Below are 144,179 nucleotides of genomic sequence, written 5' to 3'. Positions count from 1 at the left end.
CAATTTCAAGCTTTTGTTTCACGTTTTGCAAAAAAATCGTGTATGAAAAACTTGTAGGCATGGTAAAAACCTACATTTTTTCCAAAGACAGTTTGACTCTATCTTTAAAATTGTATGAGTTATAAGTAGTTTTTCGATTTTTTAAGGGGATTTTTTGAGTCGATTTATTCCAATTTAAAAAATAACGTTCTTGTAATATTTGCTCCAAATTTGGCTTTATATGTGACCTTCCAAATGCCTCTTAAAGAACTTTTTTATTTTACCAGCTCCTAGAGATATAAGCATTTGAAGACATCGTTGATTTTAAGTCAAAATTGCCCATAACATTTGAATGACAAGACTTAGCAACGTGCAATGTTCAGAACAAATATGCGTCATTACTTGCTCTTCAAATGCTTCGAAGCTCACATCTTCGAAAAAAATCAAATAAAAAAGTTATTGCGAAAAAACCGTTTTTTGGTGGCTCACCCTAAGTCAAAACTTAAAATTGACCTACTATGTTCAAATTAAGAGCTAGATAAACGGCGTATTCGGCAAAGTTGCTCAAAATAGCATTGCCTACAACTTTGCTGAAGAACTCGATCGCGTATGACTTGAAATTTAAAAGTTCTTTTCCAGATATGAGTTAAGACGCGGACCACCCTAATCAAAAATTTTTGGAAAAGATGCAGCAAACAAATTCAAACAACTTCTCTGAAGACACCAACTGCCTAAAATAAACGAAAACAGAGATACGGATTTTTTTCCTGCTAAAACGTGGATTCGGACCATTGTGGCACTGTATATATTTTTATTCATACAGCTGAAAGATCATCCGAAGAAAGATCGAAAACTGCCATTAATTCAATTTTGCCCAAAATGCAGATGGGACTGACTTGCGATTCACGGCAGCATAGGTAATGGTTTTTTCGTTGCTCTTTTTCTTCACCCATGAAGTGAGATTTTATTGAAGCCCCTGATATGTGGGGCCCGGAGCCAAAAAAAAAATAAGTTATCACACTAACTTATTTTTTGTGTTGAATATAGGGTGAGGAAAGGATATTATCGAAAGGGCTGTTCTCTTCGTCATGGAGGGTTTTTGTGGGTCAAATTGCTTGAAATTTAGGCATATAACTCAGCTTGATTGGGAAGGATTTGAGACCAACTCTGAGTTCAAAAGGTTTCAAAAAAGCCCCCATGACGAAGAGAACAAAACTGACGAAAATACGTAAGTTCCCCTATATGGTTTTACTTCAACACCGAAATAGTTTGATTTCTTGAAACACTTATGCTCAAAGAAAATAAAACCAAATTTACTGAATATTGAATCAGTCTAATGCGCAGTATTCTGTTTCCAGCCACCTATACTGAGTACATGGAGTACATGTGATAATTGAATGGCGGAGATGTTGTGTTGTTATCATTCGAAAAATAAAAGATGAAGCTCAATTCTCAGGTGACAAGCATATAATTTTAATGAAACAAAATGGTAAGTGTAGCAATTTTAGTTTATATTGTAGTACATCTACTATACTGTAGTACATCTACTATCATTTTGTGTGGAGTAAACAAAAATTAACTCGTCATGATAGATACACGACCCTTATTCTGCAAACAAACAAATGGTTGGGTTATATATCGAGGACGATATCAAAACGTTTCGATGCCTTCTTTATCACATTAAACACATAACTTCCAATGATTACCGAATAGAAGCCTTAACTTACAATAATTTCAATTCCAACAGCGAGAGGTCATATCGATCCACATCGGGCAGGCTGGTTGCCAAATTGGAAACGCCTGCTGGCCATTGTTCGCACTGGAGCATGGCGTACTGGCCGATGGCAAAGTATCCTCACGTGCCCACGATACCGACGATACGATGGGCACGTTTTTCCACGACACTCGATCGGGACGGGTCGTGCCGCGCAACCTGTTCCTAGATCTGGAGGAGTCCGTAATAGACGAGATCAAAGTTGGGCCGTATCGGGATCTGTATCATCCGTTGTATATGATCAGCGGTAAGGAAGATGCTGCGAATAATTACGCCCGAGGACACTACACGGTCGGCCGGCAGAACATCGAGCAGGTTTCGAACGCCGTACAGAAACTGGCGGAGCAATGCGATGGACTGCAGGGATTTTTATTTTACCGATCGTTTGGAGGGAGGTACCGGATCGGGGTTCTCGTCCCTGCTGATGCATCAAATTGCGATGGACTTTGGAAAGATATCAAAACTGGAATTTTCTGTGTATCCTGCCCCGATGATCTCAACGGCCGTCGTGGAACCTTACAACACTGTGCTGACCACACATACCACAATGGAATCGTCGGACTGTTGCTTCATGATGGACAACGAAGCCACCTACGACATATGCTCCAAAAATCTCCAGATTGGAAGACCAGACTATCGGCATTTGAACGCCCTGGTGGCACAAATCGTATCATCCGTAACGGCCTCGCTACGCTTCAAGGGAACGATGAACGTGGATCTGAACGAGTTCCAGACCAATTTGGTTCCCTACCCGAGGGTGCATTTCCCTTTGGTGTCGTATGCGCCACTTTTATCGGCGTCCAAAGCCCAGCACGAACTGTCATCCGTATCGGAGATCACCAACGCAGCGTTTAGTCCCCAGAACACGATGGTCAAGTGCGATCCCCGAACTGGGAAGTACATGGCCTGTTGCCTGCTCTATCGAGGCGACATCGTTCCCAACGATATCAACAATGCGATAACCGCCATAAAGAACAAACGAAACATCATGTTCGTCGATTGGTGTCCCACGGGGTTCAAGATAGGTGTCAACCAACAGCGGCCGTACACACTGCCCGGAGGAGACCTCGCCAAACCAAAGCGGGCCGTTTGTCTTTTGTCAAACTCGACGGCCATTGCAGGAGCGTGGGAACGGATGAACTATAAGTTTGACCTCATGTATAGGAAGCGAGCGTTCGTCCACTGGTATGTTGGCGAGGGCATGGAGGAAGGCGAATTCAGCGAAGCACGTGAAGATCTAGCTGCTCTGGAGCAGGACTATGTGGAAGTTAGTTGCGATAGGGGTGGGGAGGATGAAACTTTCGGTGATGATGAGTATTAGGATAGTTATATTGCAGATTTGGGGTATGTTTTGTAAATCATTTATGTTAAGTATAAGTTCAAAAAAATACACATTTGTCATTTTTAACATTATTTTTTTTCTGATGCTGCACTAAAAGGCATATTGTGGTTTTTCGTCGAAGTAAATACGTTGACACCTACATAAATACACACTTTTTTGTTTAAGTAAGTCACACTGCCTTCTGCGCAACCAAAACCTTCGTTGCCGTGACTTTTCATCCAAGTAACATTTTGATGACCAACTAGTCTTGTAGAGGTTTTGAGAACCGTTATAAAACTTAGAAACTTTTGTTTTGGTTTTATAATGGTTCCAAGAGGCTGTTCTAATCTCTTTGACTAAAAAATGTCACTTGGGCTGCGACATATATGTGTTGCTTGGAAGATTCCCAGGGAGAATTATTTTAAGAATTCGTAATGGAATCCCGGAGGAACTGCTGAATAAACTGCTGGAGGAATACCCGGAAGAGTCTCTGGAAAAAAATAGGCAACTTCAAATTCCAAGAGGAGTTTCTGAAGTAATTCCTACTCGAATTTCGGAAGAAGATCCCTGGTGAAATTCCTGAAGGAACCCTATGGTAAGTCCTAGACAATCGTTGGAGGAAACCCTTGAGGAAATTCTCGGGGAAATTTCTGAAGGAATTCCATCACAAGTATTGAAAAGGACTTTTGAAAGAAACACCGAAACACCCTCAAAACATCACTGGGAAAACTTCTAGAGGCCCTGGATGAGTTCCCGAAATTAATGGATAACTTCTAGTAGGATAAAATAATATCAGGATGTATTCCTGAAAGAATCACAGGACGAATTTCTGAAGGAATTCCTATGCAGGAGCTGCAGGGGGTATTCTTGAAGCAATTCATGGATGGATTCCTGAACAAATCCGCGGATGTACTCCTAAAAGATTTCTTGGAGTGAATTGTGATTCCTGGCTGTCGCTGACTTCTTGGACAATTTCCTGGCTCTTATATTAGTATGGGACACACTTGTATGGAAAAAATAAATCCTCGCTCCAGTCGACTTTTTAGATCCCATTTCAGGCCAAACATTTCAATAGGTCCTATTTGCATTTGAAAGGCTCTCTTTGTTCACTTTCTCTTTCAATTATTGCAATGTAATGGTATACTTTTCAACTATTTTTGCAGTACAAATCAAAAGACAATTGTTTTGAATGCAAGGAGACAATCATAATACAAATAAACATCTGAGATATTAACGAAAGAGAGGGAACCCAAAGAGAGCCTCTCTTCTGCAGATTGGACCTTTAGACATGTTTGGCCTGATTTAGGTCCCATATGAACTGTACAAAATTTCAGCGCAATCGGTGAAATTATAATTTAGCGCAAGCGGTCCAAAGTTTGCATAGGATTTACTATGGGAAAAGTTACACTTTCAAACAAAAAATCCCAGAGGTCGCCCTTATTCTCCTTAATTCAAATCGATCAATGCTTCTTGAAGAAAAATTATTTATGAAACTTTCCATCGAAGACCGCAAAACAATCCCTGGATAAGTTCCTTAATGAATTTTTGGAGCAATAGCTGGAGGAATTCTGGAAGGTATCCCTAGAGAAGTTTCTTTAGAAATTCCTGGAGGAATCCTTGGGGGAATTCCTGGAGGAATGCTTGGAGGAATCCTTACAGGTTTTCCTGGAGAAACCTAGGAGAAATTCCTGGAGGAATCTCTGGATGAATCTCTGAAGAAATTTCCGGATTAATTCCTGGGGGAGCTTCTGGAGGAATTCTTGGAGGAATTTCTGAAGTAATTTCTGGAGAATGTCCGGAGAAATTTCTGAAGGAATGCCTGGAGAAAATCTTGGTTGAATTTCTGATTTCTGAAGGAGGAACTCTGGAGTAATTTCTGAAGGAATTCCTGGAGAATGCCAGGGGAGGATCCTGAAGGAATTCTTAGAACAATGCCTGCATCAATTCCTGAAATCATTGGGGGGAAGGTGGAGCGGACCTGGTGTGGTGGTTAGAACACTTGACTATCACGCCGAGGACCTGGGATCGAATCCCACTCCCGACAAACTCGCAAAATGTGAGATCTTCCTTCGGAAGGGAAGTAAAGCGTGGGTCCCGAGATGAACTAGCCTTGGGCTAAAAATCTCGTTAATACAGATAAAAAAAATCATTGGGGGAATTCCTGGAGGAATGCTTGGAGGAATTCCTACACGAAGAAACTGAAAAACTCAAAATTAGGTACTTATAAAATCAATTTTGAGTTCTTTTTCATCTCCCTTTTCATGCGGTCCTTCTATTGTTGTCAGAGAGTAAAGAGAGAAACAGCCCAACTTTTGCAGTTGAGTGCGTCAACCCAACCCTGAGTTTCTAGCACACTACTCAAATTTGAGTGAATACAACGTAGTCGAAATTTCGGTTGGGTGAAAATAAACTTAAAATTAGGTATTTTTTCACATGGAAGCAAGCGGGAACCACCCAACATAAACATCGATTCCATCAACTCAAAATTGGCTTGACGCACGCAACCTCGAAGTTGGATGGAAAGAACTTACTTTTGGGTAGTTTCGTCTCTCCGTGTAGAGGACTTCCTGGAGAAACCTAGGAGAAATTCCTGGAGGAATCTCTGGAAGAATCCCTGCAGGAATTTCCAGATTAATTCCTGGGGGAACTCCTGGAGAAACTCTTGGAGGAACTTCTGAAGTACAAGTAATTCCTGGAGAATGCCTGGAGAAAATCCTGGTTGAATTTCTGGATGAATTTCTGAAGGAGGAACTCCTGGAGTAATTTCTGAAGGAATTCCTGGAGTTTCCTGTAGGAATTTTTAGAAGAAAACTTGCAGCAATTCCCGGAGTAATGCTTGAAGAAATTTCTAGAAAGAACCTCTGGAGGAATCCATGATGGCAACACTGAGTTCCTGCATAAATTTCCGAAGGAATCCCTGGAGGAATTCTTTGAAGAATTACTGGAGCAATTCCAGAATGAATCCCCAGAGGAATTCCTGGAGCAATCCCTGCCTGTAGAAATTCCTGGAGGAATCTCTAGCCTACAAAAACTCCTGGAAGAAGCTCTAGAGAAATTCCTAAAGGAATTCGTAGAGGAATCTCTAAAGGAATTCCCGAAGGTTTCCCTAGTAGAATTCCTGTAGGAATCCCTGGGCGAATTCTTCCTGGTTAATTCCTGAAGAAATCACAAGAGGAATTCCTGAATGAATCTCGGGAGGAGTTTCTGAAAATATCCCAGGAAGAAGCACTGAAAAAATAGCCAAAACGTTGTTGAAGAGCAGATTGTTTGAAGGCGACTCTTTTGGGCAACCGACGTATCCTACTGGGTTTCCGTATAAATCCGAAACCGGTCATCTAACATGACCAGCCGGTGCATTCTATGAAACGGTAAAAATTTCCGGTTGCTCTGTCAATAAACTTTCATCAATACCGGTAAAAATTAAAGAAAATAGAGCAAAATGAACATCAAAATTTGAGCCTACGCGAAATACGTCAGGGACGCAATGGTTAAAGAATCATAAGAAGATTTCGTGAAGTAACTCCTGAAGGAATCCCTGTAGCAGTTCCTGGAGGAACTCCTGAAGAAACTCCAGGAGGAATCCCGAAAAGAATCACAAGAGGAATTTCTGGAAGAAGTCCTGGATTTATTCCTGGAGGAGTTTCTGAAAGAATTCCAGGAAGAGCTTCTGGAGGAATCCCAAGAACAGTTTCTGGAGGAATTTTTAAAATAATCCTTGGAGTTGTACCTGAATCACAGAAGGAATTCCAGAGTGAATCCTTCGAGGAATTCATGGAGGCATACCTACCTGGAGGAATTCCTGAAGGAACCCCATGTGGAATTCCTCAGGAAATCCCAGGAGAGCTTTCTTAATAAAATCCTGGAAGAATATTTGTAGGAATCTCTGAAAAAAAAATCATTCAAGAAATCCACTGCAGTAATTTTTGGACGAATTATTGAAAGTAGTCTTGGATGAACTCCTGAAGGATTGTTTGTACAAAATTTTGAAAGAATTCCTGGATTAATTTTTGGATGATCTCTGGTAATTTTATCTAAAAAACCCGATTTAATCCACCTATGGTGAACAGAACCCTTCTTACACCTATTAAAAATATTGATGTATTATTCGTATTTAACAAATTTATTTTGATTGATTGACCAAAAGTTCTAGAAAATATTGTGGATTTGGCATCTAGTGGTTTGGTTTCCAAAATAGCATCAGACCATGGACTTAACTACCAGAAATGCCAGACACCTCCTAGAATCTTGTATGAAATGTTTAAAAATAATAGCTTCCATATTCAACAAATGGATAAGAAAATCAGCGAGATACACTTTGTCTAATATCTCTTAATCAGTCGAATAAATTAGCTCCGAAGTACTTGGTATTCATAGTTATGGTGCAAAAAGGACAAAAATGCTAGTATACACTTTATATTATTATTATTATTTATTTATTTATTAAAGAGGTTTTAACAAAAAGTCATTCGCCTCCGATACACTTTATATGAGATCAGCATTATTTATTGAAAAATAATTTACTTTAGACTGGTCAAAATCTAATGCAAGAGAACAAGCGAATATAATAATAAAAAAAGGAATTTATTGAAATACTCTTCGAAAGATATCTCAGTAACCAAATGTCCAATCGAAATAAAATTTCAGAACCTTTTACAAGGATATTGTAGCTTTCATTTGGTGCTTAGAGAACCCAAATAGGTTGACAGATGGCTGAGATATTTATTATGATACAATTTCTCAAAAATCTCTCAAAAAGTTAACCTGTATTACTCTCAAGTACTCTTTGAAAGATATCTCAGTAACCAAATGTCCAATCCTAATAAAATTGTATAGGGTTCTACTAGGATATTGTAGCTTTCATTTGGTGCCAGGAGAACCGAAATCGGTTGACAGACGGCTGAGATATTTTTTATGATGCACGCGGGCAAAAATATCAAAAAGTTTAGTTGTATAAATCCTAAGTACTCTTTGAAAGATATCTCAATAACCAAATGTCCAATCGAAATTAAATTTCTGGGCAATCTACTAGGATGTTGTGGCTTTCATTTGGCCCAAATCGGTTGACAGATGACTGAGATATTTAATATGATACATTTTGTTAAAAATCTCAAAAAGTTTAATTGTATAGCTCCTAAGTACTCTTCGGAAGATATCTCTGTAACCAAATGTCCAATCGAAATAAAATTTCTGGGCGATCTACTAGGATGTTGTAGCTTTCATTTGGTGCTGAGAGAACTCAAATCGATTGACAAACGGCCGAAATATTCATTATGATACACTTGGTCAAAAATCTTAAAAAGTTTAGATGTGTGACTCATAAGTACTCTTCGAGAGATATCTCGGTAACCAAACGTCCAATTGAAAAAAAATTCAATAGCGTTCTACTAGGATGTAGTAGCTTTCATTTGCTTCCAAGAGAACTCAAATCGGTTGACAGACGGCTGAGAAACGTGCGTGACTTTTTTTTGTAACGCACATACACACACACACACATACACACATACACACATACACACACACATACAGACATTTGCTCAGGTTCCGGAGAGACGTAGGGTTTGGCGACCATAGGAATGTGTTTTAGTGGGTCGAGGAGAGAGTAGTCCTGGCTTCTACCGGCATTGTAGAAGACGGCCTCATCCCCACACTACCCTAACCTTCCTGTTAGGGTGTCTGATGAGCAGATTTATCCCCCTATGGTTTAGAAGGAAAAAAAAAAAAAAAAAAAAAATACAGACATTTGCTCAGTTCGTCGAGCTGAGTTCATTGGTATATGAGACTCGGCCCTCCGGGCCTCGGATCGAAAGTCGGTTTTTCGAGCGATATTTATACCCTTCTTATGGGTGTAAGAAGGGTAAAAAACATCCTGCAGGAATACTTCGAATAATTCCAGGTGGAATTATTGGAGTAATCTCTAGCGGAATTCTTGAAGACATATATGGAGCAATGTCTAAAGAAATCTCTGAAGGAATACTTGCAGAAATAAACTAAAAGAATCTTTGGTGAAATTTCTTTGGAAATCCCTGGAGACATTCCTGAAAGAATCCTCGAAAAAAACAATAAAACAATCACTGGAGGAACCTCTAAAGATATACCAGGAGAAATTTCCGGAGGAACGTCTGGAGAAATCCCTAGTGGAATTCTTGAAGGATTCTCTGGAAGAGCTTATGATGGAAACACTGAAGGAAGCCATGGGAAAATTCCTAGAGGAATTCGTCGATGCATCCTTGTAGAACCACCTGTAAAAAATCTGAGGAAATCTTGAAATTCCCCCCCTGAAATATTTCTTTGGACAATCCCTAAGACAATCACTATCGTAACCGCGACTGGTTCCTGGAGAAGTCCCTTGAGGAATTCCTGAAGGAATCCCTGGAGAAGTTCCTTATGAAATACCTGTTAGAATTCCTTCAGATGTCCTTGGAAGAATTCATAAGGAAATCCCTTAGCACACCGCATGTCACACAGTTCATAAAGCTGCAACCTAAATCTTTTATCGAAACTTAAAGCATGTCGCAATCATTCGAGGTGCCGTATCACACCCAACTAATTTTACATTTCACAGCGTATGCACGCAAATGGGAACGAACTGCAATGTAATAGTCAGCAGTATGCATTTACTGTATTCGAATTTTACTTAACCCATTTGGTTCCTATTAACGACGCACAATTAACTGACAGGCACAGCACAACTCTATCTGTCCTTCTCTATATACTTTCAATGTGCAAGTGAGGATCGACCGAACCTCAAATTCATGTAACTTAGCAAATAAGATTTGTTAGACTAAAACATTTATTCGAAACCGAATCACCAAAGTGTTCACTTGTGGCGACAAGTATCCACATGGCGACCGTGACAGGACAGATGAAGATACCGCACATGTTCATCGAGCACGTGTTTCTGTTTTGCGCGCGCATGGATGTCAAAGGAGCTTTCACTGGAAAACCATGCTGAAATATGCTGCCAGGCAGCATTACTGAACATAAATTTGTGCATCATATGGGTTGTTCGGATACTGAAACAGAACAACTAATCGTCCCATTTACTAGTGTAATACTATCTTTTTTTATTTCTCTCCTGTTTCATAGCAAATAGCGTAAAAATTAGAACTGTTTGTTTGTTGTTGTACCTTACATAATAGTTTGATTTAAATTTATAATCCACGTTTTTTTATCGTCTATTCATAGTTCTCCAATTAAAACCAATTCCACAACTGAAATTAATAAGAGTCTCGATCCGGCATTCGCTGGCATTTGGCTCACTCACTATAACGAAACTATTTCTATAGGATGTGTTTGTAAGAGGAAGGATATCCCCTTTCGGTGCTTTGTTGATACATTCGTCAAAATCTGTTCTTCAAGGATTTCTCTAAATAACAAACGGAAAAAAGATCGTGCTTTGCACGAAATTGGGGAAATGGCTCTGATGGGCTACCTGCCTCTAAGGAAGGCAACCAATAATAGTGGGCCGATTCGGAGCTGTGGCATTGAACATGCTGTGCCGAAAACGGTGCCTCTGTTTGTCTAGTCTTTGCCTTCACGATATTTGAGATATTAGTTAATCCGGGGATTGCGGAATCGTTTTTCTTTTAGCTTAAATCCAATTGCTTCAGATTACTTCTCAAGAATAGTTTTGAGAAACTTCCGAGTCTTTTTTTAATAGCCAAAAAAGTATATAATGGTCGTGTTTGTATAAATGTGTGCACTTTCTCTTTTGCTGCAAAAATATACGATGATAAAATAAATGTTAGAAAAAAAAAATGGCGATCACGATTTTCGCGACTCAAATCATTTTGTTTTTCCTTTGCTTTTCACGCCCTCCCATCCCAGCATTGTCCAGGTACAAACGCGTCATATGTGTTTAGTAGGGAACGTTCGAAAACAGATAGGACACACTTTCGCCGTTGTGCGTCCGGCGAACCGCTTCAGCGAACATCATGGAAACATCAATGCACTGTAAAAAGTATATGAAAATAAGTCGAAATAGGCTTCGTGCCACAAAATCGGATAGAGCGTGATTCAGCGAATGATTGCATCAACAGAGGATGAAATACTGAAAATAAATCGAAACTCACCTGAATCTTGGGACAATCCTTCATGTGCCCATCCTGAGGTATGGTATTCGTAACAACTACAGCCTCGAAGCAAGCATTGTTTATCCGCGACACAGCCGGACCGCTGAATATTCCATGAGTGAGAATGGCGTACACCTTGGTGGCACCGGCTTCCCTTAGCTTCTCCGCCGCGTGGCAAATGGTGCCGCACGTATCGGCCATATCGTCCACCAGGATGGCCACCCGATCTTTCACGTCACCAACTAGCACCATGGAGGCCACTTCGTTGGCCTTCTTTCGCTCCTTGTGAATCAGAGCAAATTCCACGTTAAGCCGATCGGCAATCGACGTCACACGCTTGGCACCACCGGCATCCGGCGACACAATGATCGAGTTTCGCCACTCGGCAATGTTCTCGCGGATCCACTTGAGCACCGCCGGTTCGGCGTACAGGTTATCCACCGGGATGTCGAAGAAACCCTAGATTACGGGAATGGAATTATTAACTTATTTTTGGTAATGTGAGTCTGAGCGTTTGAAAAGGTCAGTAAAGTCATTGCAAACTAAAAATATCAAAAACAGGGGTTGGTCAAAATGCTGTAACTTTTCATAGATTATAAAAAGAAAAACATTAAAAATTTCATTGATTTTGGTTCACTGGTTTCCAAGATATGACAGTTAAAAAATTAGTTGTCAAAAAATAGTATTTTGCCAGAATGGTTCTAGCTTCACGAAAGAGCTTGATTTTGTTAATCGAGCTTAAATTTGTAAAAAAATTGAGAATTTTTGATGCACTCTTTGAAAAGTTACAGCATGTTGAACAATTTTGTGAAAGAAAAAAAAAGTTGCCTATCCCAAACATTTCGGCCATCCCCTGTACATGTAACACAAATGTATTTAAGACTTCCATTGTAAACTGAAGGATCCTTTCAATAATATATTTCATTCAACGCGACGATAATCAAAATCTGTGAAATCTTACCTGGATTTGTGAAGCGTGGAGATCCATCGTGATGATGTGATCAGCGCCAGCCACTGACAGCATGTTCGCCACCAATTTGGCCGAAATGGGAGCACGGCTCTGAAAAAGAAATGTGTTTCAAATAAAAATCACCTGTCAGTCACCCGGAACTTAACAAAACCAAAAAAAGTAGTTGAAAAAAACCAAAAATAAACATATCACTTCTGTTAGTTTTGCTGCCGCACATTAGAAACTAGTTTGATGTTGCTTTCGCTGCAATGAGTTCCCAGTTGTTGTTTTTTTTTTCAATCCCATCATGCATTTAATCGTGAGTGCCATTCGAAATGATCGGACCGAAACACGTGTGATCTGTGTGAAACTGATGAAACCCTGCATTTGAGAATTCCCTCTCAAGTGCTCTTAAAACGCTATGGTTATTCCTATTGTTCTACTTGTCCTATGTCAAAGGTATTTATTCTGTGAAAGCGTTCTCAAGTACACACCAAATTGCTTTGTTGGAAGCATTCAACCGAAAAACATACGTCTAAGGAAACTATCTACAATGTTGATTTTTTTTTTGTTTTTGGAAGGAAATAGAGTTCGGGAATGGATTTTCAGTGGAAGTGCACTTTTAGTTTGGAGAGTAGTAGAAGAGTACATAGCTGCACGCTGCAGGAAATCACACTCGTCAGCGGAATCAATAACTCAAACATCTCTCAAGCTACTACTCACAGTATAAACATCGGGCACATAATCCTAGAGAGATACGTTTCACGTAAGGAAAGGAATATTTATTAGAATCCGGTGCTTCAATGATGAATGATTGATATTGAGCGTCCAAAAATCAAAAATCTTTAAGTCAGTTGACAAAAGTCAAAATAGAGAATTGGATGAGAATCTTTGAAAGATTTCAAAATATCAAATGTCTGAAAGAGTTATGTAAAAAAAATGACATCAGAATCAAAACCCTACGGAGCCTTGCTTCCTATAGTTTCTATACTTAATATATGACTCTGGCTCGTTACACTATCGAAGAGTTCTCTTAACATTCCCTTCCTCCTTCTTCGAAAACAACACGGGAGGAATCCCCAATCCTGAAGCAATCTCGGAAGAAATCATGAAAGGATTCCTGGTCAAATAAATAAAATAATCTCGGAAGGACTCTCTGGAAGAGTCTCGAGAGAAACCTCTGAAGGAACCCTGGCAGAAATCCTTAGAAGAAAACCGAGAAGTATCGAAACAAATAGGGAGAGAAATCTCTGAAGGAATTTTTGAAAGACTTTCAAAATAAACCTGGAGAGAAAAATCGTTAAGAGAAATCAAGGAGAAATCCTTAAAAGGGTCCCTGGATAAACCCTTGATTCTTTCGTGGATTTATTTCAGGAAGAATTCCAGAAAAAATCGATGAAGGAATCCCGGGATGACCTATTGAAGGAATTCCTGAAGAAAGGATAAACAAATCCCTGAAGAATTCACAGAAGGCATCCCAAAACGAATCACGAGAGAAATCTCTTAAAGGGTCTCCTGAAGGAATACCGGGATAAATTCCTAAAGTATACCCTGGAAGAATCAGTGAATCAACGAAAAAATATAGAAATTTCTGAAGAAATTCCTGGAAGGATTCAGGAGGAATCCTCAAGGAATACCTGAAATAACGCCGCACGGAATCCCAGGATAAATTAGTAAAGAAATTTACTAATAAACCCTAAAGGAATTCCGGGAAAAATCCTTGAAAGAATCCCTGAATGATTTTGGGGAGCAATCGCTAAGAAAACCTGGAAAAATCAATGAAGAAGTTCCGGGTTTAATCAATGAAGAAATTCCTGAAAAAAAAATCCCGTTAAAAGCCCAGTAGAAAACCCTGGGGAAACCCCTAAAGGAATGCCGGGAGACACCCCAGCAAGAATAGTGGATGACTCGAGTCCATGATGCAATCTCAGGAATAATGCGTGAAACAATTCCGGGAGGAATCTATAAGTCTTGATGGAAGTCCTTGTAGAAATCCTGGGAGGAATCAATGAAGTATTCTAGGAGGAATTCCTAACGGAATTTCAGAGACAATTCCTAGAGGAATTTTTGACAGAATCCTGGAATAACCCCTGGAGGATTCCCAGGAGAAATCCCAAAGGAAATCCGGGAAGGGTCAAAGCCTCATAAATTTCGGAAAAATGCCAAATGAAAACTCATAAAGATTCCCGAGATATTCAATAAAGGAATCTAGGAATCTCGGAAGAAGTCCCGCGAGGTATCCTTGATGGAATTCCTGTAGGAATCATGGACGGAAACCCAAGATAATTGTTTTGAGAAATCTTGGGAGAAATCCCTAAATGAATCCCGTGAGAAATCAATGAAGAAATGCCGAGTGGAATCCTGGAAGATGTTCCAGGACAAATCCGTGATTGGATCTCGGGAGGAATCTCTGAAAGAATTCTGGAATGAATCACGCCAAGAATCTGTTTGGGAATATCGGGAGGAAACTCTGGAAGAACCCCGGGAGGAATTCATGCAGGCTTTAGAAGAATATTTGAAGGGGTCCCAGAAAGATTGGAATACCGCGAAAGTCGGAAATCCTGAAATCGAGTCCCTATTGAATTCTCCGACAGAATTACAAGGGGAAACCAAGTAGGAATCCTTGGAGAAATCCATGGAGAATTATCTGGAGAAATTGCTGAATATTTTCATACATAAAATCCCGCGGGAGGCCTTGTATGTAGACCAAGTTATCTGTGTTATAAATTACATCAATGTCAACTTTTACTGGGAAGAACCTGCCTACGGCAGAAAATCCCTGAATAAAAAAAGAAAAAAAACAATGTCAACTAGTGGGGTAGTTTTTGACTGGAAATATTTTGACATAGGACAATCAATTATACGCATTATAAGCGCCATCTACTGAGAAAAGTTCCAACTAGAGATCATGTGAATAAAAGATTCACTTCCGTATGAACAACTCCACCGGAATTCCTTCACGTAATAATGGGATTCGTTTATGTCTAATATCCTATGTTTCTTCTTAAATTCCTCTCATAAATTATACGGGAATTCTCTCAGCAATTCCACTGAAAATGTCTCACTAAGTTTCTTCAGAGATTCCTCCAGAAATTCATGCTTTGATTCCTGTAAGAATTTCTTCAATAATTCTTCTAGGTAATTCTTAGAAAATCCTACACAAGCTCGTTTTGGGATTCCTCGAGAGTTTCATTTTTAGATTCCTCCAAGCTTGCTCCTGAGTATCCTCTTGCTAATATCGTGGGATTTTTCGCTTTCTTTGAAACTCCTCACGGGTTTTTATCTGAAATTCATCCAGAAAATCTTTTAGCATTCCCAAAGCAGTTTCTGCTGGGGTTTTCGCATAGTTCTTCAAATCCACCAGGAGTTCCGATGAGGATTCTTCGAGAGTTTCTATGGGATTTCCAATTAAGTTTCCTCCATAAGTTTCTTCTAAGATTCCTGCAGGAATTCCTTCTCGAATTCCTTAAGTCATTTTTTTTTTCGGCAATACCTTTTGGAAGCTTCATGGAATTCCTAAACAACTTCTTTTGGATTTTATCAAGAGATTCTTTCTGGGATTTCACAAATAATGTTTCTGGAACTCCCCTAGGTAATCTGACACGATTTCGTTTATCTTTTGTAATTCGATGAAAAGTTTCTATTTGGATCAGAAATAGGATCATTCACTTGCAAAGAGTTATACTTGCTATGAATGATCCCATCCCTGGTTTGGATGTCTAAAAGCATTCCTGACCTCTGGGATTTCTCTCCCAGATGACCCTTTTGAATTATATTTTGGAGTTTCTACGGGGATTCCTTCGGGAGTTTCACTAGCAACTTGAAATGCACTCTGGGTATTACCCCAAAGTTTCTCTTGAAATTCCTCCAAGTTCCCCAAGATTTTTTCCTGGGATGTTATTAAAAGTTTACCTGGAAATTGCTCAGAAGATATTCTCCAAAGAGTTTCTTTTGACATTTTCCCGTGAATTCTTTCTAGGATATTTTCAAATATTCCTCTAGAAATTCGTTCCGTGAGCCCTCTAGGGATTCATTCTGGAAATCATCGAGAAATTACTTCGGAGAATCTGTAGGTTTTCGTTACTCATCTTCCTGGGGTTTGTCCTGGAACTTCTCCAGGAGTTCCCTCTGGGAATCCTCCAGGAGTTCCTTTATCTTTCTTCAGAACTTTTCCGTTGAGGAATCGCGAGTTGGAAATCCCGGAGTCATTTCCAGACAGAATTTCTTTTAGAATCCCCAGCTGGAATTTCTGAATGAATCCCCTGAAGGAGTTTCTGATGGTATCTCCATGAAGCTTTTTTGGAGGAATCTGCAGCAGGAATTTCTAGATGAATCACTAGGGATTATTTCTGGGATTCCTAAAATGATGTTTCTGGAATCCTTCTATATAACTTGATATGATTTCAATTGATTATCTTTTGGAATTCGTTGAGAAGTTTTTGTTTGAATGTCTAAAAGCTTTCCTGGCCCCTGGGATTTCTCTAGAAATTCCTTATGGGATTAATAGTTTCTTTTAAATTTATTAAATTATTTTTCTTTAGGAGTTTCACTAGGATTTAGATTGCTTAAGAAATTCATTCTGGGAATTACCCAAGAGTTTCTCTAGGAATTCTTCAATGAGTTCCTTCCTGATTCCCTCATTCTGGAAAACCTCCAGGTACTCCTTCTGATAATCTCCAGAAGTTTATGTGGAAATCCTTCAGAAGTTCTTTCTTGGAAGGAATCTTTGAAGAGATTCTTCTGGAAATCATCCAGGAGTCTCTTCTGACAATCTTCCTGGAGCTTCTTCTGGGCTCCCGGAATGGAACTCCCAAAAAGAATTTTTGGTTTAAAATGAATCCCCAGAAGGAGTTTCTGGAGGAAACCCCATAGAGAATTGTTGAAATCTCCAGCAGCAATATCTAAAAGAATCACTTGTTAGCATTACAGGAGGAATACACTGGTAAAATTCCTGGATGAATCCCCGGAAGGAATTTCATAATTAATATCCAAAAAGAATGTCTGAGGATGTATCTCTAAAACGAATCCTCGTATGGATTTTTAAAGAAATCCCCCCGAAAAACGTATGACGAATATATTTTATTGATAGCTGTTCAAACACATGATGAGTTCCAGTTACATTTAAGAGAGTACAATAACCGCCGCCAGTCTGTCTTCATCCAACTGCTGAAACAACTTTCAACAGGTTGGTGTACACTCAATTTCTGACCAAATTAGTGCCAACTTTCGGATCAATCTAGGAATCTAGTTAAAAATCGATTGAGTGATTTTGATCTAAACGATCTAAAATATTCTTTTTGAATGCATTGAAAATGATTATTGCCATGAAAGGATGATAGGAACAAATATTTCAAATACAATGAACAATACACAATCACAGATGACAGTTACAACGCCTAACTACCTTTCCTATGCCAATACGGAATGTGGAAATTTTCCTTGATTTTCTGTTTTCAATTCTAAATCGATATATCGTTCAACATCGAAATAGGGTTAAATGCTGGGTTAAAACGACGGATCAACTTGTTGATGTTTGAATTCCATAGTATGAAGGTGTTTAGATCCCAATGAAAACAAAACAAAAATCGAATAATAATGTATAGGTAACTAGAGTGTTGTTGAATGAGGGTTTATACTCGATGACGGTCTCCACAATAATTGATAGAACAGACAAAAATAGAAGAAAAAAGATAATTGAAAGATCAATACCCGAAACTTCCACTCATGGGTTTTCATCAACATGGCCAGCTTTTCATCGCCTGCCTGAAGAAGCGATAGAAAGTCAATGCGTTATTATTGGTTGTCGTTGATAATTAGGTATCATTGTTTGCTGTTGTAGGTACTGGATGTAGTATGGCTCAGCGTAGTACATTGCTGTACACAATGTAGCAACACAAAAACTCCTTACGAATGTAATGATGTACTGAAAACGCAACCTATTTTAGAACTGAAAGACAACGACACGCGATTGATAGTGGGCAATATTTGGGTACCGTAAAATGGAATAACTTCGTTAGCGAGATAATGATTTTTTATTCAGCAAAAGTATAACTCCAAATACGTTGCTCATTCATTTGGTAAATTTACAATATAATCTGTACGAACGAAACTATTAGCAAAATTAACTGTTGAATTTTACCCAACTAAATAGTTCAGCAATATTTACCAATCATGAGCAACGTTTTTTCTGAAATTCAATAAACTTTTATCGAAGTTCATCGATTTATTCTGATCATTTTTCCTACATAACAAAAATCAACTGTTTGTTAACCATCAGGATAGTCAGATAAAAGCCTCAAAATTGACAATGTTACTCTATTTTACGGTACCAATATTGATGAACTTCCAACGTTGTAGAAAGTGAAACGATTGGCCTCGCGGAGAGGCGTGTCAACGACGTTCGTTTTGACGCGGATGGTACAAAGATTAATGCATTGCAACAGCTACCGGTAGTCTCTAGCCGTCTATTTACATATGGTTACAATCATCATCGCATATACTCTATAAAGCCGACGCCGTTGGTGATACTGATAAGTCCGCCACTCACTCGTGATTGCAAACGGAAAACAAGAAAGAGTTGAAATCAATAAAACCAATAGTCAAGCGAACCGCACACGGTCCAAGCCCAATCATGCAACACAATATTATTCCGATTCATAGCCCCGACGCGATGATAACCTATTGATCTGAACTCAATCCGATAGTGGGCTGTTTACGGTTACGGTTCTCTGTTCTCTACTTTGCTCGGTTACTAATAGGCGATGGAATAGTTTAACGTTGGGTGGAATGTACAAGGAAACAAAAACGCGACTTAAGAAAATTTTCCACATTTTCGCATTACACTACAAATAAACAGCCGTATATGTAAAAATTGCAAAAAACAAAAACTAAAACAAACGGACTTCAATCTGACGATCATATAGAGGGAGCAGTGATGAAGGGGAAAGATAAGGCATTTACTACAGCCCTACAGAGAAAAAAAACATCAAAACAGCAAAACAGAACCTACCTTATCCTTTTTGTCCTGGCGGGCGTACGGGAAGCAGGGTATCACAGCGGTCACACGGGAAGCGGAAGCGATCTTGCACGCATTGATCATAATCAGCAGCTCCATCAGGTTGTCGTTGATCTCACCGGATCCGGACTGAACGATGTAGACATCTTCACCGCGGACGGATTCGCCGATTTCGACGCTGAAAAGAGTAGAAGATCATTTTAGTTTATATGAAAAGGTTTGAAAAATATGATTGATACATACTGCCCCCATTTGCACAACAGTCCCATGTGAATAGGAAACTCAGCGAAGATGGGACTGTTATGTTAACAGCAGTAGCATACATACACTCCCGTTCAAAAGTTTGGGGTCACCCCCTCAAAAACATGTCATTTTTTTAGGCCCATATCTCCGCCAATTTGCGTCCGATTTCAAAACCCTAGGTTTCATTCAAAAGATAATAAGTCAAAGAAACTTTGAACATGATTTAAAAGAAACTTTTTCAAAAAAAATTGTATGTAAACTTAACCCAAAGTTGCCAAATTTTCTAAAAAATGAATATAAACTTACGGCATTGTCGCTGGAAGTTGGGTCGACCAAATTTTAGGATGAGAGCGGTAATATGACCCATTTTCTATTAGCTTTCAACTGCTTTTTACAGAACTTAGCTAAAAAATCTAGAGAAAAAGTTATTAAGTAAATTAATCCTTGATGTCATCGACCAAAAGTTTGGGGTCACCCCTCAATATGATGTATCTGTCAAAAGTTTGGGGTCATTATCGTAAAACATGGAAAAGTGATTTGTTGATATCTTTGTCATCTTTCATTCAATTTTAATTCTTCTTGGCTTATTTGAAACAAAATGAATGATACTTACTGCATAGACATTGAACCACACATATTTGTTGAAATTTACATACTAAAACTTATCGTAAAGTTGCCTCATTTTTTAAAGCGTGGTAAAATGTGCTAACTTTACATAACATTTTTATATACAAAAATCGTTAAATACGTGAAGTTGAAGACATCAAACGTAAATTCAGTTAATTATCTTTGAAATGAGGCAAAAATAATTAAAATTGAACTATAGATGACGAAGATATCACCAAATCACTTTTCCATGTTTTACGAAAGTGACCCCAAACTTTTGACCGATACATCATATTGAGGGGTGACCCCAAACTTTTGGTCGATGACATCAAGGAATAATTTACTTAATAACTTTTTTTCTAGATTTTTTAGCTAAGTTCTATAAAAAGCAGTTGAAAGCTAATAGAAAATGGGTCATATTACCGCTCTCATCTTAAAATTTGGTCGATCCAACTTCCAGCGACACTGCCGTAAGTTTATATTCATTTTTTAGAAAATTTGGCAACTTTGGGTTAAGTTTACATACAAAATTTTTTGAAAAAGTTTCTTTTAAATCATGTTCAAAGTTTCTTTGACTTATTATATTTTGAATGAAACCTAGGGTTTTGAAATCGGACGCAAATTGGCGGAGATATGGGCCTAAAAAAATGACATGTTTTTGAGGGGGTGACCCCAAACTTTTGAACGGGAGTGTAGATATATTAGAGAAAACAATTATATTTGAGACTAATTCAAGCTTAACTTTACAAAACACCGTATGTCGCAAATGTAAACAAATCGAGGTTTTGATGTGCATGCATACAGTGATAGAGATTCTATGTGTAGAGTCTCTTCTTTTCGTCAATTAGCATTCCAAAAGATTAAAACAATTAAACTTAAAAACACCTTATGTAACAGTACTTCGGAAGCAATCTTTTTGTTACATAGGGTAGTGATATCACAACACCCTATCTATAGTATACTATTTTCATGGTATCATAGCAAACTGCGACATACGGTCTTTTGGTGCCACGTTTTTCTTGAGCTTGAAGGAACCACAGTAGGCACCGCTATCCCGCCACTGCGTATTCCTACCTAGTGCATGATGCATGTGAGTATAATTCAATTGCTGGCAGCACAACGCTGATACGGATTTCAACACCATCTTCAGAGTCAACAACGTATCCACAAATACCGTATATACCAAAAGAAAGAGAAAATACCCTATCTAACATTTTTACCTATTTATACAAAAATCTTCCGAAAATATAAAACTCAAATGAGGGATCTGATATTAATCAGATCCCTCATTTGAGTTTTATATCATAAAATTAATCGGTCTGAAGCTATCTAGGGATAAAAACACTAATTACGATTTTTTTTTTAAATTCAAAATTTTGGAGGCGATTTTCTCTAATCAATGCTATTGTTACATGCGGTGTTTTGTAAAGTTAGGCTTGAATTATCAGCATGTAGTATGAGATTATTTCTACCTAGTCCTACCCTGTCCTACCTAGTTTGAGTTGTGCACATTTATTGGGAACAGCCTAAGTGATTTTAGTCCAGGAATGTTACTTTTGTAAGATGAACTTCTATCTAGGTTACCATGTGAACGCGATGTTTACTGCTTCCAGTAAAAATGAAATAGTAAAATCATGTGTTATGTCTCGAGCATGTGTGCGTGACAACAACTCAATCTTCGCAACATTCATCTCCGACAAATTACCACGCATTGACCAGAGATGTATGCCTCCTTCGATAGAGTTGTAGGTTGAGCTTTTACTTCAAGCCTCAAATTTTTATGTAACTTCTGAATTGAACGATTTAAAACAGTTTCCCTTGATTATTGAATTGGTTTACTAAAAGTCGGTTTTCTAACTTTTGTTTCCAAATCTACTCATTAAAGAGTCCTGAGGCACACCTTAAGATTTCTAAAAAAACGCGTTAGCTTGTGCACAGAGTTTGTCTACACCGATCGGACTCGATTACCCGGGAACTTGAAAAAAGTTTCACCCAGAACAATCGAGCCCTTTTACTTATTTGTGTTAGGGAAACTTGGGTATTCCTTCATTTTTTTGCTGGAGATTCCTCCAGAAACTCTCTCGGGAATTCCTCCAAGAATGCCTTCTGTGAATTTCTCATGATTCTTGTATGATTTCTATCTGGAAATTTCTTCAGGAAATTATCAGAAACACCTTTAGGAGTTCTTACAGGAGTTGAGCCTGAAATTTCTCCGAGAATCCTTTCTGGAGATTAATACAGAAAGGATCAAGGGATTTCTCCAGGAACATTTAGAGGATTCCAAGGGGAACAAAAAAACTACTGGAAAATTCCCATCGGGAATAGCAGAAGAAGCTCCTAGAAGATTCCCACTACGAGAAAGATTTGTAGAACGAACTCCTGGAAGGTTCCCAAAAGCAACTTCTGTTGAATTTCCACAAGGAACTCTTAAAGAATTTTCAGAAAGAACATCAGGATAATTTTTAGGATGAACCTAAAATCCGTTAAAAGTTATTACAATCCAAATAAGTCACGTACCACCAAACAAATGACAGGATAGTTACAGTTAGACGAAAAACAAGACAAAAAACGACCAAATTAGTTTGTTCCTGAAGAAGACACTAAGCCCGCGTCGAAACAAGTTCGGCAAGAAATAAACATCGGTTGCTAAGTCAAGACTGAGCAGCAGTTTTGAATGATAGTTGAAACGATACAGTCGAGCCTCCACTGGAACTACTACAGGATTCCCAAAAAAACTCATGGAGGATTCACAAAAGAAACTCCTGGGGAATTCCCAGAAAGAACTCCTGGAATATTCCTAGAAGGAAGTCCTGAAGTAAACCTTGAGGGAACTTCTGGAGTTTTACCCGAGGGAACTATTGGACGATTTGCAGAAAGAACTTTATGAGGACTCAAGGATTCCCAGTAGTAACGTTAGGCATGAAATAAACATCTTTTGCTAACTTAAGACTGTGTAGCCGTTTTTAACGATAATTAAAACGATAAGTTGAGCCTTGACTAGACTGCCCCCACTCGCATAACTGTCCCATTTGACTTTTCATCACTTTTGAGTTAACGTTATGAATAGTCATCATTTTCGATGTACTTCCAAAAACAATAATAAAAAATATGATTTTTTATGTCAATATGTGAAAAAAATACCAAGTCATGAGCGTCCCATTTCAAAAGTACCCGCATAACAGTCCCATCATGGATTTTTGTGTTACGTAACACAAAACTGAACAACTTTGTAGTGATTGTAATATTTTTTACAGTTATATATTCATGTGCAAAGCAATCTGTGAAAGTTTCGAGATGATCGAAATATTCTTCAAATTTTGGCGATTTTTCAAAGTTTTATATGGAAACAAGTTTTCAAACTTCAAATGCTGTTTTCTCAATTCCTACTTTTTGCAAATGGGACTGTTATGCGAGTGGGGGCAGTAGAGCTACTAGAGGATTCCTAAAAAAAGGAGGGTTCAAAAAAGATACCCCTAGAGAATTTTCAGAAAGAACCATAGTTCCCAGAAGGAACTCCTGGAGTATTTTCTCAGGGAACTCCTTCAGGAGTATTACCTCAGGGAACTACTGGACGATGGGCAGAAGGAACTTAAGTAGGACTGAAGGATTCCAAGAAGGAACTCCTGGAGCATTTCAAGAAGAATCTTGTTAAGGATTCCCATAAAAAATCTTGGAGATTTTCAGAAGGAACACTTGAAAGATATCCAGAAGGAACTTCTGGAGGATTCTCAGTAAGAACTCCTGGATTCCCTATAGGAACTACTGGTTGATTCCCAGGAAGAAACCCCGAAGAAATTCCAAAGGCAATTTTGGAAAGAATGATTCTTTGGCGTAATCTAGAACGAAGTCATGAATAAATTCCAGAATGAACTCCTGAAGGAATCTCGGAAGAAACCCCTGCAGAAATCTCACAAGAAACCCCTTGCAGAAATCCCTGAAGGAACACCTAGCAAAATTCCCGGGCGAATCGTAGAAGGATTTTCTGAAAGAATGCTGGAAAAGAAACCTTTTGAAGAATCCCAGAAGAAGTTGGTGCTAGAATTCAGAGGAGAACTAATGCAGGAACCACAGAAACAATTCCTGGAGGAATCTCAGAAAGAGTTTCTGAAGGAATTTCTGAGAAAAAAACAATAATGGAAGAATTCCCTTGAGGATGTCTAAAGAACAGGGTGAATCTTAGAGAAAGCTTCTGGAAGTATTTCAAGGTCATATTTTGGGTAAATCTCATAATGAATTCCTTAAGCTAAGGAATACTGACTCTTGGTTGTGCTCTTAACCCTAGTAGGATGTTAGGGCACGTTGATCATGGACTACGCCATCGAGTTTATGAACAGGCCCCGAGAAAAGGCCCAGAAACATTTTTTTGATGAATCCCAGAAGAAGCCCATTGGAGAAACCTAAAATTAGTTCTGGAGGAGTTTAATGAGATTATTCAGAAAATCTTATGCAATTTAGTAAAGCCAAAGCTATCTCAGCAGAGACTTCTAATGAAATTCCTAGAGAAATCTCTCTCTTATGAAGCGATTGTTGGTGGTATTTTGGGGGTATTTTAAGACCAACAATTGAAAAGGCCTCATCAACATTGCGTAAACAAACACGTTATGTCGACATAGGCCCTTCTGAACTCCACCTACGCATCTCATAACCACTATCAGAATCAGCTTGATGTTTGCGCTTCATGTTAGTGGTGATGAGGTGTGTGGGTGGAGCACAGAAGGCCCTAAATCGACAGAAACATGTTTGTTTACAAAATGTTGATACGGCCTTTTCAATTATTGGTCTTGATTTCTAAGGTAAATATCAAAAAAATCCTCGAGAACCACCGGAAGAACTCCTGGTAGATTGAACGGAAGAACAGCTGCAGGACTTCCAAGAGGATCTTCTACAAAAGCCTCAGAAGAATTGTTTAAGGATTGCCCAGAGATTTTGTATAGACATTTTCTGGGCGTTTTCCAGGAGAAAATTATGGTGCATTTTCAAAGGAAGCGAAAATCCTAAAAGATTATCTATATCCTATAGGAATCATAGAAATATGCTTGAAATAATGTTATGAGAGAAATAATTATTCGATAAATATCAAAAGAACTTCTGAAATCTCTTAAGATTATCTAGAAGAATTATATAAGATTACCGAAAAAAAACTTATAAGAAGTTCGTACAGGAATCACAGAAGGATTCCTGGAGGAGTCTTAACGTTGAACTTTTCGTCATTGAAATCATCGTCATCATCAAACATTTGAAAGCAGTTTTTTCGTTCAAAACAAACGTTTATGCTATGAAAATATATTCACTGTACTCCACATGAGGAATATAATGCAGTGAATATGTTTTCATGATCCTTGTTTAGATTTGCAGCGAGAAAACTGCTTTTTATTTTCCGAAAAATGATGACGGATGCTTGAGCCTTAAAACAGAAGCAGCCCATGGAGGAATTATTGATAGAACTGTAGCTTTGAAATCTGGTGACGGAATTTCAGTAGAAAGTACTAGAGGAATTCAAGAAAAACAAAACGTTTGGGAGTATTACAGAAGGAACCTTGAAGGCATTTAAGAAGAAACGCCTAAGGGGAATATAGGTAGATATCTCAACGTATTGCATGATGTAACCAAACAGAATCATACGAGATTACATAGAGTAATCTCAGAAACATTCTTAATGAATTTCAAGCGATCACATAGGTATAAGAATTCATTGAAATAACGTAAAGAAACTCTATGAGGAATCTTCGCAATAATTCGAGATGTTACCAAAACCAGAAACATTTTTGGAAGGATTCCACCAAAAAACTTCTGGAGGAATGCTTCAAGATTACCTAGAAGAAGCCCATTTCCTAAAGGTATCCCAGAACCTCGAAGAAGTTGACGTGCAGGCTATTTTTTTTTTAGCTATAAGGTCTGACGAAGGCGGGAGATAGATAAATTTGGGTAAATATAGCTCTAAAACCATATGATTCTGCTATATCCAGTCAATAGCAAGCGACAACAAACATGTTGAATTTCCCGTACAAATAGGCAAATGGACATCGTTTGTAATCGTATTTTTTTTTATAAAGTATCGTTGTTACAAAACTGTAGTCTTCGACATAGCTTCCAAAACATCGTTTTACGACCGCCAAACCGTTTGCAAGCACGCTTCTATTGTACCTACTACGAAAAGCGGAATGACGGGAATTACAAGAGCTTAACGACATAGGTATGTATCAGTTTCAAACAATCCCAAAAAACCTTTTTAAAAGGGGGGGGGGAGTTAGATTGCTTTTGGGTAATCGGAGCAAAACAGGCTTCATAACTTACTCCGGGGATATTACGGGACGTCGTACGTGACACTACAGCTTCCGCTCGATAACTGGGCTTTGTCGACAGTCCACACACCAAATTTTTTGAAACGCTTCCAGTCCAGCACAAAAAAAATCAGCAAAATAAATTGCTGAATTTCAGCAATTTTTTTGCTGAATTTCAGCACAACGTTGCTGATCAACTGTCAAAATTGCTGGATGGTTCAGCAAGTTGAAAAATAATTGCTGATATTCAGTAAATTCGCATTGCTGAATGAAATCAGCACAAAAAAAATCAGCAAAGTTTGCTGAATACCAGTAAACAAAATTTGGTGTGCAGTAAGCGAGCGCCGCTCGATAACTGGACTGAGCTTCCGGAGCCGGAGGCTATTGTTATATTTTGTTTTGTTTACCGATTTGTAAAATGTGAGGTTATATTTCGCTTATTTTTGACAGATAACTGCTTTTTAACTCGACTTTGCCCCAGTTATCGAGCGCCCAGTTAAAAAGCAGTCCAGTTAAATAGCAGTCAGTTAGCGAGCGGATGCTGTATTACCATTTGATCGCCCTGCAATTCTTTAGAAATTTTCCTTCCGAATAAGCATAACTGGTATTCTGTCAAGGGCGCGTGGCGAGAAAGCTATTGATTTTTGCTGACTCAGCCATCACGTGACGAATATTTAGCATGCTGACTCATTTTTGTGCGATAAATCTAAATCGGATAATGAAACTGCATATCAGTCGATATGTAACTACCAAGTTTTTGCACAACTGTGTTTCAAATTACTTGGTTAACACTTATTAAGTGTAATTGACTTTAGAATTCTCAATCTCCACAAATCTCCCAACTTGAGAATAACGTAACTTTGTAGTCGGCCTTTTGATAGCATCGAATATACATACTTTAAGTTTTTATTTTTTTTTAACCTATAAGGGCTCATATAGCCGAAGCGATAAACGCGCAGATATGTATTCAGCAAGCTCATGCTGGGGGTTTGAATCCGGGTCAGCCCAGGAACTTTTCGTAATGAAAATTTCCATACGTCCTTGGGCATAAAGTGTGAGTGTGTGCCTGCCACACGACACTAAAATTGTCATTGATAGAGAAAGCTATCACTTAATAACCGTTTAAATACTTAAAGAACACATGAAAGAAAATATTAGAAAATGAGCAATTAGAAAAAATCTACAGAAATTTCATAAGAGTTGTTTGAGATATAACGACATTAAAGTGCATGATTGTTTCGTATCAAGGAGAAAATGATTGTCTCAACGAACAGTTTCATCAACATAGCAGTATTAAAATCTAGAAGACAACCCTATTCCGTTGATCGTACCACAACAGCAATAAATCAAGATCATATTCATTAATTTTGATTGACTGCGTCTCGAAAAGCACAGCATAAAGTTTAGACTAGGTACCGGCAAAACAGAAACCAAAACGAAGAAATAAAACCAAGTAGTAAGCACATACCTACACGGCAGCTTCCAATCCCATGCTTGATTGTGCATGGGTATATGTAGGTGAAAAGCTGACGCTACCTTGGTATGGGTTAGAGTGCTGAGGGCCCACCACAATACTGATGAGCAGTTTAGTTTGGCGTCGAGGATTCACCCTCATCCCGTCAGACATGTGACTCGACTCGACTGGTGGTATCGTAATTTTGGCATCAGGCGGTTTGTTTATAAAAACAAGCCTTAGCCGTATAGTAGTACACAAGCATGATTATCTGCCGAAACATTAAATACCAACAATCGAGACCGATGTGTAAATATTTAGCATTTCAGCTGTAGGAGAAATTTCGCACAAAGTCAAACTTGTTACATCACTTCTGGCGGCGACAAAACTGCAGCAACCCCAGAACAGTGTTTGTCCCGGAGGAAAAAGCATCCGTACCTACACAGGAATCAGGATGCTAAAAATACCCAATCAAAATGAGTTCCGAATAAGAGAACAAAATAGAATGGAAACTATCATCGAGCGAATCAAACCGGTGTGCGGTGCCTCGTGGTGGTTCGGCTACTATACATCAAGACACCCGTCAGAAGCATCGAGGTTTTCATCTCTACGCACGCATATACCTAACTGGACTGATTATAGGAATCCGTGGACGACGATGGAAGGCCGTGTCGTGTAACGTCACTACTGTCGAGGATACTTCGCCATCCACCAATCTTTTTCGGGGGTCATGGTTTAAATTGGCTTCTTTAACGGTGTTGAGATAATTCGATATTCTGAATCTGCATGTCAAACTGAGCCGAAATCCAAATTTTCATGAATTTTGGTGCCCGGGAACCTATTTAAAAATCAATTTGAAGTTTGTATGGGAGCAATTTGTCGAATCACCCCTCGTCGCAGTTTGTACTGGGCGGAGCTGTCAAACAGTTGCCCAGCTGTCAAAAGGTGATTTCTGAAAATCTCTTTGAAATTGATTTAAGGTGCCAAAATAAAGTTCTAAAAATCTGAAAAAAATCATAGTGGCTCAGAAAAAGGTGCTCTTTCGTATAAAATCAAAAAATCGATACATTTTTCAAAATTTAAAAACCCAATTATGAGCAAAGAGCTGCTCTGCTGAACTAATCCACCTATGAAGAGAGTGGGCTTATTCTACAGCTGACTAGTGAGATTTGCAACTGTTTTTTTTTAGACAGTTAATACCTTCCGAACAATATGTATCCGTGGCTCCAGCGAATTTGTACAGAAAGCTAATGATTCTCAAGTGGTGAAAAGGTGGTACGTAATTCCACCACTACTATTGTGTACTTTTAGATGTTTCATTTCATGATCCAGATCATCTTCATGTGTTCAGAAGTTTGGCAAAGTGGTACAGAATTCTTGAAGTTTGCGAATTGTGTAAAATGTTGTAACCACTGTTACGTGGTTCTAGTAGGCAGTTTATAGAGCTTTTTAATATGTTAGATCTCATTATTTTGACGTCCTAGAAAGTTCTGATGTTCAGCGAAGTTGTCAAGAAGTCCAACAAGTAATACATTAATTTTTCCGTGGATTTCTTCAGGAAGGCCTCCAATGATTTCTTCAAGGCCTCCAATGAATTCTACAGAAAATATTCTTTAGAATCCTAAGGCAATTCCTAATGACTTCCTTCAGAAATTCTTCCAAAAGTTCCTTTATTATTAAGGACTCATTTCGGAATATCCTCATGATGTCTTTTAATATTTCTCCAAGAAATACACAAAACTAATCCAAGTATTTCTTCGGAAATTCCGTGAGCAGGGTTGCAAATGTAATACTTTTAATTTTAGATCAATCGTGAAACGAAGTGTTTTCTGTAGTGACCGATATCTCCACGGGCTTTCGTAACACTCTATATGCGAAAACAGATTTCTTCCGATGCTCCTCCAAGGATTCCTTCACAGATTTGATCGAAAATCATATTCCAAGAGACGAACCAGCCAAGGGCTGAAAGTCTCTTAAATAAAGACAAATCAATCAATCATACTTCCAGAGTTTCTAGCTGGACTCCTACCAGAGATCCTTCCAAAATGCATTAAAACGCCTTCAGTGTTTTTTCAGAGTTTTTTCTGAAATTTCCTTAATATTTTCTTCCGGGATTATTCCCAGACCTTTTAACCGAGATGTCCCAAATGTCAATTTCTTGATTTTGCTTTGGCTGACCAAGCCATGTGGGAAATTACACTGTTGAAAATGCTTTGACATCCATGTGCACAACAGAACATGTACTCGATGAACAAATTAAGATTTGAAATTATGAAAAGAAATCCACGTACTCCGGTGAGACTCGAACTCACGACTCCCAATTCGCTAGACGGGCACTTCTATTCCTTCAAGCTACGGAGTCACTCGACCATCTCCGTCGCCAGTAGGTCTAGGCCTACTCCGTCGAGTTCAGTTCAGCATTTTCAACAGCGAGATGTCCCAGTTTTTATCAGGATTTCTTCCGAAGTTCTTCACGAGATTTCTTTAATAAATCTAAGCGTAGTTTCTCGCTACATTTCACTTCAATTTCTTCAGCTGTTGTAGGAGACATTCCGAAGAAAAATCTACGAGAACTCCGGGAGCAACTATCAAAGTAATCTCAAAAGGAGCATCCAGAATCTCAGGACAATTCCTGGTGGAGGTTCCGAGAAGAGCTCTAAGAGTAATCCAGAGAAAATCTGTAAAACAAATCCCAGGTGGATTCCACTTCAAGAAATCCGTTGAGCAATTACGAGGAAAAGCTCTGGAAGAAATTCCAGAAGAACTTCATGAGAAATATCAGCTATAGCTCCTGCAGATATATGTATGTACCAGAAGCCTCTCCAGAATCAAACCCAGAAGAGAAGAAGTGAAATTCCAGGGTGAATTCAGAAAAACTCTGAGAGATATCCCAGGACTATTTGACACACAGTAGAAATCCCAAGAGAATCTTTGGAAGAAAGCTCACGGAAATTTCTTTTTAAAAATTGCAGGAGAAATATCGAAAGAAATATTGGGAGGAACTCCTTAAGAAATCCTTGGAAAATCTCTATTAAGAATCGTAGGAATAAAAATCTTGTAGCAACTCTGGGAAAAACTCCAGGAAGATCTCCTGGGGAAGTTCCAAGAGAAAGAAAACCGGAAGGAATCGCGGAAAATCTTCCAGAGGAATTCCGAATGAAACCCCAGGACATATCCTTAGAGAAACTCTTGTAGAGATTGGCGTAAAACTCAGGAGGAATCCCGAGAAAAATCCCACGAGAGTACAGGGAAATCCTCTGGAAGAAATTCTGGAAGGAAATTATGTAGGACCCTCGTGAAGAGTTCCAGCAGTAATCGACCCAATGTTTTTTTTTATCGGAGTAAAATTTGTTCAAGATATTCCCTGAGTATTCCAGGTTTTTCCATGTTAAGGCGAAACTGGATCCATTTCCTCACTTTTTGGATTTTTTTTATAAAATAACGAAGCTGATTTGATTGATTTATCTTTATTTGAGAGACTTTCAGCCCTTGGCTGGTTCGTCTCTCTCAATAACGAAGCAATATTTTCAAAATCGGTTTTCGTGCACATGTAGAGTATAGATCAAGGTATCTCCTGATTTTTTTTCGTGGTGGAAAATGTTTTTCCAATCGTTTAGTATGAGTCGGTAGTACTAACACTTTTACGCCGTAAACATAAAAGTTAGAATATGGCGTCCTTGGTGATAAATGTAGGAAAAACAATAATCTACTAATTTGTCGAACATCACATTTTAATATTAGGCTTCTGAATTGAGTTATAGACAATTGAGTCAAATGATTGCCAGATGATAGAAAACATCCTTGCCAAGATTCTTGCTGCGGGTGTCCCTCAGGAATTCCTTGCGTGATTTCTTCAAGAATTGTCCTCGGGATGCTTTAGAAAATATCCCAAGCTTCTCATAAAGTTATTCATGAAGCTTACTTTGAATATCAGAAGTTTCTTCCGGGATTCTCCAGGAATTTTATTTAGAACTCCTCCAGGAGTTCCGAGATCCCTCCAGGAACCAATTCAAAGATTCCTACAGAATTTCTTCCAAAATTCCTTCAGGAATTTGTTCCGAAATTCCTCGAGGAATTTCTTACGTATTTTCTCCAGAAAGTCTTCAGAAGTTCGTTTTGAAATACTTCAGGAACCTCCTTACGAAATGCTTACCGGTGTTTATTTAGGATTCATTCAGGAGTTCCTTTGAGATTTTCCAGAAGTTTCTTTTGAGATTTCTAAAGATGTTTCGTCTGAGATTTGTTTAGAATTGCTTTCCAGGAGTTCTCAAGAAATTCAATCAGGGATTCTTCCAGTATTTCTTTGAGAACTCCTTGGGTTCATCCAAGCATTCTGAGAATCCTAATATTTTTCTCGAGATTCGTCCTGGAATTCCTTCTGAGATACCTTCAGCAATTTCATCTGGATCTGCTGCCAAGATTCCACAGTCCTTTTATAAATGATTTCAGAAATATATTCTGGAAATATAATCCCAGAATGAACTATTGGAGGAAACCCAGAAAAAATGAAGAAATTCTTTAAAATACTGCTGAATGAAATCCATTAAAAAACGTTGGAGGAATTCTTCAAGAAGTCCTTCAGTATTGTTTTAAGGAATTCGTGGGAGAATTTTGCGTGGAACTTTTAGAGTAATTCTATGAGGAATTCCATAAAATAAACCTTAAGGAAATCCGTTTAATACGCCGGGAGGGTTTTTCTAACGGAATTCGAAAAAGCACTTTCGGAGGTATTCCAGTATGAACTGCAGGAGTTGCAGAAGGAACTCTTGATAGAATCTCGGAAGGAACTCCTGGAAGAATCCTGAAAAGGATTCCTGGAGGAATCCCAGAAAAAAACTTCTGAAAGAATTCTCAAAAGAATGTCTGGAACAATTCCAAAAGTTGTTCAGAAAAGGAATTCCTGAAGGAATCTTTAAAAAGAAAAGGAAGGAATCATTGAAGAAACCTCTGCTGGAGCAATCCAGGAAAGATTTCCTGGATGGATCTAGAAAATATTCCTAGAGAAATTCCAAATGAAACTCCAGACGGAATTTTGGATGGGATTTCAGAAGAAAAGAAACAGAAGAAATTTCTGATCCTGGAAGAATTCTGTAAGGAGTTTCTGAAGTAATCCTAATAGGAATCCTAGAAGAGATCCCAGAAAGAACTTTTGGTAAAATCTTCGAAGATAATCCTGACAGAATCTCAGAAGGGACTGCAGGAGAAATCGAAGAACGAACTCTTGCAGAAATCATATAAGGAATTTCTGAAGGCTTTCCAGAACGAGGATTATCAAAACGGCGAATCTTTGTCATTACATACTTGATGAAACCCAGAAGAAACCCCTTGATAAATTTCAAAATCATCCTCGGAACACCCCAGACGTGCATTGGTAGCTATCTCATAATTCAGATATTTCACAGAATGATACTAGCAGATACACTCTTCCGCACAGGCACACTTTTTTTCACAGTTTAGAATCTGATTTCATTTTGCAAGGGATTTCCATACTTTTCTGGTTTGGGAAACATAAGAAGCAGACGACGTGCGAGAAACTATCAAAGAGCCAATCAAGTGATTACACAGTAGGTACAAACGAGAAAGCAAAGCCAATCTCACACAATATGTCGTCTTCGTATGCGACGAGACGGTACTTGTACCCTAACAGGTAGCTTTACCTGCAGCATCTTGACACCCGAACCGTACCTGGCCCTTTGAAACGCATCCCACCTCGCGAGTGATAGGGAACATGAAATTCTTTTCTATCTAGCACACAAACTGGACCAATTTAGTCAATAAAAATTTCGCGAAAACACCCACCTCTCGTTTCGCCGTACACACCACAAGTTCCTGCCACTTCCTGACGAATGATGTACTATCACTATAGACAACAAGAGCGCTGCTGTCACACTTCAAGGTTAAGTGAATTTTATTTTTAAAGCCAATTTCTGCCATTTTAGCGAATAGCCTAGCTCTATTTTCTCGGCCGCTTCGATACATCCCACAATAATCACAAAATCCGGAAAAAAAGTCTTCTCCACATAGCCATATTCCTTATCGATCGAACTCCCATCGTAGGCGCGTGCAACTTGTTTAATCAATAACACCACCGCGGTTACACTCAAGGATCACGAAAACAACCCATTGGACTCGGTTGCAATGCGAACCGAATCGCATAAAAACCCATGAAAAAGCTAATAAAGGCAGGCTAACTCACCATGTTTCCAGATTGCTGAACTTCTTGGTGACCACCTTTCCGAGATCGATGCCGAGGCGGTCCACGATGCGCGACGCCAGATCCGGATGGGACGAGCCGGAGAAGACCTTGATGTTAGGCATTCTGGATTGCAGGTGCTGCGGCTGCTGCTGCTGGGGGTTGCTGCTAGACTTCTCCAAGTTGTTCCGGATGAGACTTCTGGCGCGAATCGGGTTTGACGATCTGACTGGCATCACACAATCTACGGTAGGCAAATTAAATAAGAGAGCTCATTCGATGGGCGGTTTATGTGTGCGGGATGTGAAACTTGGAAGCTTTGAATGTGGAGGCTGCTCGACACGGGCACATTGATATAATATGTGCAGGTAGTCGTGCGCCGCCAACCAAACACCAGACGATCATCCCGTACCCTCAACACTACCAAATAACGGTCCTTGTAGTATGCGTAACTGTGTAAATAGCTGTAAATGTTGACAGCTGCTTCTTCTTCTTCTTCTTCTTTTTTCTGGCCAACTAGCACCGTTCGGCGCCAGTTGTGTTTTACGTCGGCTGGGTCTAGGAGCTAAGCCTTAAATTCCGACGCCCCAGGGAGACAGCCACCACACCTGAGGACCCTACATATCGAACCCATCAACACATGGGCCGGGACCTACGGCTTTACTTCCTATCCGAGGGAAGGCGTGATCACGGATTTTATGTCTCAGAAAATCCCATCGGCGTCGACGGGAATTGAACCCCGACCGACTGAGGTGAGAGGCAACCACGCTTACCACTACACCACCGACGCCGACTATTGACAGCTGCTGCACTGCACGGCTCGCTTGAAAACCATGTGGAAAACCAAAACAAACCAACTACACCGTTTGCGGGATTGGCAAATACACCGACATCGACCGATTGTCTCTGGGGGTTTGGCGAAGTTGTTCGAAATTTGGTCATTGCTTAAAAGCGCTTATCAGAGCACTACCGGTGCGTGACTAAACTAAATTTATAGCGCAGTATCATAGCGCTATACCTTATCGGGGACGGGGCTACTAACCGGGCTAGTAAAATAGCAGCAAGGCTTTTGGGAAACATCGAGCGCACAAATTTAGGCGCCTGATAGTTGTGCTTCGAAGCCTTCCGGAGTCGATCAATACACTCACCACTGCTCTGGAGAGTAGATCCGACGACGAGCTAACGTTGGAACTAATCAGGTCCAAGCTCGTAGATGAAGTAGCAAAACGCTGCGAAAAGGTACCCAACGAGTCTTTGCTAATGGCTCGGCTAATGGCTGGCGTGGACAGAAGGAAACGAGTTTGTAAGTATTGCCTGAAGCCCGGTCATTAAGAGAAGCATTGCAAGGCGTTGGCGGGAATTCCTCCAGAAATTCCTACGGGAATTCCTCCAGAAATTCCTACGGGAATTCCTCCATGAATTCCTTCGGGTATTCTTCCAGGAATCCCCGGAGGAATCCCTGCAGAAATTTCTGAGGGAATACCCGGAGGAATTCCTAGAGGAATCCCCGATAGAATTCATGGAGGAATCCTCGGAGAAATTCCTGGAAGAACCCTTTGAGGGGTTTATTGAGGAATCCAAGGAGAAAATGCTGTAGGGTTCCCCGGAGGAATTTCTTGAGGATTCTCAGGAAGAATTCCCCGGAGGAACACCTGGAGGAATCCCAGGAAGAATTCCTGGAAGAATCCCAGGAGGAATTCATCCAGGAATCCCCGCAGGAATTCCTCCAGGAATCCCCGGAGGCGTTCCTGGTGGGATCCCCGGAGGAATTTTTGGAGGAATCTCCGGAGGATTTCGTGGAGGAATCTCCGGAGGAATTCCTGAAGGAATCCCCGAAGGAATTTTTGGAGGAATCCCCGGAGGAATTCCTGGAGGAATCCCCAGAGGAATTCCCGAAGAAATCCCCGGTAGAATTCATGGAGGAACCCCCAGAGAAATTCCTGGAACAACCCTTTGAGGGGTATATTGAGGAATCCAAGGAGAAAATGCTGTAGGGTTCCCCGGAGGAATTTCTTGAGGATTCTCCGGAGGAATTCCTCAGAGGAACACCGTGAGGAGTCCCTGGAGAAATTCCTGGAGGAATTCCTCCAGGAATCCCTGGAGGCGTTCCTGGTGGGATCCCCGGAGGAATTCCTGGAGGAATCTCCGGAGGAATTCCTGAAGGAATCCCCGGAGGAATTTTTGGAGGAATCCCCGGAGGAATTCCTGGAGGAATTCCTGGAAGAATCCCCGGAGGAATTCCTGAAGGAATCCCCGGAGGAATTCCTGGAGGAATCTCCGGAGGAATCCTGTTGGAATCCCCGGAAGAATTCCTGGAGGAATCCTCGGAAGAATTCCTGGGGGAATCCCCGGAAGAATTCCTGAAGGAATCCCTGAAAGAATCCCTGAAGGAATTCCTGGAGGAATCCCTGGAAGGATCCCCGGAGGAATTCCTGGAAGGACCCCCGGAGGAATTTCTGGAGGAATCATCGGAGAAATACCCGGAGGAATTTCTGGAGGAATCCCCGGTAAAATTCATGGAGGAATCCTCGGAGAAATTCCTGGAAGAACCCTTTGAAGGGTTTATTTAGGAATCCAAGGAGAAAATTATGTAGGGTTCGCCGGAGGAACTTTTTGAGGATTCTCAGGAGGAATTCCCCGGAGGAACACCTGGAGAAATCCCAGGAGGAATTCCTCCAGGAATCCCCGGAGGAATTCCTCCAGGAATCCTCGGAGGCATTCCTGGTGGGATCCCCTGAAGAATTCCTGAAGGAATCTCCGGAGGAATTCCTGAAGGAATCCCCGGAGGAATTTTTGAAGGAATCCCCAGAGGAATTCCTGGAGGAAACCCCGGAGGAATTCCTGGAGGAATCCCCGGAGGAATTCCTGGAAGGATCCCCGGAGGAATTCCTGGAAGGATCCGCGGAGGAATTTCTGAAGGAATCATCGGAATAATTTTACGAGGAATTCCCGAAGGAATTTCTGGTAGAAACCCCGAAGAAATTCCTGAAATAATCCCCAGAGGAACTCTTGGAGGAATCCCCGGAGGAATTCCTAGAGGAATCCCGAAAAGAAATACCACTAGAAATTTTAGGTGATATCCCGGAAGGAATTCCTGGATAAATCCCATACGTATTGCTCGAGGATACTCGGTAAGAATTCATGCTAGAATCTCAGAGGGAATTCTAGCTCGGGCCCGGCCGGGCTAGTGAGAAGCACGCAATACACGCAGAAAAATGAGGCTTGTTGAAAACAATAAAACGCATGGTTGATTTTCAAACTGAGCATTTACTTATTCCAAAGTTATATTTCTTTGTTCTTACTTAGAGTTTATCGATCAAAACAAACAATTCCCATCATTCCATATAACGTTAAAATCTGCATTTGTTTCAACAAAATGGGGACCATAAACATGGCCCGGAAGCACTCACACATCTTCAAAATTCTTACCCCAACATCGCCACAACGAAGAAAGTGTAGCAAACCCATCACTTTAACTTCCAAGTGCAGTTTTGGCCGTGATGGATAACGCACAGGTACTCAAGACTGCATACAAAAAAAAATTGGTCGGTTTCGATTTTTTGCCTTTTTTTATTCGTTCCCGCTTCCACCCGCTTGTCGAGTGTCTAAAAATAGATTTCCGAGCTGCCGCAGGAGCTGCCGTCACCGACACAATCACTTCCCGGCTTTGTTAGTGGCAGCAGTGCAGTCGTTTAAAACAATCTGTTATCACACTGTTATTTTATGTTGAAACTACCAAATCTCTGTTTGTTCTAACAAACTGTCAAAAATTTCGGCAAATGAAAATATTTGTATTATCAAACAATGGAACAGTTCAGTTTAAACTAGAAATCAGTTTGTCGCTATAACAAACTGAAAAATCGGTTGATTTGAACTAGAATTTAATTGTGTTTACAAAATATTTTTCTGCGTGTAGATACTGCGGTAAAATAGAAAAAATCCAACGGGGTTGCGGTGGTTTCGACCGCCGCAGTCGTTCTGCAAATGTCAAAAGTGCTCGGTTCACGCTAAAAACCTCTCACTCACTTGGTTGCCATAAAATTCAAAAATTATGAAAATTGTGTCTTTTATGGTTTATGTAATCGCAATTGCTGCCACAACATGTAACTTATTTCTAAACTATATTAGGTGTAGTTTTAGCACTTAAGTATGCAGCTGTACGCCATTAAACATAATTTAGATTCTCAACTATTTATTTTTGTTTCAAGGTTGTGTGCATACTTTTTGAAGTGTGCAGCAGTTTGACGTTTGCGGAACAGGTCTTCTTTGTCTTCTTCACTCCGCCAGGTTGGAAGATTTCTCTGGATAAGCAATATCGTTTTGTAAATTAAAGCGCGAAGTCTCAACTCAACGCCTTATATTGTGGATTTGGAAGAAAATCGAAAAATGTGCATCGCTCAAACTTCACTGCATTACTAGCGAACTTAAGGTGAGATGAGACGGACTCACCATGGTACTCAGAAATATGTTTCCGTTGTGAATACAAAAATCAATTTCACATAAAATTCCGGACTTGCTAACTTATTGTACCCATGCGCTTACTGTTTTCAGTAAACAAACACTTTCCAGTTTGAGTTTTCGCAAAAAAAAGCAAAAAAAAAATACCGAAATAATTTGTCCTATTAACAGCGGCTAGCGTACGGTTTCACCTTAACCACCAACACCACATGCTCACTCACGCAAAATTTGGCGCGCTCGCACTGACAGACCCCCAAGTAGGATAAAGTCGTCACTGTCGACACCGCGTCGGACTGAAAACGAAAACATCAGGGATGCATGTCGGGTCGGATGAGAAATGACAGAAAGTTCGCTGAAAACTTCGCTTCGCTAGTCAAACTGGCGAACTCCGATTTGGTGCTGCGAGGTCAATATCTTGATTTAACGGTGTAAACTAAATTCGGCCCTAAAAGCTGCACACCATCACTCACACCGTTTCAGTGAAAACACCGACGTGTCAGACCAAAGTTTTCTACCGCAGGTACAACGTTTTTCAGTTTTGTGTCTGTGTTGTTCACATGTCTCGTAGCGATGCTGTTCTCACGGTTCTCACATTAAATTTACTATTATTTAAAAAAAAGCTTATATTATTTTAACAAAAAAATTAGCTATTCAGTTCTAGAAAATAAACAATTTTGCGGCTTTTGTACTACCGTGAATGTACACATACAAAACTCGTGATTGTGTGCGCACGTCGTGCTTTATTTTTTCTTTGTGGGGTCTGTTGTCAGACACGGCTAAGACCGATAACGGTCCATCTCGCCCAGACGACGTGCTTTGCTTTGCAACTTTAAATCGTGTGCACACAGATTGCATACATGTGTGCGTGCATGAAAATTAGCAACAAAAAATAAGAACAACGCTCGCCAAAAAGGAAAAAGTCAAAATTTCAAGACCTTTCGCAAAGACGTTTTGTTCGGTTTCGGTGGTGCAAAAAATCAAAAACACTGCGTTTTTTGTTTGCGGGATAAAGTACAGAAAACGACCGAGTGATTCGATCGAAATCGCTTGCAGGAGGTGAATCGTTGTAAAGAGTGTGTCGCGAGTAGAAGAAGCAGTTCCCGCAGCAGAGAAAAACAAAGCCCCCAAGCTTCTGTTTGTGCGATTTCATTCCGCTGGTGGTAAGGATCTGCCCCCGTCATCCATAACAGAAGAAAAGGAAAATCTCGAAGGAACGTCTCCGTAAAGCCGGGGCACTTGGTAGCAGCAGTTTGTTGTTTGGACGGTGACAGGCGAAAGGAAGCGGAGGCAAAATGGCGAATATGGCAGTATCCCGTATTAAACGGGAGTTCAAGGAGGTTCTGAAAAGCGAAGAAGTAAGTGACATTGACTTTCGTTTAAATTGCATAACTTTGAAGCGAGGCTTCTTTGTTGCTTGAAGAAAGGAGGCTAGAAAGTAAGATGTCAAAATTTTGCTTTTCTGTTCGAGGGCGGTAGGGAGGAACAATTAGGTATAGCTGATTTCAACCTAGTAAGGCGATGATATGGTAGCGAGTCACTTTTTAGTGATATGGTCACTATTTTCGGACCAGGCCATATTTTTAGACCATTTCTACTAATCACTTTTTATAGACGGACAGACGATAATATCCGGCGTTGTGAATGTCTCTTTCAGCAGAAAGCCTTCCGTTTCAATGTTTTGGTAGAGGGTGATGGCTTTCGGCCTTATCATAAACAATCCGGTATTTACTGACCTTGTTCGAATTCCGTTTCGGAATTGCTGGATGCATTTTCCACGCCACTCATCTTTGACACTTAGCACTCGACCTAACTCTGTTCCAACAATTTATTCACACGAGAATATTTGACACAACAATCCATACACAAATTAGGTACGTCAAACACATCCAGCTTCTCCCGCCTGCGAACTGTATTATGTTGCAGGCGAGGAATGGCGATCAATATTTTGAAAAACCAATCGTTGTCGTTCGTTGATAATGGATTGCTCTTTGCGGTTGCCATATGAACGCGAGATTACGAGGACTTTCGTCATGCATCGAATCAATTTTGTTGTTCAGAACTAAGGGCACTAACAGCTTCCTAACTAGCGAACAACTACTTGTTGTGCTTAATTTGTTGGCTGCTCTGTTTATTTTAGAGGTTCTTAGGTCAAGTAAATATAATATACGACTTAAAATATGTGTTTTGAGCCAATCCAAGCATACTGGAAAGAACTATTAATCGAATGCATCGTAATTTCGATTGATATGATACAACACGCTTATTTAGCTCAACTGGTGAACTCGCTGATATTCAGCCAGCCAAACCACGTTGAAGGTTCGGTTCATCGTATTGGACGTTTCCCTGTCTTCTTGCCACACCATATAGATATTAACTTCATGTTTGATTAGCTGCAATTCGTTTCTTTTGATAAATCTGATGTGTTTTGCGCTGCCGCACCACGCTTAGTATTTATATAGTCACATGTTATTTAGTTTTTGACTATTTGAAATTTTGGCATCAATCATAAAAAAACCCAGATTAATCCACCTAGTGGTGATAGTGCCTTTCTCGTCGAATATGTACTCATAAACTTTTCTTCGACGTTAGCCATAATGTTCGTGAATCCTGAAAACACTTTACACTAGCAACAATTTTAACAAAGCCATCATCGATTTTCGAAACTTATTGATGATACATATTCCGATGTAATGTTCAACAACAAAACAGAGCAGAAAAAGATCAGACCTCTCAGTTGACTGCTTGACCACCTTAACCCTAGTCGTGTATTGAGGTCATTGTGACCCCATTCCATCCACTACGGCAGCGGGGTGAGCGTCAGCTAATGCTTGAAGAAGGTTAACTTTATTCACAATCACAGATCACTTTGTGATCTTCGCCAATGTTTATTTGAGCACACTTTAGGCTATATTTTATTATCATTGGTAACACGATTCATGTAAAATTTGACCTTCCTACGAGGAAAATGCAGAAAATGTAAATTTTCCATTCAAATTTCAATCGCAATGAGAAGAGTGAGGGCTCAACCAGCCGCACCCAAATTGTGAGCAGTAATTTTAGAAGCATAAGGAGATTGGAGATTGAAAAACTGTATAAGGTTGACGCGATTAAATTATATTTTTATATAAAACGTTGATCCATCCTACTATACATTTACACCGCAGGAATCTGATTTGAAGAGATCGCTTTGGACTTTGATCATTTCTTCATTTATAATCTTACCACGGGGGTGAATCTTCGTCACGAAAAGCACTGCCCGTTTGATAGCTCAACACTAGCGAACCTGGTGGTGGAAGTCAAGCTTTAGCCTGCAGCGAGCATAGGGAGGCGGCGTAGCACGCTTTGATGATTTTTTATTTTCCCATGGAAATTTCATTCCAATCTAGTTTTCCAAGTGACAATTTCACAAACTTCCACCTCGAAACTTCACATTTGTTCGAAGATACACATCTGTTCTGTGATCTTACCCAACGTTTACATGCTATCAAAAAAGCCACAATTTGATTTATCGCTTTGTCATTTATTTTGTTAACCTTTATAATTCCGCTGTTTGATGTGCAGCTTGCATGGGTTTGGTTAAATTTTACGTTTGACTACTTCCGGCGGGACACCTGGATGTTTCAAATATGGTCTTAGACTCTGTTTTGTCAACTGTTCATCACGTGACCTGAAAAGCCGGAAATTGATGTGATTTGAGGCTATTTTCTTGCTAACCGTTCGGCAAATTTTTGAAAATGCCGCGATTTTATGTATCGCATGGATGGTTTTGGTTCACTTCTATCAAATCACACCCGCAACCGATTCCGAACTACTGTGGCCTGAGACTATTTTCTTGTTGACTGTTCACCAGATTATCAAAAACGCCGCTATGGTTTAGTTCCTTTCTATATTTTACCACTTCCGACGCGTTACTCGTCTTGTCACCAGTTCTGGAACACTACCGGTTCTCCCAAATAGGGTCTGAGATTATTTGTTGGTTAACCGTTTATCTTGTTACTGAATAAGTCATCGATATGTCGCATGTATTGGTTCTCTTTTACATTTGATCATTTCTGGCGGGACACCCGTAATCAGTTCCGTAACACACTGATAGGGCTTGCGTCTATTTTCTTGCAACTGTTCATCATGTTACCCAAAAAGCCGTGATTTGAGATATCGCATGCATGGGTTTGGTGTCACTTTCGGCCCGGAACCGGTTGCGAAACACTGTCTCTAAAATAGTCTGAGCCTATTTGCTTGCTAAAGTTTATTAGGTGACAGTCCATAATGTGGTAGAGACGAACCAGCCAAGGGCTGAAAGTCTCTCTAATAAAGACAAATCAATCAATCACCATAATGTGGTCTTAGCCTACTTCCTCAATAACCGGTCATCAAGTTGTCGAAAAAGCCGTGATTTGATGTGCCGCATGCAAGAGTTTTGTCAACTTTTATATACGGCCACTTCCGGCGGAACACCCGGAACCGGTTCTGAAACACTACCGGTTCATATAAGGTCTGTGACTGTTTTCTTGCTAACTGCTCATCAGCTTATCGAAAATGCCGTAGTTTGATGTGCCGCATGCATGGGTTTGGATCACTTTTATATATGAACTTCCAGCGGGACATCCGGAACCGGTTCCGATACACTGCCGGTTCAGATATGATCTGAGACTGTTTTCTTGCTGATTGTTCATCAGGTTATCCAAAATGCCGCAATTTGATGTGTCGTATGCATGGATTTGATTCACTTCTATATTTGACCACTTCCGGCGGGACTCCCGGAACCGGTTCCGGAATACTATCGGTTCAGATATGGTCCGAGACTGTTTTCTTGCTGACTGTTCATCAGGTTATCCAAAATGCCGCAATTTGATGTGTCGCATGCATGGATTTGGTTCACTTTCGTATTTGGCCACTTCCGGTGGGACTCCCGGAACCGGTTCCGGAACACTAACGGTTCAGATATGGTCTGAGACTGTTTTCTTGCTGATTGTTTATCAGGTTATCCAAAATGCCGCAATTTGATGTGTCGCATGCATGGATTTGGTTCACTTTCATATTTGGCCACTTCCGGTGGGACTCCCGGAACCGGTTCCGGAACACTACCGGTTCAGATATGGTCTGAGACTGTTTTCTTGCTAACTGTTAATCAGGTTATCCAAAATGCCGCAGTTTGATGTGTCGCATGTATGTGTTTGTTACATTTTTATGTATGACCCCTTCCAAGGGTACTGGTCCGGAACACCTAAATGGCCATAACTCCGGAACGGCTGGACCGATCCGAACCATTTTCAATAGGAAACAATGGGACCAGATTCCGCGTCGAATGAACCGTCGGTCATTGAAATCGGTTGAGGTTTACTGCCAAAAAGTGATGTGAGTTTATTTGTACACACACACACATACACACACACACAGACATCACCTCAATTCGTCGAGCTGAGTTGATTGGTATATGTGACTTGACCCTCCGAGCCTTCTATCAAAAAGTCGTTTTTGGAGTGAACATAGTGTACGAGAAAGGCAAAACACACTACCCATTCCTCCCCCTGGATATTAGATCGTCCCGCGAGTGGAGGGCTTAACCCTTTATACCGCGTGAAGAAAATAAGCTCAAACTTATTGAAAAATTTTAGATTTGATAAATATTTTAAGAAATAATGAAATTCTGGGTTGACATGAGCTGAACTACACAGTTTATATTATGGGTTAAGCCCCAAATCCACTCTAAAATCTCTTTGCCGGATTATTGTCGAAGTCAAAAGAAGAAAAGTACCCTAAACGGGCAGTGGCAACTATATTGCCACCTAGATTTTTGAGAGCTTCTTTCACACAAAAATTGTTTTGTACATGTAGTCATTTCCATAATAGGGTAAAAAATATAATTTGGACATGTATATAATTTGGACATGCACGGCGATGTATGCCTTGTTCCGGAGAGCTAATAAAAGTAGATACTTTTCAATATCGATTATTGGATCAAATAGACCCTATTCTGATGACTTAGGTTGAAAATACGCTTAACAATTAAGAATTTACTTCAAAATTAACGAAAATGTAAATTATTCCACTAAAACCCCTCAAATGCACAGGTATGCAAGACGACATACACTTCATAGCCACATACAATATTCAACTCACAATGGTTGAATTAATAATTGTAAGAAATTTAAAAGCCTTTTTGCAATAAAAAATGTTCAATAACGAAGCATTAGGCAGCCAATCTCTTAACATTCATCTAGAACGACTTAAATAGGAGGTGTCCAAAATACATTGCATGGTTTCTACAGTAAATATATTTTGGTCATCTGACGAACTACATGGGGATGCTGTGTGATTGCATACTTGGAGGCGTATTCTGTGGGTCTGGCGATATTTCCTCGATTTTAACAAAAACTGTAATAGTTATCAAAATAGATGCCTGTTAAGCGAAGAAATTTGATTATTTGTAAGAAAATATTTGTTAATTTATGCTACTTCCATGATTTAGCAGTATTCATGGCTAAACATTGAGATAATTGCCCTGTCCAAATTATATATACCTGAGGGTGTCCAAAACATATATTCGGTGTCCAAAATGCAATTCTTACAGGCGATCGGATATTGTGATTTTCTCAGCTAAAAATGCTTTCGTTAAGGTTTTTGTCATCAGGAACGGAAAGTACAATCATATTATAGGCGTATTGGTAACTTTGCAACATAATCAATTGCTTTCTAAAGAAGCTAGGGGATGATTTTTTGAACGTTGTCCTCAGCCTGTCCAAAATACATGAATTACCCTAGTATGCGTTAACAACTCTTCTAATTTTTTCGGCCTTATAAAGGGTTAAGCATTTTATGTTAGTATGTAAACTTGCATGCAACTTTTGGAGGGTAACTTATTTTATTTTATTTTACCTATTGATGCACAAGGGGGTCATGGGGCCAAGTCTCCAATGCAAGTTCAAGAACTCACATCGTACATAATACTTATGACACACATGTGATACAAGAATCACTGTACAATTGCGCTTGAAATGAGTGCCATACTGAAAATTCTCTCAGTTCAAGTCAGTCTTGTTAGAATTTTCTTGACACTGCGTACCGTTGTACAGGAATCACACTCGTATCACATGTCTGTCCGGGGTATAATACACCGTGGAATTTCGGAGTAGGTATTGCAACCTCTTTAGCCATGCGGCTTTTATGTTTTGTGTGGCCTTAAGGATGAGGAAAGGTGGGAGATTGATTTTGCGTATTGAGCTGTGAAAGAATCTGTTGTTAATTAAATGGTCAACGTTATGTACTTTTGCCTTCACACAAAATAAACAAGTTTGACGATATGGTGCTTGATTTTTAGAGGACCATTTATGCTAGTTCTTCTTGTGATTCTTGTTCTTGTGTCTTCAATATTGGAAGCTTGTTTTGAAGCTTGGCTGATAATAATATTTAAAAAATAGAAGGACAAATTGTGAATCAACTTCCTTCCTGCAAATAGAAATCAAATATATCAAAACCAACAAAAAAGGACCGTGACGCTTCTTCGTTTGATCACGGAAAGTATCGGTTCTTGTTGGCATCACGAGTGTGCATCTTTCTCTGTAGAGTAAAGATACATTTAAGCCCCGAGACCTGACAGCAATCAAGCTGATCACAAGGTTGTGCCTTTGCCCAGGGAACTTTTGGAGGGTAACTTATATTGGAAATATCGTACCTAACATAAATCGCTTAAATCTATCAAATTCGATTTAGTAAAACGAAATATTTTGCATGAGTCTTAATCTTCTTAATCACTTAACCTAATTTACAGCTCTATTGTCCACTGGGGCACTACGTGAGCAATTTCAATTGAGAGCTGCACTTACATTTTGTACAGCGCCTAGATTCTATTCTACTTTTATCGAACTGGTTGCCTTTCTGCTGCTTTCACTTTTTCTACTTTATACCTAGTAGAATGATGAGCACAAGGATGATGATGGATGGCCGCTGTTCCTTTCCAGTCTGATTGGGGGTCTATTATGAGTAGCAACCGATGTCCAGGTATCCGGGTCCGTTTGAGCCGTGGGGCTCAGAAGAGGGTCAGTGTCAGCTGCTCTCGGGGGAAAAACAGCTGACGAAAAATTGCAAGTGCCGGGGCTGGGAATCAAACCCATGACCATCCGCATATGAAGCAAACGTGTGACCAACTACGCCACAAGCCCCGGCAGATGTTAATTGACCATTTACCTTTTGATTGCTTAAAAAAATATCTCCATGCCTTATGGCTTGCAGTCAAATCGCATATTTTGCCCTATAAATTGAGGTCAAGGGGCCAGACACGTACAATTCTTGGCTTAGTATATTATAGTATACTGCAATAGATTAGTGCATCGTAGCAAACTCTGCGGCCGATTTTTTCGATAAACAATATTTGTTTTCTGATTCATCTGTCACAGCCTTGACTTCAGCCAGTACGATTACTTTGATGGTAATACATTAATATACAATAATATACTGTAATATATTAATATACTGCAAATACACTAATATACTTCTAATACACTCATTATGCTAATACGTGTCTAGCCCCTTGATTGAGGTATAGCTCAAAATTGTGACGTGGTGGAGCAAATCTGAGCCCGGATTCGGATTCAGCGGCTCAAAATCTGGCAGAGAGACATAATTTTGCTCTTGAGACAGACCAAAAGTTATTTTTTGTTACACTGTGTTAGCAATGAAATTGTAACAAGTCCAAGGCTTATGCAACGTGCCATCGATATCTATAGCAGCGATGGTCTATTAAGCTGACGTTAGGTATTTAGACAAGTAGCTAAAAACGCTACTACACAGTCATTCCAAATTGGAAGTTCCAATGGTAGAAACTACAAAACTGATTGATTTAGCCTACACTACTGATTTAATTATGAAGTACATACCCACCGATTTTTCTAACGCTTCAAGCAGAATACCCTTTTTGAATGAGTGTAGTCAGTTAGTATCATTTAATTCCGCCCTGTTATGCTTATCCTTTGACAGATACGCATATTTCGAGTAGTGTAATCTTCCTCAGTGTCAGGTATCTATTGCGCATTAAGTTCATCACTGGACTATTGGACGAATTTTCACGAGTGCGAAAACGTAAATTAAAGTGCGCGAATGCAACAAATACACTCGGTGTGTTCAGAGCACTTATTCCCCGACTAGATGGACGTTACAAAATTATAACAAGCTGTGTTATTTTTTGTAATCAAGGTTGTTATAAAACATGTACCGTTAGTAGTTAAAATAACAAAAAATCTATCAAAATGCCCACTGGAAAGAACAAAATTGTAATAACTTTTCGATCATAACAAAAATATTACAAAACTGATCAGCATAAATCAAAGAAATAGTGCGCCGAAGAAAGCAACTGGGTTTGATGCAATCGCTTTTATTAAGCTTTACGCACTTACACTGAGGATACTGCAACTCCGAAAATCATGCAAATCAACTATGATTTTTTGCCACAAGAATTTCTTGCGAAAATCATAGTTACGAACTATGATTTTGGATTCAAAGCGCCAACTATTATTGTCATAATGTTACTGTATAAATTTCATAACACTTACGTATGAAAACCATGCCGATAACGTATAAAATCTGAAAGTATGTCGTATGACTATCATACATACTATTTTATGAAATATTTTGCAGAAAATTTAAAAAAATCGCAACCTGCAATCGAACCAGGAACGCCAAGGTTGGCGAGTGCGTGCTTTACTCATACACCCATCGACGCTTCGGAAGTTGAAGTGGTTAGAAGCCAATAAAAGATTTTGTTGTTTTTTTAGCAATGGTGTTTCATAACACATCTTATGATTTTCATACGATGCTTCTTATGAGATGTTTCATACGACAAGTCTTATGGATTTCGCTTTTGTATGAAAAGCATACGAGAACTATGAAATGATGAAAAAAATAAAAATTACTGATTCATAAGATGCAAACTATGAAAAGCATACGAACAGTATCCTCAGTGATATGAATACTAAGTGCGCAGTTCAGTGGTGAACTAAATGCGCAATACTATGTATCCATTTATGGGTAGCTGACCCTGAAGAAGACTACAAGTGGTAGTCAAAATACGCGTATCTGTCAAAGGATAAGCATAACAGGGCTGATTTTATTAGCCAGGTTTAACGGAATACCCAAAGAAGTCATCTTTCCTATAATTTTTCCTTTTCGCTTTCCAGATTGTCCAATGTTCGATCAAGCTAGACATAGTCAACGACAACTTTACAGAATTACGCGGCGAAATCGCCGGACCTCCGGACACTCCTTACGAGGGAGGCAAGTTCCTGCTTGAAATCAAGGTGCCCGAAACGTACCCTTTCAATCCACCGAAGGTAAGCAATTTAATGCTCAATGCTACTTTTCTTATTCCTCATTATCAACATATACTCATCTCTTACAACAGGTTAAATTCATCACAAAAATATGGCATCCAAACATTTCCTCCGTGACTGGAGCCATCTGTCTAGACATTCTGAAAGACAACTGGGCCGCTGCTATGACACTGCGAACGGTTCTACTGTCTCTGCAAGCGCTGCTGGCAGCGGCCGAGCCGGACGATCCCCAGGACGCCATAGTGGCCACCCAGTACAAAGACAACCATGAGATGTTCATCCTGACGGCCAAGCACTGGACCAACGTGTACGCCGGGGGACCTTGCCGCAATCCGGACTTCGACCAGAAGGTGCAACGATTGCGCGACATGGGAGTGGCCGATTACGAAGCTCGGGCCGCCCTGTCGCGGCACAATTGGCACCTGGAACGTGCATCCGAGCAGTTGTTTAGTTAGTTTTATCAAAAAATTCTTTGGAATGCTCTAATTCTTATTCCTGTCGTCGGTTCTATCATTGGATTGTTTTTCGGTTTTCTGTGTAAAATTCTTGTGAAATTATTGAGATATTCTGCTTACATTGCAAAGCAAGGCAGTCAAATGTTGTACTATTGTCACCTGTTTCGAAATGCGTAAAATATAAGAAAGATATTTGATATACTAATAATTTCACGAAGAACATAAAAGACAAGCACGTAACATTAATACACTAAGGAGCTTGCTGCTGCAGAGGGAGGAAGGTGATATCTTTTAAATAAATAGAAAACCATTAATGATTACGCTACCTATTTTAAACATTATTATTAATATTCTTCAGAAGCCCAATCTAAAATTGACTGTTCACAAATCAGGAGGGTGATCATGCAAGATTTAATAATATTATTCTATAAACACTTTTAGTTCATAGAATCAGCAGAAACTAAAGGCATTTCCATTCAAAACTTTAATTATGGTCCCACAGATCTTCATGCAAAATTTACAACTTGTAATTAACAAGTGACTCATCGTTTTATGACACTTTTCTTTTTGATACCGTTCCAATCTGGTTGACTACTGTTTGGTAAACATCACAAATTAATTGGCGTCTATTGTGTGGCTAAGCTGTTTTACTACTGATAAATACTATAAATGATCATTTGAAAGGGATTTTTGCTCAGCATTTTTAAGAATAGACAGAAGTCAAGACCAACAATTGAGAAGAACACATCAACAATTTGTCAACAAACAGGTGTTTATGGATTTAAGGACATCCAGTTATACATCTTAACGCCATTAACAGACTTTGTAAACTGCGCTTTAAGTTAACGGTACTGAGATGCGTGGCTGGATACGAGTTGACCCAAACTCAACAGAAACGTGCTAGTTTACAAAATGTTGATGCAGCCTTTTCAATCCTTAGTCTTGGATTGCGAATGAAGTTGAAAAAAAAATAATCACTCATAACAGTTACGCCCCTACGTAACTAAATGCAAATTAACGAATAAATAATACGCACCCTAAATTTCTAGAAAGTTTTTTCTTGCGATCGCTCTCGTAAATCAATGAACAGTCATCATTTCATGCCACCCGGTTTAGATTTAATGCTGGCTAAATTCTTCTGCTTCATAGACTCCCGCCAGTCGGCTTCCAGTTTGATGTAAGCTCCGCCCTGCTGGTACGTTACAAACTGCTGGTTCTGTTCGCCACCGGTCTTCTTGCCAACCATTGCTATAATCTGCTTCATGGCTCGTTCCTCAAACTCACGTTGGTTGTCCTGGTTGCTGCGGGCCGACATGTCCCCAGCCCAATGCCGACCGTACGATATCTTCGGCTTTTGCTTACCATTCTTCGGGCGGAACGAGCGCGGACTGCTATATTCGGATTCTCCGCCGTCGCTACTGCTGCTAGAGCTGTGACTTAGAATGGTGCCAGATTTATCCGCGTCTTCGGAATCGGTTTCGGTGTCCGATTCAGCAACCGATTGCGACAGTTGGCGAGTTATGAACTTTCTATTGCCGCGACTGGGAGCATCGCTGTCCACATTGAACGTAGGAAGCAAACCTTGACGGGAGCGATGCGGCAGTATTCCGATTCCACTCCACCACGGGTCGTTCATCGAGTTGGGTGGCTTGAAAGGCGCAGTTTCGTATAGGCATCCGCCTTCGGAGGCTTGCATGGCCAGTTGCAGTATCGCTCGATCGCGATCCGTATCTGCTTGAACCGTATGCTCACGAAACTGGCAGCCCTGGTTATTATGAATATCGCCAGTTAGAAAATTAAAAAAAGAGATCATTCAGTTTATAGAATTAAATCTGTTTAGTGTTTATAGAGGTTGCAAACAGTTTATTTGTAGAATGACCAGGTGGAAACTGGAAAATCTCATAATTAGAAGGCACATGTTGCCAATTGACAAATTGAGAGGCGAAATTTGTGTTCTCGTGGGATTTGAACCCACGACTCCGTATTAGCAAGATCGGCGCTCTTTTTTCAACCACTTAACGTAATTTACAACTCTTTTGTCCACTAGGGCACTGCGTGAGCGATTCCAATTGGAAGCTGCATATGCACTTACACTTTGTACAGCGCCTAAATGTATTCTATTCTAATTCTACTATATCGAACTGGTTGCCTTTGCGCTGCTGTCAGTTTTCTACCTTGTCCATGGTAGAATGATGAGCACGAGGATGTTCATGGGTGGCTCTTGTTTCTATTTCAGTCCGATAGGAGGTCCATTATGAGTTGCCGTTCGCCGATTACACAAGTTTACAAAATAAAACGAAAGTCATGAACTTCTGTCAACGACCAATATTTTTGAAGCACAATTTAGTGCTGTTTTCGAAACCGACCTTCAAAAAATTTTAAGAACAGTTTTTGAGTTTTAGCTCAATATCGAGTTTTGCAACTTTTCAAAATATGTAATTTACTAAAATTCAAATATTTTGCGTTTTGTTCAACCAATTTTAATTTTTTTTTCCATAAATTAAAAGCTGAATACAATACCATTCGATCATCTGAATACAGGTTTTGCGTCAGATTGATGAAATTCAAGATATTGGCGAGTTTTAGGGACGATCTTTTTAAATTTTAGCAAAATTCCCAACATTTTTTGAAGAAATGTATTTTTTTTCAATAAGAAAAAAACAACTTAAAAATTCGTTCTCGACGTTAATTTGACTTATCATATGTAGGCGAGTTACAGTAAAAATTTCAGCTCAATCGGAACATTCATTACGGAGAATGATATGTTTGAAATGAGCGACTTTGCTTAAAAATAGAACAAAAATCGATTTCAAATCATCAACCTTGTATGGAAAGTCGAAAAAATGTCTGCTCTACTGTAATTTTTTTCTTTCGCGTTTTCGAACTCAGGGCATGATTCTACACCATAAATGATCATCAGCTTACCGAGTTCAAAAATGCTGTAAACTAGTGTTATCCATGTACATATCCGGGTTCGTTTGAGCATATGCTCAGAAGAAGGTCAGGTGTCAGCCGCTCTAGGGGGGAAAGAAAAGCAACTGACGGAAAATTGCAAGTGCCGGGGCTGGGTTCGAAGCCATGACCATCCACTTATGAAGTGAACGTGTAGCCTCTAAGACCGGCGCTTTAACCAACTAAGACACAGAAAAAGTAACGATTCTGCGGAATAGAAGCCAAACTGATTCCGAAGCCATATCATGAATACACTAAAGTTTTTTTTAAGACACATTATTTCAACAACCGTCGTAAAAAAACCGCGTTATTTCAAAAAAACGTCGTAAAAAAGTCAAATCACGTTAGATGTGGACCTGACAATTTTACGCGTTTTTGAAAAAAAAAACGTGGATTTTTTTTACGAAGGTTTTTGAAATAACGCGGTTTTTTACGACGATTTTTGAAATAACGTGGTTTTTTAGGACGGACCGCGTAAAAAAAACGTGTAAATAAACTTCAGTGTACATACTCCTTTTTCACAAATCCATCTCTATTTCGGGATAGGTAGAAGGATCTTCCTCTTCTCAGAGGGGCAAGCAGAGGGGCGCAGAATCCTCCACACGGTAGCCAAAGTATGTCTCCCCGTGGCCAAGATCCACTGGCACGGAGAAAAAAGTTAACGCTCAAGAATTCCAGGATTTAATAGCACGATTAAGAACCGGTTTTTAGCCGGTGATAGTTCAATCATACTGCGGACATCTATACTCGACTGGCTTCGAAACAAATACCCAACCACCCTATAGATATTGTGGTAAGTGTTGGCCGTCTAGGCAGAAAGGTTAGCGAGCCAAATAAAATGGACTGAACGGCAGCTAGAAGAGTTGTGCAATACCTGAAGACGACGAAAGACTTCAAGCTGAGGTTTGGCCCTGGTAATGGATGGGTTCTCAGGGGTTGTGTCGACTCTGATTGGGCCGGAGACAAGCATTCAAGGCGGTCAATAACCGGATACGTATTTTTCTACGCTGGGGGACCGATATGTTTGGTCAGCAAAAGGTAAGACAGCGTAGCCCTCTCTACTTTAGAAGCAGAATACAATGCCTTGTCCCTAGCGTGTCAAGAAACAGTCTGGCTTAGACGATTGCTGAAAGACCTCGATGAACCTCAACTGGAGACTACCACCATTTTTGAAGACAACTAATGTTGGTGGTATCACATTTCCCGGAATGCCACTTCCCGGAATGCCATTTCCCGGAGTGACACTTCCCGGAATGACATTTACCGGAATTTCACATTTCCCGGAATGATCATTTTTTCCGGAATGCCACTTCCCGGAATGATCATTTTCCCGGAATCATTATTTTTGCGAAATTGGGTTTTAAGTCATTAGGTAGCTAAGGTGCTAGGTCATTTAATTGAATGACTTAAATTCTAAGGACGGACATTGGGCAGCCTAGTCGAATAGTTTGATTTCGATATGTGCTCGAGGTATGTGTACCTTGAAAGAACAGCCTATTTTCAAAAGAAGGCAAAATCTCTGATGGGAGAGTTTGTGATGTGGTCAATATTACAGCATCATAGCATCCTAACTAAATGAATTGCTAATGTTGTATACATATACCTCGAAAGAACAGCCTATTTTTAAAAGAATGAAAAAATTCTGATGAGAGAGTTAGTAGTATGTATATGCATTTATGATAATCAACAATTCAACTCGGCGGCTTACTGTACTATTGGCGGCCACTCTACTAACTCTCCCATCAGAGATTTTTCCTTCTTTTAAAAAATAGGCTCTTCTTTCGAGGTGTATACATACAGTTTCATAATACCATTCCATTAGGCTGCCCAGTGGCCGTTCTTGTAAAGCTGTGATAGTTTGCTTCAAAATGAAGTACATGATGATGGGTTAGTTGCATTTGTTGTTTTTTTTTTGTATTTACTTTGCCATGGTAGATGAGGAAGTATAATCATCCTTTCATGCTTTCGACTAAAACATCTTCGATTTATCACGGACAACCGGCTGGTTGGTCCGATGAGAGCACGACAAACGAAGTCCTTCACGGACAACCGGATGGTTGGTCCAATGAGGACATGCCAATCAAATTCCCTCACGAACAACCATGACGGCACGATAGAATTAAAATCCACCATTTTATATATTAAAAGTTTGATAAAAAGCTCTTTCAATTATAAAGAAAAGGATAGGTATGTGGTATTTTTGTGCTAATCAAGTTGGCTGAGAATTATGATTGAATTCATTACCAGTTCAACTGCCAAGAAGATAACACGCAACTCACCACAAAAGTCATAAGACCTATAATGACCTATTCGGCCTATTGACACTTGCGTTCTGATGTACCTTGGCTTGACCTACTTCAGCTCTAATGATCGAGCATCATTCCGGGAAATGTCACTCCGGGAAATGGCATTCCGGGAAATGTGTCATTTCGGGAAATGTCACTCCGGAAAATGGCATTCCGGGAAATGTGTCATTCCGGGAAATGGCATTCCGGGAGTTGGCATTCCGGGAAATGTGATACCACCCCAATGTTGTCTCAGCTTCGTCAAGGCAGCACGCAGCAGCGTACAAGTCAAGCACATTGATACGAAGAGTCATTATTGCTGTGTGCATTGGAAATGCAAATATCAAATGCGGGAGCACCAAATGCGGTAAGATTTTCTAACAAGTTACTTAGTAACTTAGTTAGGGTCTGGGACCATTTGGGTAGGGGGACCTATTTCGGGCACTTGCTGCGATAATTCACTCAATTTCAAACTGATTGACTTGAATTTTTGAACATGGATTGATAATGTAGGTATCTATCTGATCGTGTTCCAAAAATCAAGTCAATCGGTTCAAAATTGACTGAGTTATAGCAGCAAGTGCCCAAAATAGATCCCCCTGCCCAAATGGTTCCAGACCCTACTTAGTAACCCGCTGTCAGCGGGAGCTTTTAAATCCTAGGTTGGCGGTGGTTTTGACAATGGTTGCTAAGTTGCCTTTGGTAACACTGTGTTACCCGTGTTACCGCGTTTGGAGCGCATTTGGGCACCGTTTGCATCTTGAACGCACACAGCAATACATCCGTGAGCTGTGTGAAAGGAAGATCGTGACTCTACAGTATTGCCCGTCAGATGAAATGATCGCAGATGCCCTCACAAAACCGTTAGGACCTACAATGCTGACAAGATTTGTGGATCAAATTGGACTATCGAAATAAGGACTTTCGGTGGTAATTCAGGAGGAGTGTTGGAGGAGAATAACCACCGTGCAGTCCCTCGTTTCTACCAACAAAGCAAACACAAAACTTTTACTCATTCCGTTTTTTTCCTTTGTACGAATAACACGTTAATAAATGTTCGTTCGTAGTTTAATCACGTTTATTACCCTTTTTCCTTCGATTAATCCGAGTTATCCCTCTATACTCTGCTAGTGGACGTCCGTCAAAATGAACCTGGCCGAGTGAGCCTTTTGATTCGTGAGTTGCAGTAAGTTGGTGTGTGCGCCTGATCAATGTGTATGCACCGCCACACTACAAAACCGATGACGTGAAGGATGCGTTTGATGAATGCCTTAACATGGAACAGAATGATATGCGGAGGTTTTGCAAAACTGTCAATGGCGCCTTCACCCGTTATGTGCAGCGACCGTGATGCTGACGGATAAACCAATGGTAGCTTCCAGATGAAGAGAGCAGGGTTGAAGAACACTACTGCTGGGATGGTCGCCCAAGGTTATCATGCACGATGGTGAGCAGCTGTATCAAATCATACACCATGTTTATATTGCTAGTTGATTTGTAGGTACCTAGTTGGTTTTAATTGGATGGTCTCATTCGCCAATTATATATAAGAAAGGCTATTGATTTGAGTGCACAAATTCCGGAGGAATAACACTTCTGAATACAACATATCAAATTTTGCCAGGGATTCTTCTTAACAAGCTCAGCCCGATTGGGGAGCCTTCATGGGAGAATATCAGGCGGGTTTTCGTGAGGACCGTTCAACGATGTATCATATGTTAACCCTGCGGCTTTTGATAGCGAGACTGCAAGGATTGGACTTACAATTAACAACACAAAGACCATGTACACACATGTTGTGTTAAGATAGAGCAATAATAAAAAAAAAATATACTCACCGTTGGACTGGGCAGTGTTTCGTACCGGTAGGCTTGCTTGCCACAGCAAGGATACCGTCCAGCTGGTCCGGCTACTCTCCCCTCGGCGGCCGGTCCCAAGAATTGCGGCTGCTCCGGATGGTACTGGCACCACAGCATTTGGTACACCGCAAAATGCGTATCGCAAATGGCACAATACAGGAAGTGGCAGTGGCCCCATAGACGCCAGTAAACCTTTCGCCACGATCGCAGTTCCTTGTGTAAGCTGGCCACGTAGCTCGTTATGTTCCAGGACGGATCTTTCATGTGCGAACTAATCAGTTGACCCCATCGGTTGAGGCGTATGTTTTGCGGAACACAGTGGATGAATGTGCTGACCGTTTGCGTTAGGAATTTGCCGCATCTCAAACAACGGAACATTCCAACGAGGGTTGCATAGTGACCGCGCAGAGCTTGCGGTTCAATCTCGCAGAGGCTCTGGATAAGTTTTGTCCACAGTCGGGGAGCGATGCGATCCTTCTTGTCTTTGACCATTTCCAGTTCCAGATTGGTGAACATGGCCGCTAGCCGCGTGATGATGCTATCGTTCAAACAGGCCAAGTTTGCCGAAGCTTTAACCACCTCGTTCAGTCTCGCGTGGCAGAAGGAAAGACAATCCAACAGCAGTGGTTCCATCTGAAGGAAACTGGCAGAAACCAGAATGGGGACCACATTGGATGGATCCAGTGCAGGCCAGTCGTCCTGTGACATGGAGTCCTTTTTGACCCACTTCATGAGCCATTCGAATATCTGCAGGTCGCAATGGACCGATATGTCCATGTCTTCCAGTCGTTGACCAGCCGTTACATCGGCAAAGTATCCCATTTTTGTAATCAGCAACTTCTGAGGGCAGGAGAAATCTCTGGATGTTCCCTTTACTTCATCGCACACATGGATAATAACTTCCGGTCTGAAAATTTAAAAAGAAATGGAATGATGTGTGAACCACCGTAACATTGTGTTGCTCGGGGTTTTCTCGAAACCATCACTTACTCGGAACGACTATCCGGAATAGTAATCTGCGATATGGACGATTTTCGTCTTGCATTGACTTTACTCGCACTACTAGCGATAAGGAAGTTCTGCGAAACATCGCCCACCGCGGAAATTCCACCTTTTTTGCCACTGCCATGAGCATCCGCCGAAGCGACGTCATGAGTGCCAACTGCCCGACCGTTCATATTGGGCGTAATCTGCACCACCGGATGGTTTGTCGATGGCTTCGGATTGGTGCCACCTTTACTGTACGATGGCCCGGATGTCGAAGTGGCAACATTGTTCGGACAGATGAACGGAAGCACCGAGTCCAATATGCCTTCGTTCAGCACTTCATCTAGCTTCTCGTTCAACAAATCGTCCAATCCCTTCTTCGGTGCCGCATCCAAAGCAGCTTCCGGTTTACTCTTTTGAGACTTGGTATGCGCGACGGACTTCTTCTTGTAGACCTTTCTTTGCACGGTGCCATCCTCTCGTTTCCCGGTGGTAGTCTGCCGTGCCGGAGAAGTTCCCATGGTGGGAACACCGCCCTCAGCAGCCACCCTGGGCCGCATGTGGACACTGTTGACCAGCTCATTTCTCGCCAGCTGGTTGTAATCGAACGGGGGAGGATTCTTCTTGCTGCTGTTGAAGGAATCATTAACTTGACACGTAATTTTAAGAAACTCAAGGAAATCATGCATGGATATCGACTCGCCGCGTTCCGGTTCCACATTGTCCGTCATAGTCCACTGTACACTTTGTAAAGGCCGCAAATAAGATTAAAACGAAAAATTTATAACAATCGATAGTGTTATCACCGAAAAAGTTGCAGAAAATTATGATCCTTTTAACTAGGTCATCAGATTAAACAAGGGTTCATGGTTGTCCGTAGCAACAACGGTATCTGTTTCCGGTTCGGAGACTGGCGCCCAAACGCGATTCAAAAATGTAAACAAATGGCCCCAGTGAGTTTGAATGTTCAGTCACGGAAACACTTCCTCACAGTGTGATTGCGAGTAGCTTTTCAAAATGTCCCATGTTCCGTTAGTTGGAACAGCCCGGAAAAACAAGCGGAAAAAAATCTAGATTGAGTTTAAATTAGGACGAAAGTATTAGGCCGTTCGCAATGCTGTTTTATTTTGTATGTCGAGTTTTAAAAATTTTAAAACTCGCCATACAAAATAAAACAGCATTGCGAACGGTCTTAACATCTAGATTGAGTTTTAATAAGGGCGAAAGTAATATGGGCGAGTTCTCTTCATCGACTCTCTCTCTTCTGCATATTAAAGTGACAAGATGCAAATTCAATCGAACTTTTTTACACTTAGGTCAGTTTACCCAAATATGAGTAAAGTTTACTCATAATCGCCGAAAAGTGCACAACCTCATTTTATGGCCCGCATAGATTTTTACAATTCATGTTATCGTACATATCATACGCGTTCAATTCAGTGAATGATAATGATATGGATAATCATAGCTTTATGATTGAATAATGCTGGTTGTAAAATTGGAACTATTCAATACTATTCCGGTATCATAGCACAAATGATTATGATACGTCTAATGATCATTATATGGTTGTTTATAATATTTTTTCTTCATAAACGAGAAAATGCAGCACTTTTTTACACCAATAGAAAGAAAACTCCTCAAGACTGCACTTAGCGAGAGTTGGGAAGCAATTGCTTCAGACTCCTACATATGAAAAAGCTCAATATAATCACTTTTAGAGGTCACTTTTAAAATTTGGAAACATTCTATTTGGCACCAACATTTGTTTCCAACTTTATACGAGACGCAGGACGGGATGGGAAGTCACGTTTTATCCTCTCCTCCGATTTGGGCAGAACAGGAAACTTCATCAGGAAGGAACTCCATGTACCGTGCCGTGGAAGGAATCTTATTTTTCTAGGGCACTGCACATCGGCGGCATGATAGGTGGTCTGCAATTTTCTAGTTCGCGGTCGGCTAATAATTGAACTAACTTACCCTGTTCCGGCTGTTCCAGCTGCTTTCACATCATTGGCACTAATTGACCCGCGAGCACCGTGCAGATATAGCCCACATGCAACGCGCGAAGGAAAATGGAAATCAGCACCGTCACCAGTTCGAATCGCGATCCGAGTAGCGGCCCTCAGAATTAAAAAAAAAACCTTCAGCACAAAAACACAACTTGACGTCCGAACCTCGACCTCGCTTTGACAGCAGTGAAAACTGCAGGGGTGTATTTTTTTCAAGTCGATTAAGTAGAGTGTTGAAATATTTCATATTTGTTTTTATTATTCGGTAAATCGTTAAATAAATGATAAACTGATCATAACATGAATAATTTAGCAAAATTTTTGTTCGTGCAAAAAGCCATTTTTGAATGGTATTTAACTATACTTAACAACCCATTCGGTCTATCATTCAAATTCTGAATATGATAACTCTAATCATCGATATGATTCACGTTTATAAAATTGTATCATCCATTTAATGTTACCACGAATAATCAAAAAACGATACGCTTTATCACAACTTTACGATACCGTTTTATTCGGGGGGTAAGGCCCCATTACCCATATTTGGGTAATGGGGATTTATGAAAAATATAGGTAATATTTACCCATGTATAAATATTTGATTTTGGATACATTTTACGCATATTTGAGTAAATATTTTCTCTCTAAAATTTATATTTATTTTATATTTAATAATATTCATTTATTCCAATAAACTTAAAGAATGCACAGAGAAATTAAATAAAAAAGAAACTAGAAGCTTTATTCTAATCTTCAATGCACTATAGTACATTTTAATACAGCAATAGTTATTGAAAAAAAATGATTCGATTAAATTGCTCGCATCTTCTACGACAGCTGTGGTCAATCGGGTCATCAATCCTCCTCGTACATCGGATGAGGTAGTCTCGGGGTGGTGGTGGCGGAGATCCCACGATATACCACACTGCAGCGGAATGCCATCGTACCGTGGAATCGGAGCCAACGGGGGAGATGCCTTGGGCACGACAGACCGTCTGGTGTGCATGCACTTCGTAGCATTCGATGCGATCGTTGTTTCATGAGCAGGACAGCATCGGAGATCAGAATATTCGGGCCTAGATTCCGGCTGAACGTTGACAACGGTGGCATCGTACTGGGAACGGAAAACCTCGCGGAAAACATCTCATTGCGTACCGTTCGCTTCAGGCGAGGCTTCAGGCGTCCTGACGACGGATGTCCACTTCCTGGTTCTGATCGATGCCCGTTTCGTAAATGATAACTTTATCTGAAAAAAAAACATCGGTGGTTAAGTCCAGTAAATTTATTGTCCGTGCAGTTGAATCCCGAAATTTTCGACTAGCGAAGTTGGATTTTTCTCCAAATCTGTGCGTCGGACCTACTTCGGAAGTGGTGCGCTGTATAGCGGACCAGGTTTACTATACAGCGCACTACTTCCGAAGTTAGGTCCGACGCATGGATTTGGAGAAAAATCCAACTTCGCTAGTCGAAAACTCCGATTTTCAACTAAATTGAGAATACCTCACGATCACGGTAAGATTCTGAGGTGAGAAACACTTACCTCTCGGATGATCCCCACCGGAACGCTTTTTCAAAATCATTGCCGATCGGCGGCACTTCTCTTCAACCCAGGCTAAACGGCAGATAACATGAAAACAGAAAGAGAGTGAGAGAGATGCGGATACAAAATGCATAAATAATAGTAATTTCGTGTATACTTTTATTTCTGAGTGTACAATGGTTCGAATAATAAACGCATTTCCACGTAGGATTGGCTTAAAAATGTAAATAACTGCAAAATTTGAAAAAAAAATGTCAATGAAGCTTATTGTATTTCGTGAAAAAAGTACCAAATACTAAACAGTAGAGCTATTATAAACGAAATAACTGAAGTGATCCCGTCGTGGATTCCACCGTTCCTTCAGCACTTGGAAGAACCACCGTATGCTGGTGTTGGCACGACCACTGTTTCGGCTGTGGAAGTTCATCACTTTTGTCGCTAGAAAAGCGATCGATTCCGATCTTGTTCCGATGCTGCAATAAAACTTGACTGAATGTTTACACTAAACATGTTATAAAGAAAGAATTGAGCTTACCTTTGAAAATATACGTTTTTCCATCTGGTCGATTGATTTCAGCAGCACGCTTTCGTCAAAAACATTCGTCACCTGTGCGCGCCATTGTGGTTTGTTGTTTTATGTATGGAAGGTTACTTATTTTGCTGTTTCACTTGGGATGTATTCTAGTAATAATATAAAGTATATATCTTAATTATAGATTTCATTACTTGCACATAAATGGGTGATTCTCTCTCTCGCCAGCAATCTATGTGGTTAACGCACATAGAATTCATCAGTCGATTAATTTGAGTGAGTACTCTGAAATTAATAGAATACAATCAGCCGCAAAATTTTCCATATCTTTAATGAAAATACCTTACTTACATTTTATTAAAAATCTGTTAGTGTTTTTTATGTTTTTTTAACACAGCGCGCGCGCGGACGAGGTATGGGCCGTTTGACAGCAGACCTGAGTCAAACACTGAAGTAAAAAACGATTTCAATCTTCTTAGTGGGGCAAAGCGAGATTAAGCGGGATTAGGCAAGATTAGCAGATATTAGCAAAGATTAAGAATGATTGATATCAAAAGATTAAGAGTGTCTACCCCCCTGGTGCCACCCACTGATACTTTTTGATTCAAACAATCTTTTAACGAAGAAAAAAATCCAAAATGTATCGAAACCTATTTCAAACTTCGCGTTCCATCTTGTCCCACCCGTTTCAACTTGCCCCGGTGTACCTTACTTCAAACACGTGAGGCCAGATGTGAGATATAAGGCCTGGGACACACTGGTGGTGTTCGTACCATGGTACAAGTTGTCAAGAAAATTATTTCAAGGCTATCTTGAATGAAGACAATTATCAGTATGAAACTTATTTCAAGATAATTGTACCATGGTACGAATACCACCAGGGCCCTGTAGCATAATCGGGCTAATAATATTAGCTACAAGTTACAAGTTACAAGTACTAATATTACAAGTGCTAATAATTTATGTTGCATAAAGGCTCATTTTTCCACTAATATTATTAGCACTTGTAATATTAGTGACCATGAAAATATAAGTTGTTTTGGTTCATTTACCTGTCAAAATTCATCCGACAGTTCACTATTAATTTGAAATGGCAGTTGATGTTTGTTTATATTCTGCATTTTCCGCGTAACATCCGGAAATACCTTCATTTATTCCGAAGTTTTGCATTCTCTATACAATAGATGAAGAAAAGCATGTGCTGTTTGGATAATTTTCGGCCGCTCTGACGAAATATGTTTCTACAAAGTATGGCACAGCAAGTACCTAGATTTTTAGTAAAATGTCCCGAAGATTTAATAGTACTGATTGAAAAACAATGTATAAAGATTTAGCAACATGTATTTTGCTTCTTGTTAAAATCCAAAGTGATCTGGGATGCAAAAATTGAGCTTTTACCTACTATTATATGTCGCAACTCGATTCGAATTAGTGTATGTATATTGTAGCTCTTGATTAGCTTAATGATGCGCAATACAAGCTGTTGTGGTAAATTTAGTTCTGTGAAAATGTTCGGATTCGGTCGAGTGAATAAACTAATTTTTGTAGTAGGCCATAATTGACGCAACTCAAACTGTAATTAAGTTCAAATTTTAGTATAAACTGATATGTGTAATCAATTAGAACTCACAAGAAATAGTTTCCTCCTCAATCCTGGTACAGTAACGTCGAATTGTTTACACTTTGACCGACTCCTGGCTAGATCACAATATACATATTAATTCTACGATAGACTTTTATAATTGTTGCACTACTTACTACTCGCGATTCACACATTTCTTCTATATCTCGTAGAAACTCAAGTACTAACTTTAATAACACAATTCACATATGTTCAACCCCAAGTTCAACTGTCTGTTTTAACTTTGCTCGGTTTTTGTTTTGATTATAGCCCCCTTTTTCATGAATCGACGACCGTCAACGACTTCTTACCGCAGTTGACCGGTCGCGCATGTTTAACTCCAGCTGGGAAATATTTGGATTTTGTTACGCACGGCCGGGTGGGTATAATGTCGCTTGACTCCGCAACAATCCCCAGCCCGTAACTCCGGTAGCCGTTCTTCGGATACCCCGGATTTACCACCATTCACCACGAGTCCCAATGGTCGTTTCCAATTTCTTCCCCATTGCAATTGGTCCATCATCTCTTCGGCCTCTTCGGTAGATTCAAATTTGGTATCAATCTTCTGCCATTTTACGGTATTACCACGCCGTCCAGAAATGTGTTCTCCACAGTTTTCGTATTTTAGTTGACGCGTCTGTCCGTGTTCTACGGACTCCATTCTCTTGTGAGTTCTCGACTGACCCAACGTAACTTCAACATGGTGGCCAACAACATGTGCATCGGACGATTTTGCACTGCGACTTGGGCCGTATATTGTCCAACCCAGTTGTGATTCTACCGCTATTGGTTCTCCTGAGCTACCTAGTTTCGCATTGATCGGCGCAATCACGTGCAAATTGCTTAAACCAATCAGTATCCTCGGTCTACCTTTCCTGTACGATTCAACGGGTATGTCCCGAAGATGTTCGTACCGCTGTGCCATCTCCCGAGCATCTAGCGACTGCTCAGGTAGTGCTAACTCTCCTACGGTGCATACTTCATTCATAAGTAGCTGCTGCGCTCCACCAATGGCAGAAATCTTCAGACTAATTCGTCTCGAGTCCTCCTCGACGCGGGCAACATCTCCTGTCCAACTGATTTCGAGCTTTTGCTGGACGCCCTCTGCACCCAACTGGTCTGCTAAATCCTTTTCCATCATCGTGATAGATGACCCTTCATCCAGAAGCGCCAACGTAGTTAAAGACTGATCACGGAAAGTCAACGTCACAGGCAGCACGCGAAACAGGATGTTGCTGTGCATCCGAGTGTAGTCGTCCATCGGAACACGTTTGGGTCCCAGATGCAGCAATGGATTATGCCTCTGCATACAGCCTGTCACGGTACACCGCCTCCTAAATGTGCACTCTACATTTCCATGGCTCTTCAAGCAGACATTGCAGAGCTTCCACTCCCGCACAAACTTCACACGCTCCTCGGGTGTCATACTTCGAAAATCCTGACAGAATCTTAATTGATGGTCCGTTCTTTCACATACTCTACAAGCTTTTTGTACGGGTACCGATACTTCTACTTCATTTGCGATAGCAGCGCTGTGGAAGACCCCACCATTTTCCTCGTTATCGAAACCAGAGCGTCCCAATTTCATTTCATGCACGAAGTCGACAGACACGTTAGCTTCACAAGCTTCAGTGACAATCCGTGACAGAAAATTAGTGAAGGTGCGGAGCGTCACCGTCTTTCTCCTCCTTTTGTACCGAACCCATTCTCGTTTGTTGCTAGTGGGAAGTTTATCTACTAGAGTCTGCACTAGCAACGGATTCATTAGATGTTGCTCTAACCCAGCAACTTCCAAATGTTCGCATAGTTGTTCCACTGCTGTTCCGAAAGGAATGAACGTCGCCAACCTATCAGCCATCGGTGGTTCTAGCTTGTTCACCTTCTCGAGATGACACTGCAGCAGTTGTTCGGGTCGACCATACAGTTGCCTCAATTTGCTAATCACCCTCGACACAGATTTCGGGAACAGGAGCTGCCCACGAACACTTTCTAACGCTGACCCTTTCAAACATCCCTGAAGACGCACCAGATTCTCGACGTCAGTAAATCCACACGCTTCATTGGATGCTTCGTACACGCCTATAAACAGCGGCCATTCCTCTGGACTGCCGGTGAACATTGGTAATTTCTGCGTCACTCCATTCCTTGCTGCCATCTGTGCCTTCGTCGGCACGATACGCCGCTGCCCCAGCCCGTTTGCGACCACTTTCTTCACGTTTGATTTCGGAATCTTCTTTTTCACTTGTTCTTCTACTTCTTCTTCCGTTTCTTCATCAATGTCGTCTTCGAATTCTTCTTCACTTTCTGCATCCGAGTCGCCGTCCTTGCTTTCTTCTTCTTCTTCATCTGAATCTTCTTCACTGCTTCTCGGCTCTTCCAGTCGTCGAGGCATCTCCTTTTTACTTTCTTTCTTCTTCTTTAACCCTTTTGCTACGGCTACCGTTGGATTTTTGTAAAACGCTTTCAGATCATCCTTCCTTTGATTTCCGTACATTTTTAGCTTCTTCACTTCTTTCTGTATATTACACATTTTCACCTCGAATGAGTCACGCATCTTCTTCAACTCCTCCAGGTGGGTTTTCTCATCGGCTAAGATTTTTTGCAAGATTACCTTCTCCTCTTCCCGCTGCTTTGCTCTAACCGCGTTTTTCAACTTCATCCTTTTCTCCTCCAAACCCCTCTCCATATCGATACGCTTTTCGAAAACGATAGTTTCAATCTCTATCTCTCTCTCTTTCTCCTGTCGTTCCTCTTCCAATACTTTCAGACGTTTTTCCAACTCGGAACTGACATTATTTTCTGACCAGGCAGACTTATTAGTCCTATCTGATTCATATCCTAGCTCTGTATTTTTTCTTCTAATCTTCCTCTTCTTTTCCTGCTTCTCTACTTTCTTTAAGTACTCACGGTACCGCTCTTGGCATTCTGCAGCTTCACAGAACCATTTGTTCGCCATCGACGTATGCACCGCAACGCTAACACACCGCGTATGGTACCAGTGGTTGCAGTTTTCGCAACCAATCATCCGCTCATCCACTTCGCTAATCGTTCCACAGGTGCCGCAGGCCGTCGTCATCATTGCTCCAACATCCGACATCGCGTTTCAGGTTGTGTCCGATATTTCTTTTTGAGAATGTTCGGATTCGGTCGAGTGAATAAACTAATTTTTGTAGTAGGCCATAATTGACGCAACTCAAACTGTAATTAAGTTCAAATTTTAGTATAAACTGATATGTGTAATCAATTAGAACTCACAAGAAATAGTTTCCTCCTCAATCCTGGTACAGTAACGTCGAATTGTTTACACTTTGACCGACTCCTGGCTAGATCACAATATACATATTAATTCTACGATAGACTTTTATAATTGTTGCACTACTTACTACTCGCGATTCACACATTTCTTCTATATCTCGTAGAAACTCAAGTACTAACTTTAATAACACAATTCACATATGTTCAACCCCAAGTTCAACTGTCTGTTTTAACTTTGCTCGGTTTTTGTTTTGATTATAGCCCCCTTTTTCATGAATCGACGACCGTCAACGACTTCTTACCGCAGTTGACCGGTCGCGCATGTTTAACTCCAGCTGGGAAATATTTGGATTTTGTTACGCACGGCCGGGTGGGTATAATGTCGCTTGACTCCGCAACACAAGCAATTGATTCAAATTTATTTCGCATCTGCAACTTTACCTGTGCTTATGCAGTGACCATAATATATCACTTTACCAAGAACCTTCAATCAAAGATGGGTATTGTAGAAACTTTGGAGAACTTGAGAGACTCAGCAAAAATTATATTGTGGATACAAAGTGTACTGTCCCCACTCGCATATCAGTCCCATTTGACCTTTCATCACTTTTGAGTTAACGTAGGGAATCATCATCATTTTCAACGTACTTTCAAAACCCTTAATAAAAATTGCGGATTTTTATGTCAATGTGCGAAAAAAATGCCAAATCATGAGCGTCCTTCAATATGGGACCCGCATAACAGTCCCATCATGGATTTTTGTATCATGTAACACAAAACTGAACAATTTTTTAGTGATCCTAATATTTTTCACAGTTATGTATTCAGGTGCAAAGCAATTTGTGAAAGTTTCGAGGTGATCCAAATATTTTTCAAGTTATGACGATTTTTAAAAGTTTTGTATGGGAACGAGTCGTCAAACTTCAAACGCTGTTTTCTCAATTCCTACTTTTTGCAAATGGGACTGTTATGCGAGTGGGGGCAGTGTACATCAATGCAATTTTCTCTTCCTTGAGTTTCGAATACATACTGCCAATCTTAATCGTCGAAAGCTGGAATTAAGGTTGACATGTTAGATAAATAATATCTTTTGAGTTCATCAAAATGGTAAATCGATATATTCAAAACTAAATATGACTTCTGCAATACTTTAAATCTAACTTGTAAATTATTTTACAAGACCTTTGAGACTTGTAATCAAAAGTACAAGTCATAGCTAATATTTTATACTTGTAGTTTGTTTATGCAACATATACTTGTAAATTCTACTAATAATATTAGTCCAACCGACTTGTAGTATTGGACTTGTAACTTGTACTTGTAGTATTTTTATGCAACAGAAAATTATAAGTTACAAGCTACAAGACTAATATTATTAGTAAAATTTTCATTATGCTACAGGCCCCAGTCTGTCCAAGGTTTAAGATGTACTGAATAAAGCTGTGATAAAGAAAATGATCACAGCAGGCGATATAGCGCATTTGAATGTGATGCGAACTGTCAAGCAGACAATGTTAGCATCCCTGCTTGCGTAGCAACAACTCCAGGCGTCACCCAACCGCGTTCACTGCCACTTGCGAACCAACGTCAGCCTGGGTAAGTTGTGTGTGCTGCACGTGAGAGGTGATTCCTTCCTAGAGAAATCCTAAACTCCACATAAACCATCATTGCAAAGCAAGAAAATCAATGCATGTCAAAATTTAATTTTCACCCGTTTCTGGATGGTCGTCCCCCTCTGTGTGTGAACCAAAAATTGTTCAGCCTTGTGAACACTTTTCCCTAATCGCTCGTTCAAACCACGAAACATCACCCCACTGGGTTTCGTTTTGATTGTCAAATAACGGTTGGCAGCTCTGCCGTATGACAGCTGTCAAAAAAAATTGGCATCGGAAGGACGTGACGTCACTGATTTCTTTTCCTCACGTTTTCGTAGTGAACGACAGCAGCGAAACTTGAACCAAAATGGTAAATAATTGAATTTTTCAAAGTTTTGTGATAAATAGTTTGCCAAATGGTAGATTAAAGTTCGGAAAAAGCAGTGCTCCGATGAATGGTCGAAAAAAGTTCCGCGGAAAAGGCGAAAATCGGAAAAAAATCGCTACTTTATGTTTTGTTTGGGAAGCATCGATTTGAGAGGTGGTGGATCTGTCATTCCTCACCGGGACTCGAATTTTGCTTCCAGCGATTAGGTTATGTGGAAATATCGGAACATTGCCGGACCAAAACCGTCGAATCTACTACTGAATTGTATCGGGGATATTAATCGAAAATGTGTGCTGTTTTCCCTAGGGTCGCGTTCGTACAAAGACCGTCAAGAAGGCCTCTAAGGTCATTATTGAGAAGTACTACACCCGGCTGACGATGGATTTCCACACAAACAAGCGCATCGTCGAGGAAGTGGCCATCATTCCCACCAAGCCCCTGCGCAACAAGATCGCTGGGTAAGTTGAAAAATCCAGACCATGGTTGTATCTTGTCTTTTAATCGTCGTTTTTCGTTATTCCAGTTTCGTGACACATCTGATGAAGCGTCTGCGCCACTCGCAGGTCCGTGGTATCTCCATCAAGCTGCAGGAGGAGGAACGCGAGCGCAGAGATAACTACGTACCGGAGGTGTCTGCTCTGGAGCAGGACATCATTGAAGTGGATCCGGAGACCAAGGAGATGTTGAAGCAGCTGGACTTCAACAACATCGTCGTCCAGGTGACCAACCCGTCGGCGCAGGGCTACAGCCGTCGCAACTAAGTCAGCTGCAAGTCGAAGTCGTTGATCGGTCCTGGGTGTCCCGTTGGGATGTTGTTCTAGAATTTCCCACATCCGCGCGAGAGTGTGTATCATCGTATTTTAAGCGAAAGAATATGATCCTTTGGAAGTTAAGGAAAGATAAACGGTAAAAAGGATAAACACTGGATTGATTGCTCTGCAAACGTGATGACAATGTGTTCCATGGCGATTTCGACCCGAAGTAAGTATTTCCAGTTAAAATGAAATTAAAGTGGAGTCGATAAATGTTAAAACTCAGCTAAACATGCAGTTTATCAGTAACGTTTCATATGAATTTGATCTAGGGTGAGTGCACCAGTTATAAACAAACGTATTAATAGAGGTTCCCAATCTGGTTGGCTTTTTTGAAAAAAAAAAACAGGAATCGCCACCGCTGAATAAGAATATTCTTCTAGGTACGACTTCGTATACGGGTTTCGCTATTTCCGCGGATTCAGCAATTTTCGCGGATTTATCTACGGCATTTGTGCTAGATTTGGCTCGATGGCCAGTACCACCGGTTTTCGACACAGATTAGAACTAGGAAACTACCGATTAGGCGTTCTCTCAGAGATCTTGTTTAGGAATTAGTTAAGAAATCTAGCCAGACGCGCCAACTTGGTCAAATTATTGGGGGGGCAAAGCCTGGTTATTCTGATTTTTTGTATGGGAAAATTGAAAAATCGTCAAATATTGGGGGGGGGGGGGGGGGGGGGGGGGCAAAACCATGCTTGCCCCCCCCCTAAGTTGGCGCCTATGAATCTAGCCATAAATCGTTCTAAGAATTCTTGAATTCCTATCAATCTCTCTCTCTTCTTGGCGTAACATCCTCACTGGGACAAAGCCTGCTTCTCAGCTTAGTGTTCAATGAGCACTTCCACAGTTTTTAACTGAGAGCTTCCTCTGCCAATGACCATTTTGCATGCGTATATCGTGTGGCAGGCACGAAGATACTCTATGCCCAAGGAAGTCAAGGAAATTTCCTTTACGAAAGATCCTGGACCGACCGGGAATCGAACCCGTCATCCTCAGCATGGTCATGCTGAATACCCGTGCGTTTACCGCCTCGGCTATATGGGCCCAAAAAATTCCTATCTATATACTTTTTTTTATCAATTTACTTCCGGGATTCCTCCTTAAATTTATATCGTAATGCTTTCTTTAAATTCTTTTGCGTTTTTTCGCAAAATCTCTCTTCTTTCTTTCGTGAATTTATCCAAGGGTTTCCTGGAGGTTTGGTCGACTTTTTACCCTTCTTACACCCATAAGAAGGGTATAAATACCGCTTGGAAAACCGACTTTCGATCCGAGGCCCGCAGGGCCGAGTCACATATACCAATCAACTCAGCTCGACGAATTGAGCAAATGTCTGTATGTGCGTGTGTGTGTATGTGTGTGTGTGTGTGTGTGTGTGTGTGTGTGTGTGTGTGTGTGTGTGTGTGTGTGTGTGTATGTTACAAAAAAATGTCACTCACGGTTCTCAGCCGTCTGTTGACCGATTTGAGTTCTCTTGGAAGCAAATGAAAGCTACTACATCCTAGTAGAACACTATTGAATTTTATTTTGATTGGATGTTCGGTTACCGAGATATCTTTCAAAGAGTGCTAGGGAGTAGTATAACTTAATTATTTTAGATATTTTTGACAAAGTGTATCACCATAAATTTCTCAGCCGTCTATCAACCGATTTGGGTTCTTAAGGCCCCAAACGAAAGCTTCTACATCCTAGTAAAACGCTATTGAATTTTATTTCGATTGGACATTTTGTAACCGAGATATCTTTCGGGGAGTACTTTGGAGTAATACAACTTAACTTTTTAAGAGGTCTTTGAAAAATGCTTCATAATAAATAGACCAGCCGTGTGTCAATCGATTTGAGTTCTCTCATCAGCAAATGAAAGGTGCAGCATCCTAGTAGTATACTATTGAATTTCATTCCGTTTGGACATTTTGTTTCCGAGATATCTTTCGAGGAGTACTTAGGAATAAAAAAATACGCTATTGAGATATTTTTGATAAAATGTATCATAATAAATTTCTCAGCCGTCTGTTTCTCTGTGCCACAACCATGAGTCCCAAGTACTTTGGATCTAATTTATTCAACTGATGAATAATATTTGACAAAATGTATCTGGATGATTTTCTCACCAATGTATTAATAGATTGGCAGTTAACAAGAGATACAATATTCCAGAATATGTAAGCTATTGTTTGAACATTTCATACAATATTCTAGGACATTCTGGCTTGAATTTCTGGTAGTTGAGCCCATGGTCGATGATTCTATTATGGAAAGCAATCAACTTGATGCCAAATCTATAATATTTATAATATTTTCTAGAATGACCAAAAATCACAATCATACATACGAATAATACAAAAATTATTTTAATAAGTGTAAGAAGGGTTCTGTTCACCATAGGTGGATTAATTCAGGTTTTTTTTCTGGGTTTCTGCAGGAGTTGCAAAATTTCATCCAGAGTTCATTTGCAGGTATTTCCAGTGTTCCTTCCGGGAATTCTGAGAGATGTTCCTGGAATTTCAACCCAGGATTTATACAGGGAATTTTCATGGGGTCTCTACAGAAATACTTCCAAAGTTTTTCGGTGTATTCCTTCCGGTTATTTTTTGACGGGCTTGGTGGTCTAGTGGCTACCGCTTCTGATTCATATGCAGAAGGTCATGGGTTCAATCCCTGGCCCGTCCTTTTCATCCTACCAGGCTTGTCCGCACTGAGCGCATGAAAATTCTGCTCTTTGGATTTACACCATCAAGCACATCATAAATTATAAATCTTTTCATCTTATCAGATAGAAGGATGTTGAAATATTGTAAATGTCATTTCGAACTGTCAAAAAACCGCACCGCAGAGCCACACGGAGCGCGCAAAGAGATTTTCACCCGGGTGAAAACACTCTAGTGAATTTCACTTTGAACGGCCCGTGCGGCGCTGCGGTGCAGTTTTTTGACAGTTCGAAATGACATTTACAATATTTCAACATCCTTCTATCTGATAAGATAAAAAGATTTCTAATTTTTTATGTGCTTGATGGTGTAAATCCAAAGAGCAGAATTTTCATGCGCTCAGTGCGGACAAGCCTGCATCCTACTTTGTATCTTTCTATCCACTTTCTCTCGCTCTCTCTTCTCTACATATACAACTCATGTATATTCATATGTTCATAGCCATCGCTAGAACCAGAAACGAATTGAAAAAAAAAGTCGTTTCCCTCCTTCCAACTTCCACTTACAGCACAGTGTATATATAACGCCTATAAGTTATGCAACCAAAGCGTGCTGTGCCGCTTGACCTTATTCACCACACAATCTATCACGAACACTATAAAATAACCCCTATCCATGGATCGCATCACCGACCCAACGGTGACTTCCAGATCTCACATCCTTTCCGTCTAACAAATACCCCAGTCCGTGCGGGTTGTGGGGACGCAGAGTGCTCTCGGTCTCTAGTAGCAACAACCAGTACACTCTAACATTCCTCTCCCTTCCCAGCTGACTATAAGGACTTGGCCGGCGCCGTTATTGATCAAATATGCATGAGCTGCTAAAATTGCACTTTGAGAATAAGTGGAATGTCCCAGCCCCTTATTCAGTTGGATTTCAGTGCAATTGGTACCAGTTCAGATCAATAACGGAGGAGCAACCATTGACATGTATAGTCAGAATTGATCGTTTTTTTTTGATCGTATTCCTTCCGGTTATCTTTTCGAAATTTATCTAAATTTCCAACAAGAATTTCTAGGATGGTTTTCAACAGTTGCGCCCTGGGATTACTGTAGGATCTCAGTATGCTGGAACAATCTAGGTAGCCATGTACAAGTAATGCTATTTAATGTTGACAGATAATAAAATTAGTATGAGAAATTAACCGATTGCAGCGCCACGGTATTGCCACTTGTGTTGCCGATTTCTAATGGCCGTTAAATTCCTTACACAGTTTTGGAACTGGACTTGGATGTCTGTTCTTTGTGCTGTATCTGCAAACTGCAAAAGAATACCCGCAGAAACCCCAAAAAAACATGGGAGAAAGTTCCAAACCCAAAATACCCTGAAAAACTTTGAGACAATTCTGAGCACAATTCCGAAAAGAATCCTCTGAAAGAAATCCCAGGCAGGAGGGAAAATCCGAAAAAAAACTCAGGCAAAATTTAAAGAAAATTCCCGTGAGAACCTCAAACAATATCCCGGGAGAAACTCCTGTAGAAATGCCGGCAGAAACTATAGGAGAAAGCTAACGGAAATTCCCTAAACAAATTACAGGGGGAACTGCGGAATATCGGGGATAAACTCATGCAAAAAATCGCGAAAAACTCTTGTAGTAAACTCTGTGGACTTTACTTCTAAGTACAAAGGTAGCATCGTGGGTAGCATCCAATTATTACGTTAGCATTAGCATTAGCATTAGCATTAAGCGAGTCGCACAAATTCGTAGGTGGTACAGTCCTAGACCGCTGTTATAAGGGTTGCCTCCTTCCCGTCTGAACCAAAGCACAAAGATTTGGGACTAATCTCTGACTCTTAGACAAGACTGACGCAATCCTCCAATGGTCGAGCACTGTCCTGGCCACGTCCTTGCGACTGCTGAGGAATGGGAAAGGATGGTTAGTTTTGGACACCTATGAAAAATGTAGACAACTCTACGATCTCTCAGGCCTAGGTGTCACGGGAATTTGGGTGTTGTTAGTGGAAGGGAAAACTCCAAAGGATACGCTTGGTTAACGTTCAGGCACACCATTGTTAGACTGCTTCGAATCAGTTATCAGGGTAGCATCCAATTATTACGTAACGCTAAAATAGGTATGTTTTACCCTCGGCCGTAACGCTGTTTTGTATGATAATCCTAAAATTTCGTAACGTGGATCGTAACACTCGGCCGCACTTCCCCTGGAGGAAGATAAAAGAGCGATGAAACGCCAAAGCCGCGATAGAGCGAGCGAAAACACGAGGAGCCGAAGCAGTCAGTCAAAGCCCGTCAGTGCAGTTCGGCTCTCGAGAAGAAAATGAAACGCTCATGTAGACGGGACAAAAGAGCGTGGGAGGGCTTCCTAGCCGGCAAAGGCGAGAAAGCTGCTAACACCGGCGACATTCGTCTCATCTACGATGTTTCACCTCATCTTAGTGGGACTAAGATGAATGCTACGATGCCCGTGAAAGACACATCTGAACAGTTATTGACCGACCCGGCTGGCCAGTTGAAACGCTGGTTCGACCACTTTGTTGAAATTGCAAGAAATAAAATATCTTGAAATCATAATACCCACGCTGTTTGCACCATTTCAATGCGGAAATGGAGAATAGGGCACGTTCTTTGTAGTACTAGATTTGTACTAATGAGCTGAATTTTCTTATGGTTAGAAGTTCAATTCTCCGTTTCTGCAATAAAATGTTACAAAAAAGCGTGGATTCCTTGGCTAATATGATGCTGTTTGAGCGAAACTTTGGGTAACTGTGTTTTTCAAGTTGCAAGAATTAAATAATACATCAACACAGTTACCCAAAGTTTCGCTTAAACAGCATCAAATTAACCAAGGAATCATTATACCCATGCTTTATGTACCGTTTCATCAAAGTCCAAATTAAGTCGTAGCACTCGGGCTCAGACTGGGTACCAACTCTAGTACTGCATTTGGTCCCCGGTCAAGGAGAATACATTTTACTAAGGTGGCGCAGATAAACATTGCAAACCACTGGTTGTCTCTTCCATTCTTCTGGTGTTCTTATGGAACTGAAATAGTGACGTCACTATTTTAGTTGCATAAGAACACCAGAAGAGTGGAAGAGACAACCAGTGGTTTGCAATGTTTATCTGCGCCACCCAGGGGACCCGCATGCGGCAAGGTAGGCCTACTGCTCATCTTTTACGAGTGTGTTAGTGTGACTGGCAATGCGATCAGAAGCCTAGTCGAATCCTGCTTGGAAATCAGTTTGTTTTGTCGATGGGGGTGGCCCGCGAAATCGCATTGTGTTGTTTGGGAAGGCCCGCTCGATGCATGTTAGGTAGGCGTAGTTTGTTCGAGTTTGACGTGCCTGCACCCTCCCTGGCGCCACCTTAGTAAAATGTATTCTCCTTGGTCCCCGGTACCCAAGTTTGACATTTGACTAAATACCTCATTTTTTATTGAACTTGTGCTTCAGTAACCTATGACAACGAACGAAGACATCAACACTGAATCCAACATGTCAAACTCGTGCGTTGTCGACACAATCTATTACTCTCAAATGTCGTTTTCGTTTTTGCGGCGGTGCTACACCGCTTCGGCGCAGTTGCATTGGTGTGCGTGAATAAAAACCAAAATATTTACAATTTTGCAAACGCTGATTGGTGGACGCAGTGTACACCTGCTACACTCACGATTTTCTGAGTGCTGCACTATCTTGAGCGGTGCAGAAAATGTGCTACACCGGTGCAGCACGAAAATCAAAAACGAACATTTTCGGTGCAAAAGTGCTGCATCGGTGTAGCACCGCCGCAAAAACGAAAACGACGTAATAGACTCTCTAATGTCGTTTTCGTTTTTGCGGTGGTGCCACCGACTAAACCGACGTGCCACTCGATTCCGAGACTTGACCGAAACCATTACACGGTAAATTCAAATTGCAGTGATCGCTAGTGTCAAATTGAAAGTGACGTTTAGCCCGTCATGACATTTACACAGCCGGCGTCGCGGCGTCTCGATCGAACGCTGTGTAAACAAAAACACGTGATTGCCAGTATTGTCAATCTGTAGCTTCGCTTTGCCTCAGAATGGAGTATTACGGCAATTACGGAATGCTTAAGAATTTTAGGAAGCAATTAAGAATGTTATAAAATGTCCCAGCCTGAAAATAAATCCAAACAGTGGTGGCTGTTACCATCTGCACGGTACATTCCCATCGGATTATGCAAGCGTCGCGACGATGATGCTGCTCCTGCTGCCGTTTTAGTGACGCTGACTGGGCTGACTACTGTTTCAACTTTTATGTGAAAAAAGAAAATCTCCCAGAAGTCAATAGGACTTATATGAATTAGACCTATTAATAAATTGTGCTTTCTAAAAATTAAGATATGAAATTGTGTTCTGGTAAAATCAGCAGAGTGGCTGCAGTATGACGAAGGCATGACCACCGACGACGGCGACGCCGCGGAATACAAACAAACACTCTACGTTTAAACCAATCAAAGTATGAAATTCTGTAAGATTATTGAGTCTTTTACGCTCCTAAAAAATTTTGTTATGAACATAGTTTGTGAATCTATCTTTTCTTAGTTTATCATGAGAACTTTTGGTAATTACATATTATAAAATAAACAGCACTATCCAATGTTTGAAGAATCTGTTCATTCCAGCACACCTATGGGTGGCGTTATTTAAGAGTGTTCGAAATATTTCGGCTAAAATAGTTCTGAACCAAAATCAACAGATGGCGCTAGTTTTGAACGGTTTTTATTTTAAAATTTCGGACGAGAATTTCATGAACCTTTGCACTAGCTGGCATGTCGGTTCGTCGGTGGTGGTGCTACACCGGTGCAGCACTTTTGCACCGAAAACGTTCGTTTTTGATTTTCGTGCTGCACCGGTGTAGCACTTTTTCTGCACCGCTCAAGATAGTGCAGCACTCAGAAAATCGGGAGTGTAGCAGGTGTACACCGCGTCCACCAATCAGCGTTTGCAAAATTGTAAATATTTTGGTTTTTATTCACGCACACCAATGCAACTGCGCCGAAAATGTTCGTTTTTGTAGTGGAAAGTGTAGCACGAAGCGGTGTAGAACCGCCGCAAAAACGAAAACGACATAATCTGTGCTCCCTGCTCTGTACAAGGGGCGACTAGTGTAAGCTTGAGAGGATCGGCTCTCGAGGTCCAGCTCTCCATACGTTTTTCGGCAACGAATCAGAAATGCAAACACACGTGGTCACTTTTATTTTCATTTTGCAGCATTTGGTGGGGCAATGAGAGCGCAAGTCAGTCCAAAGCCGATGATAAGGAGGGGTAATGGCTGAATAGTCTTTGCTGACCACATAAACGCCATGGGATAGGAAAAGGGTATTTTGGTGTGGGATTAGTGTGCTGGTACAGACTTGACAATATCAATGCTATTCAGATGCAAAATAATTTTAAGGCTCAATAGTGAATCGCATACCTTCGAAAACCAAAAAAAAACAATAATCTACAAAATACCAAGCAAGTCAAAGAAAGAAAAAGCGCCCGATTGTTTATTTAGTCAATTATAACAAACGGAAACTCCTACCCTCTCCGACTCGCCGCAGTCACCCCAGAAAAAATGTCCCTTCAGTTCTGGAAAATATATTATCCCCAATTAAGCCTTTAATCGAATTGTCCGCGTGGTCTTGTAGTACCCCTGCTAGGTAAGAACCAGTCATTGCCATACATATTAAATGCTAGACATGACCCCATGGATAGCATTTGCATATGTAAAAGCTTTGCTGATGTGACTTTCCTATTAGGCAATTCTCTCATCACATGTTTGTCTTCAAAACCTTGTCAAGCTTAGAAAATTGAAGTTGATAAACAATACATTACAAGGTTCGAATTGGGTTTTTAAATTAAGAAAAATGTATTAATTTTTTGATTTTATGCGAAAGAGCACCTTTTTCTGAGCCGCTATGATTTTTTTCAGATTTTTAAAACATCACTTTGGTACCTAAAATGAATTTCAAAGAGATTTTTCAAAACCACCTTTTGACAGCTGGGCAACTGTTTGACAGCTCTGCCCAGTACAAAATGCGACGAGGGGTGATTCGACAAATCGCTCCCATACAAACTTCAAACTGTTTTTTAAATAGGTTCCCGAGCACCAAAATTTATGGAAATTTGGATTTCGGCTCAGTTTGGCATGGAGATTCAGAATATGGGATTATCTCAACATCGCTAAAGAAGCCAATTCCCATAGAATGAGATCATGCATTCGCACTACAACACCATAGGAGATAACATCACATTGGCTGATTACAGTACAAATGCGAAAAATCTCCCTTTTCCCCTATCCGCAACCCGGGGACGCGCCCTGTTGGATTTCGAAAGCCTCGGAGAATATTACAAACCTTCAATGGCATTCCCATACACTAACCCACATTGCCCATTCAGGGGTCTGACTGGGCCTATTACCCTCCCTCAGTTTGTAATATTCTCACCAACTTGGAATTATATTTTCCCGGCACATAAATGACTTCGACAAATGTTCGATATACTATGCAGCATCATGATCAGTATAACAATATCAGATGACTTGGAGATCTGATTTTTACAGAATTGTTTGCCATTGATTATACATTCAGCTATTCCAATCATTACTGCAAAGCACATCGACTACATGCCTGAAATCAAAGCTTCCTGGAAGATATAACACCGACGAACCGACATGCCAGCTAGTGCAAAGGTTCATGAAATTCTCGTCCGAAATTTTAAAATAAAAACCGTTCAAAACTAGCGCCATCTGTTGATTTTGGTTCAGAACTATTTTAGCCGAAATATTTCGAACACTCTTAAATAACGCCACCCATAGGTGTGCTGGAATGAACAGATTCTTCAAACATTGGATAGTGCTGTTTATTTTATAATATGTAATTACCAAAAGTTCTCATGATAAACTAAGAAAAGATAGATTCACAAACTATGTTCATAACAAAATTTTTTAGGAGCGTAAAAGACTCAATAATCTTACAGAATTTCATACTTTGATTGGTTTAAACGTAGAGTGTTTGTTTGTATTCCGCGGCGTCGCCGTCGTCGGTGGTCATGCCTTCGTCATACTGCAGCCACTCTGCTGATTTTACCAGAACACAATTTCATATCTTAATTTTTAGAAAGCACAATTTATTAATAGGTCTAATTCATATAAGTCCTATTGACTTCTGGGAGATTTTCTTTTTTCACATAAAAGTTGAAACAGTAGTCAGCCCAGTCAGCGTCACTAAAACGGCAGCAGGAGCAGCATCATCGTCGCGACGCTTGCATAATCCGATGGGAATGTACCGTGCAGATGGTAACAGCCACCACTGTTTGGATTTATTTTCAGGCTGGGACATTTTATAACATTCTTAATTGCTTCCTAAAATTCTTAAGCATTCCGTAATTGCCGTAATACTCCATTCTGAGGCAAAGCGAAGCTACAGATTGACAATACTGGCAATCACGTGTTTTTGTTTACACAGCGTTCGATCGAGACGCCGCGACGCCGGCTGTGTAAATGTCATGACGGGCTAAACGTCACTTTCAATTTGACACTAGCGATCACTGCAATTTGAATTTACCGTGTAATGGTTTCGGTCAAGTCTCGGAATCGAGTGGCACGTCGGTTTAGTCGGTGGATATAATCCAAGCCCAGGGCAAACACACGTGATCACTTTTATTATTAACTAGCTGTCCCGGCAAACTTTGTCTTGCCAAGCAGTGGTGTTTTGACAAATATTAAGCTCATAAAAGCACCGCACTCTAGATTGGTTTCATTTCAACCATGTTGATTTTCTTCCCAGCTCATAAAAAATCAGTACTTTATCATTTTTATTACTTTTCTAGTTGATTTTCGTAACTTTTTGTACATATAAACACAGCCACCATGAATACGAACCGAACCGTGCAAGAGTCATGCTGATCGGTTCATCCATTCTTGAGTTTTGTTGCCTCAAAGGAATTTCTAACTCATTTTTATATATATAGATTTATTAAAATACATTTATCATTGTGTTCATTTAGTTTTCTTTTTCTTATTTTTATTAAGGACAGACTTGTTAGAATCCCAAAATGGCCGCCACAATGTCCGGCTTTGGCACCTACTCACGATTTCGAGGGCATAAATCTCTTCGTAAACAGAACCAGCGCACCTGAGCTTCTTATTTTAAGCTTATTACAAGTGAGAAAGAACAGAATATTGAAATGCACTGTTCTTTGAAGCTTGCTTCTTGAGATTTGTGTGTCTGAAGTTTTGATGCACTGTTGAAGCGGGATTTCAAGACGTTTGTCCTTAATGTACATTTCAACTTTTTATGCTTAATTTTGCCGGCTAGCCGGCAACGCTGGGATCAAGCAATAACGGGGACGATGGGAACTAGGGATGGTGACGTTGGAGATCGAGTGGCATATGGTCAGTAGTATAGGACACGCTTGTATGGAAAAAATAAATCCTCGCTCCAGTCGACTTTTTAGATCCCATTTAGGCCCCATATGAACTGTACAAAATTTCAGCGCAATCGGTGAAACTATAATTTAGCCCAAGCGGTTCGAAGTTTGCATAGGATTTACTATGGTAAAAGTTACACTTTCAGATAAAAAATCCTAAAGGTCGCCCCTTGTCTCCTTAATTCAAATCGATCAACGCTTCTTGTTTAAAAATCATTTATGAAACTTTCCTTCGAAGACCGCAAAACGATTGGATGCTGGTAGAAAAAAATATTTATTTATTACCGATTAGTGATCCAACGAACGGCTTTTAGTTTTGTTTTATCAGCAGCACTGCTGCTGCCGTTGTTGCATGGGGTGGCGGGAGGCATCACCACCCCCAGAAACAGCAGCAGCCAAGGCAGCAGCTACAGTGCTGCTAATAAAACAAAACAAAAAGCCGTTCGTTTTATCATTAATCGGAAATAAATCAATAACTTTTTTCACAAGCATCCAATTGTTTTGCGGCCTTCGAAGGAAAGTTTCATAAGTGATTTTTCTACAAGAAGCGTTGATCGATTTGAATTAAGGAGACAAGGAGCGACCTCTAGGATTTTTTATCTGAAAGTGTAAGTTTTCCCATAGTAAATCCTATGAAAACTTTGAACCGCTTGCGCGAAATTATAGTTTCGATTGATTTAAAATCAATCTAGATATAGCTCATCGTTAAACAGACTTTTGGGAATTTTTTGAGGTTTGCGTTATGAGAAACTCTAGATTGAGTTTAAATAAAGGCGAAAGTATCATGAGCGAGTTCTCTTCATCGACTCTCTCTTCTTCAAATTAAAGTAACAAGATGCAAGAGGATAAGCACATAACATAAGTGGAACTCTGGCTCAAAAAGTTGATGCCTTTCCGAGTTTGTACGCTGGTATACAGGACATCGAAATGTCAAATGCATTATAACATTATTGCCAAACTATTTTTCAGCATGTATACCATTTTTCATTGCTGTGAAGTAAAACAAAGATCTCATAGATCTAGACTGGCAGCCCGTGGAGAACTAAAATAGGACATAAATTGTAATAAAACACTGTAAACTCGAGTCAAAAATACGTTTAATGGCTTTAAATATAAAGGGAGACCGATATGTGAAACGTGGATGTGTTATTACGAAGATTTCAATGAATGTATGACAAAATGAATAAGTGGATTTTCAGCAGCTAGTTTTGCATATATCTCAGATGCCACTCTTCGTTTCTGTATTCTTTGCCAAAACTGGAATACTGGTTGGATCAGATGTTTTTTGTTTACCAACATAAATGACAGTTCGACGCCTTTTATGAAAGATATAACAGTTTTGCGTACTGGAAAAGGAAACAACTTTTTCCTTCGCTCTGACCATGGAGTTCCACTTATGTTATGTGGGATAAGTATGGTTGTACAAATCTATGGTTGTACTTTTTGGTCATAAATCGCTGCGATGCAATCTAGCGTCTAAGTGTAAAAAAGTTCGATTGAATTTGCACCTTGTCACTTTAATTTACAGAAGAGAGAGAGTCGATGAAGAGAACTCTCTCATGTTACTTTCGCCCTTATTTAAACTCAATCTAGAACTGATTGCAGTTTGCAGTGATAACAGTCCCATTAGACATGACAAATATTTGGCCAAATAAGCCCAACAAATCTAGATTGAGTTTAAATAAGGGCGAAAGTAACATGAGTTCTCTTCTTCGACTCTCTCTTCTTCAAATTAAAGTGACAAGATGCAAGTATGGTTGCACTTTTTGGTCATAAATCACTAGGTTGCGATGCAATCTAGCGTTTAAGTGTAAAAAAGTTCGATTGAATTTGCATCTTGTCCAAGGTGCCAACAATGTTGATGATGATATTGAGCTTTGCAAGGATTTCGCGACGATCGTGCAAATGTTCAATCTTTGACAGCATAATGTTCACACATCCAACAACAAAGGAAATAGTGCATAAACAAACTGATTAGTCGAAACACCACCCCAAAATAACGCTCCGTTACTGGGAAACTGTAGCGGCGACATCAACCAATGTATGCTGAAACCGGTGTGCATATTTTGTGGTGGGACAATTTCGTTTGCCTGTGCGTCGTATTTGGCGCAAGATCGTCAATATACATTTTCACGGGTTATCGGACGCTACCTCCTGTCAAAATCCATTCATAAAATCGGCTCGTAAAATGGACTATTGTAGTTCGGTTTTGTCCCAGTGTATTTTTTTACATTCCTTTCCCTCTGCATTTTTTGACATTTTTGACGGCAGTTGTCAAAAAGTCTCCAATGCTTTTGTGTAGACTTCTAGCGTAACATTTGAAAAGGGCCTATCTGCAAAACGTAAACATTGAGAAAATCGCATGAGAAGATCGCCTCCCAGATTAGTTAATCCTATTTAAAAACGGAAGACTTTTTTAGGTGTTTTATTCCATCTATTGACACATATGGGAATCTACTTCATGGTTCTGTGCATTATTTGCATCATACTATAGCAAAAATTCTATAAATAATGTATTTTGAACATGAACGGCAGATAGGCCCTTTTACAATCTAAAAATCAGTTAGGCCCTTTCAGTTAGGCCTTTTTATCGTCGGCAATTTCAGTTAGGCCCTTTTATTTTTTTCTTAATTTTAGCTAATTTTAATTATTCTGGATTATTTTTATCGATAATTCAAGGAAAGTTAAAGAGCTACTCAAAATTATTGAAAAACATGAAAAATAACCCAAATTTACAAAAGGGCCTATCTGATTTGATGGAAAAATTTCAGTTAGGCCCTTTTATTTTTTCTTAATTTTAGCTAATTTGAAATATTTTGGATTTATTTTCATCTATAATTCAAGGAAAGTTAAAGAACTACTAAAAATTATTGGAAAATATGAAAAATAATCAAAATTTACAAAAGGGCCTATCTGATTTGAAAGGTAAATTTCAGTTAGGCCCTTTTGAATGCAGTTAGGCCCTAAAAGATTATTCAATTTCAGATAGGCCCTTTTAAAATTTATTTAAAATACGGGTAAAATAGATCTTTTCTCATTGATTAAGGTGTTATGGGATAGCTTAGGTAGATATTGATAGGAATAGTGAAAAATCGGGTTTGTTTACATTTTGCAGATAGGCCCTTTTCAAATGTTACGCTAGACTTGCGTACGAAACCGCGTCGCTGTCGGGATCGTGATGAGGGAGAGTGAAACAACGGCATTCGCGAGTGTTCGCGACGACAGTTTGAAACTGAAACTCGCTCCGATCGAAAGCAAAGAGAAGTTCGCGGTGTACGTATCCTTTTCGCTCGAGTGCGGCAGATATGCATACGGCTGCTGGCAGTGTTCTGTAGTGAAAAAGTGATATTTATGTGCTTTCCGTATATTTTCAGTGACCACTGTTAGCGTAAATCGTTGGGAATCTAGCCAAAGTGAATGGTTATCGGTTGTTCGGGGTTGAAAACAGCCGGAAAAGTGATAAAACGTTCCCGGAAGTGTGCAGAGTCGCAGAAATTTTCTAGCTTTTTTTCTTCTCGTTTTCCCTGCACGGCGGTGGAGCAGCACCAGAGCAAGCAGACAGATACACGGATTCGAGTCAGCAGCGGAGAAATTTTTGCTAAAGTAAGTTTTTAACTTGTACTAACACAATCTTCCCCCCTGCTAGTAGACGACGGGCGGGTCGGGACGGGCATGCTCCCATCATGTAACGATATGCCGAAATGTGTGTGAGGCTATGGGAGCGCTAGGGTGGTTTACCATCTTTGTTTGAAATTATTTCTGGAAGCTTATTTCAATATGAGTAAACAATAGAGTTAATAAAATATAATAAAGTGTATTAACTCTATTGAGGAAACCGAGAAAACGGTGACTGAAAGCACGGATATAGGATACTGCAAGATGACGTCACGAAGCCGTGCACTGACAGTTCAGCGAGCTTGTTTACATGGACTTAGTCTCTGGCGGAGATCCGGCAAAACTGTTTTTCGATTCAATTTCAGTATAACGGTAATTAGACGATTGGTTTTGTATTATAGAGTTGAATATAATCGATATTTCCGTATCATAGTGGTTTCGGGACGGAAAACGTAAATTTAATTTTCGCCGCTCGTTTAAAATTCTAACACCTTGTAAACAAGCTCGCTGAACTGTCAGACAAAGTGAGGTTAGATCAGGTGCTTGTGCTTGCAGTACCCTATTGACCTATTGAGCAAGATCATGCTGAGGCGTCTAAGTTCGATTTCCGGAAGATTCAAGAAATTTTTGTAATGACGAGCCTGGTAGTGAGTTGTTATTGTCACTATTTTTGGATCAGTCACTATGAAGTCCCTATGTTCAAGGCGTTCTTAGGTACTTAACGCACGTTTACTTGTTGTAAAGTCATTAATATTTTGAATTTAACCCTGAAAATGACAATGCTAAACTGTTCAACGTAAGGTAAAGTTTCCAAAATTACAATATTTTTTTTAAAATTTGGAACAACTATCTACTAAAACAAAGTTGGTAAAATTTCTGTCGGTTTTCTTTATGTAAAGGGTATTATTTGAAAATCTTAATGCTTAATGCTTAATGCTTAATCTTAAGGACAGACTTGTTAGAATCCCAAAATGGCCGCCACAATGGCCGACTTTGGTACCTACTCACGATTTCGAGGGCACAAATCTTTTCGTAAACAAAACAAGCGCACCTAATCTTCTTATTTTAAGCTTATCACGAATGAGCAAGAACAGAAGAAAAATGAAATGCATTGTTGTGTGAAGCTTGCTTCTTGAGATTTGTGCGTTTGAAGTTCTGATGCACTGTTGAAGCGGGATCTCAAGACGTTTCTCCTTAATGCTTAATGCTCTGTAAATATCCTGGAAAAAATATAGCTTAATCGCAGAATGTTCAAGATAATTTCTTACTAGGTATACTTTGCAATATTAATTTAGAGAATGGAAGAATAATAATATTTGTTTTTAGCAAAAATTTTATATAATGCTCTTGTGGAATAGCCTAACATTTTAAAACAAAACTCTGATAAATCTCTATAATCTAAAGAATATATCATGCAGAATTTTCCACTATTGTTCTAGGAACACAATTCATCTATAAAATTCTCAACGAAGAAACCCATTCCACAAAATACCGTTTTTCACCATGTAACCATATCCCAGAAAACTTTTTGTAAAGAAACATTGCCCCGTGTCGAAACTTATAGGGTCAATCCATTGCAAGGCATGTTAATACGATTTTGAACTGGAAACTGTAAAGAAACATGCATTCAGGAACATTCTGGAGTAAACCCAATAATCAGAGAAGTTTTTGGTGAAATCGAATCATTATATTTTCTTTCATCCGTAAGAGATTAAGAAAGGTACATTTTATTTTTTCTCTGAAAAAATGTTCCTAAACGTGAAATTTTAATGATGACAAATTACGATTTCACGAAGATTCACGCATTTATTTTAAGATTTTCGAAAATTGGGCGATTCTTCCTTTAATGTATCTCTTCTGAACTTGTCTAATGGGCGAATACTTCGAAAGTTTTGTCAATAAATTTTACAAAATGCATATTTTCCACAAAATTTATCTCTGAATTTTCACAAAAAATCAGAGAGCAATTATTGAGAAATTGTTATCTTTTTGTTTCTTCCTGGCGTAACGTCCCAACTGGGACAAAGCCTTCTTCTTAGCTTAGTGTTGTTGTAAGAGCACTTCTAGAGTTATTAACCCGTAGGCTTCAAAAAAGTTCAAACCGTTGGCAAAGACGCAGAAATCTATGTTTTTTAAATAACTTTTCCATGTTTAGTCGTAGTTTTAATTATATTGGGAACCTAACATATTGGAGACACGTGGACAGTTTTATTCCGGTGGACGTCTGGGATGGGTAACAATTGCATATCCTTCCTATTTGCAAGCCCCCACTAGTTGGAATTGAAATAATTTCATCTCAAAAGTAATTTGTTCCATGTACTATTGTATACTGCGTCGAGCCTGGGGGTTAAGAAGTATAGAACTAGCATAAAACTTCGTGCACGGGGGTGAATTTTCATCATGAAAAGAGCCGCTTGTTTGTTTGCTGGAGCTGGACACTAGCGAACCTGCTGGTGAAAAGCAATCTTTTTTGTACAGTGAGCATAAGGCAGGAGCGAGGCACGCTTTGGTGATTTTTTATTTCTCCAAGGAAATTCATTCCAATCTAGTTCTCCAAGTGAAACTTTTACGACTTCCACATCGAAACTTTAAATTTGTTCGAAGATACATATCTGTTCTGTGCTTCGTGGGTTCTGAAATGGCGGATTTCAGCGTTACGTAATTTGTGTACCATGCCCTACGTTTCCGCTGCCTTTTCACGTTAATTTCTTGTGTCTAATCTCTAAAAAATCTCTTGAGAAATCTTTAAAGATTTTTTTAGGGAAATTCCTAGAAAAAACATTAAAGGAGCTCCGGATGAATCCCTTCAGTAATTTCTGAAAGAATCCTTACTGCAATCTAGAAATCGTAGAAATCCCTAGGAATTCCTGAAAATAATCATTAAAAGAATTTCTATTACAATCTTTGAAGAAATCTGTGAGGATATTAGTTGAAATTTCTTGGAAAATCCATGGAGAAATTTCTGAAAAAAAAAAGTACTGGGGAAATATTTGGAGCAATTGCAGGAGGAACCACAGAAGAAATAGGTTGATAAGTTCCAGCATGGGTTCCAGGAGAATTTCAAAAGGAATTACCGTAGCAATACCAAGAGATTTTCGTATAGGAAGGAATACCAAGAGGTAATCCTGGAAAAATCTCAACAGCAACCTGGAAATTAATAGACGATGCCCAATTGGGAATCTAAAAGAGGAATCCTGGTGAAATCTCTAGAGGATTTTCAATATGAGTAATAACTGAAGGCATTAATAGAGGAACATTTAAGGAATTCCTAGAAGGATCCCTGAAGAAATCCAAAGAGAAATTCTTGAAAAAATCTCCAGGGGCATGTTCCTGGATTAATGTCAACAGATATATATGGAGAAATCAGCAGGATTACTAAAAAAAATCCTAGGAAGATCCCTGGATAAATCCACATAGTCATTCTAAGAGGAATTATTGGAGAAATCCTTAGAGATATCTTTGGATACATCGCTGTAGAAGTTTATGTATTTTTTTGGATAAAGTCCACACAGGAGAAATACCTGGAAAAATGTTAAAGGGAAACATCTGAATCACCAGAAGAATTTTTAGAGAAGCCTAAAATGCACTAGAAATGAAGCAAAATACTTAAGAAATCGTAACAAGAATTCATGGAGGCAACCCTTCTCGAATTCCATAAGAGTTTCTAATGGATGAAGCAGTTCAAGCAGGGAATCTACAACATAAATCGCATAATAAATTTCTTTGGCAATCCCAACAAGTAACCCTGGAGGAATCCCAGAGATGCTGGAGAGAAGAAGTAAATTGGTAGACTTGTAATCACAACCACAGGCAACGTTTATAGTTTGTTCTGTTCCAAACGAAATTGAGAAGAGTTTTTAGGTTCATATAGCCGATATGGTAAGCGCACGTGCAATCAGCAAAACCATGCGGAGAGTGGCGGGCTCGATTTCCGGTTGGCCCAAAATCGTTTCATGATGAAAATTTCCTTAATTACCTTGTGTATAAAATATCTTCATGACTATCACACGATATACATATGCACATATGTGTGGCTTCGTGGTCGTGCGGCTAAGGTTACCAAGCCTTTAGTCGCATCGTGCTAATGAGCGCGGGTTCGATTTCCGCCGCAGCTGTCATGAAAAGTTTTCGGCTGTGCTACTGGGCGTTGCATGCTAGTCCGTTGTCTAGTGTCGTGCTTCCTTTAAAGAGCAAATAGCTCACTGGAAGCATTGAACGTGTCCGTGTCTTTTTTTTTTAAAAAGCCATTGGCAGTGAGGGATCTTAGTTAATAATTGTGAAAGTTCTCATAAAATACTAAACTGAGGGGCAGCCTGTGTCCCGGTTGAGGCGTTATGCTAAAAAGAGAGATAGAGCAAAAATCTTCCCGTAATTTAAAACGATATTGATTAAAAACATTGGCTGGCTTTGTGTGCTAAAATGGCATAAATATGTTAGTTTGCAGAAAAAAAGTTTTGCCGTTTTCAAAAGTTACACGAGAATTGTTCATTGCGAGATTTTTGTATGACGCCAAAAGACATCAACTGAATTAATATTGATTATATTCTGGCGATGCTGAGTGAAAAACACTTTAATTTTTCTACTTAAAAAAATAAAAAGGCTGACTAAATCGGATCTCCACTGCATAGTACTTCTCCGATTATGTCCTATTGAAAGTGGATCGCGGCAACGTTTAACAACCCCTACTTTACAGGAAGGGAAAAGCGAATGACAAACATTTTCCAACGAGCGAACGGTTCTTGTACTTTCTGTTGGAAATTCTTTCTTGAACGCCATTAGAATATCTCTCTAGAAATTTCGTTGCAAAATATGGCAGCAACATGAACATTTTTTCGGAAAAACAGATTAGTCGACGCACCATAATCCGAATTTTTAAGTCAATCGTAAAATCTGTGTTGGTTGTTATAACTACGGCAGTGAAACCTGGAGTGTATCAGTGCAGAACACTCAACAGCTTCAGGTCCTCATCAATAGATGCATGCGCTATATAATTCGTGCATGGTTGCCGCACAATTGGATCTCCAACGCGGAACTCTATCGTTGTTGTTGTCAAGTTGCTCTTATTTTGGCAAATGTTGAAATCTGGGACATTTCCGGGACGCCTGGTGATGCGGGACAGGGATCTTGAATCTGGTACTGTCCCGCGTAATCCCGGACGTCTGATCACTTTATATATGTAGAATCAAGTGATAAATATTATGATTATGTAATTTTTGATGCGATAATTTTGCAGATCAACTGATCCCTTGATTATTATTTAAACTTTACAATGTATAATCCACATTGTTGTATATAAACCAGTCCATTTTTACTGATATTTAAGTTTCAACAGATCAAGAAGAGTTCCGGTGCGTAGGTGGTTTCAACCAACATGTTCGTAAATATCAATTTACTGCGTAAATATCAATTTAATGCCCCTCGAATTCCCTCAAACTTACGTGAAACTCTCTGGAATGCCTTTAAAACTCCCTGAACGACTCTGAAAAACTCATGCATCCACCTAATACGTCCCAGAAACTATCTTTGAACCTTTTAGAAATTTTTTGAATCAGCTGTGGAACCCCCTTAACTCGTTGACAAACACGAAATTGAAGAGTTTTTGAAGAATAAACAACATGTTGCGTGCTATAATATAATCCTTTGCGATCCACTAGTTAAAGAATCGCTGCAATACATTGTCTCGAGTGCTTTCATATTGTGTTTCCAAAAAAGTTCAATGAGCATAGTATAATACTTTTTTTTATCTAGTTCATTTATTTGGGGCTCAATCGCGTATAACGCTTTACGGAGCCGAAAATCTTTTTTTGTACTTAATAGTATACATTATACAGAGTAATAACTTTTTAATGATATCTGTTAGTAATGGGTGGAAGCATAGTATAATACTTATCATAGCTTTGTATGCTTAAAAACTATTTAGTACTTCTGTAGACCCCTATTTTTAAGCTGAAGAATAGTTTGGAAGATTCCCATAAATATTTATTTTATAAATGAGATCATATTGCTTAATTCTTACTAGGTAATGGGAGCAAACCAGGATGAATTGGTGTGCCTGAACGTTGACCAAGCGTATCCTTTGGAGTTCACCCTTCCACTATCAACACCCAAATTCCAGTGACACCTAGGCCTGAGAGATCGTAGAGCTGTCTACATCTTTCTTAGGTGTTCAATTCATTTTCTTTTCCCATCCCTCAGCAGTTGTAGGGACGTGGCCAGGACAGTTCTCGACCATTAGAAGTCAGTTTTGTCTAAGTCAGTCGTGTCTAAGAGTCAGAGATTAGTCCAAAATCTCCTACGCGGAACTCTATCGTCGTTGTTGTCAAGTTGCTCTTATTTTGGCAAATGATTAAATCCGGGACATTTTCGGGACGCCTGGTGATGCGGGACAGGAATCTTGAATCTGGTACTGTCCCGCGTAATCCGGGACGTCTGATCACTTTATACATGTAGCTTCAAGTGATAAATATTATGATTATGTAATTTTTTGATGTGATAATTTTGCAGATCAACTGATCCCTTGATTATTATTCAAACTTTACAATGTATAATCCACATTGTTGTATATAAACCAGTCTATTTTCACTGATATTTAAGTTTCAACGAATCAAGAAGAGTTACGGTGCGTACCTAGGTGGTTTCAATAAACATGTTCGTAAATATTAATTTACTGGAATTTATTCAATATTCATCAATATCACCCACTCAACTAATTTAAAAGTACACATCATTATACGTAAATAAATCTGTTTATTCAAACATACTCCACCCTACTTACAGATTGATATGTTTGAATGTAGAAGATGTTCATACCTCCGTCCGTGCTCGTAGTCCGCGGCTCTAAACGGGGAGAAGTCCCACGGAGAGCAAGCGATTCCCTCCGGAGAGCGGGATGTGTTGAGGCATTTTCCAAAAAAGAATTTGACCTCCTTTGTCTGTGTGGTGTGTGGACCCGTACAGAGCAGTCAGTCTCAGTCAGTCAGTGTACCGCACAGCGTTGAGCTGCGATTCTACGTGTATACTTTTCGGCAGGAGTTTTAACTTCGCGGTGTGCGTTTCTTCGATTTTCTCTAGTTTGACAGCTGGTTGAGTTATTCTGCTGCTAAAGTTACGGTAAATATTGGCAACTTTCTTTTGGTTTGTTGAGCAGCCTTGGTGCGATAATCGATTGAAAAAGTTTATCAACACTTGAGTGCAGATTATCTTCTATTATTGGAAGGAAACGGTGTTGCGCTCGGGTAAAAACACACATGAATCATCATCAACATTTGCGGATCGGCCGCACCACACGATACGTTGAAGATGTATAGTGAGAGTGCATTCATGGATTTGGGTTGTGTTTGTGTTTATGGTGAATCTACCACGGTGGATAAGGCGAATGATTGTCGGGTATGCCACCGAAATATACAGCTAGGTTTGTCGCATCCAATTCGATTTAACATGTGCACCGAAAGTCGGTGAATCTAGGAAACGTGATACTTTTCACACCCTGGTGGTTAACAGTCAGAATTGGAGATATTCATATGTACCATGTAGGCAGGGTTTTGGGAATAGTGAAGGTTCTAGAACAGAGTAGATTCTTACAACGGAATGTACGCCTTATCACAGCCCAAATTATCATGACTCACTTTTCTGGTAGTTTTCACGTGTGTCACACGCATAGTTCAATGACTCGTAGATGATTGATGATGAGATGATTGTAACATCATTCTGTTGAAATGATGACAGTGCAAGTTGTTAAACTTTACCATTTTTTTTTTGTTTCTTCAATTAGAACAAGAACTATTGTTATTGAATTATGCTAATGCATTATCTCGATTCACTTCAGGCTACAATCTTGTATTTGTAGCAATCATATTTTTAAACCTTATTAGAGGCGGAATTATAAAAGTGTATGTTTGTATTATTGTTTCCGGTGGAAACAAACATGCAATTAACATATCAGAACCAGTCTAAATTATTGTTGTATTCGAAGTAAAATGTTATCTTGTGATCTCGACATGTGATGCTCATTAAGATTGTATGCCTAATAATAATTTTTATATCGTGTTGTTGCCTGTCACGATATTTTATAACAATGTCATACTCTAGGCTTCAAAATGTGAGTCAACTGTTTTAATCTAAATGTAGATTTTTTCTTTGTACCATCCAGCGATTAAGCTTATTTTGAACCTTGTGATTTCTAAATGATCAATGGAATTTTCTACTCAATGACGTTCTGGCGAATGCTTCAATTTTTTCGACTGGATAGGAGATAACACCTATGTGATCCCAAAAGACACATGACTGTATAAAATCTCACGCTGAATAAAAGTGAATACCATGGTGAATACTGTCTTCATCTTCTTCTCCTTAGCGCATAGGTTCCCAAACTTTTTGGGTGCGCGACCTCCTTTTGCCAGTAGACGTGCTTTCGGCGACCCACTATAGAAATTCCCTCATTTGTTGTCTGTTACAGTAAATTATTCAACTGTCCCTCGCGACCCCCTGGATGATGGCCGGCGACTCCCCTGGGAGGTCGCGACCCACAGTTTGGGAAACCATGCCTTAGTGTAAGGTCCCCTGCTTCTTGTAATTGTAATTGTAATTTTATTATGTAGTAACGATACCCTGTTGGATACTTTCGTATACCTGTTATCAGGTCAAGGAGAAAACAGTTGGATATTTTAATAAGAAACCTAATTAACCGGTATGTGTCCGGCAAACTTTTTGCTTTTTTCTACACCGTGTATTTTAAATGGGTGCTGGGTACCCGGGTAGCCTGCCGGCCACATAAGGGTTAATTAAATCTACTGAACATTGAATCTAACTGATAATTTGGGCTAATAGCTTGTATGAATTCCTGGGCAAATTGAGGGGGTTAGAAGCAAAGGGGTGTAAGTGACAAAAACCCACTTTCGAGTAAATGAGGTTTAAAGTTTATAACCAATTTTTCTTCCCATACAAAATGTATGGAGTTTCAAAATCAACCCAATTTTCTCTGATTTACTGTAATTTTTGCAATCATCGTAGAAACAAACTTAAAAAAGTTCCTGAAAGCTGAAATCTGAAGAGTTTTATGATATGCTCAGCTCAAAATCGACAAAATGGTCACTTACACCCCTTTGATTCTGGGCCCCTCAATTAAAATATCCTAAACTAGCTGTCCCGGCAAACTTTGTCTTGCCCAGTTGTGGTGGTTTGACAACTGTTGTGTTCCTTTCAGCACCGCACTCTAGATTGGTTTTCTTGCAATCCTGTTGAATTTCTTCCCCGCTCATATGAAAATCAATAATATCACATTTTTTAATTTTCTCAGCTGTTTTTCATAACTTTTTCTACATATAAACACAGCCACCATGAATACGAATCGATCCGTGCAAGAGTCATGCTGATCGGTTCAGCCGTTCGTGAGTTTTGTTGCCTCAAAGGGTTTTCGAACTCATTTTTTTATATATAAGATAGATTAATTCATCGTCCCCTAAGGGCTTCTTACTTAGCTGTATGTTCTATAAGCACATTCACAGCTATTACCTGGGAGCCAGTGACTGTTTTGTATGTGTATATCGTGTACAGGTACGAAGATATTCTCTGCCCAAGGAAGTCAAGGAAACTTCCATTACGAAAAGTTCCTGGCCCTGGACCCCTGGACATCCTCAACATGGTCATGCTGGATACACGCGCCTTTACAGCTGTGTTTATATTTAAGGGGCCTTATCAATACCTAAATTAGGGAAAACGATATGAATGTTTGTGTTTGAGGTTTTATCGATCCTAGAACATTCTGAACACAAAGAAGTCTGGAGAAATAAACTTATCGACAAACCAGGGCTGTTAATTGTGCTTATTCATATGAATTCATCTAGTCGTGTTTATACTAGTTATCTTTTGCAACAAGTTGCAATATGATGCCAAGTTGGATAATTATGACGAATGCTGCAAACATCAAGTTTTGTAGTTTATTTATTTATTTCGTCAATTATTAGGTTAGGTATCTTTATTAGAGAGATTTTCAGCCCGAGGATCAATTATTGTAGACTACAAGCTTAATGTATAAATTTACATATATTGATACTTATATACCATTTTATGTACCCATTGAGGACTTTCCTTAGTAGTGGTCTTGACATAGTTAAAGCGATTATTTCGCAGTATTTGTTATAGATATCCATTAATGAGCTCATTGGTCCGTTAAAGCATATGAAGTTCGTAGCGATTTGAGCTGAAATATGTTACGTGATCTGAAAGAGCGAAATGGAGCATAAAAATTTAGGCTCGCTAATAAATCTTCCGATTGAGTGCGTTGTGAGATGAGATCGTTTATCGTGAGTAGCCTACTACATTTTATTGTATTCTAGTACTTTTACATTAACATGCAATATTTACTGAGATATGATCGGGCCAGGATTTACAAATGTGGGGGCTCGGCGCCACAATGTAGTGGGATCACTTTTAGAGAACATATTTTCTGATAATAAAGAATGAAAAATCGTGAAAATATATTTATCATTCTTGAATAAAATATTCAAAGTGAAAAAGCTTTTGGCATGTGTGGTCATGGCATTAAAATTCATGAATTTAGTGGGAATTCGTTGGTCTTGATAGAAACCCTAGAAATCTTCAGAAGATTTTATAGTAGGAATCCTGAGAAATTTCTTGCAAAATTTCTAGCGCAATTCTTTAAACCTTTCCCAGATCTATTTTGAATTATCTATAGGCAAGAATTTGAAGTTCCTTTGATAAAAAAAACAGGACACTTTTTTTGTGAAGTGAAGTTTTGTGGAAGGCCTGCAGAAGGCTGATGTGTGGGTTCATTTTGATCGTATCTTCTGCGCCGACGGTTTTTGTGGATTCCGAAAAAAGACTGCAATTTTACGTTGCTTGCCATTATACTATATTTTTTCTACAACTGCCTTTGGTTTCAGTGAAAATCGTTATTACGAACAAGGGATTTCAGAAGGTTTTCGGAGGCGTTTTTGAGGGTTTCAGAAAGGTTTATATGGGCGTTTCAGGGAACTCCAGGGAGTTTAAGGGGTATTTCTAGGAGTTTCAGGGTGTGTCAGGAGGATCTTTCGGGACATTATATGGTTATAGCACTGACAGACAAACAGACGTAACTCTCTGGCATTTCCCATCGCACGCCGATTCAATTTAAAAAATGATAGTTGGCCAACTGCCCACCCGTGGCACTCGCATCGTTTTTGTTCCGGCTTGACGCTTGCCCACTACCGTCACCTAGTTGATGGTTGGCCAAACTCAGTTCTTTTAGCATTGGGCGAACATGTTTCAGGGACAATGATTTGAATTAAAAAACATGTTAGTGTTACGTTTGTTTGTCTGTGGTTATAGGTGGTTTCAGGGGCTTCCAGGGCCGTTTCAAAGGGCTTCAGGAGTATTTCAGTGAGACAGGGATTCAGCGGGATTTCAGGAAAAGAACTCCAGGAAGATTTTCGAGGGTTTCAGAGGCGTGTTTGAGCGTGTGGATTCTGGGAGTTTTGCCAAACACCCTGAAACACACTCAAACGTCCCTAAATCAAATCCTGAAACCTCCTGATACTCCCTGAAAGTCCCTTCTGAAACTACCTAAGATTTCCGAAAACGATCCCCATGAACGCCCTGAAACGCCTATCAAAATCCCATTAAATCTAATATATCCTCTTAATCCCCTGATATATTCCTATGAAATCCCCTGTACCCTTTTATCTTGTTAAATGCCTCATAAAACCCTTTGAAGCGGCCAAAACTTCACCCGAAAACCCCGCGAAATGTCCCTGAACCCACCTGTAACGCCCTAAAATATCTACAGGTTGAATCACACTTTTATGAAACCCCCTTGCAAATGCCCTTAAGCATCCCTAAATATGATCATGAAAACTCCTGAAATGTTCTTGAAACTTCCTGAAACTCCCCTAAAGTGGAAACCCATTGAGACCCCCCTGAAATTCCTCTCAAATCCCCTCAAACTCCCCTCCTGAAAAACTCATGCATCCTCCTAATACATCCCAGAAACTATCCTTGAACCTTTCAGAAACTTTCTGAATCAGCTGTGAGATCCCCTTAACCAGAGATGGGAAATGATGCAGATTGCAGCTGAGCAGACACAAACCCAAACCCAGTGTCGCGAAGCATCAGCGTACAAGTCACAAAAAGGCTGATAAACACCAAACTTGTATCACCCTGTCTCTGCAATTTCTGATTCGCTCTCTCTACAGTCGCTAACACCAGGAAAGACAGAATCCCATCATAGTCACCCGGTCACCCTTGTTTTGCTACAATCATCCTGACTTGGATACGGCTCATGTGAGTGTCATGACTCTCTCCGTCGCCTCAAGCAGATGCACGCGCAACAGCATGTAAAACTATGCATGTGTATTATCACAAGCACGGTACTACGTCATAAACCCTATTCGTTTTGCATAGCTCAGTTTAAACGCACACATTGAGCGCACCACGCAGTTCGCCCTTGCTACGGCAAACGCTCTCACTTCGCTCGTTATGCATCGGGGGTGTGAAGAATTAGCAATAAGTTAAAATTCACAAATACAAAGAAATATAATAATAATAATCGTTATGCATCGTTGCTCAGAGAGATTGATTCTCTTGCAACCCGCCTGAAGCATACTCAGCAACTGCTATCGCTGCAAAGCTGCGAAGGGTGGAACCCACAACATGTTTGTCATTCCAGGCATGACATGCTAGCTGGTTCGTATCACCTTGGGAAGGGTGACTCCAGAAAGCGGTTCAAGTGATTGTCTCGTGGTGGTCGCGATTATTCGCAAGACTGCCCAAACCAAACATTCGTGAGTAAACGAAGCTGGCAAGCACTCGCATGTGATTCGCGAAGCTTCGTGAGTTTTTTGCATTTTGACGAAAAACTCATTTTAACGACTGGCAGTGCTGTTTTTCAAGAACAATGAAGCATAAAGCATTCGCTTATGTTGGATAATCACTGGATTTGCTATTATAACTTAAAATGCACTTCACGCATCTCTACTAGTTCTTCACGAATAAAAACTTTTGCTTCTTACTCACGAAGCAGGCGGGTGCGAATAAACTCACACACTGTTTACTCTCGGAATCGAGAGTAAGCCTTGTGTTGGCTTTACACTCGCGAATTGCTTGATGATGAAAGTAATTCCATCACTGCCCTTAACTCGTTCACAAACACGAAATTGAAGAGTTTTTGAAGGATAGATTGTCTTGAGTGCTTACATATTGTGTTTTCAAAAAAGTTCAATGAGCATAGTATAATGAGATCATCTTGCTTAATTCTTATTAATGGGAGCAAACCAGGATAAATTGGACAGGCAACTGATTCGAAACAGTCATATAATGGTGTGCCTGAACGTTGACCAAACGTATCGTTTGGAGTTCACCCTTCCACTAACAACACCCAAATTCCCGTGACACCTAGGCCTGAGAGATGGTAGAGCTGTTTACATCTTTCTTAGGTGTCCAATTCATCATCATTTCCCATCCCTCAGCAGTTGCAGGGATGTGGCCAGGACAGATCTCGACCATTGGAGGTCAGTTTTGTCTAAGTCAGTCTTGTCTAAGAGTCAGAGATTAATCCCAAATCTTTGTGCTTTGGTTCGGACGCGAAGGAGACAACCCTCATAACAGCGGTCTAGGACTGTACTACCTACGAATTTGTACGACTGCTTAATGCTAATGCTATTTAATGATCTAATCTGGTTTAATTAGGCATTTTCCAGATAGGCGCTCTTCAAATGTTTCGTTAGAATTAATAATCCTATATTCTCAACTCCTAGATCATTCGATTATCCTATGATCATGTAAAATTTTGTAAAATTACAGAGATGCAATAAATAAGATAGAATATATACTCATAATTTTGCTATATAAAAATGCTACTATAGCTGTAGGCCTTATGTTCTGAACTTAAGTTAAGTTTGAATGACCTAATGCCGTTACCTAGATTTTAAAATCCACCACTTGACTCCACACCTATCCGTAGATGAGCTGCGTGAAGTAAGAACAATACACGATTATTAGTCATTCTACCTACCTATCCATTACATTTTATGTCATATGTTAGCAAATCGACCGGTAAGAATGGTTCATTGAGAAATCTTCCGCCTAAGAAGGGGGAAGACAGCGAACGTGTCTTATGTTTAGGTGGCAAATGGATGACGACAGGGATCTATGTCAGTAATATTACCTATTACGCCAGTCGGTCTCACGGTTGAATCGCCCCCATATCTTCTTGCATATAAATATTTGCTAACATTAACTCCTCCCGGTCGTTGTCTCCGAATGAGCTGAGATCGAAGAGGATTGTGATTGTGTTCCACAAGCTGTTCGAAAACTCGATGGGTGCTTGACGAGGAAGCTTCAACGAGCGAGCTAGTTTGGACTGGATAAGTTGTTCAATATCGCGTCATCGTCTTCCGATTTCTCGCTTGAAAGTCATTCTCTTTTCCACAATCGAAAACGAAAATACTTAGCGATATCGAAATGTCGAAATGTAGGTGGCTTTTACTTCTCCTTTTTTAAACCCCATCGGAAACTGAACCAATGTTCGCCAATTATTCGTCTTGAATGACAACATTGAGTGGAATCATTGATCGGGTGCACTAGGTAGAGAGCTAGCACCTGACAGTGAGCAGTGAAGTTGTTCGTACAGAGTGTGAAGTAACGTTCCAAGAAACGACCACATCACCAAACTAATGTTTGATGAAGTTCGGGCCTAGTCATATCTAGAGTTTTAAATCTGGGATAATTGGGATATTCGGTATCACAAGTTTATTATATCATTTATGATGAATTATATATAGTGCCAAACGTGCTTAACCCTAAAAGGAATACCTTCATGGCCTCAGTTTCGTCACCTCGCTGAGTTTGTTCCATCAAAGACGAGCTCTGAAAGGCGCCTGGGGTCCAATGGACCCCAGGTATGCCTTTTAGGGTTAAATGTACCTGAAACATGATACTAAATTACCGCTGAACTTAGGTGTCGGCCACAAATTTTGTAACGCTTTTAGGGAAAGGGAGAGTAAGGTTAACCATTACGGTCTGTACACAAATTTTAGTAGACTATGAAACATTACTGCAATTCTTTCTACCAAAACATAAAACCAAAACTGATATCGCAATAGTTATTTATGTAACGAGTTGCAAAAAGTGGATTTTTCAGCACGAGTCGTACATTTATCCAACGAGGCTTGCCGAGTTGGATAAATACAAAGAGTACTGAAAAAATCGAGTTTTGCAACGATTTCCATACAAAATTTTATGCAATGATTTTTTCATAATGCAACTAATTTGAGTTACATAATCTTCATAATGCAACTCAAAAGAGTTGCATCATAAACATTATACAAGTATTTTCAATTATGCAATTCATTTCAGTTGCATAATGAGCCAGTTAGAAAAAATGGTCATTATGATACCAAAATGAGTTATACAAAATATAAATTATGATACTGAATTGCATAAACATCATTATTTACTTTGTAACGTTAAAGCTAGAGATGTAAGTAATGTATCTTACAGCTTTTCATGAATATGATGTTTAAAAATTTGATCAAAATAAAGTTAGTTTTACTAGAAGGGTTCATACCACATATTCATACGTTTCGTACAATAATTCGATTGTATCGAACGTTATGAAAAATGTTTGTAAAAACAAATTCATCAGATAAAATGTATTCGATTGTCAAATGAGCATCATTTTTTTTCATACACTGTGTGCGTCTAAGCCAGTGACTTTGGTTGCGCTTGAATTCGATCGAATGGTTCATTAGGCGGCCCAATATATGTGCCACGCTCGTCGTCGTCGTCGTTGTCGTACTGCCACGCTTAGCTGCACCCAAAAACACTTGCGTTGGGGCCTGACCCATCCGCCCCGTTACTCACTGAGTCATTCTCCTTCATAGGTGCTTCTCGATACTCCACGGCGGCGCGGCGGCACGGTGATGTGGCCGATGGAAGTCAAGCCTGTTTTGGAGTAGGCAGTCATATCGTCACGATAGGTATCTACTAGTCAGTGTCTTTGCTTTAGCTGCTCATCAGTGTGGCGATGCGTACGTGCTGTAATTATGCATAATTTACATCTAGTTTCAGTTTTATCGCACTGATGAATATTCCGAGTCAATATTTCTTTTGTACGTTTTCATCCGCATGACTTCCTTCCGAATCAGTTTACATTTGATCAAATCGGACAGTGTGTGGACACTTGATCCTGAACAAAGTACTGAAAGTGAGAAGATAATTAAAATCAATAGCACAGAATTGGGTTCGTTCAAGCAGAAAACGTTTTGTTTACATTAGTTATTTGAGTTGTGAATACATATACAGGGTGTTAGGTTCCTGAGTGCAAACTTTTAAGAGGGTGATAGAGGACCATAAATGGAGAAAAAAATTGTTCTACGCATATGGTCAAATCTCAACCGTTACGTAGTTATTGAACTTCCCATGTTTATGACTCTTATTGCCTTAACTGGAAATAACTTGAAAATGGTCAAACTTATTGAAGTTTTTTTACACTTATTCGAAAGATTATTGAATTTTCTAACAAATGGCATCTTTGAATCGATTGGTTTGGTTAAATAACTATGTTTTCTAGAGCAAAATAGCTAAAAATAGTGTATTTTTATTGGGTTTTGTCAACTATCTTTGAAACATGCGTAATAAATTAAAATTCTTTCTTTGGCAAAGTTGTGGCCCCTGTTACACTCTACAATTCGTTCTTTGACACCTAACTTCTATCTCTTATCGTTTTGTTGCAATTTTGATTTTAACATCGCATTTCAGATGATAAATTTGCAACTGTCATGGAAAGCACTTTTTGACAAAAACCAATAAAAATACACTATTTTTAGCTTTTTTGCTCTAGAAAACTTAGTTATTTAACTAAACCAATCGATTCAAAGATGCCATTTGTTAGAAAATTCAATAATCTTGCGAATAAGGGTAAAAAAACTTCGATAAGTTTGACCATTTTCAAGTTATTTCCAGTTACGGCAATAAGAGTCAAAAACATGGGAAGTTCAATAACTGCGTAACGGTTGAGATTTGACCATATGCGTAGAACAATTTTTTTCTCCATTTATGGTCCTCTATCACCCTTTAAAAAGTTTGCACTCAGGAACCTAACACCCTGTATGTAAAAAACTGCTATCACAAGATCTGTAATATTCCATAGCTCTTAGCGATCATTAAAGTCAATGAACAGGTGATGCATTGGGACCTAGTATTCACGGCAGTTCTGGAGCCACGATGCCGTACGATGAAGATCGGCCGGTTGTCGTTGAAGGCGGCTTGATAACGTCCCACGAATTCATTCATTTTAGGTCACAGACGACAGAAGATGATATGGGTTCTTTTTTAGGCAACGTTCAAAATGGTGGATTACAGTGAAGCTCTAACATGGTCGCCTTTTTTGTGAATGGGGTAGATTATCCCTTCCTTCCACGCGTCCGGTAGTTGTTCGATTTTTCAGATATGTACTGTCTTATCAATCGGGCCCATCTTGATGAGCTCAACTGCGATACCATCCATACCAGCTGCTTCGTTGGTTTTGAGCTGGTGAATAGCATCCTTAACTTCCTTCAGCGTGGGAGTTGATTCATTTCCGTCCTGCGCTGTACTGGCGTAGTCATTTTTTCCGTTGCCGTGGTCTCCAGTGCCTACGTTCTTCACGCCATTCAGGTGCGTATTGAAGTGCTGCTTCCAGCAAGTGCTCCAATTGCCGTAAGGTGTTCCACGAAGTGCTGCTTCCACCTATCAATAACTTAACATCCATCCATCAAGAGGCACTCGCCCTTTTTCTTTCATATTTCGGCTCGCGGCACGAAGCGTTTGCTACATGCGTTATGCTTCTGATTGAGCATTCGTATTTCTTGAGAATAGCAGTTCTATTGTTGCATATTCTGTCTGGTTACATGCTGCAGCATTACCGGCCGCGCTACGTTCTTCTCTAAATCCGCTCTGTACTCCCCGTCGGGCAATTCATTCCATAGACTCCGTTCCAGCGTTCCAGGTACCCGATGGTGCTCTCGGCTGCGTCGTTGATTACTGCTGTTACCGTAGGTACTGCAGTACTTATTTAGAGAGGGCCAGTGGAGAGAATTGTCAGACAAAAGAGGTACAAAACAAGCAACAAAGAAGACGCGGCAATTATTCTTTATCCCAACTGGTAACAGATAATGACATGATCTCGAATTTTTTTGTTGCAGACAAAACGGAAGCTGAATTTGTTGCGTACTTTTCAACTCGTGAATAATCAATTATTACTAATCCAAAATCGAAAATTTTCGATGATACATCTTCAGCAGCGTTTCAGTGTTTACCAACACAATGCAAGGCTTAGAAATCTCTAAACTAGTGGCGCACGATCTTTGTCCTATTCTGTTCAAGTTGGGACAAACCTATGTCTCATTGGGTAGAATGTCGCAACAAATTCAGGTTGCGACATTGTCGTTATTTTTGCGCGATGGTTGACATTTGATTCACTGGAGAGGGCACATCCAGCTCATCCACGTCTGGCACTGCGGTCTCAAGATTCTGCGTGTATGCTGAGGCGACACGCTTCAGTCGTGCTAGGCTGCACCGTAGCGGTCGCAGTCGCCGGTACCATACATTTTTGATGACGGATCTCTCGGGTGTAGTTTTACAATCATCAGGTAGTAGTCAAAGTCGATGCTGGGGCCACGACAAGTTATAACGTCGATAATGTCGGATAAGAGTCATTTATCGATCAGAATGTAGAGTCGATTTGCGCTAAGTGGGTACTCATCCTTTTCTATCTGAGCGTTTTGATGTCCCTATAATGATCTTGACTTCGTGGTTCAGGCAGACAAAGGTCGTACTCGCGTTCGAGCTGTGCGTAGAATGCGTCCTTGTCATCATTAGTGCTGCCAGTGTTAGGGTTATGCACTTTGATTATGTTGAAGTAGGAGAATCTGCCCTTGAACCTCGACTTACAGATTATTTCGTCGATCGGTGACCAATCAAGAAGTAATCAAACAATCTAGAAATATCGTCAGGGATTCTCTCCGGAAATTCTTTGCAAATACCTCTTGAAATGACCACCGGGAATATTTCTGGCGATTCTTTCGGATTCCTACAAGTATTTTTCCAAAATAAGAGTTTTTTCCGAGATTCTTTTTTGAGAATCCTCCAAGATTTCTGAACTCCGGCCATTTTCTGTGGGAGTTTTTCTCGGAGATCCTAAATAATTTTATTCTCATAGGTTTTCAGGGTATTCTTTCCAAGAATACCTAGTGGTATTTTTGCCGGAGCTCCTCATGCGTTTGCCCAAAGACATTTTTTGGGATTTCTACCACGATTTTATCTCGAGATATCGCGGGATTCTTCTAGCGTTCCTCTCTGGATTCCTATTCAAAATTGTCCGTATTTTCTTTCGGTGTTTCCAGAAGATCTATTCTGGAATTTCTCCCTGAGTTGCTACAGGTGTTATTCCTGGCGAATTTCTTAAGGAATTTTCAATTTTCTGCAGGATTTTCTCCCAGGATTTTTTCCGAAAGTTCTCCTTTATTTTATCAAGATATTTCCTTTGCTTTCTTGTAGAGGGTCTCTCTTGATATCTCGTAGGATTTCTTTTGAAGTTTAACCTGATATATTTCTTAGAATTTCTTACTTCTCAGAAAATTTCTGCTAGTGTTTTTTTTTAATTTATTAGCGATTTTTAATGAGACGTTCTTTTGGGATGTTTCTGAGAAGACGTGTTGGTTTTGGGATGTCTCTGAGACCATTTCTGGATTAAACCTTTACTTTCTTCAATGTTTTTTTTTCCGGACTGCATTTTGGGATTTGCAGGAGCTATTGTTGATAAATTATTCTTATTGAGTTCTTCTCGTAATTTCTTTCAGAGCTTTTTCAGGGTTTTCCTCGTAAATGTTTACCGGATTTCTTGCAATCTATCTGAGATTATTTATTTATTCATTGTTTTGTTTATTCAGAGGATTATTAATCAGAGATTCTGGATGCTCTTTCTAGGATTTCTTCAACAATTGCTTACAGAGTTCTTTCAGGGATTTTCCAGGAGTTTTTTCGGCATGCCTTTTGGGATAACTTACGAAATTCCTTCTAAGAAACACCCGGAGAAATATCGTAAGGAATTCAGGTGAACGCTTGGAACAAACCCCCGCAGAGTTGTAAATGAAAAAAAAACTCGAGAGAAACTTCGGAAGAATTCCTATGAAAAAACTGGGATATCTCTGGAAAAAGTTCTGGGAGTGGTAGTGATCTTGGAAGAAAATGACAAGGAAAACCAGGAAAAACTCTGAAAATCTCGGGAAAAACTACTGGTGAAATTTAGCGAGGAAATCCAAGAGAAATATCGGAAAACTTTCTGGAAGAACTTCTAAAAAAATCCTGAGAGAAATTGTTGGAAAGCTGTCCCGGAAAACCACCAAGAGAACTTTGGATAAATTTTGGACGGAATTTCGGAAGTAATCCAACGAGAAGTTCAGTAAGCTATCGGGAGAGAGGTACTCCATCAGAGACCTCGTAAAAACTGCTGCAAAATTCCTAAGAGAAACTTCGGTATAAATCCTGGAAGAACATCAAAAAATCTCAAAAGAAACTATTTATGAAAGCAAACACGTAAAAACATCTGAATCGCCACTGGAAAACTGTAGAAAGCCCCAAAAAAACTCCGGCAAACCTCCAACTTCTTTAAATTCAAAGAAGAATTCGCGGAAAGAATTCTGTGAAGCACACATTTTGAAAGAAGGAGTTGTGACAGAAATACAAGTAGGTATCCCGGAAGGAATTCCAAGAAGAATCCTGAATAGAATTTCGAAATGTAATCACCTACTACTTCACCAGCACAGAGAACAGACAACCAAGTTCAGTATCAAAATTTTGTAAAGAATTTTCGGTCATAATATGATGATGAACACTGATTCTTCATTAGGACCTAACTGACATTTTCGATTTCTCTTCATCGATCCTCTCTTTGTGTTGTTACGGAAAGTGTATTAAGTTTCCATAGATTTTTTTGGTTAAAATGCAAAGACGACGACTACATATTGCTCTAGAAACAAAAAGAATAATGATTTGGTTTGTTTTAATCAAGTTATTAGCGAAAGAGAGAGTCGACGAAGAGAAATCGATTAAGTCAGTTAGGCCCTTAAGAAAAATCATTGTCGATATGGTCCATGAAATTACTGAATTTTATTTTGTCTTACGAGTAGACTAGACACCCTGATTATGTTCTTCAGCAGATCAGCGAGTATGCAGGTGCTCTCGATAAAGTTGAGAGATCAGTAGAGTTCTACGTACCAAGTTCCCAATCGCAAGTCCTGTTTCGTCGATGTATTCCTGGAGGAAATATTGAAGGAACCCCAGAATAACTACAGCAGTGGCGATTCCCTAACCTCAAATCTACCTGTTCAACGAATGTAAATTCTTGAATTTTCTCAACAAACTGTCTTGTAATTTGTAGAAAATGACGAGAATAGCCGTTTCCGTTCATTTGCAATTTGATTCTGATCCCGAATCCTCCGCAATTGCAAGTTTTAGGGTCGTTGAACAGGTAAAAAGTGAGGTTACGAGACGCCACTGAACTACAGGAGATATTTTTTGGGCAACACTTGGAGGACCCTTGGAAGAACTGTAGTAGAAAGCCGAATTTTTTTTCTTCTGAAGGCGTTTTATACTGAAAATTTGTTCCTCAAATTGTGGCTTTTGGGGGTGGCGGCTTACAAAATTAAAAATTGATATAATTGGCACAAATAGAATAAAACTTCACGGCCCCCCAGGGGGCCGCGGATCACCGGTTGGGAATCCGTGGACTAGTAGGAAGCACTAGAATCACTGCAGTAAAAATCCTTCGAGGCGTTTAACGCGGAATTCTCGAATGGATCCGTGGAGAGATTTTACGCCCACGGGAAATTCTGGGAGAAACTCTGTTAGAAATCACTTAATAAACGTTGTGGCTTTCTGGCTGTGCGGTTAATGTCACCAAGCATTCGAACCAAGTAACGAACCCGATGAGTTATGTCGCAGTTGTCAGGCAAAGCTTTCGACTGATACATATACGTATTAAGGTCTTTCACGTCGTCTGTTGTGCTGCTTCCTTTAAATAAAAAAGTCACTGGAAACGTTTAGCGTATTGAAAAACTTCAAGGAGAGTCCCTGGAGGAACTCCTGAGGAGTTCATGAAGGAACTCTCGTAGGCATCTGTGAGGGATCCCTAGGTTAACTTTCTCTTCTGGATAAACTTCATGACAAATCCAAGAAGAATTCCCTAATGAGCGTTAAATAAGAGGATCCAATAGAGTTTCCTGGATAGACTCAAGAAGAAGACTATGGAGGAGCATCAGGAGTTATCTGAGGAATTCTTGTAGGAATTTTTAACTCAAGAAAGTTGGGGGAAAATTCATGATGATGGCTTCTTTAGCACGTTGAGCTAGCTAATTCCATATTCTGAATCAGTATGCCGAACTGGGTCGAAATCCAAATTTTCATGAATTTTGATGTCAGGTTCCCGTGATTAAGGTATCAAAATAAATTTCTAAAATTCTGAAAAAAAAAATCATGTTGGCTCAGAAAAAATGCTCTTTTGTAGGGTAAAAACACTAGACTTCGCCCCCCCTAAAATTCTGCTCTGCCGGGGCCCGTGGCGTAGTTGGTCACACGTTCGCTTCATATGCGGATGGTCATGGGTTTGATTCCCAGCCCCGGCACTTGCAATTTTTCGTCAGTTGCTTTTCCCCCGAGAGCAACTGACACTGACCCTCTTCTGAGTCCCATGGCTCAAACGGACCCGGATACCTGGACATCGGCGAACTGCTACTCATAATGGACCCCCCAATCGGACTGGAAAGGAACAACGGCCATCCATCATCATCCTTGTGCTCATCATTCTACTAGGTAAAGTAGAAAAAGTGAAAGCAGCAGAAAGGCACCAGTTCGATAAAGTAGAATAAGAATCTAAACGCTGTACAAAATGTAAGTGCAGTTGTCAATTGAAATTGCTCACGTAGTGCCCCAGTGGACAATAGAGCTGTAAATTAGGTTAAGTGATTAAGAATAAAAAAAAATCTGCTCTAATCTTAGCCACTTCATATATAAAAAATGGAATTTGTATGGAGGGGGCGAAGACTAGAGCAGTGGTAAAGTCTAGTGCTTCTACCCTATACAATAAAAAAGGGGAAAAATCAAAATTTAAAAACTCTAATACCAATACCTTAGTGTTCTAAGAACATTAGGCTATAAAGCTGAGAAATTTGATTAACAATTTTGTATGTTGAAAAAAAGCTGCTTAATTGTGCTCAAAAAGTTAAACATAATTCATTATTTTATTTGTTCTTGTTTTGACATCTCTACTTAGTTATTATACGGTGTATATTGATTGAACTTAGTAATACTCTTAATGAAAAGGGCAATTCCTTTTGTCTCTATTTTTTAAAGATTATTATTCTGACCCACTTACCTACTATTTGTGTTTCATTTCCTGTAGAAAAATAATTAAATTGAAGTGTACCTTACATCTAGGTTTATGACCATTACAACAAAGAAAAGAAAGCAAAAAATGTACTACCTCTAATGATTTTGCTATTGCTGGAGACCTGAATGTTGTTTTTTTTGCACTTGCTCTTGAAGTTTGCAATTAATGCCGCACTTTTTTTTACCGTCGTCGCACCTCATCTTGACGCCTAGAGGCCTGTATGGGTAGAGTGCCAAGCGCCATCGGGTCTCTCGCACTTGCTGCGCTGTGAATGCTTGGAAAATGCATTTCCTGCGGTATAAGTAAGAAAATCGATAGTGAAGCTGAAAATTATTCGCCACTGCATGAAATTGAGATTGAGCTGCTGGAAGGGCTCCACGATTCAGTCCACCAGCATTGCCGCGTGTCGGCCAGGTTGCACACCTGTGTGAGCTGTGGGGTAAACTATGCAGTATAGTAGATAGGTTCGTACCTGTCTGGCACACCTTGCATACCAGAGCAGCAGCAGCAAATAACTTCTGGGTGACATTGCTCGCGTGCTTGAAGTGAAAAAAAAAGTAGAAACAGATGAATCAATTATCCACTGGAGGAGATCAACAGTCGTAAACCACGACACAGTTCACGGTGAATGGGTATTATTGTGGCGTATACATAAAACAAATATTTACCAGTATTTCCACATTTATTAATTGGAGGACTTTAATTTTCCTGGAAGAAAACAATATTAAAACGAATAAGGATACTTTTTTAAATCATTTTGCTTGGGAAACATGCAGTAATGACAGGCAGTCGGCCCATCAAAATCGACAACTTGCATGCCTGGTAGGAAGTCTCTTTGTTAACCCTCCTTTGGCATTAGGGTCATTTTTGACCCAAACCGTACACTACGCCAGCGAGCTGTTCCCAACGTGATGCAAAAGTAAGGTTAAATTAAAAGTAAAGGTTAAAATTTGTTTCAGCTTAAGTTAAGACATTGCGCAAATGTTTCAATAAAATATGTAAGATTTGTATATCAACAGTCAACACTAACACCCATTTTTAAAGAATCGGACACGAATGCCACAGAAGAGGTAAAGTGTTGTTAATAAATATTAATAATAATAATATTTTTTCAAGAATGAACTATATGCAGGAAACTCCAAATGTAGTAGGTTCACAAACATTTCTTAAAAACTACAACTCACAAACACATTATCCAGGATTTTAACAGACTTTTTCATTTTTTTCACTTATAACAGTTTGTTGTGAGTGCAGTGCTCCTGTTCGGCATTGTGCGAAAAAGTAATCAATAGATGCAAACAATCGTGTGATTAACATTATGTTAACATTTATTGTAAGCGCATCGATCAAATGTGTGGTGAGTGCCACCAACCAAAGGAAACTCAAATTTCTTACTGGCCTCCTAAAGAGAGGTTGTGTTTTGTGAAATCCCATTTCGTATTTTAGTGATTAAATCTACCGGATAATTCTTTTTGTGAAAACCGAGTAGAAAAAATCGATTTACCGGTAAATTTACCAACAAATTGATGATTAAGCTGATTGGAAACCAGTATTTTCCTTTCAAACTTCCCAATTTTCACGCCATGACCTCTACTCTTAATCGCCCATACTTCGCCCATACTACCAACAACAACTTTTTGAAGATGCAGAGTTTCAACCGCATTACACACTTACTATCTTTTTCACTTTCCTCCATCCATTAACGTATCCTAAGTTTTCAGAGACTCCTCCGGAGCAGAGTGTGAAAAATTCGAAGATTGAAAGCGAAGATTGGCATTCTCATTTTTTCATTCGTGTTTGGCCACATTCATTGTCAGCTGAATGCCTCTCTTTTTTCATTAAAATGTAAAATTTCTGTTAACAGACGCACAATCCGACTTAATGGACAAATTGAGACGATAATTAGAATTTTAATTAACTACTATACACACGCTTTGAGGTGATTGGAAGTATAATGGGGAGTTACGGTCCAATTATATTTTTTAGTGAAAATTGTCAGTGACAGAAAAAATGAATGAATGAGTAAGAAAATTCATTCACCAAAATGATTTTTATTCTAATCCTTCAGTTGAGAATTTTCAAAATTCACGTTGAATTTCACTCATTGAAAATGAAAATTTTAAACTCTGCTCCAGAGGCTTCTTCGAGAATTCTCTCAGGAGCTTCTTTACGGATACCTGCCGGAATTCCTTCTGGGACTCCTACAAAGTTTTCCAAGATTGTCCAGGAGTTGCTCTGAAAGAACTCCTTAACAAATCTCAGAGAAAAACTTTTGAAGAATTCCTAGAAGGATGTGCTTAAGGAATTCTCAAAATAAAAAAGAAATCCTAAGGAACTTCTTGACGAATTCTAGAAGAAATTTCTTGAGGATTCCGAGAGTTAATTTCTGGAGGAACATCAGAAGAAATAGCTGGAGTAATTTCTGTAGAAACTCCTGGGGGTCCCTCGAAGGAACCTCCGGAGAAATCTTAGCAAAAACTCTTAGATCAATCTCTGAAGGTACTCCTGCTGGAATTCCAGATGGAGCTCCTACAGGCATCTCAGAAACAACTCTAGAAGGAATCTGATAAGCAATTAACGTAGGACACTAAGAAGTAATTTGAAATGTAGGAACTCACAAGGAATTTCTGAAGAAATACCTGAAGAAGTTCATGGAGGTTTATAACTATGCAACAGGCGAATCCGCTGGTATATTTTTATCATCTGAGGATCACATACTAGCCCGGAGCGCAAAAAAGTGCAATCTCCATACAATTTGCTCAACTTTGAATCATCAGAACTCTTAGATTTCCCAACAAAACAACAATTGTTGTCCCTCGTTTGGAAGAACTACACTTTATCTTTCGATTTCTAAAGCTATGTTCATTTAGAATCCGGAATGACAAAATCACGTATATCTTAGGGATGGAATAACAAACATAAAAGGCGAAGCCCTCAAAACAAAGGTTATTTATTGTACTTTCATGGAAAAATATCATTGAAATTATTTATTTTTATATTTCACACATTTTCTCACTTTCTAAGTGTTGACCTCTCTAAAAATCTGCACAACGGTGGTAAATTTTAGCAACAACCCCTTCCGCACGTTTGTTCAACAATCAGGTCATCTATGCAGTGTCCTGATTGCCTGGACTAGTCTGACTAGGATTCCGAAGAAAAATTGCCAAACTTTTTTTTATTGCGAAATGAGGGGCAATTCAGTGAATTTAGAAAACGCGAAATTTGAGTGTTTTTTTCGTTGATAAACACTACCCATCTGTGACGATACCACTGAACGTCTCCGGCTGTCATGGCAGCTCATCAAAATAGGTAAAACCTCTACATATCCCTTGTGTGCGTTCTTGAAAAGCAGCACGCGATTCTTGAGGCTGTCATCCTTGTATGAATTGGTTCTCATCATCTTGTTGCGAAAAAACCATGCCCAGAGTTCGAACTTCTTGCCAAATCTTCAAATTCAAAGCAGATTTATCAATGAACCCAAGCTTTTTTCTTCCGAGGACACTTCCTTATGCCGTGGTTAACAACATCTGTGCACATAGCACATAATGGTTTTGACGATATTAACATTTTTCGCGACTGTCGTACCTGACCACGCTAAATTTTCAACGTGTTTGTGCAAGATTTTTTTCCTCCTCTTTTCTTCAATTTGAAATAACTTTTCACTCGTTGCAAGAAAATCGATGAAATTTTCACCATTTAAAGAGGATTAGTGTATGATCAGAGTGCTGCAAAAGAATGATGATTATATTCATTGAGAGCGCCACTAGAAAATGTGACATGATTCCGGATTCTAAGTGAACATAGCTTTAGCTTTGGAAACCTAGGTAAATCGGAAATAAAAAATATACGACAGATAAAACTTTTTCATGTTTTACGATTTTTGCCCACTTTTTGTTCAATTTGCTGTGGCAAATCACGCAGAAAAAAATATTTTAAACTCAAAAATAAAGTGCTTTGAATCAAAGAAAATAAACCATTGAACTACGGCTTAATACCATTTTGCTTTGAATCAAATACATTTGATATTATTATTATTAGTTTCAAAGCATTATTTTTATTGCTTTAACAATTAAGCCTCCGCGGCATTGATTTAAAAAAAAAAAGACGCGGACACCGTCTTCAGCCAGAGGCTGCACAGACTGAATGAAACTTAACACTAGACAAGGGACACACGGAGCATGCACCAGTGGATACGGAGAAGAAACTATCCTCATGAAAAGTTTCATCGCCCGGAGCGAGAATCGAACCCTCACCCCATAGCATGGTGCGATTAGAAGCTTGGTGACCCTAACCGCACGGCTACGAGGCTCCACATTTTAGTTTCAAATACTTGTTGACTTTGAATCTATCATATCATTGCTTTGAAATTAGGTCTTTTTGCAATTTCAAAGACTATATTTTTTTGAAACAAATATTTATAGACTTAGATTCCCTCCCCCTGGATATTCGATCTTGACGCGATGGGAGGGCTTAACCCATTAGCACTTTAGCGCCAGTTCATTCACCACCGCTTGGACTTTGAGCTAGATATATCTAGTTTACGAGTTGAGCGCAAGTGAAGGAATCGCCGTAAGTGCTAATGGAAACCAAAGGAGTATCCGTCGTGCATTTATCACAAGTCAAAAATAAATTATAATTCAGCTTGCATAGACCTAATCTTTGCATTCTTTGAATTTTCCCAAATTTAACAATAATTGTTAAATTTAACGTAACGCAAGAGTGGGTAGAGGAGGTCTCTGCGTTACACTCATCATTCGTTACTTGAATTCGTTAGTACACAGGACAGGGGACGCTAGGATAAGTTGACTTACAGCCTTACAGATTAGATTCATTACAATTAGAAAATTATGGACTGATTAGGTAAAGATAAAACTGTTGATTATAGGAGTTTGTATTTGTATTTCTTATTTTTATAGGTTTTGTGAATTTATAAAAGTTGACAAATAATCATTATCATTCTTATTTTTGACAAAAATCAGTTGACTGAACTTTTTCGTTTTTATATCTTAGACGGTATTATTTCACTGATCAAAAAAGCAGGAATTTAGTTAGGACTTAGGACGGTTGACATTGTTAAGGGTTACGATGGATATAATATTACTTTGGACTGAGATGATCACAGATATGCAGAAGACGACTAGCGAAATTAGCAACACAATTTGATACATTATTGACTATATTTTGACAAATAGGGTTTGACAAATTTCTTTACAATATCGAATGGAAGCTCAAAAAGTGTTATCTAACACTAATATGAGAGTTATTTGGAGATGATGCTGGTGCTGTCAATGACTAACATCGGTTATTGACACTATTGGTAATCAGCTTGAAATAATTTTCAGAATGTATTATAAAATAACTGAGGATATTATCTGTTTGGGGAAGCTGTCAGAAAAACTAGTTGCCCATATCGGCTAAAAACGCTAGTTCTGGTAGCTGTCTTCGAATAATTTTCAGAAATATCAAATCAAATTAGCTACGACACATTTTTTTTTTCTTTGCTCTTTGTATATTTCTTAAGCATAGTACTCTGAAGGCGTTAACATAGACATAGACACCCTTTTTTATCTCTGAATGTTGTCCAGTGACCTCGGAGATTTTCGATTATTGAAATATTGTTCAATTATCAAATCATCTTTGGAGCTTCCATTCGATCAAAACACTAGTGCCATGGGAAAAGTTAAAAACAGTATTTTTAAAAACTACTACGACCTAATGCTAATTACTACACACTTTGCTCAAGTTGACGAAATCGTCTAGTCCATCGTGAGTATTAGTCCTAGTAGGGGGAAAGTTGGGAAAGGGTCCAGGCTTTGCTATCAGCTGTCCTGCAGCTCTACCTGGTCACTCTTCAAAATAAAAAAAAAAAAAATTTATAGACTTAGATTCAAAAACAAAATGTTTTAGTTTGAAAGTGAAAGCGAAATAAAAAACGAGCGAGAATTGAACACGGGTACCGTAAACCGGGGTCAAATTGATCAGCGGGGTGAAATTGATCACTCGGGTACTACATTGTAATTCCATACTAGGAACTCTTAAGCGTCGCAATGATCTTAAACTTTTTACGTCATCTGATTCGTAGATGTCTAGAGATGAGTGTAGACTTTTAATTTTTAGAAAAAAGTTAGTTTTGCCTTATTTTTTCAAGGAATTTGCAATGTATTTCTCATTTAGCTGAAATCATTGCTGCTAAACAATCAATTGCTAATAGCACTTCCCGTGAATTCTCTGTTTTAACATTTTTGTGGAGCCTTGTTTGGGATGTCATGCAGCTAATCAGAGCATGAAATTGTTATAAAAAGTTCATTTTATGAAGAAATAGTCATTTATTGTAATAGAAATCACAAATTTCAAATGAAATTGCCTACCTTTAGGCGTTTAAGGGGGAAATTTCGAAATTTAATTTTGCATTTAAAATATTAAATTCACTAGTTGTAAGATTTTAGACGCGTTATTCGGTTTTAGAAGAGCAAAATTAAGCGGTGAAGGAAATTTTCCTTTCCAACCGATGCTTAATTATATACTGATCAATTTCGCCCCAAAGTGCCATTTCCAGTTTTCTGATATTTGGAGTTATTTAACTTAAAGTTTAAATTTGTTGAACAAAATTCTGTCACATGGTTCCATGGAGATCCACTGGGTACTGGTTTTACATAAATTCTTTTGGCAATACTTGAACAGGCACTGATATTATCCGCAAAAGTTATTTTAAAGTGATCAATTTGACCCCGGATTACGGTACTGCCATAATATGCTGTATTGATAGCGAGTTATCTTTCACGACCAGATCTGCTCTTGGAAATCTGAAGGTAAAACTGAATCACCTTGCTCATTATTAGTATTATGCATTCTCCAATATTGAAAACAAAGAAATTTATTTTTGATTCTACAAACCTACAACAATATGTGTTATTTTTCTGCGTGATGCAATATAAGCAAAAGTATATTTGCGCACACACTTGAAATAAAGTACCGTATTCAGCTGTTCTATTTCGGTAAAAGTTCAGATTACCGAATGGTCATTCCTTACGAATATGAGTTTTAAACATAAAGTTTTCAGAAAAATGCAGCTCAAAGACGACTTGAAGAACATGTTTCATTTTTGACACGATTTTTTGAAAATTTTGAGTTTTGAAAATTCTTGATTTTTTTGACCACCTTTACATAAAATTGGCCACCCCAATGACGACATAAAAAATATGGGGCTAATTATTTTTTGTAAAGATCATTCCTACCGATTTTGAGCTAAGTCGGAGCACTTCAATTTTTGAGTCTGTTCTTTTTTCATGGAATGGCTGAACATCTAAAAGTGATTTTATAATGTTCTTCCCCATACTAATTTTTGATATCTTTTATCTCATGTCTTGAGTTTTTCACTGAGTAATATCGAATTATGAAATTGTTTAGATTTTTTCGTCTATTCGGAAAACCTAGCTTGTTAAGAGGGTTAAAATTAATTTTAAGAAATTGCTGTTACGAAATTAGCTTCACTGGCAAACCGACCACAAATATCAAAGTCACACCATACTCTTGTAAATTGTACTACAGAGAACAGACATCCAGACTAGAACAAATTTCATTCGGAAAGTTGTGTAAGGATTTGAATCTTTACTTGAGTAAGGTTGCAAACCAATACACGATGACAACACTAACGCCACCAAACACCATATTGCCACAGTCAGTGGTGAATTGAAACATTTCAAGTGGTGAATTCAATAAGTATGGGAAATTAACCGATTGCAGCGCCACGCTACACTGATAGACGGCTTGCGGTAATGACGAGCACACAAATGTTTTCAAATTTACCATGGCAAAACGTGATCATCGACCAACAAACGCTTCTTGTCTGCGTTTTGTTTCCTTACTTATCAACCGGTTCGATAGCCGAGTGGTAGCGTGCGAGCCTGGTGATCTCAAGGTTCTTGGTTCGAATCCGGCTGCCAACAGACACTTTTTTTAATTGTAAATCGGGTCCATGGTAGAATTGAAAACATAAATCTGTTGAGATGAAACGAAAATCAGTCTGCACAAATCAAGTGGCGTTGTGCATTTAAGTTGACCCTCAGAATAGTAATTTCAACTGCAAGCCGCCTTTCAGTGTATTGCCACTTGTGTTGCCGATTTCAAATGGCCGTTAAATTCCTTACACAGTTTCAGAACTGGACTTGGATGTCTGTTCTCTGTGATTGTACATTTTAACATTGTTTAAAAGAACATTATCATTGTTATTTCATAAACAAAATATTATTCCATCCATGATCCAATTGTTGAAAACTGGCATAACCTAAACTGCTTTAACTAATCGTGCAATTCAAGGGGTTTCAGGAGTGTTCCAGGGATGTCCCAGGGGGTGTTTCAGAGGTCTTCAGGAACGTTCCAGGAGGTTTCAAAGAGTTTCCTTTAGGCTTTACATGGGGTGCGATTCAGAAGTTTTCAAGGGGTTTCAGAGGCGTTCCAGGGGTGTTCCAGGGAGTGAAGGGAGTTCCATGGGTGTTCCATGAGCTCCCAGGGGTGTTCCAGGGCTTTAGAAAGCATTTTAGTGCGTTCCATGGGATCTTAGGAGCGTTGTAGAGTTGTTTTCAAGGGGCTTCAGGGGCTTTCATGGGATCCCAAGGGCGTTTCAGGGACGTTCCATGATGTTTCAGATGCGTCCCACGGGGTTTCAGAGGTGTGCCAGGGAGGAACGGGACATTTGTCATGTAGTCATTTGGAATAAGATCGTTTGGCATGAGGTCACTAGGCATGAATACATTTGGCATAATCGAAATGCACCCTTATTTCTTATGCAAGGTATCCATATGTTAAACGACTGTTATGCCAAATGTCTTTCTGCCAAGTGACCTTATGCCACATGACACAGACCTTTCCAGAGATGTTCGCGGGAATTTTAGGTGGTTTCAGGGAAATTCCAGACGATTTATCCCTTATATCAACTGAAACCCTGTAACAGCTTGAAATCTTTTTGAACATTCCCTGAAACATCTTTGAAATCCCCCTGAATATCATTGAACAGTGTTGCAAAAATTCATCCCATCAATATTCAAAAAATCTTTCAGTAATTTTTGCTTCTATAGTCATGTTTGAAACGATTTTAGTCAACCAGAGCTCTCTTAAAATGAGAAGCGACTATTGGTTACGAAATACGAAAAACCTGAAAAAAAACCACCAGACTGAAAGATCATCAGATGTTGGGTCATTTTTTATCGAATGTTGTGTCACTGTTGGATCCCCATCAGATAACTGTTGGGTCTATGTTGGGTTTGGTGGCCAAAATAAAAACAGGTGAATGATAGGTTTACATCGAGTTATAGGGGTAGGCGGGGCAATATGGACACCCGGGGCAGAATGGACACCCTCAATATTTTGAAATATGCGAACTTTTTTGAACTTTTAATGAATGGAGAATATAATCCATTTGTCCAAAACGTAGTTTCAGGAAAGAAACATTCGAAATTAAAATTATACTTGATTTTACACGAAAAAGTTGCGTCCTCCGTTTTTTGTGCATGGAAATTATAATTTTCACACCATCTAAAATAAGATTTAGTGATTAATTTATTGCAGGTCGATTAAAACCTGATATTTCTAGAACACATGCAAGTAGTTTTGCTGTATGTACATGCTTAACATGTTTATATTTTCTTCTTTATTATATCAAAAATCAAGTTTGGAAATATCTTCTGCTGCCGGGGCAAAATGGACACTCACCTTTTTGAAATAAGCGGTAAGGGAAAAATATAACCTAAATCACAAACCAACCAAATTCTTCGATTTCAGTATATTTTCGGTTAAATGTTCACTATAGTAGACATAGGGTGAAACAAATTGGTCAAAAAACGACAGCAGTGGAAAATAGTTGTTCTAGGCACAGCTGTACATGCCGACAAAAATGAAGCTTTATCCAAAACAACCTGAATTTAAATCAACTGAACAAAAATGAACTAGTTCGGCGTATCATTCATCCATAATAGAGGTTTTATAATGAAATGACTTTATAGGTGTAAATAATGTACGAAATTTGTAAAAGTCTCATGGTGTCCATATTGCCCCATGGGGGTGTCCATTCTGCCCCGTATGCTTGAAGACGGTCATGAAAAACTAACATTTTTCATAACATTTTTTGAAGTGGATGAATCATTTTTCTTCGTGAGCATTCTTATGCAATAGATGCTAAATAGACTTTAAAAGGATAAATGTATCAAAAAACTAAACTTTTTTGACATCTTGCCGGGTAAAGTTGGCAAAAATCTTGGGGTGTCCATATTGCCCCGCCTCCCGAGCAAAGTCCAACATCAAAATGACAGCAAATTGATAACATTTTTTGTAATCTACATCAAATTGATAACACGATTTGATTTCAAATGTTTGCGATCTTATCTGATATCAAATTTTGTTATTATTTTGATGTTGTTTTCAAGTGGCATTCATTTAACATTTTTATAGGAAATACTACGTTTAAGACATGTGAATATTGAAAAAGAAATATATGATGTGTTTTGAAGTCATAAAACATATATTTGTATGAAATACTTACAATAAAATGTAAATTTTGATAATGTTGTAATTTTCATTTTATCTACTAAACAAATCTACTACGCTGCAGTTTATCGACCATGACTATTAATCTACTTGACTGCTGAATTTGCATTTTGAAATGAAATTTATGATATCACCTTCCATATTTATAGAAACGCTGACACATTGTCGGAAATAGTTTTTAGTTTTCTTCAGAACTAGAATATCACTCTCTATATATGAATACATGTTTTTAAAAAGCTGTTTAGTGATTAACTTGGTTGCAACAATATACGACACATTGCTTTTATCAGTCAGGATCTGCTCTATACGGTAAAATTCGTCATCAACGGAAACGTAAGAATCATCATAGCCAAGTTTTTTACAAGATAAATTTGTTCGGAACTGAATGTTTCCAATATACATTCGGTCATGGTAACTGAAAACCTTCTCTTGTACGTCATTATCTATAACCATATTTTTTGGCAATGTATATGACAATCTATAATCATAATGTAGGTCGGCGAATTTCTTTGTGCTCCATATTTTTGAATGCCACAGCTTAATTTCTGGATTTGACACAGTCTCATACTGACATATTCTGTTCATGATGTATTTCGTGCTAATCTGAATTACGGGGTGATTATTGCCTGTGCGATATTTCAGAACAACTCCATTAGCGTTTTCGTAGGGAAATAAAGAAGAATTCCATAATGCACCAAAGTTTCTGGTACTCTCCGATAAATGAGTTAACAAATGAACGTTAAACACCATGTTTTCTTCTCCGTAAAATTTGCTAAAATCTCTGACAAAGCGATTAAGAGATTGCTCACAAATATTGATCTGTGCCTGGGTCAAATGTACGTCTAATAGTTCAAATATACATGATGCCAATAACATGAAATGATGCAGAAATTTTCTAGGGAGAATTTTATAAAAGCAAGGGTAAAAATAGTGAAACATAATGTTCTCCCAATCTGCGGCTTTGTTTTTCTTCATGTCATCCAATCTGCCTGTGTAATGAGAAAAATTACTAGGAGCACGTATACAAGACATCCGTTTCTCAACCTCTCCCATTTGTAACCCCACATAAAACGGTTGGCTGTGGTTGGATGCAGCAGAAAATAACTCCCACATCATTTTTACTACACCCAAGAGAACGTTGTGCATATAATCGGGAGGGAAGCCTATAAAAAAAAGTTTTATTAATTATAGTGATACCTACTGTTGCGTACAAATAAAAAATTACCATAAACTATGTCAAAATCTGGCACAGCAAGAAACACCGATAATTTTTTAATTCCTTGTTTTGGCTTCTTTGTTTCGTGTACCTCCAACATTATGTTTTTAGTTGAATTATGATCCCTTTGCTTTGCAGAGCTGGCTGGATACCGAATTTGATTGCCATTTACGATTTTTCCGCTGTGGAGGCATAGAGAGCATCCAAATTTTCCGTTGAATTGCGTAGTTCCTTGGACTTTACATCTGGCTACTGTATCTAAGCAGGTTTGAAGAACAACTACTTTGTACAACTCTCCGTCTATTTCGAGTCGTTCTCTTAGATCTCGTATTTCCTTACAGAAGTATTTGAAGAACAGGCTCATATTAGGATCTCCTTTACTTAACCAAATTGCAGCGAGCATTATATTATGTTTGCTGAAGCGTATGCGAGGTGGCAAATTGTTGAGCACAATGAATATGGGATAACACGGCTTATTAAGCGTCCACCGGTAGGCGGCTGCTCCGTCTGTGTTCACGGATAGAGTTAGCAGTTTTCCGTCGTCGTTTTCTTTGATTTTTGTGATCATGTTACCTTGATTAATATCAGAGAGTCTGTCAGTTTCAACCAGTGTTTCATATTCCTGTATCTCACGCCTATATTTCAATACTGTTTCCTTCAGTTGTTTTTCTATGGGCAGTACAATGAAAAAATCAAACTTGGTTGAGTTGCATCCATGGACCAAGCAGATAGCGTCCTTTACCGGAGCTGTCGAGCCGTATTCACATTGGCATTGGGCACAAAAGTATACGCGATGAGAATCATATGGATCGGGGAACACAGAGGCAAACGCTTCAAAACTTTCAGGGCAGTTTTTTATGCCGGATATCAGATTAATCATTTTCAGTAGCTGTACAACAGCTTCCTGAGTTAACTGATATTTTATATAAAAATTTAGTATCATATATAGCACCTCGTATATTTGAATGTTTGTGTTGAACTCCATCGGTTTTTTGTATTTGCCAAATACATCCTAAAATATATAAAAGAAAGTCAAAATTCAGTACTAAAACGGCAAATTCAATACTCTAATTTTCGTTGGCAATCCACAATAAATATACCTCGTAAAAACTTTGATCAGAAGAATCATGTCCTTGGCTTGATGTTCCAAAACTTTCGTCAACATTTGGTTGCTGTTGTAGGTCTGCATCTGCTCTATCATCTAAAGAGTTGACTTCCACAAAGCTCACTGGTAGATGTGTAGCTGTACAAACGTTATGTTCTATCGTAGCTGAGCGATTCTGCTGTTCTCCAAGATATGTTTTCAAAGCAGTAACGTTTCCATCAGGAACCATTTCAAAATCGTCAAACCCATTGAACTCTGAATCACTGGATGAACATTCAGCTGGCATCTTTGTTGTTAGGGTTCTTTGCATATCTATTTCAACAGCATCATCGCAGAATTGTGAACAATCCAGCCGCCGAGGAATGGACTGAAAAAGAAAATTCATCAAAATTGGTTCGGAAGTAATCCAGAGTTGATATACCTTGCGAACGTATTTTCTTCCCTGGTTCTCAGCCATCATATAATGATGCCGTTTATTTCGACGAATCATTTTCTGTTTTAGTTTTCTTTTACAATTTTAGAAATTTAGTTGCAGCACGTAACTTTACTTTGCTATAGCTTGTCGGTTGTTTTGTATGTTTTTTTTAGGACGATTGATGAACATCAACCACAACTTACTTTTCAAGAGGACATATCTAGCTTTGGCAGAAAAATCCATTCAAACAATGAAAAAACATCAAATTTATTTTTTTATAAAATTATGTTGTTTTAGAGCATTTGAATTATTGCATAATCTGAATCTCGGCCCGGTATTGGTAATCATTTTGGTGGCTGGAATTATTTTGTAAATTTAATGTTTTATGGGTTTTTCTTTTCTTCAAGGCTGTCATTTTATTGATATTTGTTATTCTATCCAAAAAATATGATGTTTGAATTATATTTAGTTTCAATGATGTACATATCAGCTGTGCACAATATAAAAAGAATTATTCATAAAAAAAATAATTCATAATCAGGTTGCATTTTAGTTTGTGTTTTAACCTTTTGTACGAAAAATATCAAACACGATCTTGCCTTTATAAAAAAATATGCAAATGTAAAGTTAATACGTAATAGTTTTAAAAAAATTGAAAATAAAAAACCCGTTTTAGATAGTCCGTTATGGAAACTTGAGCGAGAAATTCATACCAAACAAACTTTGATAAAATTAGGCGCCGAAGCACATGTTCATTCATTTGACTATTAAGCGGTGCTTTGTTATCTAGAATACCATGTAAACAAGTTCGTTTTCTGTAAACACGCCACCGCTCAAACGTCAAAATCGTGAACTCGTGAATCGGTTCATACTCTCTAAAATAAAAACTCTCATTTTTGGTTAACACCCATGCCGCACAGAAACTGTGTTGGAAACACACATTTTTAAAATTGCTCGTACGATCACATTTTTGCTAAATATCAATATTTTTCGGTATTTGAAGGTGGTTTATAAACCAAGTGAGGTTGCCATGTCGAAATTATTGCAAAATACATGCTCATGTGAGCGTACGAGCAATTTAAAAAAAATGTGTGTTTCCAACACAGTCATGTGCGGCATGGATGTTTACTAAAAATGTGCAGGCCGAACACATTTTTGAGCGTAGCCGTTTTTGCGTGTACTCTGTTGCGTCGCCGTCAGTTGCAGTGCGTCTTTTGTTTGTTGAAAAAAAAAACATTTTGCAAGTTTAATTTATCAAAAATGGCTCGAAAACGCACTACTGCGTCGAAAAAACGCGTTCTAACGCTGGCAAACGAACAGAACTCGGAGTTTATCCTGAAAGGATTTCCAGAATCAACCGTAAGCTGATGCAAGAAACGCTATTTGGTGAATTTTCTAACCTCTCTTTATTTCCAGAAAGCGCTCGGGTCCGACGATAACCCGGCCTCGGCGAAAATCGAAAACAGGCGGAAAAAAGTCGTCAAATTAGGTCAGTCGGGTCAATCCGGAGGTGATCCGACGAATATCAAGCGTGCTGGCTCCACAGTCGGTTCTACAAAGGCTTTGCAAAAACCGAACAGTGGAAACAACGTTCCGGATTTGACAACGCATGCATCCGGAAAGCCAAGCGGCGTGTCCGCTGCCAACAAATCTTGCCTTGGAAAACCAACAGAGAACGCCGCTGAACCGGGACACACTTTCTCCAGGAGTGATACTATCAAACAACCTGGTCTGTCAGGCGGAAAATCAGTCCAGTTTGCAATGATTCCTGGAGACGATCTTGCGGAATTCCGGGTAAGCTAATGTGAATATTAATTTGAATTGTTATTTTCTAAACGTTTGAGTGATTTTACAGAAAATTCCTGGATCCGGCAAGCCAAGTGATGAGCCTGCCGCCAAAAAACGGTCCTTTGGCAAACGAACAAAGAGTGGGGCCGAACCGAAACGCACGTTTTCCGGCAAGGATCAGGCTAGTCAAGCTGGTTCGTCAGGCGAAAAATCGGAGGGGTTTACAACGTTTTCACAGAAACAGGACAGTGGAGATGATCTTGTGGAATTCCGGGTAAGCAAAAGTAAATATCAAATAGATTTGTTATTTTTTAACCTTTGACCGAATTGCACAGAAAATGCCTGGATCCGGTGAACCAAATGGCGAGCCCGCTGCTAAAAAACAATCCCGTGGCAAATCCACGAAGAGGGATACCGAGGCTGGAAGCACATCGTCTTCAAATTACGGAAACGCAACACCAGGAACCTCCACGATTTCCGAAGTTTCGCCACCAATCGGCGCCAAAGGTACTCAGCGATCTGCAAAGCCTCAACAACAAACTAAACCTGGCGCCATACGAGCAGCGGGTGTGCAGCAAACTACTTTGCAACAATTTACCGGAAACGACATGGAAGGCACTTCTGAAACATCAGATTCTGACAATCATGCCGATAGTTTTGGTTGCGATGATGACGATGGACATGATGAGTTGGAACAGTGTGGCGAACGTGACAAACTTGAAATGAAGGTAAGATATTGAAAAACTGCTTGGACTCTAAACTTAACCATCGCTTCAGAAGGAATGGAATGCTGAACTAAAAAGCAATAGTTATTTATGCAAAAAGTTGCAGAGATGTTTTTTTCAGCACGAGTCGTACATTTATCCAATGAGGCTTACCGAGTTGGATAAATACGAAGAGTACTGTAAATTGCAATGATTTTTTCGTTACGTTCCGTATTACGTAAAACCATTGCATTAAATGGTTTATGCAACTGAAAGCCAAACTCTATTTTTTAAGCACTTAGTATTTGTCCAACTCGGTAAGCCTCGTTCGAAAAATGTAACGCTCGTGCTAAAACTTTTACCTTGTTGCATAAATAACTTTTTTGTGTTTTTTAGTCAAGATCCATTCAATATGATCTGCTAGTTCATAAATTCAGTCAAATAAGAAAATGAACTGATTTCTCAAGTGATTGTTCGTCCGTTTAAGAACTTCCTAGCCATCTATGCATCTACTATGATTTTTAAACCATATTCTTATTTTTCAGCAAATGTCTGAATCTGTCGATTCTGATGAGATTTCCAAGAACTGGGTTGTCGCTAAACCAAGATTACTTTCTGGACTGAATATCGGAAATAGTGCAGGACAAACGAAGTCGCAACATTCCGATTTGGAAGACACGTCGGTGGATTCAGACATGGAAAATGATTTTCTTGGATGGGACATGAGCGGAGATGAAATGGTGAACAAAAGTGTACAGAATCAGTTAACTTCGCAAGAGAAGATCCAAGAATGTTCATGTGGATTGGCAGAGGAAGTGGCCAAACTGAAATCTGACAACTACGAACTACAGAGGCGGAACATGTACCTCAAAAAGCGCAAGGACACTATTGAACGATCTCATGCAAGGATGCAAGAAGCTTTGATGTCGAAGCTTTTACCTACCACTCACAAACCGTTTGAAAATGTAACAGGATATCCGGATTGCCTGAGCGCAGATAATGTATCGAAGATGTCCATGGTGGCAAAGGATAGCGATTACATTTTCGTGAAACTGCTTATGTACGCTATTTGGCCAGAAGGTTTTGAGGGAAAATCGGTAACGGGACGATCATCGAACAATCCGATGGGTCGTGGCAAGAAAAATGTCAATGATGCTGAAGATGATGCCAATAACCGAACAATTGCTGATCGCACTGCACTCGAGAAGAACAAAGTGCAATTTGTTAACGGTAAATCATAATAATTAAACCATCTAGTTGTATTAGTTTTTATGTTAATAATTTCTTTCAGATTGTCTCCATGAGCGTCGGATCTTATTGAATGATACAACACTGGTGGCACAGAAGGTTGCTTCTAAGTGCAACCGACTTATGCAAAACGTGATAAGTAACTGTAATCGTTATAAAACCTCTGCTTAATCTTTCGGCGGTCGCGCGGGCATCCATCGCCGATTGCAGAACGCTGTGCACAACAAACAATGTTGTACAGGAAACAACAGCGTTGCCCGTGGAGGTTCAATTTTGTTGAAAACCTTTTTTTAATTATGTGACTTGAACTACATTTGTTTTAAACTTTTTTTATTAAATATGATCGATATGAATTCTGATCCGGTTGAAAAATCAAAACTAATTTGATTAATATAGCTGGGCTTGTATTGATTTATCTGGTTAAATAAATGACAAGATAAAAAGCTTTAAACACTTTTCTATTATTTATATTTTAAGTAAAAAGAACAATGAATTCTATTTTTGTTATAACCAGTGTATTATTACAACAAAACGATAACTAATTATGTATTCACAATTTTGTTTTCCGTCCATACTTTTCAGAGCACATTTATATCAAAATTTGATGTTGTAAATTTGTTTTCATCGTTTTCATTTTACTGCAAATTGATTACTCAATATGTTCTCTCAGTTTTGTTTTCATTGCCCTAATACAGCATCATATTGCATACTCGTTTTGTTTTCAACTGATAAAAAACCAATATCTTATTGTGTTTTCAATTTGCTAGCACCGATAGCAAAACTAGTTTTCAACTTGATTTCAGGGGAACATTTTTCTGCTCTCGATTTTGATGTTTTAACCGTTAAAACGACCAAAACGACAGCAACGTGAGTAATCAAAATCTACGACATCACAACATCAAAATTAGTTTTCAATTTGCTATCAACCTTTGCTCGGGCTACCCCTACCCCAAGTAACCACGTTGCTGAAGCCTTATTGCATGCTGATATACGGTGTATTTAGAGCAATCATTACTTTACATGCTAACTTAAGGATGGTTTAAAGTGGAAATGGGCAATTATAGAATCAAATTACGATAATACTGGTATAATCTTAAATCAGTCGCATTATTGCCATTTTCACTTTAAATCAACCTTAAGTGTTCATGCATAGTAACGATTGCTCTAAATACACCGTATATCAGCATGCAATAAGGCTTCAGCACCGTGGTTACTTCACTTGGTCACGAATCACGAATCACGAACAAATTTGAACCATACAAAAATCAGCGAGAATCGTTCATCATTAGGATGAGTTTCATTTCATACATTTGGGTTTCAGACATCCGATACAAATGTTCTATTTTCTCTAGATGGGAAGTATAACAAATGAGTAGATCTAGACGCACTCTGAATATTTTTTCTACTACAGTGGAGTTATGCACAAAACAAAAACAAAAATTTCAGTACCAACCGTTCAACAATTAACTGGTTACCCTACCAGAAATTCCACGGAATACAAAAATTTTTGAGAAAAAATATCAAGGAATCAACTGTATTTCTAACTAAACAAAAATAAAAGACGGTGGCATTCCGCGTCTAGAACCTGAGGTGCACCTGTGCTTGATGCATGGCGCATAGTTTGGGAACTACTGCCTTAGATCTATATCCAAGCTTAGTCTTTCGGCATTTTGCTAGGAACTATAAGTTTCTGTCAGAAACTTCTTGTATTTCGACTGCGCTGCATTCTGGTAGTGGTAGAAAGCTCATAATTTCTTTTAACCGTGAGTATGATAGCGTGTGGAATATTAAAGTTTAAATTATTGTAAGCCAGATAATTTCTTAGAAAATAAATCCGTTTTTTTTCTTCTTTTTGGCGCCTGGCTACCTCAACGGATAATCCGTATGATGAATTATTGTTGAACTACTGAGATTAGATAAGAATCAGAGCGATAAGTGTGCAAGGAAACAAACTTTTCTGCATTATTTGCATTGTACATATATTAGTCATCTATTCCAACCACTGCTTATCTAGGCACTCCCGTCTGAAGAGAGTTATCAGTAGTCGAAGTACCTGCGCTTCACCCATATATGCAACGTGTACAGTAGTACAACTTTCGTTTGTTTCGATTGCGACAATCGTTTGTTTATCCATATTGTACGGCTGTTGTTTTATCTAGGTAGGATGTCGTGTGTTCGTCACCTGATATCGAATATGTTCGATGGAATGTGGCTATTGAGCACGCACATCAAAACGATGTTTGGTCACTTTTTTGGCGAAAATCCTGTTATGCAAACAAACACTGATGGCTGGCTGGCTGATGCTCGAGCTCGAATCGCTCGTTCATTGAAAAATTGTGCTAACGGACGACGGACCTGGAAGGTAATCTGATGAACGAGGTGTGCGCTTGGACGGTATTTTATACTACCCACGAATACTATTTTGGTTTTTGCGTGCTGGAGCCGGTGTAATGTTGTCTCTTTTCTCTTTTTTTTTCGGGATAGGGGAGATGTTTCGGTTGTCGCTATTTGCTTATAATAGTCGAATTATACAGCGGCTACTCAAGGTATGATGACAGAACTTGTTAAACCCATTCAGTTGAGATTAACTTCAATCGTAATAAAAGTTAGTTTTGGCTACAAATATAACTAATTGAAGCACACTTAACCTTAGATTTAAAACAAGTGTGAACAATCAATGTTTGATTGAAAAATATGTTTTTCAAGCTAGTCATATAAAACTTCCATCTTAAAGCTGGAACTTGTGGTAATTTTCTTAAGGCGGTTCAAGAGATGTTGTATTGTTGAATTTATTTTAAAAGTTAATTATTTTGATTTAAACATCAAATTTTAATTAAAAAAAAGCCAACTATCTTTGTATTCTTTAGTCGTTTCGACTTACGGTATTTTGGGATATTGATTACGTAAATTTAGTAATTTCGTGTTTTCATCCTGTTGGGGTGCGTCGCCTATTTTTCCATTACTTGAAACTATAAGGTTCAGTACATAATCAGTAATCTTCTACTCTAATAACCTGCTTACATCGGCAATACTGTTGAGGGTAACAAGGACAAGCTGTAACACTTGTTTTAAAACGATCAAACAACACAATTACTCATTTTCGTGTCATTATTTTTTCAGTGTTTATGCTAACAATCTTTTATTATAGTATAGTGTTAACATTTAGCAAATCGCGCAAATTTCTAGATAATTCATGAGTATCTTTTGGTCGAGTATTCGATCGATTTTATTGCATTGCGTTTGTATAATGTCAACGATTGGAACATCTACCCTAGTCCACGAATGTGCCGGTGCCGCTAGAGCTAGATAATCTTCTTGGTGGACTGTTTGCTGTTTTGTTGTATGTACCGTACCTACATACTACCGACCGTATGTTTGATTTGATGCCGTGCTGCAAGTAGGTGAAATTGATTTCGCCTAATTGTTTTGTTGGCGCTTGACCTTGATTTGATCGTCGGAGGAAATTTCGTATCCATAAATTTGGCAGGTGACTGTTTCGCTTTTTTATACGTGCAGAACAATAGGTACATGTGAATCAATAATTTGTGCATCTGCAATGATTACGAATGAAAATTAATGATCCCCCTTTTCTCTATCTCTCTTTCAGAAATGGCCGTGAACGTGTACTCGACGAACGTAACGACAGACAACCTGTCGCGGCATGACATGCTCTCGTGGGTCAACGACTGCCTCCGGTCGCAGTTCACGAAAATCGAAGAACTATGTACGGGGGCCGCCTACTGTCAGTATATGGACATGCTCTTCCCGGGCTCAGTGCCAATGAAACGCATAAAGTTTCGTACGAACCTAGAACACGAATACATTCAGAACTTCAAAATCCTGCAGGCGGCATTCAAGAAGATGAATGTTGATAAGGTGAGTGGTTGTTTTCGTACAGTTTAGATGTGTCTTCGTCATGTAAGTAGGATCTCTTCTTGAATTTAGCTAGCAGCAGCTCGTTGGTACAGGGTGGCCGCCTAAACCAATCCAGACGCTGAATAGGAAACAAATAACAAATTATTTTCTTTTGGAATTTGTAAAATTTCAACAGAAACTAATTAACCCTCTAATACCCAAATTTTTGATTTTGATCTAAATATCATTTTTCGTCATCTAAAATCGATTTAAACATGTTTTGGAAGATGATTCTTTTTAATTCTCAATTTCGTGAATTTTAGTTTTTGATTTTTCTAATTTTTATTTTTGAACATCCCCAAAGTTTTATATTTTTCCTGGAAGCCTATTTGGGGTACGGATTTTTTGAGATAAAAACATTTTGAGATATTATGATTGTTGTTGAAATATTTTTATTTTAAATTTTTTTCATAGAAAATTTTATTTTCCGTGTAATTTTAAGGAAAATAATTTTAGAGTGTATTCGATTCCCTTAAACTATAAAACTAGGACAGAATGATTTGGGAAAATTTAAAATATGTTAATTGCAGTGATTAAATGCAAAATAAACAATGACTTGTAGAAGGTGACTAGAACATCAATTTTTCAATGATTTTTCAAAAATGTAAATACGCTTTAAAATACACCAAAAACCATTTTGAGATATACAAAACAGTCCTAGATATCAGCCAAAAATATAAAAATTTTGATTTTCCACGAAACAAAAATTACAAAAATGCTCCAACTATACCCCGTGTAAAGGCGGTATTGGGTATTAGAGGGTTAACAGATGATTTATTTCATACGTGAAAGCTATTCAATGAATACTTTCTTGTAGTCGAACACTTAACATTTCAAGACATTTGAACTCGAAGGCGAAAATTAAGCTTTTCATTTTAGTAGTATCTATTTTTTTAATCTAGTTCATTTATTTGGGGCTCAATCGCGTATAACGCTTTACGGAGCCGAGGATCTTTCTTTGTACTTAATAGTATACATTATACAGAGTAATTACTTTTTAATGATATCTGTTAGTAATGGGTGGAAGCCAGGGTACTCGTGGCAGCTCGAGGTTAGAAGGTCACATTTTGAGGGATGGACAGGGTAAGGATTGGGCCAAAGGTTTCACTGCTGCTCATCCGGGGGTAAATCGCATGTTGCTAGCGTATTCGGTGCCTTGTGGTGTTGGTACCAACTTGTTGTGGGACTTGGTCTTCCGGATGGCCAGGAGCAGCTTGGTAACAAAAAGAGGACAAAACAGAGAAAAAAAACTGAAGAAGAAAACACAAGCGAATTAAACTTTTATACCAGCAGAGCGAAGAAAGTCGAAAATACATCCCATGTATGTGACATCGCGGGTCCCCAACACATCTCTCACAAGAACAAAGGGTTGTCTACCTCGGGCCTCAAGGGTATCCAATAGTAGCGCTCTGGAGGCGTATTTAGTAGTATCTAGTATCTACTCAAAAGTAAAGTCTACAGAGTTTACTACTCGGATTTAGTTCGATTTTCTGTTTCGCAGAATTTCAACCTGTTCTGTGGCTTAGTTGGTTAAAGCGTCGGTTAAACAAATACGGAGTAACGGGTTCGATTCCCAAAAAATGCTTTTTTTCACATACTCATCTCTGTTATTCAATTGAAAATGTTCTGTACCTTCCAGTTACAAGTGTCCAGCATATTAAGACATATTTGGTATATGTCAGTAAAGGGCAACATATTTCGTTGTTCGTACTGAAAGTTTGTGATTTCGTGAAGATGTCGAAGATTCTTCCAGATGATTAAGCGCTACTAGTTCAATCTGGAAGTGAAAATCCATTCAAAAATTCCATCACAAGGATTTCTCCAGAAATTTTCTGGAACTTTAGAGATACTTTAAATTCCTTCCGGAGGTTCTTCCGAATTCCTACCGACATTTTTCCATGATTGGAACAGTACTTTGCGGGATCCATCCTTGAGAATCTTACAAAATTTCTGACCTCCAACCAATTTCTCCTGGAGTTTTACTCGAGGATCCTGCAGAGGTTTTCTCGGAATTGCTGACAGAGTTCCTCGAGGAATTATCCACAGAGTTCCTTCTGCGTTTTCTCTACACATTTTTCATGGGATTTCTTCCAGGGTTTATTCCGGGATATTTACAGGCGTTTCTCGCAGATATCCCTCAAATGTTGTAGCAGAATTTCTCTATGAGTTTCTCACGAGATTTCGTTTGAATGATTTTCCGTGATTGCTTCTGATGTTGCTCTTGAGATTTCCAAAGCGATTATTTTCGGGATTTTTTTCAGAGGTTCTACAGAAGCTATTCTTGGGATTTCTTCAAGAATTTTTCACGCATTATCTGCAGAAGTTCCCCCCGGAGTTTCTTCTAAGAGTCCCGGACGATGTTTTCTTCCGGAGTTCCTGCTGTAATTTCTTGCAATAAATTTTCGTGAGATTTCTTCTCGAGTTTCTCCCGGGATTTATACAGTAGTTATTTCCGGAATATTTCTTGAAGGGTTTGCTTGATTTCTTTTTGGTTCCATATGAGTTTTCTCTCGGAGTTTCTCCCGAGACTTCTCTTAGAAGGTTCTTTCCAGTGCTGCTTCCGGAATGTCTCAGAGTATTTTGGAATTTATCCTATATTTTCTTCCAAGATATTTTCCAAGGTTTCTTTTAGAATTCTATGAGAGCTTATTTTACTTATGGTATTCCTCCCCGGATTTCTATCAGAGTTTTTTTTGAGCTTTTCTTCTAGTTTTTTTCTAGGACTTTTCGCAGAGAGAAAACTATTCTTCTGATTTTCCTGAGATTACTCTTAGAGTTATTCTCGGAATCCCAAACCGGTAATTATCCCAGGAATTTGAATTTTTCCTTTAGGGATTTCTTTAATAGTTCCACGAGTTCTTGCAGGTTTTTTTTAAAGAAGTTTTTTCGGAATACCTCCTGAAATAACCTACGAAATTCCTTGTAAGAAATTACTGGAGAAATATCGGAAGAAATTCTGGTCGAATCGCCACGAAACTCCATTTTCGAGAAATCTTGAAAGGAACTTGAGAAAAACTGGGTCGTCTCAGAAAAAAATGAGTGAACCCCCAAGAAACTATTTAAAAAAAACCAGACGGAACTCTGAGATATCCTAGACAGAAACTACGAGCGAAATCCGCGAGGAACTCAAATAAAACGAAAAAAAAAAATCCGCATATCATTTTGTTCCATCCTGCTTTGCGCCTCAGAATTGACAATCTTTTCTTGGCTGCTCTTGAATCCTGGGAACGCTATCTATTCTGCTAGGTACCAGATACTAACATCCGGCGTCTGGCAACGTTCTTCTCATCCATTAGAATTCTGGGTCGTCTTTGAGCATTGCCTATCACTTCCGGCGCTGTTGTGTTCTCTGCTCTGTGGATTGATTTCCGCAGATTGTTAACGTTGTTGTGTACGTTGATTCTGATGATTGTTATCTACCGCTCATCAAACTTCTGACGCAACGGTGGCGGAGTTTTGGGGTTCTCCAAGGGTAATAATCCTGCTCGAATCTAATCAACAAGGAGATAGTCTTCTGAACATTAATGACATCCAAGAAGTGCCCGGCATCCATCAGAACATAAGCTTTCGGCTTATCTTCTCTGATTATAATAAGTTGTGGTTACGCAAGAATCTTTCCAGAGTTCTTTTCGGATGTTTCATGGTCTTCATTCGGATTTCTTTCATTAAGATTTTTAAGGCTTGAGCAATTTGATAAATTGTTTTCATAGTTATCATTACGAAATTATTTTAATATGTTACCTATTCCAATCTAATATTTTTCTTACTATTTTGAAAACGTTGACGTTACTTACGTATTTCTTATGTTGGCATTTGTTGTATCTTTTTCATCAGTCGGTTGTTTCTTTTTCTGGTATTATTTTAACACAAAATACATAAGAAATCAGGACTTTATAATTGACAGACGAGTGGCCACCCTGTTTAGGTACTTCCGTTCATCAGTACTTCGAATCACGGAACCTCTTTTTCGGATATTATCCAATCCATCTCTAGGTCATTCCAGTGGACAAACTGATAAAGGGGCGCTTTCAGGATAACTTTGAGTTTCTACAGTGGTTCAAGAAGTTCTTCGACGCCAACTACGACGGTCGGGAGTACGATGCGTTGGAAGCACGGTTCGGAATCCAGCTCGGATCGGGAGCAATCCAGAACGAACTGGGAGTCGGCGAACTGCCGAAACAACGCCAAATTCAAGCCCCCAAATCGCAGAAATACCCCGCTCCGCAGCACGTCACTTCCACTGGTAGTGTACTTTTTGTGTCCTTGTTGAAATTGACGTTCGTTGTACTTTCCGTTTAGTCAAGCGAATGAGGAGGGAGAAATGAAAATTGGCTAGTCTCATGTGATTTCATCGATTGACACATGTTCCGAATGCGTATGAAAATTCTTTTTTTCCCGAATAATGCTTACTATCTATCTGCTGGGTCAAGGATACATAAGGTGTAATTGAGTTCCAGAGATGAAAACATATCTCCAAATCATTATAATACCTCATTTTACCATTTCAGCCTTTTCTGTTTGTTAATGCTTTATTATTTTTTTTTTATTTTCTCCTTTTTAGATTATTCCCATCGATAAACTAATCAAAGGTCGTTTCCAAGATAATTTTGAGTTTTTGCAATGGTTCAAAAAATTCTTCGACGCGAATTACGACGGTAGAGAGTATGACGCTTATCTGGCACGGGATAACCTACCGATGGGTATGGGTGGCGCTGGTGCACCAAAAGGCAACGGGGTCGCAGTAGCGGCAGCCTCTGTACCTCGCCGGGCACCACTCGTTTCATCCACATCACGAGATAAAATTAAGCCGAGTATGTTATTTATTCATCTACATTATTTAATGGTTCTGTTTCTTTAGTTGAAATTTGCAATGATCCTTTCCTTTCAACATTCATATCCTACGGCACCCTTAATTAAATTGGTATACGGGTTTTTGTTTATCTTGCACGTACAATTAACGCTTATGATTAGAATCAGTTTCATTCATTCATTCAGTCATTGATAACACTTACTACATATGTAATAACTAAAACATATCCATATTCATATTGAGTACTATGCACTGAGGTGAAAATTACGATATTCTCAGAAGTATTACTCAAATTTTCACGATGAAGCAGTTATTCCACAGATGTACAGAAATAGACTGATTTTGGGAATGTGTCGTTTGAAAGGTATTGCAATCGGAACTAAATTACTGTTCGGTCGCTGCAAACGGTTTAACTACAATGCTTTTTAACTTCAAGTCCGGTAAATGTAACAAATTTGAAGTTATCGCACCGCTATCCGTCAAAATGATGCGCCGAGTTAGCCCAAATGAACAGTCGAATGAATTTTGCGTTCATTTTACGTCAATTGATGATTTGTTGGCGCCTGTCTGACGTTGCAGTTATCGAATTTTGTGTACTAAATGAAAGACCAAAATTTGATTTGGCAGATCTTACACCGCAACGCACCATTCTAAGGTGATCTACCCACGTTACGGGTTCCCAGGAATTGCTTCGCGGTTTCTACACAAATTTATTTTACGATTCTTCCAAGATCTTCATCTGTGATTCCCATGGAGGTTTTTATGAGATTCTTCCAGGGGTTTATTCAGGATTCCGTCAGAAGTTTCATCTGGGATTCTCCAAGGAGTTTCTTCTGAGATTCCTAAAGCAGTTCCATCTGGAATTCCTCCAGAAGCTCTTGCCGAGATTCCTTCAGGAAATACTTTTGGAATTCATCCAGAGACTCTTTCCAGATTTCGTCACGAATGTCTGTCTAAGATTCTTTTTGGTACCCTTTTGGTTCCCTTGAGATTCTTCCAGCAGTATCTTCTAAAATTCCTAAAAAGACTACATCTTTCCTCCAGGAACTGCTTCCGGGATTCCTTCTTAGATTCCTTTTCGAACTTTACGGAATTCTTTCCAGAATTTCTCCAGAAGATCCGAGAATTCCTTCCTAGATTATCCTAATAGTTGCGTTTGGAATGTATTCTGAAGTTTTCTTTCTTGGATTTCCAGAAGATATTTCTTTAAAAAAAATCCCGGAAGAAACTTTAGCACGAAAACCAGGAAGAGCTCCGGTGAGAATTCCTTGCAAAGCTTCAGGAAGAATTCCTTAAGAAATAGTCAAAGTACTTCCTAGAGTAATTCCTTAAGAAATAAAATTAAAAAAATATTGAAGGAATTCCTTAAAATACTCATGAAGGACATTTCTAATAAACTCCAAATTTCCATTAGGAACATTGGAAGGATTCTAGAATAAACTTCCGGAGAAATTCAAAAATGATCTGTAAAAAATATAGAAGGAATTGCTGGAGGAATACAGAAAAGTGTTCCTGGAAGAATCTCGGATGCAGATCCTAGATAATTCCCTGGAGCAGTTTCTGAAAAAAAAACATCCCGGAAGGTGTTCCCCACGCTAAAACTGCTCAGCACTAAAATGTGTAAGACCTACTCATAAGTGCATAATTTCCAGACCACACAAAAATGTGTAGCAGTTACACATTCTCAAAAAACAGCTCGTACACTCTTCTAGATGCGAAATGTTGATTTTTTTTTTTGTTTTCCAAGGTCACTAGTAATCCTACCTAGATTGGCGTACAAAAATTTTTGCGATTTTAACAATTTTGCGGACACTGGAGCTGATTTTGTAAATGTGCAAGGGTTACACATTTTTGGTGTAGTCTGCACTTTAGTGCTGAGCGGCGTTAGCGTGCCGGAGATATATCGAGAGGATCCCTGAAGCAATCCCGAAAGAACTTCTGAAGGAATCCCGGAAGAAGCCTCAATGTAATACCGGAACAAATTCCTAGAAGAATCTCGGAAGGACTGCTTAAAGAAACCCTGGAAGCAGTTCCTGAAAGAGTCGCTGAAGATATTCCTGAAGGAATCTAGGCAGAGGAACTTGGAAGAATTCCCGGTGGAATTCCCGCATGTATCCTGGAAGGAGTTTATGAAGCAATTCCGCAAATAATTCCTAAAATAAAACTCGGGATTCTTCCAGGAAATCCGGAACAAATTATAGGAGAAATTTCGGAATGAATTTCAGCAATTTCAGTTCCTGATAGAAATTTCAAAGTAATCTTTGATATCAATTCTGGAGAAGTACCAGAATGAGAATCCCAGAAAAAAAATCCAGATGTAATCTCAGATTTTTCTTCGTGCCTGCCACACGATATACACATGCAAAATGGTCATTGGCAGAGGAAGCTCTCAGTTAATAACTGTGGAAGTGCTCATAGAACACTAAGCTGAGAAGCAGGCTTTGTCCCAGTGAGGACGTTACGCCAAGAAGAAGAAGAAGATGTAATCTCAGAAGAAAATCATTGAGGAACCCAATCAGCAAGAAACCCATTTAAAACGCCTAGAGGAATCCCAGAGAGAACTTCGGGAGGAACTCCAAATGAGCTCCCAGAAGAATCTCATTAAAAATATCGAATTCCAGAAGAAAGTCCTGGAGTAGTTCGAGAATAAATTTGTGAAGAAACTGGGAAGGAATTCCTGCACGAATCCCGGATGGAATTCTTGTGGAATCCCAGGATTTCCTAGAGGGATGCCACCAGCAAGCTGGTGCGCTCGCACCTGTCAATTAGCGTGTCAATTCATGACCTGAGTTGGTTTCTGGGTGATCCCATGAATTGAATTTTGCAAGGTGACGTCATGAATGCACGGTCGGTTCATTTTCGTTCGTCCCTTCCTTTTCCCTCTCAAGCAAATTTTGACATTTTTCGGTGGTTTGTTTTGATTCCCATTCGTTGCCGTTCTTTTCTATCTCAGAGAGAAAATTGAGGTTAAATTTCGATGCAATACTCTATTGCCTGCTTTATGAAATGGAAAAAAAATCATATTTTGAGCTGTTCTACGTATACTGTTATGAAATAATGTGTTTCAAATCCACAGGAGTTATTCGTTTTAGAAACACATTTTAACATTAGGGTGGGGCGGGGCAAGATGGGTCACCTAAGGATGGATCACCATAACTTTGTAAATAGAAATCGTATTGCTTTGTATTCGTCCGCTACTCTTTAATACACTAGTTAGCTATACTAAAAGTCGATACAAAGTTCATTAAATACAAAATATGATGTTAAACAAGCAGTTTTAAAAAGTGATCGATTTTACGCCGTGAAAAAAGTGCGGGGCAAGATGGATCACTTTTTAAATAATTCACATTTTCTCAACGAAAAACGTCAAAATTTAAGATTTGTTCCGCATTTATATATGCTCCATATCCATACTGAGTAAACAAGAGCTACTAGTAAACATTTTATAAATTTATTTGGAATATAAAAAAGTTTACGATTTGAGTGATCCTAAGGCGACTTGAAAATCGATGTTTTTACTAAAAAAATATCATAATTTTATGTAAGTATTTTGAGCGCTCATTCCGCTTGATTGAAGTCATTTATGAGATAGTCTTGTAATAAAAAAAAAAAACTTTTGAATGCTCCAAAAATACGTTCAAAATTGAAGGTGACCCATCTTGCCCCGCGACCGTTTATATGGAGATTATATGGAATGTATCGCATAAGAAAAATGGCTAAAAACCATTTTATTTTTTATTTCAAATGAGAGTGAATAATTTTTCAATCAGTGCTCCAAACTTTTGTATATGTATTCATGCTGGTCATCTAACAAATTAACCTTCACGTACCCGACTCCCAACATCTAATTTTCAAAATAATGGCATTTCGTCAACTCTCATCCAACTTTTTTGAAGTCGCCCTCAATCGATCATAAATTGGTGCTAGTTTATTACACTCAAGTGACCATGCCATATCCGGAACCATTCCGGAGATATTCCGGATTGTACTGGGGTCAGGGAGAGTGCGGAAATGGCAAAACAATATTATTTCGTGTGTTATTGTGTTTGAACCATCGATTTTCAGCGGAATTTTCATTGCGAACAATAAAACACACCTTCGATAATCAGATTTGAATAAGTTGACCCATCCGGATCACCGTGACAGGTCCCGCGGGGGCCTCATGGGGGACACTTCTGGTTTTCATCCAAAACATGTCGTGCGACATATCAAACTTCATGATTTCGAATGAATGAGTCAGAAATGATACCCTGAAGTCTGTATCAACTAATATGACCACCCCGGAACATCTAGCATAGGTTCCACGGTGTTGACATCGGGGACATTTCTGGTTTGCAATCAAAACATGCCGTGCGACGTATCAAACTTCATGATTTCAAGAGAACAGAGCAGAAAAAAATGACTGAAGTATGAAGCAACTGATATGGCTGCTCCAAAACACCTGAAACAGGTTCCCCGGGGGCCTCTCAAACACAATAACACACGAAATAATCACTTTAAGTCATTTGGCAAAACAGACACCTCTCCCACCCCCTGACCCCAGTACAATACGGAATATCTCCGGAATGGTTCCGGATGTTACATGACCACTTGGGTGTAATAAACTAGCACCAATTTATGATCGATTAAGGGCGACTTCAAAAAAATCGGATGAAAATTGACGAAATGCCAGCATTTTCAAAATGAGTTGTCGGGGGTCGGTAATGTGAAGGTTAACATAAACAAAACATGAGTAATGCGCTCGAAAATGGCACTGACCCATCTTGCCCCGCGACCCATCTTGCCCCGCCCCACCCTACATAAGAAAAAAAAAAAAGACACTACACCGTCTTCAACCAGAGGTTGCACAGACTGAACAATCACTAACATTAGGCAACGGACAACACGGAACACCCAGTGGACCAATGAAGGATTTTTCGTTTGACGAAAAGTTTCCTCCGACCGGAGCGGGAATCGAACCCTCACTCCGTGGCACTCACAATACGCCTAAACGACTGACGCCGCTAACCGCACGGCCACGAAGCCCACAAAAATCTGCTGTTATTCGTGAATCTCTGGTAACCAGGATGCTACCCATTGACTTTGTTAGAATAATGCAGGCCATCCACAAATGGAGTCTAGAATTTCTCAACGATTTACTATCAACTGTGTTAATCGGGAATGTAATGTTGAAAAAAAATCTCCATTGCCACGAATTGTTGCAGAATTACTATCATGACTCTTATTGCACATGGCTGATTGACCATAGTTCCACCATGTAAAGCTACAAATATTTTTGGAGCTGTAGATTCTTTGCTATATACATGAAACATAAGCCGATTGATATCCAGTAATTATTATGTTCTCATTTCAGGCATTATATCTGTTAAATTTTTTTTAATAATCTCAAAAATAATTTAGTGCCTGTTGATTTTACATGGGCTTCAAAGTAATAATTGATATAAATTTCTTTCCCTTATGAAGCATGCGGGTCCCACTTTCATCCTACAGAAAACAAAGGAAAGAAACGATGTTTGTTTTGTTTCTTATTTTTGATGTTCTTGTTAGAAATGTGCACGAACGATCAAATAGAACATAATCAATCGGTGCCGTAATCGCTTGTTTTCGAATAGGGTGAATTTGGTAGCGTGAGATTACTTATGGCCCTCAGACCCTAGTACATTTTATAAAACTCTACATATTGATAATGGGAATTGTTACCGTTGATCTATCTTCTTCTTCTTCTCTATGGCTCTACGTCCCCATTGGGACTTGGCCTGCCTCGCTTCCACTTAGTGTTCTTTGAGCACTTCCACAGTCATTAATTGAAGGGCTTTCTTTGCCTGCCATTGCATGAATTTGTATATTGTGAGGCAGAGACGAACCAGCCAAGGGCTGAAAGTCTCTCAAATAAAGATAAATCAATCAAATTACATTGTGAGGCAAGCACAATGATACACTATGCCCAGGGTGTCGAGAAAATATTCCCGACCGGAACGGGAATTGAACCCGCCGTCTCCGGATTGGCGATCCATAGCCATAATCACTAGGCTAACTGGAGACCCACTTGATCTATGTCTTGGGCGAAATCGCCCCCTTGGGGGCGAAAATTAGGGCCAGGGGGCGAAAATTTGAGAAATCAAAATTGGGGGGCGAAAATACTAAAAAGGGGGGCGATTTTTTCAATGATTGGAAAACATCAAAAGTATTGAATTGCAAGTCGAGAATGTGAACTAAATCACGAAAACTCCCTGACATTCAAGCTTACTGATTGATTGATTGATTGATTTATTTATTTACGACACTTTACACCGTTATGGTGCATTCGTGTCGATAAAAAAAACATCAAAACAATATAATATTAATCAATTTACATGGTTACTGTTCAAGTTTTGTCTAAGATAATAAAAAATGCTGTGACTATTAAACATAAGCATCGGCTTAATTCTACAGAATTATTGGTATTTATGTGAACTCTTTGGCAAAATTGCTAGACGTATTTCTGAAGGGTTTGTGTGATTCTGGAAATCTAAATTAAAATATATTTGGAAACTCCTATAATGAACATTCAAAAATAGTGTTTAGTTTTTGTCAAAAGTATGAAAAGAACATAGTTTTTTTTCCCGAATTGATGAGAAAAATTGCGTTCCAACTCGTAGGCGGACTTATTCATGGAATTTCCAAGCAAAAACATGAATAGGGTCAGGGACCATTTGGGCAGGAGCACCTATTTTGGACACTTGATGCTCTGCTATAACTCAGTCAATTTCAAACCGATTGACTTGAATTGCTAGGTACTGTGCGTATCTGATCGTGTCTCAAAAATCAAGTCAATCGGTGCCCAAATAGGTGCTCCTGCTCAAATGGTTCCAGACCCTATCAATCGAATTTCAGAACACTTTTCTGATATAAAATTCGTATCACAGTGTTTGAAAGTATTTCAGAGAAGCTTCACAGAGGAATTCCACACTTTACTGAAGTTAATTTGAAAACATACCAAAAATTCTGCGTAAATTCCATTTAAATATGCCATTGAAATCTAGTCATGAATGCATATTTACTTATTTGATAGAACACAGAAAGCATTCAAATTTATGCGAAGCTCGTTGATTTGAATCTGGATGTGGATTTGGAAAAACGTCACTACATTCGAAAATACACCGATATTTATTACTATTATGATTATTATTTTTCCTTACTATCGAGATTTTCAGTCCTCGACAACAAGCCGATATTTTTCTGAGTTGCACTTTTTTCACATAACATATGTTTGTAATTGTTTTCAAATTCTCCACCAGCCTGACTACTTGTGACCAAACATTGACTCTCAGTTGTTGAAAAAGTCCTTTTAAGAACAATGATAAAACATCTGGTTGGGAATATCGAATGTTCATATGTGTTCACAGTTCGTTCTATTTCGATTAATAAATGTTCAATTAACAATGGTTTGAGAAGTAGGCATAAACACGATTTCAATATTTTTGTAAGTACGATTTGAATTCACTATATTTTTTTTCAAATGCGGAAAATCAATGCATTTACAAAACAATTTAATGAAAATGAGAGAGACACAGATTTAGATACACTGAATGGCACTGCTAGATTTGCCACAGTAGCGCTTTAAAGGCATTAGCTAAGCACAGCCTTCTACTATAGAAAAAAAAAAAAAATAAAATCTCACCTAGGGGGGCGAAAATATTTTTTTGAAGCTCTAAGGGGGCGATACCTCTCAAAAGTTTGGGAAACATTGGTCTAATCTAACCATAAGGGATGTCCTGATTTGTTTGAACATCTCTACTCATTAGTGTCTACATCCCAAACAAACTCCGTAAACATGAGTGAGCGGGGTGCATCTAGCAGATTTATATAATAGGAATATTAACACTCGTGCAGTTGCGTCTTCGACCACCTTCAGCGACACCATACTCACGCTGTGTACGACAGACGTGCATTTTTCATGGTGCGTGTACTCAATACACGGCGCGACCGTTCCAGGGTCAATATTAGTACATTACACGCTCAGAAAACCGTTCTGATAAACGTGAACAAACAAACGCAAATATGAGAACAAGCAAATATACACCGTAAACTGGAACTAGTTCCAGCTGTCAATATGGGCGTTCTAGAAACCGTGACATCTAGTTCACGGTGTACATTTCTTATTGTTGTTATCGTTGCTATGCATAGTTCCCGTTTGTTGCCGTTGCCGTGACTGGGAGTTCACGTATATAGGAACGGATTTGTTTGCGTGTACCTTCTAGTTCTGAACTCTAGATCTACACTTAGTATATCGCAACTCGCAACTTATATTCAAATGCTTTCTGAATATTCACTTGACATGGTAAATTGCCTATTGCAGCTTTTTATTATGTAAAAAGCCATTATTACACCCGTAGACTTTATGATGCAAACTCAACGATAGTTTGGATGACCTACCACGTGAAAAAATATCTTCCACCTTCATTTGCTGTTTTTATATCTTAGGGCACTCGAAATAGAAATAGGTACGTAGGCGTCTACAAAACTGTATAATAACACTTGGAAAAAATCAGATCTCAAAGAGTTAAAGCTTTTTCGTCACTTACATACGCATGCAACAAACCTTCAGTGTCAATCTAAAGAAAATGCCAATAACTAACAACGGTTGTAGATAACAATGCCTGGGTAACAAAAGCCGGAACGAAATTAACCCCTCACTCCTTCCTCCTCCTTCGCGCTATGTTTAGTTTTTTGTTTCGTAGTTGGATAGATTGGTTTACTTTATCGTGACAATTCAAAACTTACCCAGTAGCTGTAGCGTAACGTGCACTAAAATGCATCGTTTATTTCTTTCTTTTTATTTTCTTATGATTTTGTTCCGTTATCGGACAACCTCTTTCAATGAAACAAACAAATCTGCACCCGCAAAACAACTAACCTAATCTAGTGTCCAAAGTCACACCCAGTAGACCGATGACGCAGACGGTCAGCAGACCAGCGGGCGGATTGGGCTCCACAGCCAATGCCAGCAAATCCTCCTCGCAGAACAGCGTGACGAACCAGCAGGTGGAGGAACTAACGACGCAAGTCATGGACATGCGGTTACACCTGGAAGGGCTCGAGAAGGAGCGTGACTTCTACTTCAGCAAGCTGAGAGACATCGAAATTCTGTAGGTTTTTTGTTGGGAGATAGGCATTTGAAGGGGATGTAACATGTTTGGTTTTCTTTTTACAGCTGCCAAGAAGACGAACAAAATGAGACCCCAAACGCGCTGATCCAAAGAATCCTAAACATTCTGTATGCAACGGAGGTGAGTTCAGTAAGCTCTATTTTTTTATTCATTTTTAAATACTTGTTGAGTGCTACGATAGATCGATCAGGAGTTTCAAAAATATCCTACCTTTTACCTACAGACCTATTTTGGTCGATATTATTGTGTTGTTGTGTAACGTTCTGTTCCAAATTTATGCTTCATACAATTTTCATACAAAATTAGATTTACTTTTCGTAGGTAATCCCTCTACGTAGCTATCATACATTAGTTCTCAATATAGACCATCACTTGCACAAAATCACGTTTATTTTTCTCTCTCAACAGGATGGCTTTGCCCCTCCGGATGATGTCCCGCCAGAGGAGGAAGAATATTAAAGAAAACTTTCGTCGCTAACGCACCAACAACGGTTTTGACGGGCACCTTCGCGTTTCACCGGTCACGATCACAACTGTCACCGGGCACTGGCATCATCTTTCGATCGTTTTCCTAATGTTACACTTTCCGATTGCCAACGCTTTCCTCCTAGCGAACTCCCGGATAGATGGGCATCAAGTACGAGGGTCAACTAGTAGCTAAGCGGTTCTAAGATGGTTCAGTCACTGATCGTGGAGATGATTGCGCACAAGTGTACGATCAAACAAGACACTAATAAGAAAAAAAACAAGTAAGCGAAAGCTAAGTTACACCTTATGAGAGAAGAAGATTGCGGTAGTGGTGAGGTTTTGTTTCTTTTGTATTTAAAATAATTCATTATTATAAATAACTATTATCGATGTGACTAATCAGAGCAGTTTTTTTTTCGCAAGCGAAACATAAAGAGAGAAGTGTAAAAAGTATGAAGTAGTTATACAATGAATAATTCTTCAACAAAATTGGTATTCTATAATCAACCAAACGAGTATTGCATCTACACGTATATATTTACGCAAAATTAGAAAAAAAAAAGATCCATCAGCATTATTTGCACAAAAGATTTCCTTTCGGCATGTTGTATCTAGTGGCAGAACGTGCCGTTTGTAATATTGAAAGCATTTCTGGGATGGGTGAAAATTGACTGTTTTACCCTAGTGTGTATTGTTATGCATTTCGTCTTCGGTTATCTTCGATTTAATCTGGATTTGTGTTGTTTCTCAACTATGCTCTGCGTTCATTGAATGATTTACACCATCTTTGAGAACGGAAATCTCTTAATAACCCGTAAAGCAGTGGTCCATGTTGAAATACAAGATGCCTTGCTAATTATACCACCAGTCTTACACGATCAAGTGATTTGATTAACGGAGCTTATTCACAAATCAGCAACCAATAGAAACAGTTTTGATGACTCAAACCCGCTACGATATTGTTTTGTTCGAATATTTGTCGTTTTCTACAGAGTGAGTGCCGTAATTATTAGAAGTTGTTTGCGCATCATGTTGGACAAAATGTGGGAAATGTTTAAGAACGCTACTAATTTATATTTGTAATAAAACTGCTATATCAGAACATACACTGAATGATAGGCATATAAGGGTTAGCTCAAATACTCTGTTGATAAGAAGTCATTGCAAAAAAAAACATAAAAACGAAAATCTTGAGAGTAACACATCATTTCGGACGCCCTCCCGCATTTGTTACATAATCGTGTGAGAGTCGCAGCGAATCATAAATAAAATATATCTTAAAGAAACATCTGTGCTATTCCAACTGCTATGACCAGTATGTATGATCTTATGGAACAAGAACAAAAATCCTAATGGAAACAATTTTAACAAATTTTGAGTTCTTTTTTTTTCTCTATGACGTGACTCTGCTAATTGAAAATTACTTTTTCATTAATAGAAAATACTATCTGCAAATGTGAATTGTTTTTTTTTTTTGTTTTCTTGATGACATCCCCTCTTCTTAAAGAGTTTACTAGACTAGTCGTCCTGTACCATCCGGATCATTGGAAGCGCATTCTTTGCAGGGTTGTTATCCGGCATTATTACTCCATTCTTGCGGTTTCTCGAATATTTAAAGTACTCGTGCGTGAGTCCTCCACATTTAACCTGCTTCACCCCAGATTCACAGAGGACCACTGCTTTTATTAGAGACCCCGAATTGTGAGAAGAGACGAGTTGTGA

The 144,179-nt window shown here is 39.3% G+C and overlaps 7 protein-coding genes across 22 annotated transcripts; 5 read left to right on the top strand and 2 right to left on the bottom strand.

Moving 5' to 3' along the window:
- The first annotated feature begins 1,317 nt into the window (after nucleotides 1–1,317).
- Nucleotides 1,318–3,159, top strand: LOC109403768 (tubulin alpha-8 chain). Its single transcript, XM_019676636.3, is given in 3 exon segments — nucleotides 1,318–1,468; nucleotides 1,727–2,143; nucleotides 2,145–3,159. Coding segments are annotated over 3 exon segments (1,350 nt in total). The 5' UTR covers nucleotides 1,318–1,465; the 3' UTR covers nucleotides 3,075–3,159.
- Nucleotides 3,160–10,110: 6,951 nt separating this feature from the next.
- On the bottom strand, nucleotides 10,111–40,337 carry LOC109403769 (ribose-phosphate pyrophosphokinase 1). Of its 3 annotated transcripts, XM_029866600.2 has the most exons (7): nucleotides 40,078–40,337; nucleotides 33,890–34,130; nucleotides 19,105–19,288; nucleotides 17,805–17,858; nucleotides 12,108–12,206; nucleotides 11,147–11,605; nucleotides 10,111–11,025 (listed from the first exon to the last, which is right to left on the bottom strand). In XM_029866600.2, the coding sequence occupies exons 1-7, from the start codon at nucleotides 40,127–40,129 to the stop codon at nucleotides 10,933–10,935; spliced, it is 1,182 nt and encodes a 393-aa protein (XP_029722460.1). In that variant the 5' UTR covers nucleotides 40,130–40,337; the 3' UTR covers nucleotides 10,111–10,932. The 3 variants fall into 3 exon arrangements, with proteins under 3 accessions (XP_029722460.1, XP_029722461.1, XP_062708852.1); XM_029866601.2 differs by lacking the exon at nucleotides 17,805–17,858 and having other exon boundaries at nucleotides 40,078–40,322; XM_062852868.1 differs by lacking the exons at nucleotides 17,805–17,858; nucleotides 40,078–40,337 and having other exon boundaries at nucleotides 33,890–34,176.
- On the top strand, nucleotides 39,117–49,450 carry LOC109403770 (ubiquitin-conjugating enzyme E2-22 kDa). The gene is made up of 3 exons (XM_019676641.3): nucleotides 39,117–39,699; nucleotides 48,514–48,666; nucleotides 48,738–49,450. The coding sequence occupies exons 1-3, from the start codon at nucleotides 39,637–39,639 to the stop codon at nucleotides 49,119–49,121; spliced, it is 600 nt and encodes a 199-aa protein (XP_019532186.1). The 5' UTR covers nucleotides 39,117–39,636; the 3' UTR covers nucleotides 49,122–49,450.
- On the bottom strand, nucleotides 49,432–58,002 carry LOC109416927 (SANT and BTB domain regulator of class switch recombination). Of its 5 annotated transcripts, none has more exons than XM_062852863.1 (4): nucleotides 57,892–58,002; nucleotides 57,208–57,834; nucleotides 56,197–57,124; nucleotides 49,432–50,886 (listed from the first exon to the last, which is right to left on the bottom strand). In XM_062852863.1, the coding sequence occupies exons 1-4, from the start codon at nucleotides 57,933–57,935 to the stop codon at nucleotides 50,215–50,217; spliced, it is 2,271 nt and encodes a 756-aa protein (XP_062708847.1). In that variant the 5' UTR covers nucleotides 57,936–58,002; the 3' UTR covers nucleotides 49,432–50,214. The 5 variants fall into 5 exon arrangements, with proteins under 5 accessions (XP_062708847.1, XP_062708848.1, XP_062708849.1 ...); XM_062852864.1 differs by having other exon boundaries at nucleotides 57,208–57,831; XM_062852865.1 differs by having other exon boundaries at nucleotides 57,904–58,002.
- A 9,979-nt stretch (nucleotides 58,003–67,981) lies between these two features.
- On the top strand, nucleotides 67,982–69,070 carry LOC109416926 (small ribosomal subunit protein eS17). The gene is made up of 3 exons (XM_019691041.3): nucleotides 67,982–68,132; nucleotides 68,457–68,608; nucleotides 68,674–69,070. The coding sequence occupies exons 1-3, from the start codon at nucleotides 68,130–68,132 to the stop codon at nucleotides 68,909–68,911; spliced, it is 393 nt and encodes a 130-aa protein (XP_019546586.1). The 5' UTR covers nucleotides 67,982–68,129; the 3' UTR covers nucleotides 68,912–69,070.
- Nucleotides 69,071–83,255: 14,185 nt separating this feature from the next.
- On the top strand, nucleotides 83,256–143,918 carry LOC109403775 (microtubule-associated protein RP/EB family member 1). Of its 10 annotated transcripts, none has more exons than XM_062852857.1 (7): nucleotides 83,256–83,339; nucleotides 83,441–83,669; nucleotides 127,723–127,991; nucleotides 132,592–132,841; nucleotides 141,746–141,968; nucleotides 142,034–142,109; nucleotides 142,398–143,918. In XM_062852857.1, the coding sequence occupies exons 3-7, from the start codon at nucleotides 127,725–127,727 to the stop codon at nucleotides 142,446–142,448; spliced, it is 867 nt and encodes a 288-aa protein (XP_062708841.1). In that variant the 5' UTR covers nucleotides 83,256–83,339; nucleotides 83,441–83,669; nucleotides 127,723–127,724; the 3' UTR covers nucleotides 142,449–143,918. The 10 variants fall into 10 exon arrangements, with proteins under 10 accessions (XP_062708841.1, XP_062708837.1, XP_062708842.1 ...); XM_062852853.1 differs by having other exon boundaries at nucleotides 142,034–142,118; XM_062852858.1 differs by lacking the exon at nucleotides 132,592–132,841 and adding an exon at nucleotides 132,024–132,273.
- Nucleotides 121,337–127,701, top strand: LOC134288327 (uncharacterized). The gene is made up of 5 exons (XM_062852852.1): nucleotides 121,337–122,169; nucleotides 122,231–122,437; nucleotides 122,499–122,891; nucleotides 123,413–124,097; nucleotides 124,159–127,701. The coding sequence occupies exons 1-5, from the start codon at nucleotides 122,137–122,139 to the stop codon at nucleotides 124,284–124,286; spliced, it is 1,446 nt and encodes a 481-aa protein (XP_062708836.1). The 5' UTR covers nucleotides 121,337–122,136; the 3' UTR covers nucleotides 124,287–127,701.
- Nucleotides 143,919–144,179: the final 261 nt, after the last annotated feature.

The sequence above is a fragment of the Aedes albopictus genome, chromosome 2 (genome assembly GCF_035046485.1).
Source record: "Aedes albopictus strain Foshan chromosome 2, AalbF5, whole genome shotgun sequence".
Lineage (NCBI taxonomy): Eukaryota > Metazoa > Arthropoda > Insecta > Diptera > Culicidae > Aedes > Aedes albopictus.
Note: the sequence above shows the minus strand (reverse complement) of the source record. Positions and strands in the feature narration are given on the sequence as shown.

What these genes read in the sequence shown, in the direction of transcription:
- LOC109403770 (XM_019676641.3), top strand. Translation starts at nt 39,637, where the DNA reads ATGGCGAATATGGCAGTATCCCGTATTAAACGGGAGTTCAAGGAGGTT. An exon ending in AGGTTCTGAAAAGCGAAGAA is followed by an intron (nt 39,700 to 48,513) that starts GTAAGTGACATT and finishes TTCGCTTTCCAG; the next exon opens with ATTGTCCAATGTTCGATCAA. An exon ending in ACCCTTTCAATCCACCGAAG is followed by an intron (nt 48,667 to 48,737) that starts GTAAGCAATTTA and finishes CTCTTACAACAG; the next exon opens with GTTAAATTCATCACAAAAAT.
- LOC109403769 (XM_029866600.2), bottom strand. Translation starts at nt 40,129, where the DNA reads ATGAGTGGCGTGGAAAATGCATCCAGCAATTCCGAAACGGAATTCGAA. An exon ending in GCCAGGACAAAAAGGATAAG is followed by an intron (nt 17,859 to 19,104) that starts GTAGGTTCTGTT and finishes TCGCTTCTTCAG; the next exon opens with GCAGGCGATGAAAAGCTGGC. An exon ending in CCCATGAGTGGAAGTTTCGG is followed by an intron (nt 12,207 to 17,804) that starts GTATTGATCTTT and finishes TTTCTTTTTCAG; the next exon opens with AGCCGTGCTCCCATTTCGGC.
- LOC109416927 (XM_019691042.3), bottom strand. Translation starts at nt 57,935, where the DNA reads ATGACGGACAATGTGGAACCGGAACGCGGCGAGTCGATATCCATGCAT. An exon ending in ATTCCGGATAGTCGTTCCGA is followed by an intron (nt 57,125 to 57,207) that starts GTAAGTGATGGT and finishes TTAAATTTTCAG; the next exon opens with ACCGGAAGTTATTATCCATG. An exon ending in AAACACTGCCCAGTCCAACG is followed by an intron (nt 50,887 to 56,196) that starts GTGAGTATATTT and finishes CATAATAACCAG; the next exon opens with GGCTGCCAGTTTCGTGAGCA.
- LOC109416926 (XM_019691041.3), top strand. An exon ending in CTGCGCAACAAGATCGCTGG is followed by an intron (nt 68,609 to 68,673) that starts GTAAGTTGAAAA and finishes TCGTTATTCCAG; the next exon opens with TTTCGTGACACATCTGATGA.
- LOC134288327 (XM_062852852.1), top strand. Translation starts at nt 122,137, where the DNA reads ATGATTCCTGGAGACGATCTTGCGGAATTCCGG. An exon ending in ACGATCTTGCGGAATTCCGG is followed by an intron (nt 122,170 to 122,230) that starts GTAAGCTAATGT and finishes GTGATTTTACAG; the next exon opens with AAAATTCCTGGATCCGGCAA. An exon ending in ATGATCTTGTGGAATTCCGG is followed by an intron (nt 122,438 to 122,498) that starts GTAAGCAAAAGT and finishes CGAATTGCACAG; the next exon opens with AAAATGCCTGGATCCGGTGA.
- LOC109403775 (XM_062852853.1), top strand. Translation starts at nt 127,725, where the DNA reads ATGGCCGTGAACGTGTACTCGACGAACGTAACGACAGACAACCTGTCG. An exon ending in AGAAGATGAATGTTGATAAG is followed by an intron (nt 127,992 to 132,591) that starts GTGAGTGGTTGT and finishes TCTCCTTTTTAG; the next exon opens with ATTATTCCCATCGATAAACT. An exon ending in ATGCAACGGAGGTGAGTTCA is followed by an intron (nt 142,119 to 142,397) that starts GTAAGCTCTATT and finishes CTCTCTCAACAG; the next exon opens with GATGGCTTTGCCCCTCCGGA.